Raw genomic sequence first — 144,179 nt, forward strand, 5'->3', positions numbered from 1 at the left:
CTCATAATCTAAAGGTGGTTTTGACACGTAAAACCCCATAATCTAATTTTTTAATGTACCGGCGCTCATCGGAAAACTGACGAGTTCAGCTCCGAAGGGTGACGCTGCTACATCTACCCGGATTGAAATATATACATCTGCTGACTCTGCCGACGGATAGAAATTTACTTGAGGTGTATGTAGATGGTGTCCCTGTAACGGCTTTGATTGATACCGCCGCGTACATCTCTGTCATCAGTGACCATCATCGTAGACGCCTGACTAAAGTTCTCACACCTGCTGCGTCCTGTGTTGTGCTAGTTGCCGACGGAAGAACGTCGGCCGTCATAGGAATGTGCGCTGCTCGTGTCAGTGTCGCCAGCCATCAGACCTCTGTTCGTTTCGCTGTTCTTGAAAAATGTCCCCACGTCGTCATTTTGGGTCTCCATTTTCTATCAGCGCATTGATTGACTGCTCCGCGGGACTTGTTCAGCTCGATTTGCCCTGCACTTCTGACCCTCCTGAGAAAGTTCCCAGCAGTTTGCGTTCTACCGAATAATTACAACAATTAATATATTACACCAAATTTTCAATTGATATACAGCACTTAAACTGTGTTACCTCTGTTGTCATCGTTCGTTTACTCCCTCTCATCACAATGTAAAAAGTCTATCTGCTAGGGCAATAGACTCGTTCAGTTGAGTAGACATCCTCGTAGGTTCCAAGTTTTTCACTGTTTGAGTTATGCAGTTGCCGACGAATTACGCAGAACTGTAGTTTTCTTTCTTTCTTCTTCTTGGAGGGGGGGGGGGGGCTATAAGTGCTCACATTGTTCAACGGGGCAATGTATGCGCAGGCTTATTCCACAGATGGTCCACTCCTGAAGAAAGCCGAGCGCAGGACGCGTGCACACAGTTTTACGTCTGTGTAAACGGCCCTATACTATGTGTGTAACCTAGAAACCCCCACAGAATAGGTGCGAACCTTCTTTTCCTCTTTCTCTATCTCTTCCATATCTTCTCTCCTTGTATCCCCTTTGATTCCCTTTATCGAAACCGTCGTATTTAATACACTTTTTCCTCCTCCTCCTCCGCCTCCTCCTCCTCCCACAACCGAGGCAGACGCCCAGCGTATACCAGCCGCGGCTCCGTCTCTCCAATTGAATGATGATTTGCCACCACTGCATTACAACACGCCTTTTGCACCAACTTTCTTTTCCATTTTCTTTTTCTTTTTTGCGTTTGATGAAAACGTTATATGTACTTTCCTGATCACAGCCTGCTGTGCGTGCAGGTGCGCGTGATGAACAAGCCAGAAATTCGTCTTCAAGACGTTGAAAATGGCACTCGTCGACTCTCACATCAGAAGTCTTGTGCTCTTAGTAAAATATTTTGCGCGCAGAATTGACAAGGACACAGTGAAGGGGGACACACGAGCGCGTGCGTCCCCCTTCACTGTGTCCTTGTCAATTGTGCGCGCAAAATATTTTACTATGAATTCGTACCAACTCGCCCAACTATCAGTTCTGCTGCAGAAGCCTTGTGGTTCCGGTGGAATCTGCCCTTTTGGTCTTAACTCACACTGTGACCTTCCGTCGCGCCTGCTTCGGCGTATCTGAAAGTTGTCTCAAAACACGCGTGAAAGTTCGCATTCACATGGACACTTGTAGGCTCAGTTTTTGTCTGCGCGCGGCGCACTGCAGTTGAAGGCCATCTTTTGCAAAGCTGTCGGAAGTACTTATCCATTTGCAGATAGCACGTGTTTGTGATTTATTTGAAGTGCAGTCGGGAATTGCAAACATGACTCGTGTACTGGTCGCTAAGTCAAATCTAATCTCGTAAGCGCTTTCCAGCCACTTACTGTAGTAAACAGTATGATAATGCGGAAACTGCAGCGATACTTCTGACGTGGCTGGCCAATAGTATCTCCTGGTAAATCGGCCGATGTGCCTCAGTGTGGTCCTCTGTGCGAGGAAGGGCGGATGGAAACTACCGGGCTAAGCACACTGAAGTTTTCCATTTCTTCCGCCTTGGCTACATTCACTTATTTGGTGGGCTTAGTCATCGTGGAATGGATACTTAGCACCAAAACAAATTCAGTTAGGCTGGTTATTCTCACGCAGACAATCCACCGACCATTTTCATTTAAACCAGCCATGCCTTCAAACGTAATTCAACAGGCATCACTGCCGTGCTCGGGTTCTTCCCGTGTGATCACCAACTATACAGCGCCGCATCGCAAAAAACACTTTCTTGCCTCACTTTCTCCTTTCATGTTCACTGCGGCATCCTACTGGCAATTGCTACTGCTAATCAGCGCTGTGCTGGACCTCTTTTGTTTTCCTTTACATTCACGCTGTATTAGTGCGTACGTCCAATGCTACGCTGGAGGGGAAATAAAACGCCAATAAGTATATAAACGTCGCGCAGGTAAAGTTGGGGTGAGGGTGATTCTAATGTCATTAGTCACCCCTCACCACATTTTGTGTAGCGTAGAATAACCAAAAGTGATTTGTCATCATAGCGACGGGCGCGCAATGATGTCACGGCGTTTATGTCCATCCTGTCAATGCCCTTGACAATGGCGCAACGTCCAAACAACGCTGACGGCAAGTGTACCAATGCTGTCAACATTCGATCGTCATGTCGGCTTTCTATCTCTCTATCTCTTTCTTTTTCGTTATTATTTTCTTTTTTTGAGTGTGCGCGTGTGCATGTGTGCGTCTGCCAACCTTATCGTATAGTATAAGCCTGCGAGACTTCGTAATTACAACAGGTACCAACTCCGCTTGCGCAGCAAGCATAAAACCACCTTTTCACGTGCGATGAAGTATTTTCCAAGAACGGTGGCTGGCTAACAAACCATGAGAGTCAAGTGACGCTCTGAGATATTCAATTCGCTAGAGGTACACAAAAGTACAACGGCATGTGCACAGATCTTGGCCGCGATAACGCAACAATTATTTTTCCAATTCTTTTCCTTCTGGCGCTTCGCCACTGTGGTCCGAACGGCACCACGCCTGCACGTTAAACCGGGATCGGCCAATCGTGAGCGAATGTTGATAAGAAGGGAATAGAACAGGCGCGAACGAAATCGTTGGCCGGTATAATTTCCTGATTCCTTTAGCTACATTCTATTCCTTTCTTAATCGTCCACGGCTTACTTCCGGTCGATCCCGGCATTGTAGCGTAGGCAGGGCGTTGCTCGTGCCATTGGCGAAGCGCGAAAAAGAAAAGCTTTGTAATGGCTGTATTATCCCGACCAATACATTCTAAAACGTACAATACATACAGTACATCTAAAGCGTACAAAAGTATTATACATGCCCCGCTCTGAAATATAGAGTTAATTTGTGCACAGGCTCTTGCAAAACTCTCGTAAACACTGTAATGATTCCCCGTAAGGTTCATATTCAAATACAACATTTGTCCGCTTGATAGTCTATAACAGCTGTAATTTAGAACATACCCGGTAATTTTAGAGCGTTGCGGTAATTCTCGTAAAAAAAATAATGCATGTCCTCAATAAAGATATTGCTTCATACGATTGCTGTAGTTTAACTTTCTCTCTCAAATTCAACAAATTTCATTGAAATCGTTCAAGCGGTTGCCTCAAAAAAGCATTTCGGCGCTCTCCATGTACTTGAATGGGGTAATTAGAGTTGCGGCGCCGGGCTAAAGCTTGCCCTTAACCCCAACAGCTTTATTTTAGGCGATTGCTGTTCAGGTATTTGTGAAGTATATTTTAGATATCGCACACAGTCGTAATAAGAGCCATGAACAACGTTTTTTCTGCGCGACTGTTGCGGAGAACGGAGACAGTAGTATAGCAAGTTCAGTGAAAATGCGTGCCTATAACTCTTCATTTTACGGATTATTACAATGCCTAGATTTGGCTAGGACAACTCACGAGATTAATAGAAGCTCGATGAAAGCTTCGAACGCAGTATCCGTCTTATACGCGCAAATGGTTTTGATTCCGTGTAAGATGCACGTGTCCGCCGTAACTAAGTAATCAAGCAAACGTTGGCGTTTTGAGCAAATTATCATTAACCTTTTTCATGCGTAATTTACGGCCATTATTTTTCAACATAATTTATCGGCATACAGCGAACACGTCTGCATTACAAGAGCAGCAGACCCCTTCAACTCTATAGTCGGATACTACTTTAGAAAAAACGGGAGGCCCCGCCCAGATGACCGAATAATAATAATAATATTTGGGGTTTTACGTGCCAAAACCACTTTCTGATTATGAGGCACGCCGTAGTGGAGGACTCCGGAAATTTTGACCACCTGGGGTTCTTTAACGTGCACCTAAATCTAAGCACACGGGTGTTTTCGCATTTCGCCCCCACCGAAATGCGGCCGCCGTGGCCGGGATTCGATCCCGCGACCTCGTGCTCAGCAGCCCAACACCATAGCCACTGAGCAACCACGGCGGGTCCAGATGACCGAAGCGCGACAGCCGATTGCCTCCGCGACTAAAATAGTCCCGCTCGAAAAATCGTGCTCGTGAAACGCGTAATTCTTGGTATAAATAAAGACTTGTATTTTGATGACTGGTTTAGTAGAGCTCTCATGTGCTACAGCACATGCCGGATAGCGACAGAAAAATAACCCCGTGCCTTCTACAACGCTGCCCGTCGTCTGCTCTTTAGCTTCGTTGCAAGTGACAAAAGTAGGGGCAGCTCTGCAAGGCTTTTGCGCTTGTTCACATGTACACGGCGTATCTACTACTCGTTTTCCAAGCTTAAAATGAATCAGTTGCTATTGAAAAAGTACTTATATAAAACAATGCATTTTTCGCAACCATTACAAACCTGGGGTGAGAATACGGTCGAGGCAGGAAGGTACAAAAATGCTTCATTCATCGTTTTAAATAAATAATCTTAGTTTTAAATAGCATAAAATTTATATTTTTTGGTTTTGTGCTTTCACAATTTCACAGCACGCTTTCTACAGCTTGCGCGTGCACTGAGCACTGGTAAACAGCAATCAATCGACGGTGCTACAACGCTCGAATACCGTCGCTAGACGCTCGGCTATCTCACTGCTGAAAATGATCGTTCACGCTAAGTTGACGGCGACAAATCTTTGCGTTGATGGCTTCTGCAAATATTTTCTGTTGAAACGCTCGTAGGTTTGCTTCATGCGCGCACACTTTTCGGATTTCTCCTGAGAATGGTTTTGCTCAATCACTTCACCCCGTCCGACGAAAAGCGCAGCAACACACACCCGCCGCTAACAGTAGGCGCCAGTCTTTGAAAAACTTTTCTCGTCGTAACTTCACTCGGGAGTGAAATAAAACAACATGGAACAAACACGCATGATTTGTGTTCGTAGCGGTCGCCGCGGGATCCTGTTTTCAGGCAAAGCGTAGCGCAGCGCCAGCGATGCTCGCTGCAATGTTTCTTCGCCGGATCACGGCTTAGAATAAACGCACGCGGCACAAATGCCGCATCGTAAGCTCGCAGTAATATTTCCGGCATGATAGACCATCTCAGTTCTGGAATTCACTCTGACGAGGGGCTGAAGCACACAGCTGACGCGACCTCGCCCAGTTCGAAGCACGGGCGGCTATCTTCTCCGTCGGCGGAGTCACCGGCCGTCCGGCTCATGACGTTAGTCCAGCGTGCGCGCCCATTGGTGGATGCTCGTGTGCCTCCGCCTCGGAGGAGTAAACGCCTCCTTTTTTCCAAAGTTCTATCCGACCATAGATAGCTAACAATATCTAAGCCTCAAATTTTCTCTAGTCGCGGTTTCGATAAATATACAACTGCACTTCAGGAGTGAAAGCAGCTGAAATATCGTTCAGGAAGCATTGCTAGCGCACGTACATAGTTGCTAGCATGCTCCAAGAGAGTGAGCGCCCACGGTGCCGCGGCAGCCAAGCTAGAGGTGTCCTGACGTCACTCGCCGTTTCATCGGCGAGGAGGAACGTAGCCTCGAACCAGAGCGCCGCGTCGCTCTCCTCCTCGCACTAGTATGTGCGGATCACCGTAGTGCGGATTACACGGAGGAAGGAAACTAAGGAGAGGCCCTACCCCCTCCGCGCGCTAGGAGAAAAGTGTGGCGGAAATGACGTATAGGTTCTCATTCTTTTTGCTGCTTTTTTATTTTTTTTGCTGCATGGCCACGCCTTTTGGGCCACAATGGCGGCGTTGTTCTGATTTTTTGAGCGCTCACACGTGTTGCTCTGGTAGGTTTCGTGCCGTGGCAAAGGTGCTGTGTGGGCGGGTTTGCGTTAGTCACCGTGTCTTGTTGCGCTGTGTTACCTGCACCGTGCTCTGCCGGATGTTGCGCGAGCGTGCGCGAAACCACGCGCAGCGCAGCGTGGTTTCGCGAAAGATGTAAACAAGAGAGGAGGGTGGCACAAAAGGCGGAGCATCGCCATGAGCAACGCCAACTTCCGGCTTCACTTTTGCTTCACAAAGAGTGACGTCAGGGCCTCTCCTTAGTTTCCTTCCTCCGTGGCGGATTACGTTTTCTCCCACCGACAGCGTGGAAAGGTAGGACAGTGAATGGATGGATAGATGGATGGATGTTATGAGCGTCCCCTTTGGAACGGGGTGGTGGGTTGCGCCACCAAGCTCTTGCTATTATGCTGCTTAATGTCCTATCTTGTTTTAAAAAAAGAAAAAAAAAAGCACGCTGAACTCCCACAACTGAATTTCCTGACCCCGTATTGTGAACTTTGCTTTTGTACGTCTCCGTTTTTTGTTTTTGTTTTTTGTCGTTTCCCTACTTTTCTTCCACCAATCTCCGAATGGCCTCTTACTAATCTCTGTTGCGGACTTGTTTACATTTCCCCTGCTCTCGCTGAACCCAATTTCAAGGAGGCCAGTGGTGCTTAAATCGACCGCTGGGTAGACGTCTTCACATTCTAATAAAACATGCTCCCTCGTTTCCCTAGCTTTAAAGCAGCAAGCACATGCTTCTTCTTTCTTATATCTCGCTTCATAGGTGCGTTTTCTAAGGTGTCCTGATCTCGCTTCGAAAAGTAATGAGCTTCCCTTTGAGTTATCATATGTCAATTGTTTCTTTCATGATTTCGTTTTTTCCTCTGAAGTAGTTGCTCAAGGCAGGTTTCTTTTCCATTGCCGCCACCGATGAGGTTATTTCAGCCTCTCTGACTTTCCGCTTGAGGGTCTTTGTTGCTGTGCTGCCCACCTTACAGGTCGCATACTTGCTGGTAAGCTTCCTAGTTCTTTTCCTCCACTGTGAATCAATGTTTTTCCTGTACAGATACCTCAACACTCTCCCAGCCCATTTACTTTCTTCCATATTCCTCAGTCGTTCTTCATACTCAATTTTACTGCGAGCTTCCCTCACTTCAAAACTAGTCCAGCCCATATCACCCTGCACAGCTTCATTTGTAGTCTTCCCGAGAGCGCCCAATGCGAGGCGTCCCACTGACCTTTGGTTCCCGTCGAGTCCTGATTGTACCCCCGATTTAGAGCAAACAGCCGCATTTCCAAAAGTAAGTCCTGGAACCATTACACCTTTCCACATACCTCGGAGCATGCACCTTGTACCTATTGTATCCCCATAGGGCTCTGTGCTTCATTATGGCTGCATTTCTGTTCCCCTTCACTGTTATTGTTTTTACCTGTGTTTCCATATATCTATTGCCTTCGTTTATTCATATAACAAGGTATTTATATTCTGTTACCCGAGGTATTTTCTGGCCCTGTATTGCCACTGTCTGTTCACTGTTTTCGTTGAATACCATAACACCTGATTTTCTAACACTTCAAATTTCAAACCTAAATTGTTGCCTTCCTGTCCACAGATATTAGCCAGACGTTGCAAATCACTTTGCTTGTTAGCTAGCAACACAATGTCGTCCGCATAAAATAAACCTGGAAGCTGCTGCTATACTACTGTACCCGCCTGTTTGTATGAGAGATTAAACCCGATATTACATCCTTCTAGCGCCCTCTCCATCCTCACCATGTACATCATAAACAGTAGTGGGGATAAAGGGCACCCCTGCCTCAGTCCCTTGTTGATATGAACTTTCTCCTCGCTCCTCATCCCTTCCCGTTTAACGCAAACGGTATTTTCTAAGTAATTCGCTCTCAAAAGCTGTAGACAATCATCGCCTAAGCCTTCCCCTTCCAGAATATGCCACAAAATGTTGTGGTCTACATTGTCATAGGCTCCTGTAATGTCTAAAAAGGCCACATATAGCGGTCTGTTTTCTACTTTTGATATTTCAATACACTGAGTAAGAACAAATAAATTATCATCTAAACGCCTACCTATTCTGAAGTCATTCTGAAGTTCTCCCAACATGCCATTATTCTCCGCCCATGCTTGCAGCTTTAATTTGATTGCCTGCATTGCTAGCCTGTATATTACCGATGTAATGGTCAACGGTCTATACGAGTGAATTCTGTATTTCTCCCCCTTACCTTTATAAATTAAATTAATGGTTTGCAAAATAGTGAGCGCCACCTGGCGCACAACAGGCAAAGCTGCAGCGCTCTGCGTGCGAGAGTATGCGGTTAGAAAGCGAGTTTCGTTTCTCGGCTTCTGCCTGGTCTCTGCCGCGGCAATCGCGTGTGTTCACTGCGGCAAAAATAATTGAAGACGCCGTCACTCTGTTCCGGTTTTCGTACATGTCATGGACCTCCGACTTCTCGAAGTTACCATTCAAGTTGATCGCGTGTAACAATATCTGCTTTCTATAACGGCCACTATTCGCCATGCTCATCGAGGCTCGGCAGTGAAGGAAGATTACGTTAAAAAAATCGTATGTTCGGAGGCTGCTGATGCCAGCGCGGGACTGATGCGAGTCACATGCACTCCTTCAACAAAGAGCGGAGTGCAAATCGTTGAAACACACTGCCGATGTGTCGCCGAGTGTCCACACTTGGTTTCGCAGACTGGCCGCGCGCAGCGCCCACCCTGCAAGGCGACTCACCTTATTTTTTTCTTTGCTGCCGACAGAGTATAGAGAGAACCAACTGTGTGTTCATTTAGCCGGGACATAGTTGTCCAGACGCTAAGATGCTCATGAAAATAAAGGAAATGACCCGCGGCGTTTTCATTGCAAGCGCCATTGGCTGATGCTTCGACAACCGGGAGCTAGGCCTACCGGCTCGAGCGATCGGCGGCTGCCGACAAAGTCAGCGCGCCGAGCATGATGCTCCGCGTAGGAGAGCTTACCGTACTAATATGGCTCATCTGCAACAAAGCAAAGTTTCACGGAGCTGTTTGTCTTGTTAAAGCAGTCCTTTTTCGCGTACGGTAAATACGGGAAAGTCTGAAACGGGCGCGCCGTTCTCTCGACTGTGTGCACTAACTGCCACCGATGAAGACGGTAGGCCTTGCTCGCTGGCCGTGGGTGTCGCCGGTTACGAAGAAGCTTCTTCTAGCAATTGAACGCATAGTATTTTTGCGAAATCTTTAACACATGCATGAATATTAAGAAATACATTTGGATATCTGTACACCGTTGGCAGAAAAGAGCCAACCAGGCGAACACTGTCGCCCGGTGGTCACTCCGCGCTGCCCGTCGGCGACACCACCTGCCCTCGGATGGTGTTTTTCGGTCACTTCAGTGCCGTAGTGCAGGGCGCTGTGAGGCGCATTTTCGACATCACTTCATAATATTTATTATAATTACATGTCAGAGACAACTGAGTGACACCGCTGCGCTTTCGCAAGCGCTGTCCGTCCTCGTTCATCTTGAGCTTTCCACATTCCGGCAAAATGCGGCTGCGTTTAATCTTGCTGGCCGAAATAAATTCGCGGTGATGGCGTATGACAATTTAGTACGCCGCAAGTAGCACGATGAGAACAGGCTCTGAGAGGAGCGAGCAAAGTTGTGCGCGATGGCATCTCCGGCCGTCGCTTATCCATGCTGCTTTCCTTGCCGGATAGCTCTTCCCGGACGGAAACCGAAATAACCTCGTGCTTTGTTTGCTAGTGAAGCACTTTGTGAACAATACGTAACACAACTACCCGGCCTTTTGCGAAAATACTGCGATCAATACACCACAAACCGCCGTCTCAAGGCGCGCTACAGCTCCGTTGGTTGTTCGTCTGCTTCTCGTATCTAACGATATAGAGGGCGCTCGTAACAGCCGTGTTCGTGCATGCGCACCAGTATGTTTTGCAAACCGTGATGCAGGGATTTCTGCGATGTCAGATGATTCAGTGTCGATGGACTACCACTCTGCTGTATTCGGCCGCAAAAAATAACTTTAGGAAGCAAGCGTGAAGTGCATCTTCAGGCGCAGCGACTTCGTGGACACCGCCGCTGCTATAGAGAAGCGTCCGCTTTGTATTGCCGGCATAAACAGAAAGGACTTCGCGTGTATGTTCGGAAGGTTTTGTTCCCAGTGAGCGGGGGCTCGGCGACGAACTCGGAACTCGGCAACCATGATCAAACTGGGATATAAAAGAAAGTTGCGTATTCAAGTCGGTCAACTACTGCGTATGGATGATGCTAACTATTTCTTCGTGGACACACATTAAACTTACGCCTAGCGTTAACGTGCCCAAAGATGCTCACTGCGTTTCCTTTGGCGCGTTCACGATAGGCGTCATTTAGATCAAGTCAAGCATGGGCTTCAACTTAAGTTGCATTTCTGAATACGGGGGTTATTCTGTTCAAACGTGATCTAAGATTATCATGCTTGGCAACCAACGTTCTGGCGGAAGTTGACCGAGGACGTATTATAAAAACGACTAAGAAACGTAGGTGTGTTCTTTTCCATTCTGCAACCAAAGCCGTGCCTACCGTGTGCCCGCCGGCCCTAGTTCACATGGGCTCTCCCGTGCATCCGAATCTCGCCGGTAAGCTGCATTACTGCAGAAAACAAAGTTGCAGTTGAAAAGTAGTTCGTTTTTCAGCTCTCTCGAGTAGGCGAGGTGCCCTTGCACGTACAGGCACCATTCGAGACCTAAGAGTACGCATAATCTTTCAATGCGTCTGGTTGATCGTGGCACATTCGCAGCTACTATCATCAGTTCATTTTGTCCCTGTTAACAGCCCTTTCGCTCGAGTTATATTACAGTTCCTTATTTTGTAAAGCTTGATGCCCGGGTGCCAGATAAACCATGTTTAGAAAATCGTACCGCGAAAACGTTAGGACCACGAAAGCTATAGCAAAACGTGCTTCCTCCGAGCTTCGCAGTTACCTGGATTGGGATGTACGCTGGTGCGGCAAACCGCACGACACCGGAGACACCTCTTATAGTTGCCGCCTGAGTGATACCTTAATAGAGTTCAAGGCTAGAGATACAATAATAACACGTTACATGTATACGTTATGTATCGACAAAGTTCAGACTTGACCCGCCTCCTATTTCGATCGTGGGTAGAGCTGCGGGAGCGCCTCTGGGCGGGTCGCCGTTCGGTAATGCGGCTATATCGAAGCTAAAAGCTTAGTGACGACACCCTAAGAAGTTTTCCAATCCAAAGAGCTTGTTGACACCGCTTGGGAAAGCGCGAAAACTTGCCACTCGTCAACAGCGCGTTCGCCATGCACCCTCCAGCGCGATCCCACATATCAGCATGGCGCCGCACGATAGACGGCGCTGCGATCGCAAAATGGCGGCGCCCTCAATAAAACAGGCCGCCACTTCGACTGCTCGCAGCTAATACTTTTTTTTTATTTTTATTTAGAACATACTGCAGGCCTACAGTAGGCCCAAGCAGGAGGGGCGAATACATAATATATGCAAAAAGTATACTTCCTAATAATACTTCCTAGTAATACTTCCTAGTACTATAGTTCATAGTACATTGAAATAAACATAGCGTGGCGGGGCGCCAAGTTGATGAAAAGTAAGACAAAATTTACGCATACGGACTATTAGAGACTGAATAGCCAAGATGAACGAAAAAAATCACGTGCAACGTCCCATTGATTGTCGTCTTCTTCGTTCACTTCAGCGAAGCAGCCTGCATGCTACCGTCGGTACGGATCAAAACACGACGCCGTCGAAAGGCGCGGCCCTCAGCTGCTGCGACAAGGCCACCTTCATATGTAAGCTTTTGGTACATGTTCACAAACGCGCTGTCCTCATTTGTACACCGCCGCGTCACAGGGCTATTCAAAATGTGAAAAAGGACGCTGTTCTTCTCGTCTACTTCTGTGCTGAACTTCGATGTTGAATACATTTTGTTTGCGTGCCCCGATTTTCGTAATTCTTTTTGCATTGAACTCGGGACCGTGCAAGGAATCATTCAAAGTAGATGTGGGCGAATATCCAAAACGTTCAAATAACAAATCGAATAGGGTCCTATTCGATTCGGTCTTCGAATCGAATAGACACTATTCGTAAATGAGAATATTTCTCAAATACTTTCCGAACATTTGAACATCAACTGCGGCCAAATAAACATAAAATTGGTCAAAAGTACGGTAAGCTTTACCCCCGCAGGCATAGTATAGAAATAAAACACCAGAACTTGCGTAGTGGAGCAGACTACGTCACCTAGGTAGCCATACTTCACAGACTGTACAGCGATCACTCGAGCTTTCTGAAGAGCCCTGTGCGTGCGAAGAATTAAACCACTTGTTTGCTTATAATGAACAACGCTTCATAACGTACTATGTCATGATATAAACATGCTAACTTTAAGAATACTGTGATGTGAACATCGTTTTACATTAATTGTGACAACGGCTATTCATTAATCGGAAACTATTCAATATGCGATTCGATTCGCTTCTTGCACTATTCGATTATGTCTCAAAAATCACTATTCGCACACTCCTACTTCAAAGCAAAATGATTGACGGTAACGTCGCAGGGCCCATTTCGTGTCGTGTTGCAACGTGATAATATCGTAGGTTGTCTGCGAATTAATTGGGCTGTAAGTAACACAGTCATCGGTAAAAGGTATTAATTAGTGTTTTACGCTACTTGACAAGTCATTTACACAGAATAAAATACTGCAGCACTGCTATTTGTTGGGCGTGTTGGTAAACTGTCTTGGAAAGCATATTTAGAGCCAGCGGACAAGGACAGAAGGGAGACGACACCACAATGCGCTATAAAACTGCTGGTGAGGGATCAATTATGGATGTGTGCAGAAGTAAATTGCTTGCGCCCCTTATACACAGAAACGTTTAGACACTGATTGTAGCTGCTTTACTGCAGCGCGCAAAACACCAGGAGAGAAATCAGCATTCGTCACGACGGATAAGTAATCAATTAACAAATAAAAAAATGGAACAATCTTTTTTTCTTTGAAGGAAAAAAAAGCATGTCGTTAATTCAGATAATACACATATATACATAGAAGCTACGTAAAAGCAAGAGACCGTTTTGGAAGATGCAAACAATACTATGAGTGCCACAGGTGTTAAAGAAAGAAAAGAAAAAAGGTTGTTGAGGTGAGCGGGTGCGTTTGATACCCACGCGTTCAAATTTTGCCGCGCAAACACACTGCCGCTCTCTAACCCTCTCATCGCTTCTTATTGGTAGAACTTTAATAACACGTGACCGCTAATATTACTGACGTTTGTTGTACGTCGACGATTCATGAGTAATTGCGTCTCGGTTTATGCGATTTGGTGGGATTGGTGGTCCGCTTCGCGGACTTGCCCGGGCATGTTCGAGTGAGTGCCGGCCGGCGTTTGTCAGCTGTCCGGCTGCTTCGCGTTGCTGATGCAACGGCGCGATGACTCACATTCAGCATTGGGGAGGCGAATGCGGTCTACTAGATGAAGAGATTTTGGGGCCTTCCGCGCCCGGCGACGTTTGGCAGGAACTAAGCAATGCTATTTTCTGGCCTCCAAATGTGTGCGAGGAGTTGCCGCACGAAGACACCGTTATGCAACTGTTCGACGTTGCGCCGAAGACCACGGCTCCAAATACATCTAGCGTTAACCAATGTGTAAATGAATGGTCCGGTGACTTCGGATTCAGCGCCGTAATCGCGAGTGCACCGAAAGCCGGAAAAAACGTTAACTGGACGTATTCCGAGCAGCTTCGCAAGCTCTACGCTGTTGTGAACGCTCCGTGCCCCATTAGGTTCGTCACCGAGCGCGCCCCGCCTGAAGGTTCGTTTGTCTGTGCTGTCGCGGTTTTTCGGGAGTCCGAGTCCCGGCGAGAAAATGTATTGCGGTGTCCGGCGCATCGCACGCCAGCAAACGCACTCGGCGCCGGCTCCCGCGAAGATCAGTGGTTCCACTGCGATCACCCCCAGGCACAAAACTGCTGCGACGAAGCCAACGGCGGGCGTCACTGCGTTCGACTGCCGTTAGGACCGGAGCCTTTCAGCCTGACGTTTGGCTGTCGCAACAGCTGTCCGGGCGGATTGCGACGGAGAGCCACTGAAGTAGTCTTCCTGCTGCAGTCACCCGAAGGCCAGGACTTGGCACGCAGCGTCGTACAGGTGGGGCATGACGCGCAGCATGTGCATGTATCGCAGGCACGTACCCAGGATTATTATTATTTTTTTTTTTTTTGGAGAGGGCCCAACCCAACGTAACTTCTCTATGCAAATGAGGGCTGGGGGGTTACCTTTACTAGTACAGATGTGAATAATGCCCACCATTCGCTATAAAGACGCGTAAACCCGCAAAAGAGAAATGAAAAATTCGGAGAACGCCTAAGCTTCGCCTTTAAGAGTGGAACGCGATAGCATTCAAAGACCCTGACTGCTTTTCATGCTTCCCGGCAACTGCAGCTTATGTAACCGTAACATTTACCGGGAAACGCTGGCGGCGAACGCTATGCACGAACGCAAGCTTTCTGGTAGAAATGCGGCCTCTTGCGTGGGTCGATGTGCTGTTATTGTTTCGCACTTTTAATATTTCAGTCTGAGAAGAGCTAACATAAGATATGCACTGTCTGTGTTTTTCTTTCATTACATTTGTTTGTGGGCTGCCGTTCTCAACATTCCGAGGAATAACTTTCTAAAGAATGAAAGACAGGCATGAGCAACTTTGGTGGTAGATGAGTGGTTCGGTATGCATAATTCTGAACTTGGTATGGCATTCTTTTTGCCGATGCGATGTCCGACGCTGGACGCATTTGGGAAGTTTTGTAACGATACGTGGCCGCCAGAGTCCCGTACAACTGCGTAAAGCGCAGGACGCTGCGGTTCTAGACTTACTGCGCCCACCATGGCAGGTTAGAAAACCACCCATGTAACCACAGCAGAGAAGTGTCAGGTGGCTCGACCTAGAAGTGTCATTCAAGACACACGTAAGACACATTCGCACGTAAGACACATTCTCCACTTCCGGCGGCGTTTTCTCTACTTCCTTTTTAAATAAAGACATGTTGGTCCATAAATATTTTCACAAACTGCTGTTAAATTTGCTAATTTTCGCTTTTCATTTCTGTTTGGCTGTTGCCTCTGCTCTCCCTTAGTAGATAGCTTAATTTCTCAACTCTTTGCGACTCTTGTTCCCAGTTGCCAATTTTGCACGAAAAGTGCTGTACAATTACACTCTTAGACAAATGTACACCCTTTGGGTCGTATCTTTCCACACAACAATAATGGTCACCTGTCTTGCTTGCATTTTCTTTCTTGAAAATGCTGCCGCCACTTTCCCGTCGTGCTGATAACGTGCATGCCGTTCGTGACATGGAAGGTACCAGGCTCGCAGCATTAAAGAAAGGAAATGCGGACAAGACAGATGATGATTATCATTGTGTGGCAAGATACAACCCAAAGGGTGTAATTCTGCTTAAAAGTGTAGGGAAAAACCAGACGAGGAAACGGGTGGCAGTCATATTGCTTATAGCTTTAACGGTTATTGCAGGGTTTGATGATGGACGCTGTTTCGCATTATTTTATTTTACACCTTATCTAACCAATATAGCAGGTATATGGTTCCGAGGATCTGCCAGCGTAGTGGTGAGCCATCACTCCAGTAAATAATAACGGAAAAGTTAAACGCAACTGGCATTTTCTCCGATCACAGCTCGTTCCACGGGCATACAGAACAGCTGACTATGAACCGAATCCCTTTCCTGGTCCCTGGATCGGTCTAAACAAAGAAGGTTGAACTAACGAAGCAACACCGATGTGCGCGTGACCATTGAATAGATGGTGAAAAGTGAATGCATCTTGAGTTAATTGCGCCGGTACCAAATCGATGAGAAAACTGGCCTTCACACCCCAGGAGATGCCGATAACTACCGCCATCCAAAAGGAGTGAAAAAGGCTGCAACATGTTGACCGCCGAATAGCTGTCAAGTCTCAAGATTGATTTGGCGGCGCTTTAGGAATGTGTGTGAGGAGTGGTGGCGTGGGTGGGAAGTGGGGTATGCAGCTTAACTTTGGGTGGGGGGTCCCCCCCCCCCCTGGTACGTGCCTGATGCATCGTAATGTGTGCTGTTACGTTGTGATGCAGGTGAAGGTTTGTGCCTGCCCAGGCCGCGATCGAAGACACGATGAGCAAGGTGAAGAACGTGAGCGCGCAGCGCTGGTGGCCCGCGCCGCCTTGCCGTCAACGAGCATGCATCGAGATGCCGACTGTACCGACGGATCCAGCTCTGACAGCGGAGGCGAAGGCCGCGGCGGTACTTTCTTACTACGTGTGAAAGATCGAGACGTGTACAAGTTCTTATACCATGTTCACCAATCTCTCGAGGGCACACATGCAGCGACTACACCGAGCCTCAGGATGCGGCAAAATCCATCTTCAGAATCAGATGATTAGCCAGACGAGTGAATTGCGTCATTGGACAGCCATTACACGTGTGCTAGAGACCTAGGTACATGCAATTGTGAGTCTCTGCACTATGTCTACTGAGTGACGCCTACACCCGTAAGGAAACCACATTTCTAAAGCATTTGGACTCCAGTCATGACAGATATATTTTAAATGACCAACCAGTAGAAAGACTCTCTGCTTGGCATGTGCCAAGGTTATTTTATTCTTACCGTTTTATTTAACCCATTTTATTTAGAACTACATGAGACTGGTACTATCAGCTAAATAAAACAGTGTAACTTAATTTCTTGCAAGAAACTTTTTTTGTTCACAGCAGTGAAATGCAACTTGGTGATTGAGTGGTGAACTGTGCAGTGGCGAGTGCATGTGTGAATGCCACATTGTGCCACTAAGCTCTGGGTTGAGCAGCAAGACCTTAATAAAGGTTGCTGTTTTTCAAGGGAATGATTATAATATGTGAGGTTATTTAATCAGGTTGCCATAATTTTGTGCCATCCAGTGAGGTGATTACTTCCACACTTGTTTGTCGCTTGTGTCCAGTGATTGCATTCCGTACATTAGTACTGTAAAGAAAATTTCTGAACTGATGATGCCTTCAAGTGTAATAGCAAGTGCAAGTTTGAAGTCAGTCACCAAATCTTACCCTAAAGGAGTATAATTTTTAAAGTAGTCCTTACCAAATACAATTTCATGAAGTCACATTCATGCTATGTCTTGATCAGCTGTCACAGCTGCGGGAACACACCTGCATCTGCAAGGGAGTGTTACAATTCATAGTATGATTATAAGCAAGTGTGTACAGAATGAATGTAAGTGTGCCTATGTTGTGTGCCTGTGTGTTTGGTATGTCAATACCTTGGTTTTAAGAGCTGCATTGCTCTGAGTATGAAATTCAATATTTGTATTTGAATGTGAACTTGAATGTTTTAGTTTGAGCACATATTTGAACATAGAGAACCATGTAGTCTGAAGTGAGAGCCATTTGCTACTATATCTGGGAAAAAAGTTAGGGCTGCATGGATTGTGCTGTTGGCACTCCAGTTTCCACCAGTGCCTTTGTTCCGACATATTTTGTATGCCTATTTTGGCTAGGACTGTAGTGCCTTATTTAAAGATGTTGCAGTGCCGCAATTTTTTATATTTCATAGTTTGATGCAACCTTATGCATGACTACTGTTATACATGAATTTTATATATGCGTTGTCATTGCCATTTTACAAGTTAAATATCTGTGATAGTGTGATAACCTCATGACATTGTCATCTTGGTGCAATATTGCACATCATTGATTGAAATGCTGTCTCATGAGTGTGCTTATTCTTTCTGTATGTTATTTGTATTTAATCGACTCTTTTTTTCACAATTTGGTACTTTAATTCTCTTTTGTGATGTGTGATAAGTTATTGTGACCAGTCTCACCACCATTGCCTTTTTATCTAGCTATTGCAGTGCATGGCAAGATCTTGTTACATCCCTAATGTATGTATGCCCTTTCGTCCTCTTCTGGGAAAACAATAATAATAAAAATGCAATTCATTGAAAAAATTGAGAAAGATGTTTTGGAGACGTTATGTTTTAATTAACCTGAACATATGCTGCCGTGAGGCTCCTCGTATTTGCTTTGTGGCCGTGCTCAGTGTGTAAACATGTTGGATATGTGTGAATAGCAAAATATTAAAACTGAATATATTAGACAAAAAAAGAAAAAGAAGGCCTCAAATATCAAATGGAGCACCAAATATTCATTCTAAAAAGTGGATTAAAAATAAAGAAACAGATGAATCTAAAAGGTCTACTAGACCCTCTGAAACTCACTTGAAAGCAGCAAGTAGCACTTCAATTTGAGTGAACATGTCAATGGCAGTAATAGAACAAAGCAAGTGAACATGCATGGATGTCAAGTTGTGGTGCATAGTTATAACAAGACGAAGTGTTACAATTATGAAAGATGGTCACACACATAGGATGCCACATTCTGTGTTTGACCACATTTCATGTTACTGGCTTGTGTCGTGTACATAAAGTCAATAAGAAGATTTGACATTGTGTAAATCAAGACGACATAATGCACATTAAATTTTTAGCCACTGAAATTTGTTTCACAAGAAATGTAATTCCTTTTAATGCTGACTCAGTTATCATTTCCTCTGTGCAGCAATGAAGCCTTCCACAGTACAAATTTCTTTTGAACTCAGAAGAGGGCTTTCAGGAGCATTCAAATATTTCTGGCTGAGTTGGCAGATGCTTGAAGGGCCCAGCGCAAAGCCACCGAAATGGGTATTAGCTCCATGCGGGCCTTCAGTGGTCCTAGTTCACCCGTGTATTTCACCACAAGTAAATGTTGAAAAATATGGAATTCTCAAATCTAATATGTGTTAAATAACAGTAACTATGTAATTTGTACTTAAAAATGTCTGTATTTGCTCTTCACTAGTACATACTTTTGCAACTTCACATTGTTATATTATCTAGACAGGGTTGTTGGTAAACAGTGCACCACATGTTGTCCTATTTGCTGAGCAGTGTAAGGTATATAAAGGGCAAGAGTTAATGGAACAAAAGAGCTGTGAAGAAGCTAAATTGTTCTTAGACAAGCTGGGTTTATCCACGCATTTCTAGTAAAAACAACTAAAGACGAGCCCAGCTTGTCAATGGCACTTTGCATTTTCTAGAAATGCCATGGACAAGGCTAGCTTCATCTCGGTGCTTAGTTGTCATTTTGGTAGATGGCAGCACACGATCCATGGAAACTGAGAGCTGGGTGAGTTGCTGTGGTACCATCTTAACAAAAAGCTGTGCGAAAAAGACATAGATGAGCGAGAAATGACAAACACAAGCACTACTCGCAATGAACAGTTTCTTTGGAAATAAACTGTTAGTTGTGGGTAGCGCCCACGCCTGTCATTTCTCTCTCGTCCATGTCTTTTTCACACAGTTTTTGGTTAAGATGATAATCCATGGAACAGCACAAACAGGTGTTAATCTATTCTTTCTTAGGAAGTAAAACATATAGAAAGCTAGAATATTCAAAAACAATTTGGCCATTTTTAATCAAGATTTGGGATAATAGCATGGCACGGAAGAGGTTCATGGGATTTAATCCCAAAGCAACACCAGGCTTGCGACAAACATCATAGTGGGGTCTGTGGATGATTTTGATCACTTGGGGCTCTAATGTGCATCTAAATCTACACAGATCAATGTTTTTGCATTCTGCCTCCTTTGGAACAGTCTACATGGCTAGGAATTAAACCCCTGATGTCATTTTCAGCAGTAGAATGACATAGCTACTGGTAGGACCTTGGAACAGACACATGCATGCTTCACTCGTGCAGATGACCATCACATTGCACCCATCATTTGCAATATGTGGCCCTGGGCTGCAAAATTTTTTATAGCTCCCATGTTCTGCAAACTTTTGTTGTGAACTGTACATTATGAACACTACTTCCATTACTGTAGTGATCATATTGGAAAATATTCACTTGTCAGGCTACACAATTTTGAGCAATTGCATCATAGCTAATAGTTAAAATTGCACAATTTTCTAAGTAATATGAAGCAACGCTGCCATGGGACCTTCAGCTTCATAGCAGTAGTCTTAGGAGTTAAAGTTCAAGGTGTGGAAATATGTGGACTCATGCAAGTAAATGTTCCCACTCTTTTTTTTTTCTTGCCCCTGATAAAATTGACAGCACTGCTGGCATGTGCCAAATCATGCGCATGTTTGATGTGCACTGTTTTTGTTATTTGAACTACAAGGCTTTCATAATCATTGCTCTAAGCAAGTGATAACTTGGAGCCACCAGGCCAATTCCTTAAAGGGAAGCTTAAGAGTCTGTCGAATTCAATAAGACGCTCATATACGGATGCGGGAACCTTATGAACCACGCAGGTAAAATTTTGGGAGGGATTTTTCACTTAGGAGCGACGCAATCCTCGGTTAAAATTGCGCTGTAGCTCCGCCCCCCGTCGAGCGCCGCGCGCTGCTGCTGACGCTGACGATGCGAGTGCAGACCGGAAACCGCGGCGTAGTGACGTCAGCACTGGTGTTCCGTTCCTTCGCCGTCTCCGCGACCGTGCCTGACCGGGCTTATTTCTGCGTGCATGCCGTCCTAATCTGCTTCGCTCGACCCTACATTTCTTTGTTTGTGTGTATATAGGAATGGTAGTTGACGTGCGCAGCATCAATTGAACTTGTAGGGCGATCATGCCGGCGTTCTGTGCAGCCTATGCTTGCACGAAAACCAGCGGCCGCAATGATGTTCCGATGTTCCATTAGTTTCTGCAAGACAAGAAGCTTTCAGCTAAGTGGGAGGCTGTTGTTCAGCGAAACAACTTCAAGCGCTCAAGAACAACAGTGTTGTGCTCTAACCACTGCCGTGAAGATTACTAACGGAGTTTATCAATAATGCGTGCTTTGGGTTCTTCTTTGTGCTAGCATGCTGAACGGAAGGTGCACGTTTATCTCCCATCCTTGACGCAGGTTTCATCGCCAAGCGCCGCGAATTTTCTATTCGCATGTGTGTCGTGAAATAGCCTGCATGCATCTACCATAACGCAGTGCAAGCGTAAAGTTTGCATGTGTTGGAAAGCCTGCTCATGCCACGACGCTGCGCTCCCCCTTCTCTCGCACACATAGAGAAACTGACCATCTCACATAGCCGACGGAATTCGCCGGTTACGAGTAGCGTGCGGATGGCGTGCTGATGAAGGTTCCATACTACACGTGCTGCAACAGCCGGTAAACTTTTCCCGTGTTTAAACCGTCTGTATAGATTGCCGACAGCTTTGGGGCAGCGCACAAATGCCGAAGATCGCATCACCATACGTTCTGTGAAGAGGCATGCAGGAACATAATGCTACAGTTGTTTGCCCGGAAACGTACTCACTGGAACGCTGAATGCAGCTTAGCAAAATACATACTCGCCAAAGAACATTTCCAACACAAGGAGATGCTAGCACTTCACCTTCGTTCACGTGGAAAGCAGTGCTTGCACCAGCATTTTGTGCTTCTTGGAGAGGCTGGCTCTTCGAAATCGGCTCGTACATGTAGGGAGTAAAGTATAAAACCTCTTACAAGTGATCTTGCACGCGACAAGCGAAGCGATGGCTGTCGCGTTCACTCGTCGCCTGCAAGCCGAACTCCACGCGAGCGACGACTTCCCGGTATGAGGGCAGCAATATACGCGCCGAAACTAGCGTGACGCATGCTTTATCAATTTAAGTTGATGTATTTTACTGAAAAAGGAGCATAAAATATTTCTGAAGGTCTTGCACTAGGTTCTTATTCTTGTACGTGTAAAATTCAATAGTTTGGTCGTTCCGTGCGACAAACAGTAGTATTTGAATTATGTACATCCAGTTCCGGCTTCGCACTATTGGCTAGTCGCTCGTAGCACTTCCGGGCAACGAGCGACGAGTTCTAGATTTCTAGAAAAGAGCGATTGAGCGACAACACCGAGCGATCTGTTCAAGCGACGGCCTGTTTTGTTGCTCGAAGCCATCGCCCGTCATCGTTGCGCGCAAAATTGCTCTCGTGGAGTTTGGACTTAACACCGAACTCCTCAGAGAAACGCAAGCTCTCGAAATTTTCCATGACCACCTTAGCAAAACAGCACCAAACTACCTTGCACCGTGCTTCATGTGTAGCGGCAGCAGTCGGTACGGACGAACACCATTGTTGACGTCACGAGGTGCCCGACCAATCACAGGCGGAAGGAAGCGAGGAGCGCGAGCCGGGCGTGTCTGCTGCTGCACTTTTCGTCGAAATAAAGTGTGTTTGCGCTTTCTTTCGCTCAATTTCGATGCGATATTCGAATTCAGAGGCTTGAAAACCACGACGTATTGCTCTTCACTCATTTTTTCTGAAAAGCTTTCAGCTTCCCTTTAACTACTCTCTTTATAAGCTAGCAAACATGTTAGCCAGTTGAAATACTTTTCGTGTCACTGCTTGTGTAACAAGGAATCCCATACCTCGCAGTCCTGTGCACCCACCTTATGTGCTATGCAACAGTCACATGCCTCAAATCCCAAATTGCTGAAAAACTTCAATGCAACGACTCTAGATGCCCGTCTAGTAATTGCATAAAGCGTGAACACAATTCTACACCAAAGAAAGTTGCAACTTCTTCAAGTTCTTTCTTGTCATGGAGAACAGATATATATATATATAAAAAAAAACTAAATCATAATTGAGTAAAAAATTGGTGTGGCAATTAGTCATTGGTTTGCTGAACTATCCACAACCGAAAAGTCCCTCTAGCATATCAAAAATGCTACTATGGGCTCTGTGTTAAGTTTCCAGTGCCTAAATCTGCATTTCGAAGCAAATCAGAATTTCAAGGCATTCAATTCAGCATTGAAAAATTGTGTTAGGCTTTGTGTAGCTAAACGGTGACCTTAATGCCTTTGACTTCGGCAGCATCCAAAGCTTTCATATAGTCTCTTCACACTTTCATTGAATCCCACCCAATATAGCGCTTGATTGAAATTACCCAAGCTATGCCCCCACGACAGTAATTCAGTGGCTATGGTGTTCCGTAGCTGAGCATGAGGTTGTGAGTTTGATTCCCAGCGGCCGCAGCCACACACTGAGGGCAGCAGAATGCAAAAACACTGGTTAAAATTAATTCAGAACCTTCTGGCTCTGGTGCCTCGCATCCCCCACGAGTTTTGGTACAATGAAAGTCAAAGTATACATGCAATTTTTGTCAAGAGGCAAGATGTGTGAAGTGTACAATGTTCAATTCATGCAAGACTTAAAATTATGATGACAGGTAAGCAACTTTGTAGTGATAACAATGACACCAACTAGCAAGCTGCAAATAGTTGTGCAAGCATACAAAATTTGCATGTGGCAAGCCGTTGTACCAAAACCACTGCATAGGCTACTAGAAGAAGTGTCTGGGGTGTGCCAGCTGGGCTGCGTCATTCTGGTTAGACTAAGCAGTATTCTGGTAGAAAAAACAAGGGCAAGGCTGCAAAAGTGGTTGTGAGAAAAAGAAATAATGAACAGAATATGAATTCACGAAGTCTTCACATGTTCCCTTCTTGGAGAGTTTTAGCAGAGCATCTCTTAGTCTGCTTTGCTTGTGTTTCGCATGTTTGAGCACTGCAGAGGACTGTGTTGATTTTGCATTTTTTTATAAGTGAGACTCTGAGATTCAAGCAATGTACTGTGAGCCTACCTTTAAAACAGCAAAAGCCAAATGGATGCACAGTCAAAATCCACTCAATTTGCTTGGAAGCACAGCAAGGACAGTGTTCTGCCTTCCGCTGCTGAAACGAGTGTTGTGCACGTGCACACATCGTTTCCACTGAGGGTCTTCTGTGCGCAAATTAAAACGATACAGTGGTCCGAGCGAAGCAGACTCTAAACACTAAGCACCTTCAGGCTAGAAGTTGCCAATGAAGCATGGAAGCAGGCATAGCATTTCCCTATGCACAAGCATCATTTTCAATCTAATTTCATGAGCAGGTTCACTGACAAGACCTAGCGCTGAACCTAACCTAGCATTGAACTCTAGATGCCATGCTCACTCAGGAAAATTGAGGGTGTTAAAGGAGCCCTTGAACACTTTTAGATCATACAAAACGTTGCAAATCTGTCATAGAGGCTGCTGTGAACATGTGAGCCAAATATTGCTGCACAGCATACAGCAGCAAATTTACACTCTCGTCGTGTCCAAAACAGCGAAATCGTTTGCTCTCACTTCCACTATGTTGTCATGCAGTGTCATTGCAAGCAGCTGAATCCAACAACGCTACTGGCTGATTTCGTGATCGTGAGAGCACTCTCAGCAATACATAATTGCTAATGTTGAGTTGTAAATGAAACATATACATGTCTTCGATCTCAAAACAACTTAAAAACATTTCATCCGCCGGTCCAGCTGCATCTGCTGCGCGTGGCCTCCAAGCAGTGGTGTGCCTCGTAGTGTAGTCTACCGAGGCTACCTAGGGGTGCTGCGATGAGCCCTGTCACCGCCGCAACATTAAACTTTTGGGCAGGGCTTTGCCCTTCTGGCTTCTCCGCTATATACCCTCCAGCACGCTTTCAGAGATGAAAAGAGAGAGAAAGCTGGGTATCGGTGCGATAACACCACTTATAGTTTAAAGATTCAAAAGCATTTGCTGCATGACATTTGCGAGACATCCTTTAATGGCGAAACTATTAGATAGACAAGTGTTTCAGGGCCCCTCTAATGCATGCACAAAGTTGCACTTCTTTACATCAGTTAGTTTCTGGAAACAGCCATGCACGAGTGCTCGCGACAGGCTTCCGCTTTAGCAGAGGTGGCCAGTCATGGCACTGGAGACCTTTGTGAACTCAAACCAAGATACTGCAATGACATTAATTCCTTTCTTTTTTTGCACTTTGTCACTGGCTCCATTGGCAACCTGACTGCGCCATCACAAGTAGTTAGTTGGTAAGGCAGACAATAAGAAGTTGAAAGAAAAGAATTTGTGTGATGCCAGCTCTGGCCTCTTTGTGAAAAGCATTGTCTTTAATTAAAACTTGTTGCAAGGCAGCAATATTCTGTGAAACATGTCTTCGCAAGTAAGTAATTGCAGCATAATATCACCACAAGGTTCTACTTCAAAAAAGTTTATTAGAAGACTTAAAGAACTATGAGATTGACAAAGAACCAGATACATTCCGTATAACTTATGACAAAAGCACACTAATGTAACTTCATGTGTATAGTACTTGCTGTATTCTGCATATACCACACAGTTTTCATTAACCTAGCAATGTGCATGATGCAATTTTGCAAATGTGTAGTTTAACTTGTCAGTACACTTTTGGTATTTAGCAACAAGAGTTACCACTTGTTCTGCTTATTTTCATCATAAGCACACCTCATACTGCCGCTCATACGAGTAAACTACTTAATCTGGACATTGCATAATGTCTCTGCAGTCACATGGCCCTGACGGCCAGTAACAAGCCATTGTTGGCCTTTGTAAGTTGCCCTTTTTTCACCGTCAGTCTTGAGATCGGGGGCCACCTGCAAAGAAAGATGAATTCTTGAAGGACACACTTAAAGAGAAACAGGAGGGTGAATGACGGCATACTAATACTGAAGCAATGCCTTGAGCTGAAACATGCACCACTATATTCTAAGATGTACGTCTACAAGACTAGTTTTCCGAAAACAGCTGAAAACGTACTACTTGTGGGTTCGGGCAAAAAGCTACTCCTCACTTTCACCTGTTATCCACTACGCAATGCTTGTGAATGGTAGTAAAGCTGGCTTAAAACATAGCAGCTTTATACATACCACACTTACGCTAGCACACATCAGATGAACATGTACCGCTAGTAATGATTTCGTGTCGCTACAACTGATACTTTCGTTCAATATATTCAAGAAATTCATTCTGGCACATTCACGTAAAGGGCCTCTACAAGTTGAGGCCTCGAACGTATCCCAGCATTTGCGGGATGAGCGAAATCAATGCCACTCGTATGCAGAACACCAGTTGGTGCAATACCTGCTCAAAAATTTTCTTCTTGGGGTTCAGCTGTGCGTCTGGCTGGCCTGGATAACCGTCGCAGACAACACGATCGCCTGGTTGAGCACCTGGAGGAGGAGTCAGAATTTCAACTTTCTCTGGAGTACTCGCACACATGACCATGGCTTCCGATGTGACACCACGCATCTTGGCAGGCTTCAGATTGCACAGAAGTACAGCCATGCGGTTCTGCATCTTGTCCAGCGGCACAAATTTTACCAGTCCCGAGACAACTGTACGAGGTTTTCCCTCACCTACGTCAACCTGTTCAACATATAGCGAGTCGGCGTCAGGGTGCTTGACTGCGCTCACGATTCTTCCCACACGCAGGTCAAGTCGGCTCACATCCACTGGTTTAGAGTCATCGTTGTCTTCCAGTTTTTTCTTAGCATCCGCTTTTTTTGCCGGGGGTGCTTTAGCGTCTACAGCGGGCCCAGCGCGTTTTTTGGGCTGATCGCCGGCACCAGCGTCGCCAGGCTTCTGCGAAACGGCTCGTGCAGCTGGCCTAGCGTTATTTGCTTGAGCTGGCTGCTCAGGTTTCGCTAGTTGCGCGGAAACACCTACTGGCGCGATAACGTTGCCAGCTTCGGCTGCATCGAGGCGATTTTTCCATGCTTCGACATCTTGGCGGAGCTTTTCGTTTTCGCTTCGTAAGCGGGCACATTCAGCTTGAACATATCGCTCTGTTCTAGCAGCACGCAAAGATTCCAGCTGAGCAGTGAGCAAAGCGAGCAATTCGTCTGCCTGCTTGGCCCTGCTCATCACCCGCGCGAGCGCGTTATCAACGATCATCTTGAAGAACTGCAGGCAAGAGTAACGAATGGGAAAAAAGCGACAGTCGATAATGCCTGACGAAATTGAGGTAAGCTCGCAAACGCGGCAAAAATCGTCAAGATCACTTTACCGCAACCACGTTATACAAACCGGAAGCGGAAGCATCGAGTGTGCCCGCACATGCGATGCCAGTAGCGCTGCTATCGCCAAGCAAAGCGCTGTCCAAGCATACCATTGACTCGCTCGGTATAGTGCTCAGTACTTTTGCTCATCATTTCGTCTACAGTCCTTAAATTGTTGCCTCACGCCACATAATTTCGACGTTATTTGCAACTTCAGGACAAAAAAAAAAATAGTTGCTGCGCTATTGGGCACATTGACATAGCCATCGCTATCGCAACACAACTCAAGTTCGAAAATGGCAGACGCCGGCGAGAAATTAAGCAAAAAGTGAGTAACTTTCTAGCGATTTTGAAATTATTCACGTGGCTAACAGGCTACCTTTCATTTACACATCTAGATAACAGTTGATTAGCCTGCTATTTCCTAGCTGTAACGTTATGTTCGCCTTGAATACGGGTGGCGGTGGTTCATGTCCACGTGCACGGTGGGATAGCCACGCTCCATTGTGGGAAGTGCTGATGGCGTTACTTTAGAGGGACGATTGCTTTACCTTAGCGAGTACTCCTACCCGGCGTTATATTCCTGGCAATGCATAAGTATAAAGCTTTTATAAGGAAGCGGCTGATGTCATTTCATTTCTCGTCGCTTGTTGCTCCTGACGAGCGCCGAGAAGCTGTAGTGGCATAGCAGCATGTCGAAGCGCAAAGCTGTGAATATATAAATCCTTACGATATTGCTACTGGCTCGCCGTTTGCTTGCTAGTATACACATTATGGGCGCATTCTGTAGCAGAAAACTCAAACCGATCGCTGTGTGCGCCTGGAGCTGTACCTTGTACGTACATTAGCGCGAGTTGTTGAACATACACGAGGATCACAGCCTGTTCACTGTGGTAGCAGCATCTTACCTTGACGTTTTTGTTTCATTTCTCTACTTACGCACTTGGGTGTGAAACGGCCTATATTAATGGAATCAATAAAAATACTAAAAATCATTGCGTGTGCGTGTGTGTGTGTGTGTGTGTATATATATATATATATATATATATATATATATATATATATATATATATATAGCGTTTTACATAGAGTGTGCAATTATGTGTATAAGTAATTTTTTTTTTTTTTGCTACTCTAGAATCAGGTCTAGAATGAATGCTCTATAATGAACTTCACTGCCTGCACGGCAGTGAAGTTGAGAACAGCCTGATGGTTATTTTGCACATATTTCATCATATTCTGTATAAAGTTCAATCATTTCTGTAGTTGAAGATTTTATTCAGTGGGGCACTAATATAAGTATGCAAGCAGTTTCTAGCTGTTTTATTTTATTTTATTATCGCTGTTACCGGCGGGAGCATCGGCAAAGTTACAAAAGTCTGCAGCAGCCAGATGAAACAAGGCCAACAACCACTCAGCCATAACCAAACTAATAAGAAAAAATAGAGATAAATCTCAAATAAGCGGTGGTGCATGCACCAAAATAGCCGAAGTCATAAGGGAGATTCAGTGGAAGACATTTGTATATCTAAAATTTTCATGGATATTTTAGAGTGTGGTTCATTATGCTGATAACATTTAAGTAAAGGTGGTTATCAACTGATTGTCATCTCTTATTACTTGCGTTGGATAGATGAATGGATTGATGGATAAGGCTGAAAAATATGGTGGTGGCACATGCCACTTAGCTGTGACTAATAATATATCTTGTACTTAGTGGAGGGGGAAATTTCACTCCTGCCTTAATTTTAGCCGCCAATCAGATCATCTCTGTTTGGTTATTTCTACCCGCGTAAAGTCTATTTTTCCTCCACTGTCCCTAAACCCCAATGCTTTGACAAAGTCCTCTCTGTTGCTTTGAACTCTAGGGTGAAGCCCTTTACAGAAAAGTATCAGGTGTTCAGCTGTTTCCTCTTCCTCTCCACATGCACTGCATGACGTGTCTATCCCTTGGTACTTGACTTGGTGCATCTTAGTCTGCAATACTCCTGTCCTGGCTTCAAACAACAAAGAGTTTTCCCTAAAATTATCATAGATATTTTCTTTGGCAATTTCCTGCTTGAAAGTTCTGTATGTTCCCAGTGCCGATTTTGTCTGCATCCCTGTTTTCCACATACCCCTCTCTGTTTCTTTAACCTTTTTCTTAACCATTGTTTCTTGGCTTGCTTCTGTGCTGTCGTACAAATATTTGCATGACAATTTTCTGGCTCACTTCCTCCATTTTGTTTCAACATTCCTCATGTACAAGTTACTGAAAACGTTCCTGAAATGAGCAGAACTGAAATCCACTAATGGGGGCACGTTAAAGGTCCCCTGGTGGTGGTTGACATTAATCCAGAGTCCCCCACTACGGTGTGCCTCATAATCAAATAGTGGTTGTGGAACGTAAAACCCCAGAATTCAATACAATTCAGTCACTTATTAACACACAGCCTTGTATTAAATGATGATGGCATCACTTTTAGACTGCTCTTTGCATTTCTGACAGGGTGTGTACATTTAATATAATGTGCTATTGCCACTTGAAAACGCTACTGGTAACAAGACCTTTGACATCAATAATATGAATAAATAATTATTTTTATAAGCGACAAAAGACCAAATAATCTTAAGCCCTCCCTAAAAAAAATAGGAAGCGGCAGTTAAGTGCTACAGACAAGTGAGGGAAAATGTACACAAATCCACTCGTGAGTGAAAATGGCCACAAAGGCTTGTGCTTCCCCCATGGTTGCCCTTGTGTGCAGTTCTCACTAAGTTGCTGAAAGTGCAACAAATCACATGTAAGTATTAAACCAAACATAACTGAAATGAAGGGGCATTAATCAGATGAAAAGAGGAAAAATGCTCCAAGGGAGCAATGGAGTCTCCTGTACAGGGCTATACACATTCCTTCAAATCATGCCTTATACAACAATTAGCTCTTGAAAAGCCTGAGGGAAAGACAAACTATGTGCTTGTGCAATGCTTTACCTGGGAGCATTCTTCCCTGAGTAATGTCCTTAACATGGAAAGACAAGTGCATTGAGAATTCATAAGAAGGGAGACATGAAATAATTGAAGAATTGTCGGCCCCATTAAGTACTGTATAAAATATTCAGCAAGATAATTTCCTATAGAATCAGGGCAACACTTGACTTAAGTCAACTAGGAGAACAGGCTGGTTTCAGGAAGGGATATTCTACAATGTATCACATCCTTATCATCAATCAGGTAATCAAGAAATCTGTGGAGTACAATCAACCTCTATATGGCTTTCATAGATTATGAAAAGGCATTTAGTAGAGATACCACCAGTCATAGAGGCATTATGTAATGAAGAAGTACAGGAGGCATACATGAATATCGTGGGAAACATCTACAAAGATTCCATAGCTACCTTGTTTCTCCATAAGTAGAAAATTACCTAATAAGAAAAGGGTCAGTCAAAGAGACGCAATCTCTCCAGTGCTAGTCACTGCATGCTTAGAAGTATTCCACCTATTAAACTGGGAAGGCTTAGGAGTCAAGATCAACGGTGAATATCTTGACAACCTTCAGTTCGCTGATGACACTGTTCTGTTCAGTAACACTGGGGATGAATTGCAACAAAGAAAAGTGTAAGAGTGGCATTGCATAATCTTGTGAGTGGCGTAATCTTCAGTAGCCTGGCAAGGGAACAAGAATTCATGATTGCCAGTCAGCCTCTGGAGTCTACAGGAGTATGTTTATCTAGGTCAATTACTAACAGGGTGCCCTGACCATGTGAAGGAAACTTACAGAAGAACAAAAATGGGTTGGAGTGCATATTGCAGGCATTACCAAATCCTGACTGGGAGCTCAGTGGTGCTAACATAAGGGGCAGAAATTTGGAGCTTAACAAGGAAGCTGGAGAACAAGCTAAGTATCGTGCAAGGAGTGATTTAACAATGAATGTTAGGTGGCTAAAGTGAGCAAGGGACAGAACACTGACTATAGGTGCAACGTTAAGAGACAGAAAGAGAGCAGTGTGGATCAGAGAGCAAACAGGGACAACTGATATTATAGTTGAGATTAAGAGAAAGAAATGGAGCTGGGCAGGCCATGTGGTGGACCATTATAGTAACAGAATGGGTGCCAAGGAAAGGGAAGTACAGTCAACGATAGCAGAAAATTCGGTGGGTGATGAAATTAGGAAAATTGCAGGAACAAGTTGGAATTGGCTAGCGCAAGATGTGGGTAATTGGAGATGGCTAGGAGAGGCCTTTGTCCTGCAGTAGACATAAATATATGCTGACGATGATGATACAACCAATGTTGACATGCCACTCTGTACAGGGAGCGGGTAGGGAATTAAAAGATATTATAGAAGAGTGCAAAAAAAAAAGAGAAAGAAACATAAATATGAAGTGGATGAGTGAACCTGATAATGATATTTACAGGTGAGACAGTGGGTGAATTCAAGTTTTTCTATGTCATATAGTGAATCTTTCAAGCTTTGCAAGAAGATCAATTTCTGTAGGTATTTTTTAAAAATTTATAACAATAAATCAATAAACAATTTGGAACAATAAATCCGTAGGCCCACCGCTGTTTTGAAAGGCCAGGCATTGGACCTAAGATGCTAGGTAACATTAGCGAATTGTGACAAATCATATCCATTTGGTGTTCAAAAAAATGTCTCTCATCACAGTACGCTGGAATATTCGAGTAATATGTGCTCCACTGTTAAGCTGCCACTGTTATCACAGTAGGGACCAGTCGTATGCCCTATGCAATACAGATAATTGTTCGGGAGTGCTAGTTCAGTCGCAGCTGATGGTTCAATGCCTCGAAGTGTCAAGGAAGTGGTTGTGCAATTCTTGATGTTACTCGGGTGTTACTCAATCACAGGAAGTGATCTTGGTGAAGCGGCAGATTCTAGAGGCGATCTTTTTCTTCATGAGCCCTTTTATTTTATATTTTTATTTTTTTATTATATATATATATATATATATATATATATATATATATATATATATATATATATATATATATATATATATATTGCTATATTTGAAGTGCTGGCTTTTGTAAAATATATTCTAAAATTTCGGGATTCCAGCCCCTTTTGGGTAGCTTCAGGCACTTTTTCGTTTCCCGAAATACCGGAAGGGCCAGGTATCCACTAAAAGGTGAAGCAATGCCTAACAATGTTGGCCCTGTTGTGAAGAGAGACATTGTCACAGGCTGCAGGTTTGGTTGTTACATCGCTTGTGCCTGTTCCACATACCTTGTAGGGCCGCTTTTGAATCCGTGGATACTTGGCGGCTGCTGTCGAAGTACATGCATAAGGGCTTTCTTAACTCTCTTGGGCACCATTTAATTTTGTTGACTGGAAACTTACTTTCGCCACATTGCTTGCATCTTGAGAAACATAGAAAGTGTTGAGTTGCAGAATAGATTAAGAATTTTCATTGTTTAGCGAGTTTTGTCAAGTTTACAGAATGTGGACTCCTTGCGACAACTTACTACAGGAACATTAGATATGAGAACATCAATTATTTCATGTCTAGAAGGCTTGAAAAGCACCTGTCCAAGTACTTGAAAATTATGCTTGGTGCAACACACTGTGAAAAACAATGAAAGAAGTGAACCCACTGTATACTACATACCCACACTGATCAAAAACACAACCGTTTACCTTCCCACTTATTTTACTAAAAGGTTCTGCACCTATTATTCAAACTTGCAGCACAATTCCAGTCAGAAGAGTTCCAATACATATGCGGCACATTTTAAGTATCATTACTGTCATCAATGCTTTTGCTGTTGATGCACTATCGTGGCATACACAGTTGTGTACACAGTGCCTGGAAGGGTTAATGCCATATCGCTTAGTTGATGTAGATGATGTTGGTCACTCAATACAAAACAGGAATTGTCCTGTAGAGGGCACAAAAAGTCGGCATGATGAACGACGTTGAGTTGAAGAGCCATCCGTTAAAGTGTGTGTATGCTTCCAATGGCCTGCCCAGAGGTAGACCAGAGCTAGTTTGGCGCTGATTATAGAAATATTCTTGTACAAATAGTCTGCTACAAGCAAGCGAAAGCTTAAGGCGTCATGAGACAACTGTCTTTGAGTATGTCTTAGCCTTCTGAAGGGGTTGTCCCACTTAGAAATAGTAGCAGAAGCTGGATGCGTGCCTCTTGACATGCTGTCTTTGCAGGAGACACTTCGGATTCATCTCATACATGCAAGCTTTGAGCATGTAGAAAGACCTGCAGTGATGTGTTTATGGGCATATGTATGCACAGTGTATGCAAAACCACATTGCAGTGCACATTGCGTATGTAACCGTGTTGGTATATACAACAGATTATCCGCGTTTTTGAAGTGAAGTTGAAAGAAGCACCTTGGAAGGAGAAAACTTGAAAGGAAAGGAAAATGAAGACGATCCAAAAACAGAAGGCGAATAGGTGAAGAATGCAGTATTAGTAGAATGTGTGGCAATGTGTGGCGCTGTAAAGATGCTTTCATAAAAAAAATGAACACACAAATTTATGCTAATCTTGCACTGTCTGCCAGCGCAGTCGGCCTTGGTGGGGAAGTACTTTTACAGTTACAACAAGTGGTACGCAGGTGTGTGCGAAATATTTTATGTACCTCTCTAGGGCAGTGTCCCTAATGTATATTTAATTTCAATGCGTTTCTAGCACCCTAAATCATTAACCTTTGCTAAGGGCACCCTCTTACAAATTTCCCTTCTTTCTTTTTTTCTGTGGTCAATGCATAGGGCCACCGTTCCACTCAACGAAAGGTGCCCAGGTCCAGCTCCTTTCTTCTTTTTTTGTGTGTGTGAATAATTCGTTGCCCTTTCACCCCTTCCCCCCCCTATTGCTTTCACTGTCCAGATGCACTCCCCCCCCTCCTCAGGCACTGCTCCTGAGGTGGATTTCTGCCCCCCCCCCCAACTAGTGGCACCACTGCATCTAATTTATATATAGTGTTCATAACCTGATCAGGAGCATTTCTTTTTACACTGTGAAGACATTTCACCTTGCTGTGATGAGTGCTTAATACTGCGACATGGGAGATCTTTGTATAAAGCTTCCTTTCCACTGAACTGATCTGCTATATGCAGTGTTCTTGCTTCTCAAATTATTAATTGGGCCTCATGCTGCCACCTGCTGGCCTCCTGGTTAGCTCAGGTGGTAAGTGGCTAACCCAGAATGGTGTTGGCCCCGTGTTTGATCACTGTGCCAGAACAAGTTCCGCTGCAAAGGGTTGTAAGGAACTTCTGTCAGTTTCTTTTGTAGCTTTGTGCTACTTTCAGGTCAATGACAATTTGTCCCTCTCATAAACTAGTATCATGCACGAACAGCTACAACATAGCATGCCACCCACAAATTCAGGCTGTGTGCTCATACCTTGGTCAAGCAGCATTGTGTGCTGTTATCATATGTTCACCAAGGTGCAAGGATCATCAGCTCTGCTGTAGGGGCGTAGTTTTAGCCAGCCTTTTATTCTGTTGTGGCATGCCCCCCAGGTGACGATGGCCTTGAAAGCACTTTGCCAGGCACTAGGACGGCACAGTTCCTTGGTGCTGCCAATGGTTCCTTCTGCTAGCACATGTCGCATATGTAAACCCAGGACATTGGCTGCTTCGGCCCATGTGAGGTTGGTGACTGGCTCGCAGCCTCAACTTTAAACATTGGAGGTATAGAGGCTAGATAAGAAATGTTGCACACACACTTTCCTTTACTGTCCAGTTAGAAAGTAGGAAACGCTGCATTCGTAGCATTAATCCGCTTTTGAAATTCACTTTTTTTTTCTCTCATTTTGCTGTATTGTTGTTGGCAGTTGTTGATCATCTTTGTGCTGTTTTTTCTTGTTACGAGACAGCTCTGGATCAGTGGCCCCCAATATGATAGTATGTCACGAAGTGCAGTGGTTTTTTATATACGTACCTGACAGCTCACCTGCTCCTGTCTTGAGGGAGCCTAAAGGGGCCTTGAACCAACCCCCGAGCTTCGTGAAAAGACATTGTCCACGGATAGCACACGCTACTGTGAAAATTTTGGCCAAGTTTTGCAGTTGTGCGCGGCACGTGTATCTCGCAAGCGGAGCGCGAGGTCGCTTTTCTCCAAAACGCTCTCTTTTCAACAGAAGCCGGCTGCTCGCCCTTTGTAGACTCTTTATTTCGTAATATAATGATTTCCTGTATGCAGTTACTACATATTCGCCAATAGCTGACATTAATCAAGAAGGATGTTTGGATCAGTGTACTTCTTCCTACTGTTATTGTGTATAGTTATTGACGCAGTTTAATGAACAGGCTGAAGTAAGTGAAAGTCTGCTTGTGAATTTCGATAATAATTACGTACTTACGGAAGAAGCCGACAATCGTCTGCTAACGCTCGGAGGAATTAAGTTTTGGCCAACCTGGTTATTGGTGTCGTAGCCGTCGAGTCTCGCTAATTTCTAGCACTTGTTTTGAAAACTCAACTAGCCTCGAACCACGCTTAACTTAAGGTCAGACGAAACGCACACTTGCCAGCACGCTTTTGCTCCTGGCCACTCCTGGTTAGATGCCTTGGCAGACTTTGCTTCATAATGAGCTGTTGAATAGCGCTTCAAAGTGCACAAGTTGGATGCAGCTACTATCCGTCAGTCAAGCTGGTGCAGGACAAAGCTAGTCCGTACCATTTAGCACAGCCAGACAGGAGCATATGAGCACAAGCGCACACCCTAGCCCTGTCGTGCACAAAGCAAACGCTGAATTTGCATGTAACAACGGTCTGCTATGTAGCGTAGATACCGTGGCCGCCGCGGGGTGTCGTGAATCCACTGTCTGAGCGCACTGTGGTTCACTGAGGACAGCCGTGTTTGGCACATTTAACGCATTGTAGGCACCAAAATCGGAAATAGTCGCGTCTACGTGAACGTCCAAAATCAATTTTGGACCGCGCCACGGTGATGTTCAGTAGGCGGAGCATTGTGGGCACAACCCGCTCCGCCGTAGCCTTCGCAGTGCAAATCATTGAAGGAGCGGAAGCACCGTGACCACTATGTTTGATTACCAATACCTCTGCTTGTGCGAAACACATTGAAGAACTTTTTGCGGCAAATTATTTCTGAAATAGTCTAACTTCAAATGCATTTCATGGCTTCGATATAAAGTGGTTCAGGGCCCCTTTGATGGCGTCATCCTGGGTCGCAGAAAACATTTCTACATGCTTTCATGCATTGTGTTAAGTTACTTAGTGGTCTTCATCTGAAATTTTGTAATTTAGGTACAAGTAAGGTCTGTGCTGCATTTTTTTATTAGTGATATTTCATAGTAATGGGACATTTGTTTATGTTCCCTGTAGATTGCTAATGATGCTCTCTGTGATCTCTGCACTTTTTTGTGTCTTGCTGTGACATGCACTTACTCAGTGGCATTGCAGTTTTGCTGCTCTGCATTTGTATCAGGTTCTGACAGAGTGCATTTAAGGTGTCTTAAGGAAAACATTGCTCATATATGAAAACTTCGAATTTGTTTAATACTTCCTTATTTTTCCTAAATTTTGTTACTGCTGGAAAGAAGCCTTCCCAAGAAGCCCGCAAGAAGCCAAAGAAGCAAAGAAGCCTAAACGCGGATACTATGCGTGGGGCTGTAGCTTCATAAAATAAATAGTGGGGTAACTAATTCCAGCTTCATAAATTGGGCAGCAGTCAACTTCAAATCTGTATACAGTCCGCCTTTATAACAAAGTGCTTGGGGCCTCCAAAATCATTGGTTATGCAGGTCACTTTATTCTAAAGGTTACGCAGTACAACCGGGACAGAATTATTCCTTCATTATACTGGTCATTTCATTGTAGAGGCGTTCATTTTAGAGGCACTCAACTGTATAAGTGTGGTTTGTGAAGCTATACGTTAGTAAAATTGTGGTGTATTTTTCATCTGCTTTTTAGGGCACAGTGCACATTCCATTCTGTGTTAATGTTTGCTTCTGAAGGGATCACAAACTAACATCTGTGCAGTGAAATGGTAATCTCTGTGAATGGCAGAATAATAATATTTGCTGATATTTGACTGTGTCAGCTGTGTAACCAAGCTTACATCATTCTGCAGTGTTGTGCTATGCTTCTTATTGGCCTTTGGTTTGGTTGTAGCATGTTTTATGTATGTCTTCTTGCTTTGTTGTTAAATGCATTTTTAAAGTTGATACATGGCAGCTTTTTTTGTGTGCAGTGAGCTGAAGCGAAGGCTAAAGGCAGAGCAGAAGGCAAAGGAGAAAGCAGAGAAGGCTGAGGCCCTGAAGGCTGCTGCCTCAAATGCCAACAATGTTGCATCTAATGATAATGATGAGGAGACAATGGATCCCAATGTGAGTACCTTAAGCTGTGTACAAGGAAAAGAAGGAGTTTGTGAAAATGTTTGTTAGGTTACCTAAGCACTTTATCAAATTCTCATGCAGATTACTTTTTATGGACGGAATGAAATGAACCCATTTCAGTGGTCTCAAGAGCCTAAATTTTGATGTGGTCTAAATAAGAGAAGCCAAATAAGGAAGAAACGAAAGTGCTCAAATAGAACTGGACTACAAAAATATATATAGACTGCTTTCACGGCAATTAGGAAAGCTGCAAGGGATGGCAAGCATTGTGCTGCTTCCCTCTTTTCATTAGAATTTGCAATATGGGATGGGTTAGCTCTATGTATCGATGAATTGCTTAAAAAGCCATAACTTTTGTTCACTTTTAGCATAGATTAAGTGTGCCACATTCTGGGAATGCCCATGGATTGTGTCTCTTAGCACTATGCTTCAGCGTCGTTGGTTCAGACGCCCATTGAAAGTGGATGAAATGTCATGACAATACCACTTTTCTCAGGAACAGAACCTTGAATGTGAAGGTATGGTGTGTTTGCATCTTTGCATAGGTGACCCATTGATGAAAAACATGCACTCCCATTCTCTCCCAGAGTCTCTAGAAGCTCTGAAACACGTGTGGCACACTGCAAGCTCCCCTTGGAGTAATATAATGCTTGTCACCTAGCAGCTTTACACACATTTTTCAATTTGTAAAGATAAACTGCATATGGCTAGGTGTTACATTCAAGCTGCAGTTCTGAAGGGTGCAAGGGAAGAGACATGTCATAGGTGTTTATTTTGTTCGTCATTTTTGCTTTCAGCAATCCTGTGAAGGTGAAATATTTGTTCACATAGCTTTCATGAGAGCTTATTTAATGGTAATTTCATCACTCAGCTAGGTAATGTCAAGGATGGGCTCCAAATTGCTCATTTTGCTCTAGCAGCCAAAGGTCAACTATTCAAAAGTTAATTAATTAAACTGCATTAATTATGAACATAGCTGTTCAAATCACAGGCTGCCAACTCAAATGGGAACAATAACATCACTGTTATATATATTGCTATAATCCTGAAAATTTAATGCAGCTAAAAAAAAACACCCGATATATTATGCTCATCATATTGAGCAGCATGCTTAAGCCAGTCAAATGTCTGATTGATTGATGGATGGGGTCTAACATTCCACAGCAATACAGTGTGGAGAGATGGTGTACGGGCACTTATTGATCGGAGGTGGCGGGTGCCTCTGGGGTCAGTGGATGTGAAAGACCCATTTAACTTTGAGGCGTCACATAGTATGTGATCTCAGGAGCCGGCTGATAAGACTGGTTTGCTACTTCAAGGCATATCAAGGCTGCCAGAGTCGAGAGTGTCAATATGCAATGAGTGAGAAGAGGGAATCAAGGGGCTCTGCCTTTAGTAAGAACCATAAGAAGCCTGCAGACAATGGAGCCAAGGAAAGCATGGGAGAAGTAAAATGTTTCTTTAACTGTGGAATTAAAGCTGAAAGTTCAATTTACAACAAACATCGTATTCTTAATAAAGGATAAGTCTGCATTGTTGGAAGTTGTGCTTCTTGTTTGTTTGGCACTTCTTACATACACTAGTCCAAGAATAAACTATTAGTGACAACGACACAACTCATGTTGACCTGCACACATTATGACTGCCGATATTCTAAATATATATATATCCGTTTACACTATCAATACTGCCTTGAAAGGAAATCAGAGTAGTGAAAACAGAGCACCACAACATTATGCGCCAACTCAGTAATACTACTACTGTGTGGAAGTCAGTTCGCGTCTGGTGTGTCTTTACATCAGATGTGCACTCGGAGAGTTAAGTGAGTTTTGGATTTCGGATTTCATTGCAGTCTGTGGTCTTTGTGGTGAGCTGTTTGGAGCATCAAGTTTTTTATGGATTTCATGACTGTCTAGGCAGCGGGCAGTGGCAGTGTGCCCATCAGCTTAGCTCACCAGCCCACCACTGTTAACAACCCATTGTGGTGGGGAAAGTTCAGCTGCCTTGGCTTACAGCATGCTTGTGATATGAGCCTAGTGAGGCCAGCCAAACCAAAAAGATTAGCTGACTGTCAAGACTGCCTGGGTGCACAACATGTAGACAGACTAATACCCCTGTCACACGGCACGTGTAACGTCATTTGCAGCGAATGAGATTACGTCTTAATGCCATTTTTGTTGCTTCTACATGGGCCTAGTAAATGACATTCACAGCTAATGGCATTCGCCCATTGAATGAGTTTCCCGAACTCCTGCAAGCACGACTTATGTAATCTCAATGACAGGGGCTTGGCAAAAAATTACGAAATAGATAAGTTAAAACTAAATGTAATCGGAGTAAAGGTTGTCATAATTGCTGTTATAAACTTTTTAGTAATCTTATGACGTACAGCACGATAGTTGAAGTAGTTTGTGCAGCTATATTCTTGTTCCCAGTCTCCGACTGGACGCTAGCACCTCTTGTCGGCCGTACTGACAAGCGCTCATCTGTCTTTTTCCTTTTCTGCATATTGTTTTCAAAGTGGTACCACACTAAAGCCTATCCATCAACCATGGAAACCTACTCTGCAGGTTTGTCAGCAGAGAATGAGAAGTGAAAAGCGCACTGGACCAATGACGAGACGCATGCGCTGCTGAAAGCGTGGGAAGACCACCTCACCGATTTGCGCAGGGTGAATTGCAACCTGAAATTATACATGTCGATTGCCAACTGCGTATACATGCCGATTGCCAATTGATGCCAGTAAACATCGGCATCAATTGCGAATGCCATTTCGTATACCTGTGTAGACAGGGAACGCAAGACCGCAATGACATTCGGTATGAATTTCATTTAGTGTAAATGACATTTCACATGCCGTGTGACAGAGGTATAACTTGCCTTGCTTTCAATGTTGCCCGCTGTGTGGGAAATGGTGTGTAATTTGCTTTGACCTCTTGCGCAGGAGTTCTTCCGAATCCGGTCAGCAATGGTGGCGCAGTTGCGTGAGGCTGGCGAGGACCCATATCCTCACAAGTTTAATGTGTCCATTTCACTGGTCGAGTTTGTTGAGCGCTACAGTGGCCTGCAGGCAGGCCAGGTGCTGACAGAGGAGTGTCTCTCAGTGGCAGGCCGGGTGCACGCAAAGCGCCAGTCTGGCACCAAGCTCATATTCTACGACCTGCGTGGCGAGGGCACCAAGATCCAAGTCATGGCTAATGCTTCGTGAGCCCCTCTTATCCCTTTTCTCTCTTTTGGTTTTTGTTGTCTTGAGGTTGGGGCAGTGAGTATGTAGTAATAGCTTTTGTTGAACATATTTAGGCACATTGCTTTCAGCACACACCACTTTTCTAAAGTATGCATAGTAGATAGTGGAACCAAGTGGGATAAGAGAACTTGTCTGCAGACAAAAATGCTGGGATAGCAGTAGAATTATCTTAATGGCCACAGTGGCCCATTGCTGCAATGAGGATGTGAGTAGTGGCACATCGTATGAAAGGCAATAAAATGGCCCCTGAATTACATTGTAAATTACTCTGAATTAACAAAAGTGAATCCAGATCAATACAGAAGCCAACTTTTATTGTCTGTACATCTGTCTGGGGCAGCATGGCCAACAGGCTGCTGTGCCGGAAAAATGCAGTTTATCATGTCTTTGTCTGTGGGAATTAAAGTTTTTGAGAAATCTTTTTTTATGGTTCTGGGATCTTATTTGTGCCCATGCTTGTCTTATCAGTAATGTGTGTCGAGTCTAGCGTACAGAATGCGATTGTGTTGAAAACAAATAAGTCGCCGACCAATAAAACGGACACCAATAATCCGGACATGCTCAGTAATTCGGACAGCTTTGCGGCACCACCAATGGCCCCCGTAGACTTACTGTGTAAAGATGACCGATATTTCAGACAGCTGCCAGCTCTAGACTAAGTTATCCTGACTCCGTCTGTCGCTGTAGCATACATTGACTCTGCCACCATTATCTCCTCTGGCAACCTCGACAAGACATCAAGTATGACCTCAGAGATTACAGTTTAGGTGATGATTCCTGAGGCTTTGCCTTGGTCGCAGCACTACGCCTCAGAGATTGAACTGCAAATGCCAATTTTGGAGGCTTTTGCCTGAATTACAGGTCGCATCTACATCGCAATCATCATATACTATTTTGGCAACCCCACACATGTAGAGGTGTGCGCCGAGACATCAGCGCGGCGGCGCCGACTGTTCTCGCTGTGCTGCTATCACCACCGATGTTTCTTGTCTGGAAGATCGGTGCGCCATTTAAGTAGGAATAAAGATTTCTTTTTTAAGCCAATCGAGCTTCGTTTGAGATTTTGCGTTGTTGTTGTGTTTAATTCTTTTGCCTGTCTCAAGCATAGAATCATGTCAAGCAGGGGAGTAATGAACAACACAATACAAACAAAAGTTACCCTGTTCTCCACGCGTCTGTGCATACATGTCATCACAAGTCAGCGCATGGGATTCTGAAACTTCTCCTTCAAAAGCACAGTATGGTGCAGCGAGAAGAAACAGTGGCCTCGGAACGTCGGAATCATGGCTTGAGGGTCGTGGGCACTGTAGTTGCGGGTAGAATCAGCAACATGTCTGATAGCGGCATCAATGCGAGAGGTGCAACCTGCACCAAGATAGAAATTTCTGGCCTCGATGTGTTCAAGATGCCGGTTGGAAGTTTTCGCATTATTCCGGCCATTGCATTCGAAAGGAGTTTTTCTTCATTTCCACATGTAAAACAAAGTAATATTTTTACACGTCTACCGCATGGTGCTTTTTCTTTGTAGCATTCATATAAAAAATTGAATGCAACTTACACCGATAGCTGCACTGAACTATAAAACAGTTTTGATGTGCAGGGTAAAAAAGAACTTTTTTTTTCCCTGGAAATAATTGTGCATTCGAGCTATGCCTGCATTTCTAGTAATCCCCACTTCATTCATTCAACCTAGTGATGACAAGGTAACAAATTGAGAAAATTTGTTTGCTGCCGCGCCGTAGCGTACCTCAGCTGAAAAAGAATGTTTATCTGCTGCAGAAAAAAAAAGTCTTCTGATTCTTCTTTCATCAGGGAAAAAGGATGTTTTAAAATAAGTTACATAAGCAAAGGGTGATTAATATTCAGAACAAGTGATTTCACTTATTATCAAGTCGGGAATGTGCGTTATATTAATTGACCGCTTAAGGGCTGAACCCAGCAAAAGTTGGTCATAGAAAAGGTCAGTTCTTTTTTTTTTTACGTAAAGCATATTGCATAAACACAATATAATTCAGAACAAGTCGAAGCAAAGTTCATATATCTAGAGAGTTACGTACGTCGGTGCTGGCTTAGCAATTCCAGAAGAATTCACTGACTCTTTGCTCAATGGAAGAATATCTCATATAAACCGCAGCATAGCAAAAAAGAACAGAATTGTGACTATGACGCAACAGCAAGGCTCTGCATATTCGTGGAGAAAGGGAAATACAAACACACTCAGCATAGACGCTTTTAGATATGTTCCTAATTTTCTTGTTTTGTTTAATATGATGGCTGAAGAGCAAAAGACTTACAAGACGTTTTGTATTTCTCTCACCTTCAACACCTCTTTGTTTGGTCCTCTCAGCCCTTAGTATGAAAAGGCCAGAATTTCAACCAGTTTAGCAAAAAAGGATGTAGTGAATTAGCTTTTTAAATTTTTGGTTTCGGGTTCCACGCCACCAAAGAAAAGTGGCCGTGCGCCGCCGCCGCCTATAAATGACCACCATGCTGCCGCCGGTCGAACCCAACATGGCCCACACTTCTACGTGCATACCCTGCTCTTGCCATTCTGTTCGTTGAGTTTGCCTTTCAGATAGTGTTCTGCTATTCTGTGCTTGTTTAATTTGTATTCCAGGCAGTGCTCTGCTGGCTCCTAGAAGTCTTTCTCATGAACTTATCAACAGGCCACGTCAAATGGCACCAACGGTGCCCTCGCAGTATGACTCGGAATGAGTCTTGAGTCGCAGTCCAAATGACTCCATAACTGAACAGCCTGAACCTGCTGCCTACCACAACATGCTCAAATGCGGTTATCATTGATGACCTGCTAGGCTGTGGTGTGCTGATCTCTGCCACTGTTACATTTGAATACTTTGCAGATGTCGACAGCACGGTGTTGTCGTCTGCCAAACTGAATGATGACGAAATAATTGAGCAAGTTCTCCCACCTATAAAGAACAACTCTAACTTGGATGATGATATGCCATGTGCTCCAGAGCCTTCACATGCAGACTCGAGCCTTTGCAGTCCTTGCATCGGTGTACAGCGACAGCACTTAACTGGCAGAAATGCAGGCGTACTTGGTTGCAGATAAGCGGACGTGCATGCAGTAACGAATCGACCAATTATTCCTTGCACAGGGGCCTTAAAATGTAAATAATGTGGTCTTCTTTAGATACGAGGGTTGATCCAGAAATAAGGTTCCCAAAGAGCTCCAGCCTCACGGGAAGGTGCTAGGTGAAATCTGACAATGCTGGTGCAAGCGGCTGTTCCTCCACTCTCTATTCCCCTCGGCCGCGCTTCACTGTGTCGCTCATTCTTGGCTCAGCAGCTGTCCGATATGGAGGTTCCCATTGTTGATCCCACGAAGTGCGAGATTCGTTCCGTGATTAGCTTTTTGCACGCCAAAGGGACTCCACCCGTGGATATTCATCAGTTGACCTAGGTGTATGGCGACAAGTGTATGTCCGTTCAACACATCCGAAAGTGGTGCAGGGAGTTTAGTGCTAGTAGGAAGGAAGTCCACGATGAACGGAGTGGAAGACCGTCAGTTTCGGGGGCGATTATCGAGATGGTCAAATGCGAAGTGCTTCAAAACAGGAGGATCATCGTCCGTGAACTTGTTGCTCAGTTTCCTGGGAGTTCTTACAGCACAGTGGAAAGAGCTTTGACTGAAAAATTGGGGTATCACAAGTGTTGTGCTCGATGAGTACCGTGGCTATTGACATCAGATCACAAGGAGAAACACCTTGACTGTGCTCGCCAGTTTCTTCAAAAGTGTCAAGAAGATAAGGAAGGATTGTTAGACTCCATTGTTAAAAGAGATGAAACGGGGCTGTTTCATTTCACTCCCGAAACGAAACAAAAATCGAAACAGTGGCATCACCCAGAGCCACCAGTCGCAAATAAGTTCAAACAAACTCCTTCTACTGGCAAAATCATGCATGGCCAGTGTTTTTTGGCATCGTAAGGGAATGCTGCTGATCGATTTGATGGAGCGTGGTACAACAAACAACTCAGACAGTTATTGTACAACACTAAGAAAACTCAGGCGAGCTATCCAGAACCACCGGTGAAAACGACTGGCAGCCAGTGTAACTCTGCTTCACGACGACGCCCGACCTCACATCTCTCGTCAAACCCAAGAACTTTTGACAAACTTTGGGTGGACTGTCATCCCCCACCCACCGTACAGTCCCAGGGTGTCTACCAACCGGGAAAACCGGGAATTCTCAGGGATTTTGAGTAGTCTGGAAAAAGTCAGGGAAAACTCAGGGAATTTGGGCCTCTATCAGGGAAAATTAGTGGCAATTTTATTGAAAGGGTCGAAAGTCGCGGTAATGCTGGCTCGAGCAACAGACAGGAATCGTAATGAATCGACTTGGACGCCCTGTCATCGGATGGAGGAGTTGCCAGTGTGCAGTCAATGAGCGACTTTCCTGATTCCTGATAATTTGCACGGCTTCGCGGCACCGCCAGGTACCCCATAGGGTCAAGGTATCAGAACGTGTGAAATTTCGGACGCAAGAACTCTTCGCCGTCCGATTTTGCGGACGTTTTGCCGTGACCGCAGGTCCGAAACGGCAATAATCAAAGGTACCACCGCCGCCGTTTTGATTACTTCGCCACCTCAAACCGGCACTCCTCGCACGCAGATCCGCTGGCAGCCGTTGCCACCACTGCGGCAACGCTAGGCCTAGCAGCTTCGACGTTCGCTATGAAGCTTCTTGCCGTTGGGTGCCGAGTTTTTTATTAAAAGAATTAGCTGCTGTCAGCAATGGCACGGACTCCGCCTTTGGGGTCCTCGTGATTGGCTTAAAAACTTAGAAAACACGGTGCGTTGCATAATGCCGGTTCCCGAAAGTCAGCTTCGCCTCTGTACAGAACTGTTACATGGTGAAGCATTTGCAAAAGTATTGCAGTGAAGCATAACAAGCGTGGGAAGGGGCTATTGCCACGGAAAACAGTATGTATTCCTTAATTATACACACGTGCACCCGGTATTTCCGGTCACAGTACGAGCGCCGATATGCCTAATATGTGTACTGACAGGCCTTCAGAGCGTTTTCGAACGTGCCTGTGGCGGTTTGAGCCCCTAAGGGCAGTAAATGACACGCATATATTTTTTTTCCAACTGGCCGATTTTTCGAACGTTTTCGCGACGCCTAGGGAGTTCTAAATATCGGCCGTGGACTGTGCAACTGACCAAGATGCTTCAAATGGTCCTTGGGGCGAACGAGTGGCAGAAGGAGGACAAGAACAGAAATGTTGTACGCATTGAGGAATAAACGGGAAAGGAAGCTTGCTGCCGCCGTTTTGAAGGAGCTTGAGCTCAAAAAACAAAGTTTTGGCTGATGCCGAGATGCAGGTGTCCCTCATCCAAACCAAAATAAACTCTTTAGAGCAGTGAAACACAACGCTCAGGCTTCGTGCGCGGGCTGAGAGTATGTCAGGACAGTTGAGGTTGACTTACAAGCGGTTGAGAGAGAACCTCATTTGTGACAGAGTTCGGGCAAGCTCATACCACTGAGCTTGCTATCAGTTGAAAGAAATAGCTCACATTCGAATATATGTGCTTCTATGTGCATCTCCTTTTTATTCGTATTTGTGAATGTCCGACTTCATTTGCAATTTATTTCGAAGACACTTTATTTGCTGTGCATTTTACTAACCCCTGCCTTCTATTCTCTTTTTGAATAAACACTACTCCTTAGTATTCAAATTGGATTAAGTCGCTTTTTTATTTTTTTCATGTGCTTACTCGAGAGTGACAGCATCAGGCGATATGGTTTCAGCCCATCTTCGCATAAAACATAATTCTGCATCACTCAGGGAAATGTGCAAAGGCACTCAGGGAAAACCTTGAAAACTCAGGGAATTTGGATATGTCGACTTGGTAGACACCCTGAGTCCAGACCTCGCCCCCAGTGATTATCACTTGTTCCCCAAGTTAAAATAACATTTGAGTGGCCAACGCTTTTGGAGCGACGATAAAGTCGAAGAGGTGAAACACTCCCTCAATGAATTTGGCGGCGGAGTTCTACAACATTGGGATACAGAAATTGAAGCACCGTCTACAAGAATGCATAGAAAAAGATGGCGATTATGTAGAAAAATAGAGTAATGTTTCATCTTTCCAATGATGTAAATTTCTGTGAGAATAAACAATGTTGTCTATTTCTAAAGTTGATGGGAACCTTATTTCTGGATCAACCCTCGTACATTCTTTTTTTTTTTTTCGGACGTTCAATAGTTGGACTTATTTATGTTCCCCGTGGAGTCCGAATTATTGGTCGTCGACTTTATACCTGTTGGTACCCATGGCATTTTTAAACATTTCATGGGAGGCATTGTAGGCCATTGTTGAAAGATATACAACATATATACAAGGGCACATACTGTATGCTGCTTGTAGAAGCTGAGAACACCAGGGCATACCAGTCAATTCTGTGTATCCACTTTTGCCATTGCAATACACAGAACATCTTGAACTGCATGCACATCAGTGGAAAGTTGGCAGACTCCTCCCAAGGTTACAACAGAGAAGTTTCAGCAGAATCTTCAACTAAGCACTACAACTCGAGTTTGGCATTGTGTGTTCAATGCAGAGCAGATATTTATAGTATTGTGTTTCATGGAACAAAAATCTGGGCTTTAATACAAAACACTTCACTGTATGCTAAACAATGTAGTGCAGTTCAACCCCTTTATGATTAATTGAAGAGACACCTCAAGTGCTTCGTTATAGCAATGCATAACCTTCGTTGTATATGTCATTGTGGTTACTAATTAACAGGTAGATTGAGGCATTGTCACTGCAACCTATTGTTTTCAGACATTGTTTTTCATAATGTTGTATAACACTGTGGCGGGCATCTAATGTTTGTGTAGATTTCATGTGCTTTGCAGTTTTTGGATGAAACATTTTTGCTACTATGGAATTTGTCATTTGCAGGCTGCTGTAACTTTTGTTTTATGTGTAGTCGGTGAGGTTTATTGCACACGAAGGTCTGCATGAAAAGAATACTGCTGGAATTAGAAGGGAGTGTGAATAGGTCTGTTATTAGTGGTGACAGTCAAAATTACACACTCTTTTACCTTAATTCCAGGAGAGCCTGTCTCACAATGACTGTCTAAAGTAATGCGATTAGCATTCAAGCAGTTTAGTGACACATCGTACTGTTAAGGACATGTTTATTTAGCATCTGTAGTGGTCATTCTGAGACTTGTGTATGTGCATTATTTAGCCCTAAATTGATGTGTTTTATTCTGTAAGTACTGTAAATACAATTGTATACAAGAATATTATTAATATTTTGTTCACTCAGATATCAGCATGAGGACTTGCTTAATTCTATACTAATCATCTTCCTCCCTGTTACCATAAACAGAGCATCATTTACACATTTGTCATGGAAATAAATATTGACACTGCTGTATAGGTACTCACTATAGCATATATACATGTCACATTGAAGAAAAATATGCTAGTTACATTGTGCATGTTGTTCAGGCAGAATTATGTTTAGCTGATTAAAAATTGCAGCTATAAGGACATTCAGAGCATGTTCGTTTTTCAAGCTGCTTTCTGGTGATTTCCACACATTGTATGCATTTGTGTTGACTTCTCCACTTATAGAACACACGCAAACTAGTAAAGACACATGCACAATATAGGAGAGGACACCAGACAAACACTGGACTTAAGATTGGTTTTATGTCATTACAGGCTGTGAAGTTGGGTATGAAGTAACAAGGTATGGGTTACACACCCATAGCTCGTAACATTTACATAGTATAATATCAATCTAAAACGTTATAGGTTGAAAGCGTCATCTTAATGGAAGCCAATACATCTATTTGTTGGTAGGCTTCAATGACTGCACACTTTGTACATTCATGACATTTAGTTACTTGCTTCAGAGTCTGTGTCAACAGTAAGCGTCATTTACAGATTCAGCATTCATACTGTAATGTTCTTTATCGTGTGTATGCCTCATCTTTGTTGTGTCAGCTGTGCTCTGGGGAGGTATTCTGTAAGAGTCCACCTAGTGGACTGTCCATTTCAGCCGCTGTTGATTGGATGCAGCTGAACGAGCAAGGAGGTGACGAGCTGCCTCAGTCAATCAGCAGTGGCCGAAATGGACAGTCCACTAGGTGGACTGCTACAGAATACCTCCCCTGCACAGGTACCTACTGGTCAATGTGTAACATTGTTGTATACATCTATGTTTGCCAGTGTGCATGCTACAAGATAGGTTATGTTTTACCTCTTTGATAGGTATTATAGTTCAGAAGAAGCGTTTGCCAAAGTAAATGCCAAACTCAGGAGAGGTGACATCCTTGGTTGTGTTGGCCACCCAGGTAAGATTAGGTGTTTTAAATGCTAGTCAAGCAACTGGCATGTAACCTGCTTGTTCTATGAAGTGTGCCAACAAAAGGCGCGTTCTGCTGCTGCATTCAGACCATAAATGAAAACTTCTGTAATAACTAGGCACAGCTAGAGATACCAGTGAACACGTGTGTGCATGACGGGCAGTAGCTCCGCAATCGGAGGTGGCATGAGATGCCACCCACAGGTTTCATTGTAGGGGGGGCACTGCCTTTCCCAGTACTGACCCCCCCTCTCTAACTGCATGTTGGTCGCGTAATTACCAAAAAAAGTTAATGTAAATGAAATGAGCCACCAGGCTCCTGCCCTCACACTCAAAATGCACTCCTAGAGCCCCTGTGCATAGGCCAAAATGTATCGTGATACACGCACTGCCCCCACTTTGTTCATCTGGATGTAGTACAGCTTTACATAGTCCATGTTGCAAATGCATGTGAAGTGACAAAAAGTGTAACTGCAGTTTCCTTTCATAAGGGGATGTTTTTGCTAATGCTGCTTTCCAGTGCCACTTGGCATTTGCTTGTTTTTAAAAGTTGGAAGTCTGCTGAACTGTAAAAAATTTGGAGAACGCTTAAGCTTCTCTTTTAAGAGTGGAACACAATGGCATTCAAAGATCCCTGACTGCTTCTCACGCTTCCCGGCAACTGGAGCGTATGTAATCATAATGCTTACCTGGAAACGCTTGCCACAAACGCTATGCACGAAGGCGAGCTTTGTGGTGGAACCACGCCCTCTTGCATTTGCCGTGATGCGGCGGACGCGAGCGCCAGCTGGAGTTAATGCAAGGAACCAGGCGCGCCGCTCCATGGCCCCCAAGACACCCGTGACGCTGGTGCGCGCAAAATGACAAGACGCTGCGACCGGTCTGTGAACGCCGTGGCCAGTTTGTGTGTAGGGTGTCTACCAACCGGGAAAACCGGGAATTCTCAGGGACTTTGAGTAGTCTGGAAAAAATCAGGGAAAACTCAGGGAATTTGGGCCTCTATCAGGGAAAATTAGCGCAAATTTTATTGAAAGGGTCGAAAGTCGCGGTAATGCTGGCTCGAGCAACAGACAGGAATCGTAATGAATCGTCTTTGACGCGCTGTCGTCGGCTGGAGGAGTTGCCAGTGTGCAGTCAACGACCGACTTTCCGGATTCCCGATAATTCGGACGGCTTCGCGGAACCGCCACGTAACCCATAGAGTCAACGTATCAGAACATGTGAAATTTCGGACGCAAGAACTCTTCGCCGTCCGATTTTGCGGATGTTTTGCCCTGACCGGGGGTCCGAAATGGCAATAATCAAAGGTACCACCGCTGCCGTTTTGATTACTTCGCCACCTCGAACTCTTGCACGTAGATCCGCTGGCAGCCGTTGCCACCACTGCGGCAATGCTAGGCCTAGCTGCTTCGACGTTTGCTATGAAGCTTCTTGCCGTTTGATGCCGAGTTTTTTATTGAAAAAATTAGCTGCTGTCAGCAATGGCACAGATTCCGAATTTGTGGTCCTCCTAATTGGCTTAGGAACTTAGAAAACACGGTGCATTGCGTAATGCCGGTTCCAGAAAATCAGCTTTGCCTCTGTACCGAAATGTTACATGATGAAGCATACGCAGAAGTATTGCAGTGAAGCATAACAAGTGTGGGAAGGGGCTATTGGCACAGAACACAGTATGTATTCCTTAATTATACACGCGTGCACCCTGTATTTCCTGTCACAGTATGAGCGCCAATATGACTAATATGTGTACCGACAGGCCTTTAGAGCGTTTTCGAACGTGCCTGTGGCGGTTTGAGCCCCTAAGGGCAGTAAATGACACGCATTTATTTTTTTCCAACTGGCCAATTTTTCAAACGTTTTCCCGACCCCTAGGGAGTTCTAAAAATCGGTCGTGGACTGTGCAACTGGCCAAGATGCTTCAAATGGTCCTAGGGGTGAACGAGTGGCAGAAGGAGGACAAGAACAGAAATGATGTATGCATTGAGGAACAAACGGGAAAGGAAGCTTGCTGCTGCCATTTTAAACAAGTTTGAGCTCAAAAAACTAAATTTTGGCTGATGCCGAGATGCAGGTGTCCCTCATCCAAACCAAAATAAACTCTTTAAAGCAGTGAAACACAACACTCAGGCGTCGTGCGCGCGCTGAGAGTATGTCAGGACAGTTGAGGTTGACTTACGAGCGGCTGAGAGAGAATCTCAATTCTGACAGAGTTCGGGCCTCATACCACTGCATGAGCTTGCTATCAGTTGATAGAAATAGCTCATATTCGAATATATTTGCTTCTATGGGCATCTCCTTTTTATTCGTATTTGTGAATATCAGACTTCATTTGCAATTTTTTTCGAAGACACATTATTTGCTGTGCATTTCACTAACCCCTGCCTTCTATTCTCTTTTTGAATAACATAAACACTACTCCTTAGTATTCAAATTGGATTAAGTCGCTTTTTTATTTTTTTCGTGTGCTTACTAGAGAGTGACAGCATTAGGCGATATGGTTTCAGCCCGTCTTGACATAAAACATAGTTCTGCATCACTCAGGGAAGTGTGCAACGGCACTGAGGGAAAACCTGGAAAACTCGGGGAATTTGGAAATGCCAACTTGGTAGACACCCTGGTGTGTGTGAAGGGGTTTCTTTGAGTTTTCACGTAACAGAATTATGTTTTATCGTATCGTCAAATTACAATTCGAGAGCTAGCATGTGTATAGCTTGTGTGCAAGTTGTCGTTTACGATTTTTCTATGTATTTTAGCTTGAGAAATTCAATTAGTTCAGTCAATTCCTTGCATCATATGGAAGGCCTGGGTATACATTGTCTGAAAATCTTTTTGCCGGTGCGACGTCCAACGCAGGACGTCGGATTTTCTGCAGTACGGGCTCCTGAACGCTGTCACGTTAAAACTGGATTACTGTTCCAGTGCATTAAGGCAGATTGAGACATACAGAAGCATGCCAGGAATAGATATTGAGCCTCATTGCATGCCCTTCTAGAACTAGGTTTTCTTTTAGGCATTTTTCGTGAACAACAGTCAACAACCGATTTTTCAGACATGCCTGGTAAATCGGACACCTTTACAGCGCTGCCATATACCCAATAGAGCTAATGTATAACATCTGAAATCATGGATGCTAAAACCATTTGCCGTCCCATTTTTCAAACTCTTTGGCAAGACTGCAGGTTTGAAACAGCAATAATTGAAGCCACCAGCACTCTCGTACACCTATCCACTGGCAGCCGTAGCCACCAAAGCAAAGCTAGGGCTAGATGCTTTAAGGTTCTCTACCAGACTTCCTGCTGTTCAGTGCTTTGTTGTTCATTAAAAGAATTTGCCGCTGTCAGCAATGGTGCCAACTCTGCCCTTGTCATCTTCGCTGTTGTGTTCAAAGTATGGAAAGCACAGCAAGCATGTTGCATAGTGTCAGCTTCTTCACTATTTAGTGGTGTGACGCGATCAAGCATACACAATGTATTGCAGTGAAGCATACCAAAAGCGAAAAGGGGCAACTGTCATGGGACACAGTGCATAGTATTCATTAATTATACACGCATGCACCTGCTGTCTCTTGTCACAGTACGAACACTGAGACGTCTAAATAAGTTTAGTGGGAGGCCTTCAGAGCTATTTAGAACATGCATGTGGCATTTTGAACCTTTGGGGGCAGTAAAAGGCATCTATTCATTTCGGCATTTTTGTGGCTTCTAGGAAGTCCGTTAACTCGGACATTGAATGTATTTTTAATTTATGTTTGTATGAGCTTACGTATGTGTGCTAAATTTATTCATGCTGGAGAAGCTTAAGATATGCTTCTTTTTTTTTACCTCTTCAGGTAAGACAAAGAAAGGTGAATTGAGTATTGTACCAGTGGAGATGGTACTTCTTGCTCCATGCTTACACATGCTGCCCCACCTACATTTTGGGCTCAAGGACAAGGTAGGCTTGCTTGACATTTCGCATTTTGACTATTGAGCCTAAGCCATAGTTGTCCCAGTAGGCTGGTTTCAGTTAAGGTCAGCCTACCATGTTCAGTCAACATTTTTAAATCACATGAAAGAAAAACATCATTATTATATTGCTTTTGTGGCAGAAGAAGCGATTCCAAGCTTACTTTCTCAAAAAAAAATATTATTTTACCCGGAAAAAAAATCCCAATATTTCTTATGCCTCAGGCCACCATCCACGAACTGCACATTATTGGGGCTGTCACAAATTATTACAGGAATAGTTTTCACACTGCAACCAAAATATTTTTTCTGAATGATATTAAATGAAAATTATCCTGGCCAGAAGAAATATAATCTTGTGGGAGCTTCAGATGTAGAACAAAATCATTACAAACATAACACAAACTTCAGTTTGGTTCGCACTTCCACTCTTTGAAAGGGAAAAATTGTCATCCATTCGAATGTAGCACGAAGCTACGCATTAAACCCATACGGGTTTCTCAAAAAGAGTGCTTTGCAGTAGAGGAAAAATTTGTCGTGGTTCGGGATCCTGGATCATGAGCCGCATCATGTTTTATGGAACGTGATGTGGCTTCACTTCGGCGACCTCTCTTGTCGCGCCGCGCGACATTTGAGAGGTGTGTTCGTAAGCAGCTGCTTGTTATTCAATCATTTGACCATCTGCATCCGTGCGTGGAAGTTTTCATTTATTGTCTCGACATTCCTTTGCCATGGAAGCAAAATTTCGTTATATTGAAATTGCATAGATACACACTTCGGTATATTGATGTTTTAATTACATGGTGTTCTATGGACAAGAAATTATGAAAAGTTAAATACTTAGTTTTATCAAGAATTTCGTTATATTGAAGTTTGTTATATCGAGGTTTAACTGTATTTTATTTTTGCACACCAATGTCACAAGTCACTCATGCGAGCTGACCGTCGATACACTGGGCATAACACTAAGCCTAAAAGCTCGCACTACTCAGACTCTGTGCACGTTGCACATTTTTATTCCAAATAAAGTAGAAATAAATACAGTACGGAAGCAAACCAGCTCTGTCAAAACTGCCATGCCAACACTGTGAATGCAAATCATGTGGGAACATGACCTGCATATCCCTAATAATGCACCATTTAAATGGCTTATTGTCATCCACTGGCAACGATGGTCAATCAGGCAGACACTGTGAAATTCAGAGGTGGCTATCAGCTTGGAGAACTTGCATGGTCTTGCATGGAACTATCTTGCAAGCTCATACATAGTTTTGAATTCACTTCTGGTATGGGGGTTGAAGTGCCATCTAGGGTCCATCATGGAAGACCATGCTGAAGGATGCCCAGGCTGAGTTTTGCATGATCAGCATGCTTCAGAAGTAAACTAAGTTCTACAAGTTTTTTTTAGTGCAACTGCAAATATACAGCTTTTTATAAAAGTGGAGTTGGCATTGAATTCTGGCTTGGTCAACAAAAATATGAATGTATGAACCAACCACATGCTTGTTATTGACTTGTGGCTCACAGCAGTTAATGTCAGCACTGATAGAGTTGTCAACTGTGCCCTTTCTGTGTCTTATAAATAAAAGCTGTATACCTCAGCAGAATGTTTCATTAGTGACCTGCACGACATGGCCTACAACATGCATCTAAAATTGAAATTCATTTTAATGCCCCTTTGGTAAAACATAGCTGCATCATCATCGTGACATCCTTTGCCACAAGCTTATGCCATTTCTTGTTATTAAAGTTGTCCTTGTGAAATTGTAGTGGCCTGCATACTCTCTTATCATCTGATTTTTAACCTTATAGAAATGCCTTCGTTTTGAAGATTTGCTAGGTGTCCATGAGCCATGCACCACAGACATTTTGAACTCAGAAGGCATGAACACGCTATGGACTGTTTGCTATCTGTTAATGACGCATGGTTGTTTCCAATCTGGGAGGCTACGACAGCTGTGCCTTGTATTGTTGGCAAAGTTTGCCTTCCCTTAAACTGTGGCACCTGATTCATACCAGGGTATTGTTGTTGTTGTTGTTGTTGTTGTTGTTAGATGGCTATTTTCTTGCTGGGGTAAATGCAGGAAACCCGATTTCGACAACGATATCTGGACCTCATTCTTAATGAGAGCACACGGCAAAAATTCATCAAACGTTCCAAAGTGGTCAACTACGTACGCAAGTTTTTTGACAGCATGGGCTTTCTTGAGGTGAGTCAATAGTTTGTCTTGAATGCTCTGATTGTTAAAAAAGTTTATTGTGCACTTGTTATATGTGTGGCATTGAGTAAGAGGCCTACACCTGTGTGTGCATATATATAATATATATATATATATTGGTAACTAGCAATGCTGCACATGAAGGCAAAGAAAAGGTAGACACTAATGGCGCTTTCCAGTAGGCATGTAGATAGCGCTTGAAATTAAGCCAAAAGTGCCCTCTCAAGGGCTTATGCCAGCCTCAACGGCACTTCTGAGGCTATTGCAAGATCGCATGGAAGTGCTTTTGGAACAATCCCAAGTGTTCCTGCTCACACACTGGAAAGCATTGTAAATCAGGCCAACTGATAAGTTTCTGGGCTGAATTTTAACTTATTAGAGAAAAATAAATGTCTGGCTAAGATCAAATTTCTCTTTCTCAATTTCTTTCATGCCCAGATTGCAATACTGATGACACCGTTGTGTGATGCTGCAGGTGTTCTAGTCATTTCGTGGATATGGGCCCTATTTCTATTGGAAATCCAACAAAACATGCCAAGTTGAATTTTCAGTTACTAATCAGTACAGAGCAATTTTTTAATGTTAAATCACCACTTTCCTAGCCTTCTCAGGTCATACAAAGTTACATTTATTTTTTTAGTTTGGTAGTTTATAAAATGGCATTGCCACCATATCTGTGATTAAAATACCAAACTCCTGCTCAAATTACTTAGTAAAAACAACCTCTCTATTGCTTGAAGTATTATGAGATGTGTCAGTTTGGCTTGAGATAACTTTGTTATTTATTGATGAAATCTGATAAAACTGCATATGCTCTTTAAGTTTTTGTGTTTACTTTAAATATCCTATTATATTTTGCATATATTTTGTGCCTGCAGCAGCCACGCTCCGCTATCGCAGCGCTGCCATCAACGGCGGTCGCAGACGCTCGCTGGTTGGGGGGATAAAAGAGAGCAAGAAGAAACATCGCTCTCGCTTTACCGCTGCCGCCTACTCAGTGATCATAAAGTAGCCCGTCAGCTAGTATGCCATTCAGCTGCACTTTTACCTTTCGTGCTCCTGCTGCGCGAATGCACTTTGGACAAGAAAGGGCTGCCGCCAAGGTGATGCCGTAAGGCTCCATAGCCTACTGTTTGGTACTGTGAAGCTTAACCGCACAACTGGGGTGTTCTGGCGAGATCAAGTCTCAGGTTTAAAACGCGATGGCAGTTGTAATGGGAACCAACCTCAGCGTTTCCCCAACCACAGGCCAGAGATTTTGAAGTTGATATGACTGCATGTTATGAAGTAGCTCTCCGATTTTTCGGGCTAAAAACATTTTATGCATAAAAGCCAAGCCCAAGACGGCTGGGCGAGGCGACACAACTGGCGCGAAAAAGCTTTGGAGCGCTTCGTCGGGAGCACGAACATATAGAGAAAACGCTCCTGGCGAAGCGCCACATCCCCAGAATCACTGCTTTCTAACATGTGAGCGCCCTCAATGAGGGCAAGACTTGCAAAGAGGCATACTGAACAGCTCGCTAGTTCTTGCCCCACCACAGCATGGCAGCGAGAACGATATTCCTTCTCGCTCTCTTTTATTCCCACAACCAGCTAGTGTCAGCGAGCGCCGTTGATAGCAGCACCGCGGGCACGGTTGCTGTGGCTACGGAACTTTTGACCAAGATTGCACCTGCCTTGCTTCCATTTTGCTCGTTCTGGCAGCGGGCAGTGTTCATGCAGCATTCCAGCAAAACTACTGAAGTCTGACGATTTGCAGAAAGTGAAGAAGGCTAAAAAAAAATGTTTTCAAAAACGTGATTTTTCCCGCAATTTTTCTGTCTCTAGACCCCCCCCCCCCCCTTATCACCTTTCTTTTTTTAATTTGCCATTGTCTGCAAGACTTTGGTATGAGGCTGTCTCGTAGAGTTTATGTGCTTTTTCGTTCTCCGTGCATCTCCTATGGCATATTTTGTGTGTTTATAATGTGTACGTGTTCCTAGTTGTCATACTTGGCTGTTTCCTTTACAAAAAAGATAGGACACTCTTATATCACCTGGGCACAGGATGGCTAGGATGTAGAAGTTTTCAAACAACAAGTGTTGTAAAAAAATGATGTTGTAGCTTGACTATTCACCCTGCAATTAGTGAAGCTCAGTATGGTGCTTGCTCACAGAAGTGCAAATTGTACTTGTATTTCCTCTGTGTCATGAACTTTTGTGGTTAACATGTACAGAGAGGTCACTGCTAAGCATACGTGTCTAATATCAATTTTCATTATGTCTTGTTCAAGAGTGCATCATCTTTTTGAGTCACTAATAAGGGACCTAGTCTATATTTTGTTAGCACTGTGAGCTTGAGTTTTGACTTGAACATGCTTGTTGTATGTATTACTGTGGAGCTGCAATACCTGGCACTCATGGACTAAATGTTACCTGTGCAGGTTGAGACACCTATGATGAACATGATTGCGGGTGGTGCCACAGCCAAACCTTTCATTACACACCACAATGAGCTGAACATGGACCTCTTTATGCGTGTGGCTCCAGAACTATATCTCAAGGTTAGTTGATGTTGACATGGTAGGGCTTTCTGGAGAAAAGAGCAAAGCCTATCAGTTGTAATAGGGTTGTGGTGATGTCTGCTTTCCTTAAAGCACAGCTCTTAGGTGACCGTTCCTGCAGCGAGCGGCAGAGTCCAATGAGAGCGGCCATTTAAGTGATGTGCACGCAGGAAACTGGTGTCATGCGGACCTACACAACCGCTTGTTTTGTACTATCATCTGCTGGTATCAGCCTTTGCTCACGCTTGTTTGGTTTGCTGAGTTTGGTATCGTTCGCACTTGTTTCGATTGTCATGGTTTATGATTTTTTAAATCTGATTGTATGCACGACGCTAATTGTTTAGTACTTTCTGGAAGCCACGCGGGCACCGACGATTACACTGGAACCTTTGACCAGTCGGGTATAAAAGTTCCTGTGCTTGACCCGCAGATCAGATTTTCGATGATCGCCGACTCTGCTCGCCGCTATCGTTGTGCTTGAGTGTTACTTGTTTTGCTGGGAACGAGTTCGCCCAATAAGGAGGTAAATTTGTAACTCACAGTTTCGACACTGTGTCGTTCTTCGCTGTCACTACCACATGACAAGTATCAGCCAGTTCTTTCTGAACAATGAGTGACGCAATTGGCGGAAGTGCTTCATCTGCTGTAGCTGCTAAACTAGCTGCCTGAGCAGAGGCTCGGTGCCGCCGCTGAGAGGACCCTGTCATTCAGAATCAAATTCTTTGCCACAATATATTGCGAATTCAAAACACTTAAACAGCTGCGCTCAAAAATCCCCCCCCCCCTTGCCCCATTCGTTGTACTTGTTGATATAGTGTATTTACTTGCATAATGATCGCACTTTTTTGTTAAAAAAATTGTCGCAAATTTAGGGGTGCAATCATTATGCGGGTTAAATTTCCCGCGAATAGAAAAAAATCTTTTAATCCCGCGTTTGCTGCGGGATGACAACAGGTCAACAAACAGACGACTGCCGCTGCAACAGTGCGGGACCCCAAAACAAAAATGTTGGCCAGCGGGGCAAGCCGAATACGCCGAAAGAGATTTTTTTCTTCTCGTGAGTACATTACGTGCATTGAAATAGTTTCTTCCGTATCAGTAATGAATAATATTGTTAATATCGGCAAGCTTGCAGCAATAACGTAGCCATGTCCACTTTGAGATGACAGAAACGGAGATGGGCGCACTTAGCTGCCAGTTATACAAACACATGGCGGGCATGCTGCAGAAACTGCGACATTTGTCTTCACTACTATCCTAATACAGCACGTTTCCGCTAAGGGTGGGTGAATATCTTAGCTGTGTTACAAGTGTCGACATATGAATAAGGTACACTTCTAATGTATCAGTGTAAACGTGGCTAGTACTATCGTTGCCGCTCGCGATTTGTTGCGTGCCCATGAGTGCAGACGAGAAGAATCGAAAGGCGCCTTTTTTGTTGCTGTTGACCACAACCATTATAAAGCCTACAAATAATAAAGCCAAGGCAAGTTTGGTCGTAGCTTTTTTTTCATGGAAGTGCGGAAAGTGATGAAAGGAATCAAATGGGGCATCTGCTTAAGAATGTTTGGTGCATGCAGACCGCTTTGTATGTCTTGAAGAGTCGTTCGCGTAGCATTCGACAGCATTCGACAAATGGTAAGCGCAATCATCATTAGCTAGATTTGGCACACGACATTGCTGCAGCAAGTTCGGTGCACGACCATTACACCGGAAAAATAAATCGAATTTTGACGACAAAATTCAGGGGTGTGATCATTATGTGAGTGTGATCATTCGCAATTAAATACGATATGACTTCTCAACATTGTCATTCTGTGCAGCCACATTGATGTACACTTTGATTGGCAGTTCACCTGCTCGAAACACTAACAATAGAATTGCTAAGAACTTAATGGGTCACTGTTTCATTTGCCATACTCGCCAAATCTGGCTCAGCTTCCTAAGGCATGAAGAAATTTTTTAAAGGAACAATATTTTAACCCTTTAAGGGTCAATCACGTAAATATGCGGCACTGCAAACAAGTCCAAAATGGTCGACACCATATATTTATGGCGCCATCTGTACATTTAAAAAGTTCGCCGATTTCCTAATCTTTTTTTTCTTTCCTGGCATGTGTTACCATTATGTGGGAATACAGGGAATCTTTTTCTCGCGCCTGTCTCTCTCAGTTTTCGTTGCATGGTTTGTTCTAGAGCTAGTTTGCTCCGGCGCGTCTATATACTACTACTCGCGCATTGGCGAATGGCGGTTTGGGTTTTGTTACGCAGGCAGTTTCGGCTTCTTGTGCTCGCTTTTTCTGATAGTGTCGTTCCAGTGAGGGCGACGCTATCAGCTACTGAGGCAGAGTTCATGCGAAAGTGTGGCTGGCTTTGCTTAATTCGTAACGCTGATTTGAAGATATCATCTACATACATGGCATGAAACCGTATCGTTCGTCGCCGACTCCTAAACTTTATCAAAATGAATTGTTTTCTGAATTCAAATTTGCTTTTTTCTATTGCCCGATAATCCGGAAAATTCTGCGGCCCCTTTCCTTGTAAGAAACATAGATTGGCAACTGTACTTATTTACATAAAAGGTCAAATTTAAATGCAATTAAATTTTGATATAGCGAATCAAATTGCCAATTTTACCTACTTCGTTATATCGTGGATGAACTGTACTTCTGTTCTGTGTCAAAGTATTCTGTCAAAATTAAACATTGTACTGTGCTAAATATTCAGGTTAGTACAGTCGAACCTCGATATATCAAACAGCGCGGTGATGGCGAAATAGCTTGATATAGCCAGAATTCGATGTACAAACTCACATAAAAAATGCGTCAAAAACTTCTGCAAATCAATCATTAAACTAAGGGCGCAATCGGGGATCGTTGTTCAGAGCGTGCGATTGGCCTAGGCTGCGTGCTTCGTCAACCGGGACCGTGTGGTCTAGGCCAATCACGCGCGGCGCAACCGAACGCACGCTCCGAACAGCGATCCCCGATCGCGCCCCAATCGTGGCGCAGTAAATACTCACTTGAAGCTTCACACAAAGTATTTATTTATTTGGCTGAAACTATTGCAGCAGTGTAGCCTACTTGTTATTTGCAGCCGAGTGCTTAAACACGGAATCCTCAAAATAATCTAAACGATCCACAAGCGATAGGCTGGTGCTCTCTATTGCATCGTAGTAGCGGCATAGAAGGGCCAAAGCAGCTCCAGCCTCAGTTGAAGTTGGGAGCAGGGCAACATCAGCGCTTGCAGGATCAACCTTGGCGGCGTCTTCGTTTGGCCGCTACTTCTACTGCGATTTCCACATCCATCAATCGAAGCATTATGAAGCACTGTCAGTAACAAAGTAATAAGCCTGGGCTGAGCCCAGTAAATGTGCGCTGTCGCGCATCTTTGCGCATGCAAACCACCAGTTCTCGCGAGGCGCAGCAGGCACAGAGTGCAACACCGAGGAGGAGTCAGTGTGACAAATGGAATGCGTCGTTGACGTTGTAGAACTAGCCAAGCCGTCGCGTGCATATGCCACTGCGTTCAAATGGCGCAATCGGTGTGTGCAGCTATAGTGCACAGCAGTTGGGAACGCCCATCGCAGTACTGCCATCTTCGAGGGTGTTGCAGGAAAGCTCACCGCCTGTCAGTAGAGCACCCGTGGTCTGGGGTGGCAGAGTTTGATATATCCATTTTACGTCCAACCCCGTTCGAAATAAAAATTAAAAATGCGTGCGATTTTCCAGGTGATATAGAAAGTGTTCGATATATCGAGGTTTGACTGTATATGAAGCCTTGCTTACTGTAAAAACCTGCCTATAGTACGAGGTTTTTTCCTATTATTAGCGTCCCAAATTTTTGCCTCGTACTATATGCGGATCCGAACAAAAATTTAAGTCAGAAATTTGGGCTAAAAGTTTTGGTTTCGTTATTGCTGCGTAGCTACAGCATCGTTTCTTTATTGTTGAGTGCGCACCTTGGCAGCACACGTGCAAGCCATGCTTCGCGAAGCGCATTTTTTTATTCCGCATTGAAGGAGCAAGATGTCCAGACCATGAAAACAGTACTCGGCTGCTTTCAAGAGAAAGGTTATTTTAGCCGCACAGGACATCGGCAACAGTGCGGCTGGGAGGCAGTTTGTCATCAACGAGGGAAGCATTTGCGGATGGCGCCGACAGAAGGAAGCCCTTTTTGCGTGCAGCGGAACGCCAAGAAGCTTTCGCGGCCCGAAGAGGGGTACATTCCCGGAAATCGAACTCGCCCTGACGGAGTTCGTACGCCAACAGTGTGCCGCACATCTAGCTGTGAGCGTGGAGCTTATGCAGGCAAAAGCTAAGGAGCTTGCAAGAGAAAAAGGGCTAGAGAGCTCTGCCTTCAAAGCGAGCAAGCACTGGATTTATCGCTACATGTGCCATGCTGGATTTTCCTTATGACGCCGAACTTTGATTTCGCAAAAGCTGCCAGAATCGTTCAAAGAGCTGCTTGTGGCTTTCCAACGCCATGCTAGTTCGCTGCGCAAGTCCAGGAACTTCCAGCTAGGGCAAATTGGCAATGCTGCCCAAACGCCTGTTTATCTGGACATGCCATTACCCCTCACCGTGCACGAAAAGGGCTCCAAACAAGTTTATGTCCGGTCGACTGGCAACAAGAAAACGCGAGTTGCCGTCATGTTGTTGTGCATGGTAGACGGACGCAAGCTCCCGCCCTATGTCGTCTTCAAGCGCAAGACAGTGCCTAACAGTGAGGAGCTGCCAAAGTAATGTGGTCGTGAGATGCCATGAGAAAGGCTGGATGTTGTGTCCGACTGGGTAAAGTCCGTCTGGTGTAGGCGGCCCGGCGCACTGTTGTCGTTGCTGTCCATCCTCGTGCTGGATGCATTTCATTGCCATTTGGCCGAATCAGTGAAGAGGCTGTTGCGCGAATCCGGCACTGAACTCGTCGTTTTCCCGGGTGGGATGACGTCTCAGCTGCAGCTCAGCTCAGCTCAGCTGTTTGCGTGAACTAGCTGTTCAAGGATGCGGTCAAGCTGTGTTGAGAGGTGAGCCAGCGGTGACGCCGACCGGGCGGCTGAAGCGGGCTTCGCCAGCCATGCTATGCAAGTGGATTGTGGACGCATGGGCCAGCATACCAGAGGACCTTGTGCGTCGTGCATTCAGGAAGTGCAGCATCTTGAATGCGCTCGATGGCACAGAGGATGAGTACCTCTGGGAAGATATGTCCAACACGGAACTATCCAAAGAGAGTGCAGCTGAGGAGGACAGCAATTGAAGTGCGGAGTGCAATTTAAATAAATGTTTTCCTCAAGTTTTCCCAACTCGTATTATATGCGGATAAAACTTTTTTTACATTTCAGGTCCCAAAAATTTGACCTCGTACTATATGCGGGTTCATATTATACATGCGTTTTTATGGTAATTTTGCTGTTTGTTGTGTGTCTTCACAGTAATATCTACTTGAAATACTGCAATGATCAAGGCTGCAAAGGCATTTCGCACTCAGTCATTGTGAAGCCCAATGTGCAACATTGTGAAGTACAGATACGCACGTGTGATCTTGTCTGCACGGCGCTGCCAATTTAAGCTGGGTTCCATGAATCTGGTTCAGCGCATTCACCACAGTAGTTGCTGGTGGATCACATGTAGACCCAGTCTCTGCTTCTAAGGCCACATTGCCGAAGAAATCTACTGGTTCGAACTTGCTGATGGCAAGCTTTCCGCAGTGGCTTGCCGCTCGCCAGTTAATTGGCTCCACTTCGTCAGGATGCAGCGGCAAAAGTTGTGACTTGGTGTGGTGTTGTCACAAAAATTGCAGTTTCGCCCAAAATGCAGAGCACAAATTGCAATAGCAAATTCGTAAATAGCTACAGTAAAACCTCGTTATAACGAAACAGGATATAACAAACTAATGGATATAATAAAGCAATCATGATTCCCCTTGAAATTCTAATACAGTGAAACCTCGTTAAACCGTAGTTGGCCGGAGCTCGGGAAAGGTACGTATTAAACGGTAGTACTGTTTAACCGAATAGCATGAGATCACCCACTTACCTGTCGAAAACGGAACTCAGAGAAAGTGTGATGAAAGGGGAAAAACATGCAGTATTTATTCACTTCGCGCGACAAAAGCGTTATTTTTGTTTGATGCCGCGGCGGCCTAGCACGCCGACGACAGCGGCCTCAAACTTACTGAAGCTGCGTGCCAGATTTTCAGCCAGCCCCCTCTTCTCGGCAAACACTCGCGTGGCACATCCCTCGTTGGCGTTACGTATTCTCCGTGCACATGCGCAGTAGTGCTGCAGAAGTCCCGGGGGCGCCTTTTTCATTGCCGGGTGCCGGAGTTTGGAATACTTTTCATTTGGAATAGAGTTACGTTATCGCGCCCCTGTTCTCGTTGCGTCGATTGCATTCATGAGGCTGACGCAATGCGCAGCTTATGCCACTGCCGGGCCTGAATCGCCCGTGCTATCGCTTTCCGTGTCGTCCTCGTCACTGTCGCTAGTCGACACTTCGGCAACAACAGAGGCAACGATGGCGAAAAGTCGAACCTCGTAGCCGACATATCTTCGCGGTCACAGCAGCGCTGCCGAGCAACTTTTTCGCATTCCAAATGCCACACACTGTAGTCAACAGCTGATCCCTGTTGTGTGTCAGCGCCGACTTCTTCGTGTCACGTTCGATAGCACGGACGATGTCTAATTTTTCTTCTATGCTGAGCACCCGGCGTCTTTTTTATCCAAGCTTCGGAACGACGCGAGTCCTCGCTTGCACGACGCCATAACGCTCTCTGGCACTGCGTCGAAATGATGTTGATGTTGATGTGGCTTCACGCGCAAATGCACAGGGCGCTTGGAGGCCGTTGTTCCGATCTCTGAGGCGTGTTGTTCTGCCGGGCTGCCCGATGGAGATGGCGCAGCGCCGTGTCTGCGCGACGAAAAGTTCAAACGCTACGTTTTAACCGATGCGTACGCAGTAAGCTGGTACGGTTTATGCGGATACGAAACACATTATGTTCAATGGCCGCTGAGTCGGGGATTTGACTTTACTACTTTTAAAACGAAACTACTGTTTAAGCGGGTACGGTTTAACGAGGTTTTACTGTAGATGCCCATGTTTTGAAAACTTCGTTTTAACGAAGCTAAAATTTCTTTGCAATGGGTATAACGAACCTTTTTTTAGAGCGCAGCTCTTTGGCACCCGTTCCTGCGTTTTGTGGCGCCGTCATGCCTCATCATAACCAGCTCCGTAGCCGGGGCTAGCGTGCTACTCCAGCTGCGCGCACTCCTGGCGCCATCTCTCGCGCACGGCACGAGCCTTGCTCTCTTCGCTCCTCCTCCAATGCCACCCATGTGCACCGGTTCAGTGACGGCTGACCTTGATGTGCTGCTGCCCAAGCTGAAATGCATAGCTGCCGCCATTTGCCACTGCGTGTACCCCTTCCCCCTCTCCTCTCTTCCATGGCGACAACTGGTGTTCAGTTCTCTGGTTGCCAAAGCGCCGGCTCCATATCAGCAAATCACGGCGCGTGCTTCCCAAGCAGAAACGCAAAGCCAGCTTCAGTTGACTCGCTAGCAGCATCAGCGGCGTCAGTCAGTTGCTGCCATCTCTTCGCCGCGCAACATTCCTATGCGCCTACGCGCTGCCTCCTGCAACCTCCCGATAAGCGAGAGAGCTGCGCCAAGCTACGCTCCGTTTGTGGCAGCTGGTGCGAAATGTTCCGCACCAGATGGATTATCCGAGGCTCACAGATGGTTTATATTATTATATAATCTGTCTGCCTATATATAAGTAGTTTCTTCCCAGCCAGTTCTTTCTGAGCCATGAGCAAGGCAACTGGTGGAAGTTCTTCTGCTGCTGCTGCAAAACGAGCTGCCTGAGCAGAGGCCCAGAGCCGTCGCCGCCAGAATCCAGAGGTGCGCTATGCCGAACCAGTCATTGGTGCAGCAAGTCTAGCATATATCCATCTATTTCTCTGGCCACAAAGCTACGTTGTGCCATGCCGAAGATTTCGGCATAGCATTAAGCACACTGTCGAAAAATTTGAGCAGCAAAGGAGGTGTCACCAGTGCTGTCGCACGTGGCATAAAAGGCGACAGAAAGAAGCTGCTAGCCCCCGCTTTCGAAGCTGTAGAAAAGGCAGTCTTCAAGTGGTTTTTGGATGCAAGAGTAAGTGGCACTCCTCTGATTTTGGCACCGTTGCAGCGCAAAGTGAGGGGCTTTGCATGCATCATGGGGGACGACGATTTTGTGGAGAGTGTTGGCTGGCTGCAGCATTTCAAGGAGCGTCACAACGTCGTCGGCAAGGCTATCAGCGGGGAAGCGCAGTCTGTCGACTGTGAAGCTGCAGTGGCATGGGTGGAGACAAACATTAGACAGCTGCTAGAAAAATACAGTGCCAAGGATTTGTGCAACGCGGATGAGACAGCCGTGTTCTAGATGCTGCTGCAAAAAACCTTGGCTCTCAAAGGTGAACGCTGCCAGGGCGGTAAGCAGAGCAAGGTCCGTGTAACCGTGTTGCTTTGGGCCAACATGGATGGGTCGGAAGAGATGCCGGCCTTCGTGGTCGGCAAAAGTGCATCACCACGATGCTTCAAAGGTAAACGAAAGCTCCAAGTGAGCTATGTGTCCACCCGTAAGGCTTGGATGATGAGAGAAATTTTCGCACAATGGCTGCGGGAGTGGGACGAGCGGCTGGGCAAGTTGAACTGGAAGGTATGCCTCGGACTGGACAACTCTGCAGCTCACCACACTGCTGCTGTGCTCAAAAACATCTAGCTATGCTTCTTGCCACCAAACTGCACTGCATTTGTGCAACCCCTCGACCAAGGAGTATCATAAACATTAGGTCGGGCTACCACAAGTGTGTGATCGACCGGATTCTGCTCAATATGGGCATGAATCGCGAGTCCATGATTGACTTGTCCATGGCGATCAAGATGCTACAGGATGTGTGAATGGCTGTGCAGGCAAGCATGATCACCAGTTGCTTCCGGTATGCCTCATTTGGCATCGGCAGCAGCGATTACAGCGAAGCTCTCAGTGCTGCCGCCAATGATGGTGCCGCGGGCGACCAAGCCCTAGCGCCGTGGGACGCTCTCCTTGATGCCAGCGTTGTGCCCAACTGCGACACCTTCTGCACGTATGTCAGTGCCGATGCTGACGCAGTGATGACGGAAGAGCTAATGGAGGTGGAAATTGTGCACGTGGTTGCGGGGGTCCCTAATGACAACTGTGATGAATGTGACGAATGTGTCGACGACAGCCCGGAGCCTCCTATTGACAAACCCGACTTACCAACGCCCGCACAAGCACTGGATGTGGCAGACCTGCTGCGCTGCTACTTTGGCGCTCATGATGATGGCGAGGACGGACTCGAAACAGCAGCTGCAGCTGAAAAAGCCATCATTTGCCTGAAGAAGACGCGGCATAAATCGATCAAGGATTGTTTTTCTGCAAAGTGAGCCGCCAGCTGGTGGGCTGTTGATCCATCAGTGATGAGCCGTTTGGCATGAATAAAGCAGCAATTCCTTGCTGTCTTCTTTTTGCTTGTTTTTTCCGTGCAACGGCCGTTTTCTTTCTTGCGTGGCGGGCTGCTGTGAGATTTGGTGGTGAGTACATTCTCTCTTGCTTGCCGATTGTAGATAGAAATGGATAGTGGCTCTAACGAACTAATGGTTACAATGAAGTAATTACGACCCCCCCTTCAACTTCGTTATAACGAGGTTTTGCTGTATACTAAGTAAGGATACTAGTTTTATCGGCTGTATAAACTTGTAAACATTCGCTTACTAACTCAATTAACAAGCACGGCGTCATGCGCGCGCAGGTAAACATGAACACATCTCGCTCGATGACCACAGAAACTCGCTGTCAAAACACTGGAGTGAGGTATCGCAGCAGCAGTGAGTGAATTGGCCTTCGTGCATCTCTCGGTTCAACGTGAATGAAACATAAAAAGCACAGTGCATACGAAGCTATCGGCACTACGTGCATACTGCAAACATCATATATTGCTTTGAAGAGGAGGCCTATGCGGGCATGTACTTTGGCCACGTTTTAGATCACTTTCAAGATACGATGCCCACATGGCCATGCCGTAAGCAGCAGCCACCAGAGAAGTGCGCCTACCCCCCTCTCCCTCGCCTCACCGCCATGCCTCGCATGCAATAGAAGAGGGCGCGTTTCCGCTCTGCCTTCCTCACTCGCGCACGCGAGATTGCACACTTTCACTTGCACATTCACCATACGGCACGTGGCTACGATTTTATTTCCCTTGGACTTTATATACACACCCTCACAGCGCTGGTAGAAATCTGCCTGGAGTGTCCATATAATTGCTATCGCAATAAGACCTTAGTACTAGCGTTTGTACGGCATTTTGAAAGCTGTGAAATGGTTGCACCAATGCAATTAAAGGTACAGGTGACAACTTCAATAGAACCGGCAATTTTGTTCACTGCCATGTTCGCAACATGACATGCGCAGATCATCTCCAAAGTACAGTGGTACATTGTACAGTGTCCAAAATTTCAGTTGCTGTTATATACAGTAGAACCTCATTGATATGATCCCGTTATGTAGTTTTCTTATGCCAACATTCGCAAATGAGAACAAAAAAAAAATGACCCACTTCAGTTACGCTTATCTTTATCAGTTCATACATTCCCGGAAAACACAATCTTTCGACACCAACATTCAGCACATCACCAAACTGCAATCGTGCGATACATTTACTGGCCACTAGATCCTGTCTAAACAAGAAAAGACTTGAGGCGCACGATCAACAATAGCCGTCCACTGCATCAGCTTCCCCGCATACTCACCCACACGTCTCGCATGAAAACACTGCTAGCAGCAGAAAAATCAAAGCCAACAGCACGCTGTCATCATCATCATCATCATCATCATAAAAGGAAGCAGAGACTCGTCTGTCGAGTTTCTCAGTATATAGTGAGAAACTCTATGGGGCTGTCAGAGTCCAGTTCATCATTCACGCATTTTTCTCTGACGGACGTACAATGTAGTACCGTTGTACTGTCTTGGTGGTGCTTTATTTTGATGTTCATTGAACCCACGTGGTACCGCAGAGTTTGCTGAAGGAGGATGTCACATTCTAGAATTAAAGGTGAACTTTTTCGGTGTTTAGGGGTGGTAGCGAGGCTTTGGAAAGAGCCGCTGCGATCAAAATCACACATGGTGCATAGTTAAGAATGGTGTGAGACATGTTTTAGGTAGCCAGTCTCTTCTTTATTCTCCCGAGTGAGAGCCCCACCACCAGACACCAAAACGGCGATGATGAGTATGTACAGATGAGAATATGAAGCGTATGAATAATGCTCACAATGGTATTAGCGAAAGAGGTCGAATGCGATACACAGCGAAAGCCGCCACTTCGATAGGTTCCGTCATATTCATTGACGCGAAACCTTTGAGTTGAGTTATGGTCTCTGCTCTGTTTTGGTGGAATGACATCGCTGATGCAAAAGCAAAAGCCTCTTTGCGCCTCGTGCATGCGCAGTGGTACTTATGCTTTTCTTCTTCTTCTTCGTTTTCTTTTTCGGTCGCATAACCTTTGCGGCCCCTATTCAGCAACTCCCTAATGTGCATGGCATGACATAAGTATATTGCATGATGTCGTGTTCAGTGCAGGCGCATGTGACTGTCGCACTGTGTTGCATCCTGGGTTAATAAACACGTGTTTGTTGACGATCTGGTGGCGGTGCCTTTTCTATGCCGTATCGATGAACCCGGCTGCACCCTTTGTGCGTCGCGGTGTGGAGGAGCATCGCGTCCGTTCTTGACCATGCAAACCCATCTCCACAACATATAGACTACTGTATTTACTTGCATAATGATCGCACCCCCGAATTTTGTCGTCAAAATTCTTTTTTTCTTTCCCTTGTAATGATCACACGCCTAACTTGCTGCAGTGATATGTCATGTGCCAAGTCTAGCTAATGATAGCGCTTACCATCTGTCGAATGCTACGTGAATGACTGTTCAAGACATACCAAGCGGTCTGCACGCACCAAACATTCTTAAGCAGATGCCTCATTTCATTCCTTTCATCACTTTACGCACTTCCATGAAAAAGAAAAGGCTACAACCAAACTTGCCTTGGCTTTATTATTTGTAGGCTTTATAATAGTTGTGGTCAACAACAACAATTAAAAAAAAGGCGACTTTCGATTCCTCTCGTCAGCACTCATGGGCACGCAACAAATCGTGAGCGGCAACGATAGTAGCCTTGTTTACACTGATATGTTATAAGTGTACCCTATTCATACGCCGACGCTTGTAACACAGCTAAGATAAACGTGCCATATTAGGATAATAGTGAAGACAAATGCCACAGTTTTCGCAGCATGCCCGCCATGTGTTTCTATGTCACTGGCAGCTAAGCGCGCCCATCTCTGTTTCTGTCCCCTCAAAGTAGACATGGCTACGTTATTGCTGCAAACTTGCAAATATTAACAATATTATTCATTACTGATACGGAAAAAAAGTGTTTCAGTACACATAATGTACTCGTGAGAAGAAGAAAGAACGCGTTCGGCGCATTCGGCTTGCTCCGCTGGCCGCCATTTTTGTTTCTGTGTCCCGCACCAGTCCCACACTGTTACAGCGGCAGCCCCCTATATGGCAGCCAGCTGTTTGTTGACGTGTTGTCATCCCACAGCAAACGCGAGATGAAAAAATTTTTTTTTCTTTTTACGGAAAATTTAACTCGCGTATGATCGCACCCCTGAATTTGTGTCACTTTTTTTTACAAGAAAGTGTGATCATTATGCGAGTAAGTACAGTATACTATCAATTAAAATTTGCATGGTATATGGTAAGCATATGTGTGTTGTAACCTGAGCGAAAAATGCTTGCTGCTGCACCAAATCAGCTTTTTGTCTGCGCTAGGACCTGCACCAAAAGGTGAAATCGCTGTTCTACCACTGAAATACGAATGCTATTATGTTTTGAAAGAATGAAATTCTTTTCACCTACCAGAAGTACAAAGAAAAAGCTTTGGCAGCATGTTACACTCCTGTAACACGTGAAGGCGAAAGCCTGCTGCGCACTTGGTAATGCATCAAGTTATACGATCGGAGGGGTCAGACTTGTTGCAAGACATAACGAGCCGCAGTGGGAAGTACACATGTATCGCTTTAGGTCGACCTCCTCATTGAAACGTGTGAGCACTTAATAGACTACCTAATGGTGCAGCATGCTTGTCACGAGTAAGTGTTACAAATGTGTAATGCAAGCCGAACACAATTACGTTGCATCCTCTCACCAGAGGAAAGCAGCACTCACAGTCGAAGGCCTTGCCCGCACCTCGTTTCTCGCTTGGGGAGCATCCTCAGCTGTAGCGTACTTCCAAGGCCTACCGCGCAATATGCTCGGCCTCAAGCGAGCATCCTTCATTGCTCTCTCGCTTCCCAGTTGACTGTCGCCATAACTGCCACCATAACTGCCACCACCACCGCATGACATCGCCGACGCAGCACCTGTTTTTCTGTCTGTGCGCGCTGCTCATTAACATCTCCACCTTCCGCTTGTTGAGAGAAGGTCACGTGATTTTTTTTTTGTACTACTAGACTAGATGCTGCTTTTTTTTCAAGGCCATCATGCAATGAGCAATTTAAGGCTATCGCCTTAAAAGGAAGTGTATTTGCACAGCAAGTAATGTACAGAAAAACTATGCTTTGTGGTCAACAAAATTTTAGTACAACACTTTTGCTTAACAATACCACAACTGCAGTTATTTAATGTTATCATGAAAGAAGGATAGCTGCTCAGCATGCTCAGGGAGCAGCAACACCCTCCTGCATGTCGCAATTCCTTCAGACACCAAAAAAACAGTGCTTACTAGATACACTAGTGTCTGGTATTGGCATGTATCTCTTCGCAAGTCAAGCCAACGGCGGGTGCCATGCTACTCCACCACTTACACGAATCTTCTTTTTGGTCAGAAATTTCATCATGCACATATCTTCCAACCTGTGCTTGTGGCAGTGAAAATTGCTGCTGGTTGATGAGCTTATCAAAGTCTTTCCACAGTGCTGATGTGGAAGGAGCCTCTTCAGAAGCTTTCTTTGTTGAGGAAGTCATTGGATTCTTTGATGTTGAAATTTCCCATGCTGCTTTTAAAGCCAAGTTTTAACCCAGTTTGCCATTGAACCATCCTGGTGGTACACAACTACATTAGAGCTTGCCACTTGGTCAAATTTGTAATTTGGAAACTGTCTTTTGGCACTTAACCAGATTAGTAGCAGACACGGAGACTTCCACATGGCAGCTAGTGTTGTCCAGATTCATGAAGAGGCAGCACAGTGTAGGCGCTTGATCTGATAGTGTCAAATAGCCAAAAGCACCAGCAGTGGCCTCGTGACAGTACCCACTGTTTACTTCACTATGCTTCACTGCATGGAAAATGTGCTTCACCTCAATACATTCTGTATGCTTTGCTGCATACCATGACTGTACTGCGGCGAAGCTGGCTATCGAGGCCATACAAGACTAATTTTTTAGGTGTGCAAATATTTCGAATGGAATATCCGCACATTGCTAGTATTTGTGTTTTCCTAAATACATTTTCATGTTTTCCAATCTTCAGATGCTGGTTGTTGGTGGTCTAGATCGTGTGTATGAGATAGGCCGGCAATTCCGCAATGAGGGTATCGACCTAACACACAACCCTGAGTTCACCACATGCGAGTTCTACATGGCCTATGCAGATTACAATGATCTCATGACAATTACAGAGTCCCTGGTGTCAGGTGAGGGTTTTCTCCTTTTTTAATTTGTTGTGTTTCCGTTTTCACCATTCACACATTATTCATGAAGTTCAAATATCAGAGCTTATAGGTATGAGTCTTTTTACCAGTAAACATTTAGAAGCTGTTCAATGAATGGTTTATCATGCTTGTCTTCCTTTCTTGCTTCCTGCGAACAGAAAGTGCTTTTTAAATTTGTTACTGCAGGTTAAGTACAAATACCATCTAAGACTGCTGGTGCAGGCATGCTTGCATGCATGTGTGTGAGATACAAATGAAAAGCAGGAATTGTTGGCTCACTTCGGGAAAGGGGAGGGTGTGAGAGGGCAACAGAGATTAATAATGCAGTGGTGATAGCTTTGCCTATGAGGTACAAAGATCAGCTAACATCACTTTGTGCTTCAGACAACTTCAAAATAATTGGGTACATCGCTGTCTTCTGGCACAAGACAGATATGTGTGGTTTCTGCAGCTACTGCATAGTGACTTGCATTTGCGGACTCCACCTCAAGGGCGTTCATGAACCTGTGCACATTCTTCCACATGCCACCTCATTGACGTGGGCTGTGAAGGAACCCATGAGATGTCTCTCTGCCCCATTTGGCTGTGGGCAACCAACCTGTCTTGATGGTCCATGGGTGAACCATCCCTGACACATCAAACACCACGGCATTACCTATGCTAGCCAAGAGAGAGAACTGTGAAAGTGCTTCATGCTAGCCAAGAGTGAGAACTGTGAAAGTGCTTCATCTACACTACAGGATCCTTTTTAACTATGTTTGTGGTTAATAAAGGGAAAATCGGCATTCGTAAAAATTGCTATAATGGAAACCCATATGGGTTCCTAGAAAGAAAAGCCTCGCAGTTGAAGAAAAATTCGTCCTTGTCTGTGACACGAGCCCAGGACCACCGCCTTTCTGGGGCAGCCGCTCTATCGTCTGAGCTAACCAGGTGGCTAGCAGATGGCAGGGTGCAGTCGAATTTGTCAACAACTGAAAGCAAAAGCAAGGGTTTGACAAGTTTCACGAATGGGTGGACGTCTGATTTTCCTTTTATTAAGTGCTTCTCTCCACCTTGCGGGTTTCCGCAGAACTATTGCATCATATGTTTGCTAAACTTAATGGCTAGAAAGTGTCATGACTGTGTCTCTTTTAAAGGGAGTCACAAATGATGGGGCCTCATAGAACAAAGCCACATAGGAAATTTTGGTTATACATTAGAACCAGAAATTGAAAAGTACTGTCCAAGGAGCCTTCTACCAAATAGTTCAGTAACAGTAAAGACCTGCATACAAATGAAATGTTGCAAGTCTGGTGTGAAGAGGCAGATTTCTACACCCCCGCAGCCGAGGCTTTCTTCCATTGCCTCAGCCAGCATCCATACAAGCAACATTCCTCTCATATCAGAGCCAAGGGCCCACGTGAGGTTTACGTCACAACCCCCACCTTGTCATCTTCTTATTTTTCCCCTCTTTCTGTCACACTGCTGCTGGCTATTTGTGCACTGCACATTTTACCCGTGTGACACAGAGGCAATAGCTTGTGACATTGTCTCTGCTGGTGGGGAGAATGGCTCCTTCAAGTAGAAGAGCACATGGGCTTTCATTTGAATTTCCAGCTGTTTTCACAGTATACATCAATGCAGGCGCAATCACAAATCCATGATCTATGCACCATGTTTGTCTGTTTGCCATGGCCAAACCTGAGAAACGTCATTGAGTTGCATGGCATTGTTAAGAAATTGAAAATAATATGTACAGTGCAGGTCACTATGACAAGGAACACTTGGTTTTTGTATAGAATAAAAAGTTATGGTATTATTTCTTCATTTATTTAACTAAACGGAAAAAAAGTGGTTCATGATACAAGAACCTGCTCCAGTGGGAATGAGTGAGTGAGGTTCAGACGTGTGCGTGCAAAGCTGTTCACAGTCAAATGATAACCATGTGCTAACCATATTCGTTTATAATTATATAAACATCATGTGAAGTCTTACAGCTAGCCAAAACAAGCTGTTATCACGTGGTATAGTTACATTGTTTTGTCCCCAATATTTGTTACACCCTTTTGTCCCCACTACCAAAGTTGAGAAAGATTTTTATTTGCTGTTGACTGGCAAAACCGTATACTTCTAATTCACCTGACGGCAGGCATGGTGAAGTTTTTGACTGGCTCATACAAGATCACCTACCACCCGGAAGGAGCCGATGGGCCTGCCCTGGAGATTGACTTTACACCTCCATTCCGAAGGGTTCGCATGCTTCCAGACCTGGAGAAAGCTTTAGGCACCAAACTTCCTGATCCAGAAAAGTTAGCTACACGTGGTGCGTTTTCCTTTTCTCATTTCATTCTCTTACTGTTCTCATAGAGGGACCAAAGAGTTGCGTAAAAGGAAAGAGATGTGCTGTCATTTCGTAAATAGAAGATTTATTTTAAGTAGGGATAGTGCGAATACTCGATAACCAAATCTGATCGAAAAGTGAACATTCTAATAATTTGATTCTCAAATTGAATATTTACTATTCAACTTTCTTTTTATGTTCGATATATGTATTTGATTTAGAGAGCCACGCTTTGTCTCCGCAAGCACGTCTGCCCTACTGCATGCGCTCCCCGACGTTGGCCCGATGCAGGGATCGCACACATAGTGGCTGGATGCATCAATTCACATAACGGTGCTGCGTTAGCCGAGGCTGGCTGCCTCTGTCAGTACAATGTTCGTCCAGGTCGACTGGACCAATGGAGACGATAACATGACGCAAACAGAGGGAATAGCAAGAATAGCAGCAAAAGCAGCGTATATTTTGGAAAGTGCACAAACATTTGCCAAGATCAAGCCGATTAGCTGCTGGAAGGCACACAGATTGCATTGGATTGCGTTGCGCGATCCTGCCGCGACTCTCCCGATTTTAGAATTTTTGACAGGTGGCGAATCACGATGAACCTGACAATGACAAGTCAGTGCCTACTGTGGTCGACCCGCACAACGCCAACAATGGTTATGCGCAGAGCGGTGATTGAGTCACGGGATGCGTTGTCTGCACTTTCATCTGTCATGCAGATTGGCCTTACTCGGCATGAGGCATTGAATTGCCAGCCTCGTGCCCCTCTTGTCTTCCTTCCACCCTCTTGTCAACGTTGGGTGGAAGGCAGAGGGAAGAGGGGCGACAAAGGCGTGCCGTGCAAGCTGTGGGGCACAAAAGCGGCTGTGGCGAAGCAGTTGGCACTTCTTTTTTCTTTTCCTGGATTTAGCGTTCGGTTTCCTTTCGGCATCGACCCCCAGTGGCCAGGTTTTCTTGTTCTTGCTACTAATGCAGCATGGGAACATAGCATTGAGTCATTTATTTTGCCATAGAATACAAAAAAAATTCACAGTGCAGCAGCTGCTCATTGTTACATCCAGATATTGCTAAAACCAGTAATGCAATAAGTGGGTTTAACAGTAATTCTTTCTATCTAATTAATATGTTAGAATGTTTGTCCCCTCTGCTTTTCTTGTGCAACCCGTTTACAACGTTTATCGGTTATAATAATGGGATTTTTTTTTGGCACTTAAATAATGTTGAGTGGCTTCAACTGTATTCGGGACTCGCACACCCCTAGTGTTAAGAGCTCATGCTATCATATAGTACAGGAGCAGTTTCCCATGTGGGTTTTACAGTTTGTCTACGTGGCAGTTGATAAAGGCTTGCGTCTGTATCATTGGAGTGTGTTCACAGTTGTAGGGGGAGGGGAGATTTTTTGAGGCACTAGAGCTTCTTTCTTCTTTGCTTTGATTGTTTTGTGGTTACGTGGGGGCTTCAGTTTTTGCCCACCATTGTCTCACTGTTAGCTCAGCGCTTAACATAGGATAACTAGGGCTCTGATGCGTGGGTCTGGACGTGCAGAGTCCGTGGCCCTGTTGTCTGACTTGTGCGTCAAGCACGAAGTGGAGTGCCCACCACCCAGGACAGCAGCTCGGCTTCTGGATAAGCTGGTCGGCCACTTCCTCGAGGAGCAGTTCGTGAATCCTACTTTCCTCTGTGATCACCCAGAGGTCAGTGTTCTTCGTGCCTACATCTGACAGAGTGCTTGTGTTTAAAAAAGCGTCATAAAAGTAATGTTTAGCAAAAAGAAGACAATTGAAGAGTGTGTACTTTTCTCTGTTGTGTCATACCACAGTGCGGAAAATATGGAAAGCTGCGAGTATGTGTAATTACACCAGACAAAGCAGAGTCCTCATTGCCGTAATGTACTTTGTGAAAAAATTTATTTTCTTAAAAGGCAGCTGCATCTTCTCAGTTTGCTGCTAAAGAGCAAGCAAAGTTTTCTCGCCAGCTTGACATAGAATAATTTTCAGTTACCGTATTTACCCGAATAAAATAATTTACCCAAGGTATCCGTAAGCATAAACCTATGTACAACTAGTACCGCATACTCTCTAGCCATCAAGACTACCGTTTTACGAAGATGTTTGGGCTTAGATGTATGCATTTGCTTTGGTTTCTTTATTTCTTTGTGTCTCCATGTGCAGTTTTGCTTTCTTCCGTTCATGCAATGATTTCCCATAATATGGTGCCAGCTTTTTATCTCAAAGGTTGTGCACTTCAGTTACGGGGGAACTTTGACTGCGGATGGTGCCACTGGCCATAGTGGCAGCAAGATAAACTAAACAAGAATAAGCAAATCTGAAACACTAGAGCATCACAATACAGGCACGCCATCAATTTATAGAGGAGGCTGTGGCTTTGGGTTATGCTGATTGTGTTTACTGCAGTATAGATATTCCTTTCACCTCTGTTTTTTTTTTTTTTTTAATTAATAATGCAGATCATGAGCCCCCTGTCTAAATGGCATCGCAGCGTCCGTGGCCTGACTGAGCGTTTCGAGCTGTTTATTGCTCGCAAGGAAGTTGTTAATGCATACACAGAGTTGAATGACCCACTGGTTCAGAGGCAACGTTTTGAGCAGCAAGCCAAGGTAAGCGTGAAGCTTCTTACCATGATATATTTTGCAAAGTCTACCAACAAAATTTTCTTTCAAATTATTTTTCTGTGCAGTCTGCTTAATTGTGTTATCATAATTAACAGGTCTAATGGTTATTATCTAGAGTGCCCTCAAAACAACTAGATAAGAGTGTCTACAAATTTGTGCAACTGCAGTAGCTTCTCTTGTGAGGTGTCCGCAGGGTGCCACACATTTAGACAGCTCAGTCGTACGACTGTAGCCCATATTCTAAATTCCCAAGAAGCCACATATTAAACTCTGAAAAATAGAACTGATATTTTTACATTTAAGCAATTTCAAAATTTATGATGCCTTAGCATGCTATATACAGTCAAACCTCGATATAACAAAATTCGCTATTTTCATTTCTTGATCTTAGTTCTATTGAAAACCATGCATTTATTTTCGGGATTTAATAAATAATTTTGTGACATGGCTTCGATTTAACAAAGTTTTCGGCACCTTTATGCATGTACTTAAAGTCTGTAAAGCTAGTAAATCTAGCAAAAAGCTATGAAAATGTCGGCCGAAGCAAAGTTTATCTCAAGCGTCCTTCCGCATGAAAAGTTTGAGCAGCAAAAACGTCGTCAAAAAGCGTGTGCCGGACGTAGTAGGCAGGAAACACTGCTGCGCCAGTTGTCGTGTTGTTAAACAACTCGTGGAGGCCGTGTGGCAGGTCGCAGCGCTTGGAGAAACATGAGAGCTGAAGATTCCTTCTGCGCAAATGGAGGGGCGAGGAAGTGAACGCCATGGAGGGAGGGGGGGATCATAAAGGCACATCTATGTGCCCTCTCCTCCTCACGTGTCCTTTTGCAAGGCGAGCGCCCTATCTTGGAGGTAATCTCTCCACACCAAGCGAAAATGACGAGCTGAGAAGGTTGATGCCGTGATGCGCATTGGGTTTCCACACGTGCGTCTGGTGTTGGCGTCCGCGTAATAGTGGGCACGTAAAGTTTCCTAGACACGGTGCGGAACGTTCGCTAACAGCGAGTTCGTGGTCGTCGACTGAGATGTGTTCGTGTTTGCCTGAGCGCGCCATGGCACTGATAACACTACAAACCTTACTTCATGTATTTGTCTCCTTGCTCTCGCCATCTATGCTCCACCTTCCTGGCGAAACTGTGCCTTCCTTTCTCTTTTTGCTCAGGATGAACATTCGTATCTCTTATTTATTTGCAAGTGCCGGCTGCAGGCTCTAAGCACGGTCAGCCACGGCATCCAAGATTTACGGTGCTGCGCGATGCAACACGCGCAAAGCTCCAACGCCATGAGCCACATCGATGCATTGGTATCGGCGCGATCTGCACCACATGCACTGACGCTCATGACCACGCTATTATGGCCCGACCTTCTTGCGATTTGGTTACAAGTGCTTACTGACAAAATACTATCCACCAGGAATGCTCCGGGAATTTGTGAAGTTGTTTTTACTGCTGAAAATTTAAAACCTGGAATTAACGAAATTCGGGATTTAACAAAGTTTTTCACTGCAAGTACAACTTCGTTGTATCGAGGTCTGTCTGTACCAATGTACCTTTGCTTGCGTCTGAGGCATGCATAGCTTTATGATTTTATTGTCACGTCCACTTGTTCCACATATCTGTAATAGCATTTGCTTGGATTGCGCGAAACTAAAAGGCATATTGCAGCTAACAAACATATTTAATTTTATACAACATCCTGTGCCACATATGATTAGAAATAGCTTCAAGAGCCAGTATTTAACCATTGTTTGTGATATGTAAGAGGCATAACTGCACCATGTAGGTAATATGATGCTATATAAAGCAGAACCTGACGTAGTAGTTCTGCGGAAACCCGCAAGGTGGAGAGAAGTAATTAATAAAGGGAAATCAGACATCCACCCGTTCGTAGCAATTGCTACAAAGGAAACCCATACGGGTTCCTCGAAAGAAAAGCCTCAGAGTTGAAGAAAAATTCGTCCTGGTCCGGGACTCGAACCCGGGACCACTGCCTCTCCGGGGCAGCCGCTCTACCATCTGAGCTAACCAGGCGGCTAGCAGATGGCAGGGCGAAGTCGAATTTGTCGACAACACACGAAGCGGGTTTCCGCAGAACTACTACGTCAAACACTTCCTTTGCTTCGTGTGTTGTCGACAAATTCGACTTCGCCCTGCCATCTGCTAGCCGCCTGGTTAGCTCAGATGGTAGAGCGGCTGCCCCGGAAAGGCGGTGGTCCCGGGTTCGAGTCCCGGACCAGGACGAATTTTTCTTCAACTCTGAGGCTTTTCTTTCGAGGAACCCGTATGGGTTTCCTTTGTAGCAATTGCTACGAACGGGTGGATGTCTGATTTCCCTTTATTAATTACTTCTCTCCACCTTGCGGGTTTCCGCAGAACTACTACGTCAAACACTTCCTTTGCTTCGTGTGTTGTCGACAAATTCAACTTCGCCCTGCCATCTGCTAGCCGCCTGGTTAGCTCAGATGGTAGAGCGGCTGCCCCGGAAAGGCGGTGGTCCCGGGTTCGAGTCCCGGACCAGGACGAATTTTTCTTCAACTCTGAGGCTTTTCTTTCGAGGAACCCGTATGGGTTTCCTTTGTAGCAATTGCTACGAACGGGTGGATGTCTGATTTCCCTTTATTAAAGCAGAACCTAATTGATACTATGTTCCTGTTACGTTTTCCAGGCACCAGGGTTTGAAATTGAGAACACAAAAAAAAATGACCCATTGGAGTTGTGCTCATTTTTAACCGGTTAATACGTTCCTGGAGAACACGATTTTTCGGTAGCACTGTTCAGTATGTCGCCAGACTGCAATCGTATGGTACGTTTTCTGGCCGCTAGACCCCCACATAAACAAGAATATTTTCGAAGCATGCGTGATCGAGAACAGTATATCGCTGCCTAGGCTGCAATCGCCAGACTGCAATCGTATGATACGTTTCCTGGCCGCTAGATCCCCCACGTAAACAAGAAAATATGCAAAGCATGCGCGATCGAGAACAGTATGTAGCATCCCGCTGCGGCAGCTTCACTGCAATACTCACCCGCCCGTCTCACTTGGAAATGCCAGCACGCACTCAGTTTCTCACTTCAGTAGTAGCAAATCTATTCCGGGGTTATTGCACATGGCATTTACAGCTAGCACCGTCAATCCTATTGCGATAAGCATCTCCGCCTAGCACAGGGTGCCATCGGAAGTGTAGTGCACAGGCGATAACCGAAACATGCCGCCATTCCCTGCTGCAGAGTGCAATCGTATGTGTTTTCTGGCTGCTAGAGCCTGTGTGAACAAGAAAAGGCACGAGCAGCACGCGATCGAGAACAGTATATAGCCACCCATCTCACGTGCAAACCATGGCGCGCACAGTTTCTTGTTCGGGTACCAGCATATCTCCACCCCGGTCATTGCACGCCGCACTCACAGCCATCGCCGCCAAACCTATTGTATAAGCATCTTCCTATCTGTTTTGCAGCGCGTGGTGCATAGTGCCATTGGCAGGGTACTGCGTGGTTTTAGTAGGTGATAATCCAAACACCCTGCCAAATCGAGCGCCCACCAGCTCAATTTCGTTTCAGTTTCCCGTCGCCCTCTTAAAACACCACGCAATAGGAAAACAACAAAATGCGTCTTGGGATGCCGGAACACCACCAACTCGACATGCATCGGGATCTCATGCCGCAACGATCCGCGCAATGCTTCACATTACGTAGATGTCAGCAATAGTTGAGTCTGCCAAATTTTTTGGTTACTTCGAATCGTACATTTTCCCAGTTAGTACTTTTTTTCTCACGTTTTCTTTTTTGAAAACGTATGAACGACGTTCTACTATATGCTGAATGAGAAGAAAGGAAACTGAGGGGTCTGATTTTGGCAAGTCACAATCACATAAAGCCAACAGATCATGACTACAAAAAAAGTATGGGGGTATTCTTTTTTTACGTCTTTATTTCTGCATTTAATAGGCGAAGCCTTGAGGCAGGAAAGGTGTGCTCTGTGGGGGAGGGGGACCGGTGCTCTCTTCTTCCTCGAAGTGGAGTGGTCGCGAGGTCGGCTCTGCAAAGAGTATTTAATTGAAATCTAAAAATTGTAAATTACTTATAATTAATTGAACATGAAAGGGGACAAAAAGAAAAGCAACTGACTGCAAGGGGAATACAAACCCACGTCTTTGTATTACACGAGCGATACTCTTCTTAATTGAGCTACCGTGACACCGTTTTCCAGTCCACTTTCTTGGGTATTTATGCATGTGTACTAGAGTTAACCCCGGGAATGTTAGCCAGTGCTACCACTCACGGCCTTAGTGGCGGATATTGAACATCTTTTCTGCCACAAGGCGTCACATGTACAAACTTGGAAGAGGGCAACTAACCAATAAACCTTTGTATGCTTCCTGAAAGCATCAAAGCTGTCGGAGACGAGGCCCTCACTATGTAATGAAAGAGAAGAAAGGGGCCTGGTTTTTGTAAGTCACAGCCACATAAAGTGAACAGATAATTAATATATTTGTGTGTATACAGTCGAATCCACTCATAACGATCCTAGATATAATGATGTATTGGTTATAACAACCATATTTCAGGGCATTTACGGATTTTGCGGCCCTGCCTATGGAAACTGCTTCCAGATCTAACAAAGATTATTGAAATTGCCCTACTGTTACAACGAACAATACGAACTCGTTCACAGTAAAAAGAGGGCGCGCACATGAAGCAGGAAAGCACAGAAATTCAACCAAACTGGGCGCACGGCGACGCGAGCCCCACTTGACTCAAACCGCGACAATGATACAGCCTTCGAGATGAGCAAGCAACTGCCGTGTACGGATTTAGGAAGCCACAAAGAAGGTTACTCCCCGCCTTCAGGGAGGAGGCGGAGTCATACAACATAAACAGCATGGCACGTGGCATGCACTGGCACGTGCACTGGTGTGATATAGGATGCCACGAAGGCAGCATCTGAAGCGACTTAGGTAACATTATTTAATGACCCTTGTGTAACTGATGCTCAGTCGTGATGACGAAACCACAATGTACGAAACCTTCGCAGTAGTTTCCGAAGTTTACTTTCTGGCCAACTGGAATGCTTTAATCTCTTATGCAGAATATGGTCATGTTTCCGCTTGTAGTAAAATATATCACAAGCTCTCAATCACAATGACAAGTGATTGGAACAGGACACCATTTTGAAAGAGCTATGTGATGCTGCATTTCGTTTTTTAGATGGAACGTTTCTAACAGAAATTTGCAGCTAAGCACGGTAACACACCAGGAGCAAAATTGACACTGAAAATCTGGCTTTCAGGCCAAGGTGGAAGAAGAGAGAGGTGATCCAACAGTGGCGCGAGGCGTGGCCGCTTAGTTTGGCATTACGCACGCCGCTGCCGCAAGGGGCAGCACCTGATCTGGGGGCCTATTTTTTCACTCGCTTTGCTGGCACTTTTATGGGCACGCTCCACAGAGACGCCTTATTTCGATGCATATACCGTATTTAGTTGAATCTAACACGCCCTCAATTGTAACACGTACCCGTCTTCCGTGACCCAAAAATTTTTAAAAATGAGAACCTCTATTGTAACGCGCTTGCGTTTTCCATGACGCCCCCCCCCCCCAAAAGAAAGAGTGCAATACCGCGCACCTCGTGCTTTCATATAGAAATACTATAGTCTCTCATTTTGAAAAACCAGATTTACTCCCAATACACTAAAGTTGCGATGAATAAAAACACAAATGGAGGCGGCGTATGTGCCGCCAAGATTTTCACTGCATCGGTACTAGTCACGTGGGGAAATAGATACAGTGAAACCTCGTTAAACCGTAGTTGGCCGGAGCTCGAGAAAGGTACGTACTAAACGGTAGTACTGTTTAACCGAATAGCATGAGATCGCCCACTTACCTGTCGAAAACGGAACTCAGACAGAGTGCGATGAAAGGGGAAAAAACATGCAGTATTTATTCACTTCGCGCGACAAAAGCGTTATTTTCGTTTGATGCCGCGGCGGCCTAGCACGCCGACGACAGCGGCCTCAAACTTACTGAGGCTGTGTGCCCAGCCAGCCCCCTCTTCTCGGCAAACACTCGCATGGCAGATTCCTCGTTGGCGTTACGTATTCACCGTGCACGTGTGCAGTAGTGCTGCAGAAGTCCCGGGGGCACCTTTTTCATTACGGGTGCCGGAGGTTGGAATAATTTTCATTTGGAATAGTTACGTTATCGCGCCCCTATTGTCGTCGTGACGATTGCATTCATGAGGCTGACGCAACGCGCAGCTTATGCCACTGTCGGGCCTGAATCACCCGTGCTATCGCTTTCCGTGTCGTCCTCGTCACTGTCGCTAGTCGACACTTCAGCAACAACAGAGGCAACGATGGCGAAAAGTCGAACCTCGTAGCCGACATATCTTCGCGGTCGCAGCAGCGCTGCCGAGCAACTTCTTCGCATTCCAAATGCCACACACTGTAGTCAACAGCAGATCCCTGTTGCGTGTCAGCGCCCACTTCTTCGTGTCACGTTCGATAGCACGGACGATGTCTAATTTTTCTTCTATGCTGAGCACCCGGCGTCTTTTTTATCCAAGCTTCGGAACGACGCGAGTCCTCGCTTGCACGAAGCCATAAGCTCTCTGGCACCGCGTCGAAATGATGTTGATGTTGATGTGGCTTCACGTGCAAACGCACAGGGCGCTTGGAGGCCGTTGTTCCGATCTCTGAGGCGTGTTGTTCTGCCGGGCCGCCCGATGGAGACGGCGCAGCGCCGAGTTTGCGCGACGAAAAGTTCAAACGCTACGTTTTAACCGATGCGTACGCAGTAAGCTGGTACGGTTTATGCGGATACGAAACACATTATGTTCAATGGCCGCTGAGTCGGGGATTTGACTTTACTACTTTTAAAACGAAACTACTGTTTAAGCGGGTACGGTTTAACGAGGTTTTACTGTATCACTTGTCGTCGCTATCTGACAACTCTTTATCGCTGTCAACAGACCAAAGCATTTCATCCTGGGTGTCATCCATGGCATTCGAAATCCCGCATTTTTTAAAGGCCTTGTTGACCATGGCAGACGTGATCGTGCACCATGCATCTTTCACCCATCCAGCAAAGTCCTGCATCAAGGCACGCTTCATTTTATTGGCGGGCATGAATTCGTGGCAGCCACTGACAAGCCATTAGGTGTAGAGTGCCCGAATTCTATGTTTCACTGGCTTGTTCAGACAAACATTGAGCGGCTGGAGCTGCGATCTCATGCAGCCAGCTTGTCCTTGATGCACTGGTCAAGGTGGCACCTGAACACGTCAAGCACAAGCATCCCACGCAGACCCAACGTGCCACCAGGTCTCTTCCACCAAACGTTATCAATCCAGTCAGCGAGCAAGTCTGTGGTCATCCAACCTTTTTCATTTGCGTGCACAATCACGCCACTCGGAAACGCGATTCCTTTCGGGAGCGTCTTCCGTCTGAAGATAAGATACGGGGGCAGCTTGTGCCCATCCGCAGTGCAACAAAGCATTGCGCTGACTCTAATTTTTTTCTAGTCCGGAACACAAAACGTGCACTCGCTTCGCCCCTTTCTTTTCAACGGTTGTGGTGGCAGGCATGTCAAAGTAGAGCAGCGTCTGATCGGCATTTCCAATCTGTCCGAAGTGGTACCCGTTTCTATGGCGCAACTTCGAAACATACTGCTGAAAACTGTGCAATTTCTCTTCATATTCTTCGGGCAATTTTTGGCATATCCCTGTCCGGCTTTCAAGAGAAAGGCCTTTTCTGTTCATAAAATTTGATAGCCAGCACCTGCTCACCTTGAAGTCACTCCGCATTAGCCCTTTCTGTTGGGCTAACTGCATCGCCCGTACTTTGTGCATATTGGTCGTCACAGGCTGCTGTGCCGCTCGCTGCTCTTGCACGTATTCCGCGAGCTGTTTTTCAATTTCGACGAAGCGGCCCTGCTTCGGTCGACTGAAACCCTTCCTTGTTGCTTTGCTGGCGAAAATATTCGCTTTCTGTTTGCGCCAGTCCCACACGCAAGTTTCGGGAACTCCGAACGCCTGTGATGCGGCCCAATTTCCGTCCGTCTCCGTGAACATGATAACTTTCCTTTTAAATGCGGCATCATGGTGGACTCGACGTGTCTTCGCAGTCGGCACTTCCATGCTGATTGAATAAACGCAGAAAACAAGAAGACAGGTGGTAGACTAGGTTACACCAGCGCCTCGTTACACGTATAATATAGAGAGATGCACATGGAGGAAGCTACGGCAGCTAGGCTAGAAGCACGTACGAGGCGGCCATTTTTCGAATGCTTATGCCAATATTGTAATGCAGATTTAGGGTCGTACTCGATTTTAACACGGATGCAATTTTTGGACCCGTTTTATCGGAAAAAAGGTGCGCGTCAGATTCGAGTAAATACGGTATGCCACTCGCCTGCTTAAAACTGCTCTTATTTGGTTGGAGGAATGTCTCTATATTTCTGCCGACATTCAGAGCTTTAATTAGACGCAAGACCGCATGATCGATTTATTAATTGAGGGCTCAGCAGCTGTTATCTCAGCGTATGGCTGCATTAGACTCTAATTTTGATCTTTACTAGAAATACGGGCAATATACGTAATTGCATACTTACTAAAAGTTCCAAAGTGAGCGCTGTGTAACATGCATTCAGAGGAGTGCTAGGGCACTAGATAAGCCTCCACAGCTGCCAACGTGTACAAGTCATGCGTTGGTCAATCTGCAAAGTGACCCGCCATGATTACTCAGTGGCTATGGTGTTGGGCTGCTGAGCATGAGGTTGCGGGATTGTATCCCGGCCACGGCAACCATATTTTGATGGGGGCAAAATGCGAAAACACCCGTGGGGCACTTAGATTTAGGTGCACGTTAAAGAGCCCCAGGCGGTCAAAATTTCCGAAGTGCTCCACTACGGCGTGCCTCATAATCAGAAAGTGGTTTTGGCACGTAAAACCCCATAATTTATTTTTAATCTGCCAAGTGTCATGGCACAATTTGAGGGGTGCTATAATTGATTTCTTAATTGTGTTAGGAATACAACAGCCAAAGAAAACTGCATTCTCTTGCCTTATTTTTATTGTAAGAGAAGTTATGCCCAGCATTATAAGCAGGTCATTTATCTCGTTTAAGGAAACAGGTAATTATATACTTCAATGGTTAAAACAAAAATTTCAAAACAGAAAAGTTAAAGAAACACAACCAGCACCACATGTCTTTGTTCCCTTCAGCAGACTCGCACGGTTGCAAGCACATTGCAAGCTTGGGACGTAACGACGGTAGGGACTATCTCCGTTGGTTGCTTCATAGATGTTTGGTTTCTCGTTACCATGCGCCACTGGATATTTAAAGCCGCATAGAAGTCCCAGAGGATCTGCCTTCATTCAATCACTCGACAGTCAGCTGTTTGCACCAAGAGCTTTCACATTTGACCCCTCAGCTGGCAGAACAGCGCATGTAGCTCACACAAGCTTTGCGGGCTTTCTCAGTTTGTGCGACTTGCTGCTGTCAGACCTTCTTTGTTTGCTGAACTGTCGCATCCTCATCACAACATAGTCATTTAAAAGATGCGCTGCTATGTCTACTTTGTGCTCAGCACACGGAAATCCAGTGCGATGCTTACCAAGCATTTCATCGATGGTGAGGTTGTAAGCATCGGGCTTTTCAGCATGTTTCCGGAAAACTGCTTCAGCTCTCTCCAGCATTTGAAATACGTGAGCAGCCGGGTGCAGGAGCCAGCCTCGTGTCTTGAGGTTTACAAGAGCAGCCTCTGATCGTGCGTTGAGCTGACGACGCGTCTCTCTCGTCTCGTAAATGACGGTATTTTGACAGTAAGCGGCATGAAACCTTCTACCTGCTAAGAATTAAGAGTCTAAGTAATGAAAAAGGGCATATCTTTAGGCATGGGTGTTTCAATGTTGACTGAGGTTGTAAACAATCCACGCTTGTGCCACTGCTCCATAGGAGTGCCAGCAGAATTGGCGGAGAGCAAGGCCCCCTGAACATGTGTTGCCCCTAGCGGCAGCGCTCACTTCTGGTCACACGAAGTGGCCGCTCTCTCGCCCCAGCGAGAGCGAGCTGTCGGAGCACCTGTCTTCTTCCACCATGTTTCAGACCAAAGCGCTGCCAAATTGTTACTGCTGATACCAGTTTCAGTGAGGTCACTTTTTGAGCATTTTCAAAGCAGAGTCCATGTACAACGGACTACTGATGCAAGGACCACTTTTCGCAGAACTAATAGAGTTCGTGTTAGACAGGTTCAACTGTATGTCAAACCTCGATATAACGAACTCAGATATAACGAATTATTGCATGTATTGAACACTTTCTATATCTCCTGGAAAATCACATGCATTTTTTATTTCTTTATTTCGAACTGGGTCGGACGTAAAATGGATATATCGAACTCTGCCACCCCAGACCATGTGCGCTCTATAACAGGCGGCGACCTTTCCCGCAACACCCTTGAAGATAGCGGTGGTGCGATGGGCATTCCCGACTGCTGCGCACTATAGTTGTATACATCGATCGCACTGAGGGTGCTATTTGAACGTAGCGGCATATACACGTGGCGGCCGTGGCTAGTTCGACCAAGTTCGACAATGTCAACAACCATGTCAACGACGCATAGCATTAGCCGCACTAACTCCTCCTTGGTGCCGCACTCTGCGCCTGCCGTGCCTCGCAAGAACTGGCGGTTTGCATCCGCAAAGATGCGCAACAGCGCACACTTACTGGGCTCCCTCATAGACGCCTTAATTTGCAGACGCCACTTGGTTATTGACAGTGTTTCAAAATGCCACGATTGACTGACGTTGAGATCGCAGCAGAAGTAGCGGCCAAACGAAGACGCTGCTGATGTTGATCCCGCAAGTGCTGATGTTGCCCCGCTCCCAACTTCAACTGAGGCTCTAGCTGCTTTGGCCCTTCTGTGCCGCTACTTCGGCGCAATTGAGGGCACCGGCTTATCGCTTGTGGATAGTTTAGTCTATGTTGATGACTCCGTGTTTAAGCACACGGCTGCCAATAAGAAGCAGGCTACACTGCTGCAGTACTAACAGCCAAATAAATAAATACTTTATGTGAGGCTTCAAGAGAGTTGTGCCACGATTGGGACGAGATCGGGGATCCTTGTTTGGAGTTCGTGTTCGGTTGTGCCATGCACGATTGGCCTAGACCGTGCCGACTTCGCGCAGCTGACAAAATTGGTGTGGCCTACGCTAATTACGTGTGGCACAATCGACCGCACGCTCCCGGCTTACGAAGTAGGCGTGGCTTAGGCCAACTGCGTGTGGTGCAACCGCACGCGCACTCTGAACAATTGTCCCCAATCGTGCCCTTGGTTCATTGATTGATTTGCAGAAGCTTTTGGCCCATTTTTTACCTTAATTTATTATCGAATTCTGACTATATCGAACTATTTCGCCATCACAGCGCTTTCGCCTCACAGCGATTTATCGAGGTTGGACTGTATATGCAGTCTGTGCCCGTTACAATGGATCCGCATACAACATACTTTCAGATAAAACAGACCATTCTTTTCACTTAGTTTAGTCTGCCTATGACAGACTTCTTTTTCTCCCAACTTTAGTTTATGTGGCTTCTAACTCCTTTTACTGCATCAAATGGTCGTAAAAGGTAATAACCTCCTTCAAGGAAAGATTAACAAAATTGCTGCTAGTGCTAGAAAAAAAAATGAAATGTGGGCCATCGAAAATGTGTGGTCATTCTAGAAGAAAAGTGTGTATGCATTACTGAACTGCATAATTTGAGGCAAATCATACCTCCTTCAGAGAGAGAGCAAAAACTGGTTTTGAGCAACAGTATCCTGAATGACACAGAAGGCATGGGGAACTTGACAAATTGCCATGGCATGCAAATGCACTTTGTAAGTTTGAACCTCCTCGGATGAACCATATGATAAGCCGCTTTTTGCTTTTACATGCAGCTCACAACCAATGACTGAAAATGTAGGGGGTGAAGGAATATGTGCTGACGACTGCTTGTGTGTTGTGTTCTACTTTGAGATTGAGATTGCACTTGAAAAGGATGTACATTTGCTTGCAGCTAAAATATCCCAATGTGCTTGAAAATTTGGGGAACTTGAATTGTGCAGGATAAAGCAGCTGGAGATGACGAAGCCCAGTTGGTGGATGAGAACTTCTGCACTGCCTTGGAGCATGGGCTGCCACCCACTGGGGGGTGGGGCATGGGCATTGACCGAATGGTCATGTTCCTCACTGATTCAAACAACATCAAGGTATGTTCCCTTCACGTATTCTTGAAGCTTCATCTAAACATTAGATCAGCAAGAACAAATGTTGATGAAAGTACTTATTTACTCGCGTAATGGACGCATCTCCAACTTTGCTACTTTGTAGTCCCACGATCGAACGGCCGTGAAGTAGTTTTTTGGAGAGACTACAATCTTTGAGTCTTGCACATGTGTTTAAAGCAAGTGCACTTAATGCTTAGTGCACCCTTTCCGCCAGAGCTGGCGTAAAGGCACCTCGCAGATTTGAGAGAGGAAAAAATGCAACTGGCCCTCTGCAACATACACAGTCTACGTTCTTTACGCTGATGTAACAGGAGAGCGCGCACGCAGGATGTTCGGCCTAGAGTTACTATGTATGCTACCATAATATACAGTAACTCTAGCACGGCCGGACGCAGTGTACGGGAAAGTCTATCTACATCCGTATGTGTAGTAGATGATGCTCTGCGAAGAACTGGGGATAGGGCAAAAGAAGGCCTTCTAAGCGAAGAAGGGGCAACTGGCACTTGATCGGCATAGTGGCCATAGTCGGGCGTAATGTAGAATTCGCGTGTCTGTGGCCCGCATTTCTGCCTGCCTTGTGTTTTGATGTGTGTTATGGGCCTCAAGTTGAGTTGTACGCCTGTTGTGGAACATAGAGTTTATCTGCTCACACAACGGAGACGCTGATCGGACACCGACCAACAGGACTGTCGAGGAAAGAGGCGCACACAGCAGGCTTGTCAAAACAGTTCTTTATTCTATGGTGGAACCACAATGCGGATGAAGCGGCTCGCGACCTGAACGGCAGGTCTGGTGGTTTCGATGCAGAGTGAATTTACGGTTTGCAAATGGTATACATTTGTTTTTACTGCAAAGATAAGTTATGCATGTTCCAAATCATTGCCGTCTTAATTTTCAATTTTTGCTGTTTCAAAAATGTCTCCATGAAATTTACCCCGCATAGTGAATCCAACCCCCAACTTTGCTTTGCTATATTAGGAAAGAAAGTGCGTTCATTACGCAGGTATATACGGTATTACTAATTAAAGAGGTTTGCAGAAGTTGATTGCAAATGCAGCCCAGAAACTTGATGTTCTTTAGTATTGTGTAGCTTATTTGCACCCATGTTTATATAAAATGCTTGTTTCGTGTTACAAGTCCAAATTTAGATACATTTTTCAGTGCACAAGGCATAAGTTTTTGATACTGCATGCACAGTTAACTTCCGTATATTATAGATTTGTGTTCTTTTAATAAATATCCTGAATACCTGCAAAGTATCTTTTGCTTCTGCACCAGGTGTTTGACAATTGAAGGCACCTTCCTGTAATAGTTGGATTTGAATTTGCAGCTTGGGAATACATTGGCAATTAAAAATGTAGCTTACTTTATTTGTGCTTTGTTTCTGCTTTTTCATTGCTAGCTGTCACAGAAGAGTAACATAGTTTGGAAGAGGAGAATGAGTGCAGAAAAAAATAGAGTGTGTCCTAACTAACCTACGCCAAGCAGAAAGAAAAGGGGGAAGGAAGTGTCTATGTGTGGATTGAGCTGTGTTAAGGCTCATTCAAACCGGCGATTGACAGTGTTCACCTGACTAAGTTGATCGCAAAGCGACCGGTCGCAGATGGTCTCAAATGGGCGCTTTTCTCAAAAAGCAACTATTTTGGGCCAGTCGCTCGCTGCTCATTTTTCAGCCACGTGACCGTGGTCAGAAGACTGCTAAACCATTCAGCAGTGTGCCAAAAGTGATGTGTTTCCATCTGCCGTCCTCCTGTGTCGTGCCAAATACAAAGTCCACGCCACCTTGGCAGACTGCAGGCCTGTAATTGGTGCCTTGCCTTGTGATGCTGGGGCGCAGCAGTTCCGGCAACATGTCGAATGTATGCAGTAGCATTTGCAGGAAGCCAAACAGCAGCAAAAGAAAGCACAAAATTTATGCACTGATTCCTACACAATACGAACTAGAAATTACGACTTACTCTCGATAATGCTCCTCATCATGCACGTGGAGTTCAAACAGGAAGCAGCTTGCATGGCCGGGCACTTATCGCAAATGTAGGCACGGGTGCACCCGCTAGCGTCGCTTTTTCTTCGGTGGCTTCCGCACTGCCACAGCTGACACCACGGCAGAGCACATCTGCACAGTGGCGACGTCTTCCTCTTCGCTCGAATCAAAATCCATGGCTGTTGCCAGAACGTGAAACCAGCAACGTATGCGCAAACTGCATAGATCCATAGAATTCTCACTGCGAACGATAATCTCTGGAATCGCGACTTGCAGGTGGCGCTCAGCCCGGCTCGCTGGTATGAGCATCAGTTGCCATCATTTGCTTTTTGGTTGCCAGTGACAAATGGTCACATGACCTCCTCAAGCCTTTAGCCACTTGAGGAAGCCACTAGCATTTATGAAGATCAGCCTGATTTGTAATGAATAATTACCCATATTTTTACGGCACAATGCAGTTTTATGCAGAAGGCTGTTTATCCTTTATTTTGTCTTCCTTTTTAAATAAAGCTCACACTGCAACCTACATACATTGCTTCAAATTTGTCACAAGCACCACGACTAGGTTAATTCTATTTCTTACTTCGCTTTGCAAACCCATAAATGTGACATCTTTCTGAGAAGTAACTGCTAAATTAGTGCAAGCAATTGGCTTTGTGTGATGCAGCCAATTGAGACATGTACTGCAGTTCTTGATAGCTTAGCTTTCGCTGGCTGCTCATCACTATCTCAAACTGTCACACACAGCTAGGGAAAAGTGAATCTGGTCAGTGGCACACATTTAGAATCCACACTGTGAATAGCATCCAATCATATCTATACATCCGTGTTGGTCAGGTGTGGAGCATGTTGAGTCAATTTGTAGCCTGCTTGAGATTGACACTGCTAAGGTGCACATCTGGGCAGTCATGTCAGCTCTTAAAATAAGCTTTCTTTCGAATGTAAAAAAGGGGCGGGGGGGGGGGGGGCTACAAAACAAAGATGCTGTGCTGTAGGGAACAATCGCGTTGTATGTTTTGAAAGGTGATCTAGCCTTTTGAATAGAAACTAGGCTGTGAAATCGGTAATTAGCTGGCAGAATACAACAAAGAATACTAAGTGACTTGTCTGTGTGGCCGCTATCAAAATACAGTTGCTTCTGTCTGCGTGAAGACCCACCACAATGATTTAGTGGCTGTGACATGCTGCTGCGCATGAGGTTGCAGATTTGATACCAGCCAGGGCGGCCATGTTTCGATGGGAGTGAAACGCAAGAATGCTCATGCAGTAAAAAAAAACAGGATCTTTCATAGCCACGGTGTTTCTTTTAAACTTAATAAGTTAATCAGTAAATTGTGTGCATGGAGCACCTCTGTTTGTTTTCCTTACTTGGTGCTTGTTACCGTGTGTATTTCCAAGTCAAGCAATGACAAAAAAATTTTCGGCAGCCTTCCCCAGTTGCGTTTTTACAAGATTGCACTTCTACCAAGGTGAATTGAGGCTGACTAAGCAACATTGTGCTGCCTTGCAGGAAGTGCTGCTGTTTCCAGCTATGAAGCCAGATGACCCTCACAAGCACCGTCATGAGGAAGGGGCTGAAGCTGCCAGTACGTCTGGAAAATAGACCTAGCCGGACCTATCATACTGCTGCTGATGAAAAGTTTTGCGCAACAGCTGCTTTCCACACGTACAAGGTCTCACTGCTCAAGAGATTTACCCCCATATAAACGAAGGGGACTTGAAGCTCTCCCTCAACTTCACTGAGTAGAGAACAGCGCCCCACATTGACTGAAATAGACATTGCTCTTTAGTAATGCTCCTTGGTAGTTTCTACATGTAATTACTTCAGAAGCACCATTTCCCTTTGACACATTTGAGTAGATGATGATTGTGCATAGTTACGAAGCTTTAGCTTGAAAATTGCCTAGGAGTGTTATCATGGTGCAATGACCACTTCAGCGACTTCAGTAGAGGGTTGGCATTGCCCTCTACTTTGTGGAGCTGAGGTGAAGTGCTGAACGGAGGGAAGCGTTCTGGAACGCGGGGATGAAGTTGGCTTACACTTTTCCTGTGGAGTATGAAAATATAACTTATCTGAGAACTGGTTTTGGTGAGTGTGGTTCTTTCGTATGTCACCCAAATATGCACTTCATGTTCACTCACACAACTTTCAATGTGTTAGCATTCTTTGAGTACTTCAGTCACTTTTCAGGGCCAGCTATCTGTTTGCATGTTTGTATCTAACCGTGTCCCGCCAACCTGGGTCACTAGCAGATCGTGGTCAAATGGGTAGTGCAGCGGGATGCTGTGCTGAGGTAACATAGTTCCAAGCCAACCATGGCACCAACTTGGGTCAGTGAGCATGTGGCAATTTGCACACACGTGCTGCTCTTCAGTGAACCTCTTTCACGCCGACATGGGTTATTGTAGACGCGGGACAGGGCAGGTGCCGCTGTTGTACGAAATTCTTTGATGCCAATATGGAGCACTGGGTCATGCCACTTGGTCTGGGCTGAGGGAACAGGGTTTACAACCAATGGTGGGCTGAGCACGAGGTCGCGGGATCGAATCCCGGCCACGGCGGCCGCATTTCGATGGGGGCGAAATGCGAAAACACCCGTGTGCTTAGATTTAGGTGCACGTTAAAGAAACCCAGGTGGTCAAAATTTCCGGAGTCCTCCACTACGGCGTGCCTCATAATCAGAAAGTGGTTTTGGCACGTAAAACCCCAAATATTATTATATTAACCAATGGTGGTACCACTGCTAACTGGCCATTGCTGCAAGCAGCTGTTGTTTAGTATGGCAACATTAGTAAAATTGTAGAGTGTCCGCCTCATATGCGGCAGGTACTAGGTACGAACCCTGCTTCAGCCGGAAAGCCAACGGATCTAATGCATTAGCAGTCTTAGGGTACTTCACGCACTTTTCGGGGGCTATCTAACTATGTATCTGTATGTTTGTATCTGTTTCCCCACCTACCTGGGTAACTGTGTAGTCTGTAGTTGAATGGCTAGCGCATCGGGCTGCTTTGCTGATGCAACTTGGTTCGAAACAAACCATCGGACCAACTTGGGTCACTAAGCACATATGTCACCGTTGTAGATGCGCCCAAGATGCGGGCGTCCAGGATTTTGATGCGGGTGTCCCGCACCCACAGTCCTTTCATGAGGGTTTCTCTTGTAGCGTAGCGCCTACATATATATGTAGGTGCTACGTTTGCCACACAGCAACCAAACTGGCGGGAGCACGATTGAGGCACAGCAGAATACATGTATCGCTGAGTCATATCGAGTTAAGGCACACTCTGAACTGACTTTTAAGGGCATCCCGAGCGGTTTTTCGTTTATTACGCCGCCGTTACCCCGAGTTGTGCCGCCACGCTCCAGCTGTTGCATTTCGTGTAAGGCTACTGACAGAATGCGGTTTCCAAGTGGCACGATGGCCTCGACTGGAATAAACGCACACGACACCAAAGATTGAGTAAGCCTGAACATATGTTATTTGCATTTTACAAGTACAACAAAAAGCACACGTCTACGCATCCACACAAACGCGGTTACATAGTCAAAAACATAGTCAAGAAATGGCTCATTAATAAGGGTAGCACAAACGCACAAGAAAGAAGACCTAAGCTACAAAATGTATGGTCGGCTGCTAAGTATAATAATTTCCCTGTCACCGCGTGTCACTTTTGTACAGCATCTTTACAGCACTACCAGGCCGGGTAGTTTGGCGGAAAGAACGCAACAGCTTACGGCCGTCAGCTGCCTCTTCCTTACGGGTGTCATAATTATCCTAATCTCCGCATCAACGCCGTGCAAGTCCACATGCAGGCATCTGTATCTGGACCATATGTGCCAGCTTAATACATGTGTAGTGAAATTATGATAACCACTGCATCTTATCAAACGTACTGGTTTTGCAAATGCGCATTACAGCTGACTGAACGACATACTGTAAGTGAAGCACAAGAGAACAAGGACAAAAGGAGGATTCAACACTTGAAGAAATGGAAGAATTAGTAGGCGTACAGCCAACAAGCGATGACGGAGAACACACAATGATGCATCGGGTGTTCTGTGACATCGGTTTGCGTACTTACGGTGTTATGGAGATCAACGGCATAAAAACGTACCTTCAAGCGTACTCCCTCAACCTTCGCCGCATTCATTATGATAATGAATGCCCTAAACAAAATGAGGCACTATTTTTTGCCAAGAGTAGACCTCTTTACAGCAAGTCTATGTAATGACTCGCAGACGAAACCAGCATGCTTTCGAAAATGTTTTACCGCCGTAGTATTCGAACGCCAGCGGCCAGGAAACACATTGATACCAATAGGCTATCGGCTGTCGGTGGTTAATCAAGTACAAAACCTTGACGCTATGACTAAAAAGCAGCTTCAACAATCAAATTAAAAAAAATCAACTGCCTATTTGCCTGAGGTAACAAAACATCCTTAGACACCTCGATTGTTTATGTCAATGGTTTGTGTAAAGTAAAAAATTCAGCATGTTCAGCGCCCCTAGCAGAAAAAGCACAAATTAAAGTATGCGACCAAATTACAGTAGCTCCACTTACGCGCTTACGCTGAAACACGCCTCGATTGATTTTTCGCCCTCTGTCGCCATTTGTTGAACTTGAGAGTGTGCGGGGCCGGCTGCACCATGCAGGCCGCTTGCGTTTACACCTCCGCCCCAGCACCTCCACGCACCGTCCGCCTGCGTTTACCCGAATACCGGACAAGCTAAACCTCTCTAAGGCCCGTTCACACTACTGCAAAAATTCGGCGAACGAAGTGGATTCGCTCACCGGAAAAAAGAGCGTGTTCTCATCTGTTGACGCGCGCATCGGCGGATCCGCCGCCCCTTCTCGTTTTTCCGCGACAACAGCGAGATCTCGCGGCAGTTTCCTTTTTGGTTTCGCGAACGAGACGAGAGTTCATGTGAGTGCCGTTCGTTCGCGGGCTTTTGTTGCGTCTGCTTGTATTGCGCTGTTGCTGGGCTTCCAGCTGCAAGATACTGAACACAGCACGATTGCGAGCTTTTCAGAAGACGAGGAAATGTCGCAAGAAGCAGAAATTGTCATGATTCTCCTCTGCAACTCAATGATGGCTATGCTTCAAGAGCTACGACGGGCTGAACAACCAAGATCGCGGCGACGGTGGTGGGTCCGCCCGTCCTTGCAGGAGCGGGATAGGTTGGGACAGGATGGACAGATTGTCAAGTAGAATGAAGCGAATTGATGGACTGTTCGCTTTCAATCACGCTCTTTCGAGCCGTTCAGCATAGCACCTCCGATAATTTTTAACGGCTATTTACTGTGCTCTGTTGCAATACTCGTCCGCCGTTATTTCTTTGGCTGACTACAACACAACCGCCGTTGCCCGCGGCAATAATTGCCGGGCATTGGCTGTCGCCGCAGATCATGAATCGTTAGAAACACTTTACGCTAACCGTTGTAGCGCAAAAAAGTTTATATTGTAGCACTGCGCTACTCTCGCGGTGCCATCAGTGTCGCGCGTGCATGCCTGCGCAGGCATTCCAACGGCGCACGAGCTCAGCATGCACGTCAAAAACGCAACTTCCGGCGGCGGCGAAAGCGGAAAAAATGGGTCCTGGACCGATTGCCTTCACCGCGCCGCTTTCCGCCCTCCTCGGCGTCAAAAGCGGCCGAATCCGTTTCGCTCGCCGGATATTTTGTGTAGTGTGGACGGGCCTTTAAAATAGGTTTAGCTTGTCCGGTATCCGGGTAAACTCAGGCGGATAACAAAATCCTTTTGACAACGCGGCCGAAGCACCGCTCTGATCACGCACGCGACGCGAAAAGCAAAGTGATAGGCCTAGCATGTTTCAAAATTCCGGCTCTGCTCGCACCGCATCGGAAGACTGCGCGCGCAGCTATAGTTCCCGCAGAAACTTGCTTCGCACCAAAGCCAAATTAAAGTGACTGTTTTATTTTTCATGAGAGTGCATACGTGCTACAAAAACAGGTTCGTGGCAAACAAATAAAAGCGAAATAGACAGACCGGGAAGCGACACACGTGTAGAGAAAAGGCAACACCGATGCGTTCAAGAAAGGAAATAACCACTTCTGAATGAGCCAAATTGGTCATCGGGATGCCTGCACAAAAAAAAAAACATCAGATTTCAGTGTGCCCTTATCTATGAATTCGTAAGCGCCGTTGAGCACCATCTGCTGCCAAGCGGACGGCCGGAATATGTCTCCTTTAGCAGCTACGCAGTACTGAGTCCGCTTTATCACATCTTCAGTGGCTTTCTTGATGACCGATGCTCGAATTCTACGGCAGACATCCGTTATCCTTGTCTTGAGCTAATCTGACGTCCATCTCGATCATGTAAGCACGATATTTCACATAATCTCAAGGAAAGAATCGAGTGGAGAGAGGTCAGACGATCTAGCTGGTCAATTTACAGGCCCGTGCCTTCCAATCTATTGCGCATGAAAAGTCGCGTCCAGCAAGTTTCGTGCTCAGCTGCTGCTGCTGTGTGCTCCATCTTGCTGATACCAGAGAAGTGGAAGACGTAACAGCGGGACTTAGCTGAGCAACTCATCCACCACTCCTTCAAGGATTTCGTACACGTAACGCTGTCCAGTCAGTGTGTTGGGACTGATGGGGACTGATGGTGCGTGACGGCGCTCAACCAGTTGGAAGACGCAGACCGTCTCTCCTTCCTCCTCTCATGCTCCTCGCCGCAGCTACGACGGCAAGATAAAAGTATGTCGCTACGTTTGGTTTTATTCACGGGGCTTAGGTGTAGGCGGTGTAGGCTTTCTGCTGACGTGACGACGGAGTTTCCGCACATGGTTTGTCTTTCGCGTCGGATTAGCATGTGACGCCTCGCCGCCTACGGAGTGCAGCTTCAACTTGCATCAGCAGTGCTTACACGGCGCCTACTGCTACGCTTGCGATGGCACGAACTCGTAAAACTGCTGCACTAAGCGACGCAGAAAGGCAACGACGTCTACGGGTGAATATCGCTTCCGTCCGCCGAGAAACATGCCAGTGCGAAGCAGAACGCGTTCGTGGCGCACGCTGCGAACTCTGCCACTCGCATTCCTAGCTGAGCGCGTCGCAACTCGACCGGCCCCCAAGACAGTACGGAGTCGGACCAAAGTGATCGTAAGTAACTTCGCCGAAGTGGCTCGGCAGCAGGACGCCGCGCGCCAAGCAAACCTGCAACATGTTCTCCAACCCGCAAATCGTGCGTCTTTCGCTGCAGTGGACCGTGAGTTCACGAAGCGATTTACTAACAACCTGTTCGGTTTCGCTTGTACAGTTTGCGAACGCCTGTAGTTTATGGCGGATTTGCGCATCGCTCCGGCGCCTGCAATGAACAGCTCCTGTGAAGACACGTTTCACTTTCGTGTTCTACAGATTCCTATGAAAGAGGGATCAGTCGTAATCTTTTGCTTGATTTACTAGCCATAAGGGCTAGTATAAAATGCTTGAAATGGCCGAAAACTTTGTTAAATGGAATCCGTGTCATGAAATTTGTTTGTCACGGAAAAAATACAGGATTTTCAATGGTACTAAGATCGGTAAATAGAAATAGATCGTTACATCACGAATTTCATTAAATCGAGGTTCGTTATATCGAGGTTTGACCATTGCAATTCCGTCCGTTCCTGAAAAATTGGTTGGCAACTGTATAACGACAGCTGAAATTTTGCATGTCACGATATGTTGCACAATTTTTTAGACATGATCCGCGCACTTGATGCTCCAAATATGGTGGCTGTAAACAAAGTTCTACTCGCAACTTTGACCTCAGTACAATACACAATGTGAGTACAACTCGGCTAGGCTTTCGAGTCGAGTAGACGCCTACTCGACACGGAATTGCAACATTGATTGCCAACTCTAGACAAAGCAGCACTCGTCAGGCCTAGTGGTCTAAGCAGTATGGCTGGGACAATAATTTGCCGATGGCCGACCGGGGCGGCAAGCTGTCGCAAGGAAATCGACATTAATGTTCGTACCAGTAAAAATGCTCGACTGAGCGCGAGATCACGGGCTAGAGTGACGCATTTTTTGGTCAGGAGCGCGACGATCTACATGGAAAGTGACAGGAAATTCTCTACTTCCCATGTAGATCGTCACGCTGCTAACCGAAAATGCAATATTGCCAACAAGCCCGTTCAGCCACTCTTGCTAGAGTGGCTGCTGTAGTGGCGCAGCCTGGTGAAGCATCCGGACCGCTCCACGTTTAAATTTACAAGCATGAAGTCACACGCGCACAAGCGAACATGAGAACATCACTCGATCACCGCACACGCTCACTGCCAAAACGCTGGAGTGAAAAAGCGCGACCGCAGCATTGAACGAATTGACCTTCGTGCTGCCTGTCTCTTCAATGCTAAGGAAGCGGCGAGAACACAACGCACACGAAGCTATCAGCACTCTGCGCGTTGTCCCCATCGCAGGTCGCTTTCAAGATGGGGCCCACGCACGAGACGTTCATTTGAGGGATCGCCAGCCGTTTGTGCGCAGGCGCCAGTAAGAGCGAGAGCGAAAATCTGGGGTCTTTTGCTTGAATAAATGACCATAATATGACTTTGCCTAGGCACTGGCACTGCAGAGGAGGTTTCTTAGCGCGTGTTGTAGGCGTTTGTCCCTAAGCGTGCCGGCATTGCGGAGGGGTCGGGTTGAGTTCGCGCTCGGACGCTGGCTGCCGGCGCGGTAAAATAGGTGAAGCAGCGGGCACTGACGCCCGATTTGGCGACCGCAGTGTCGGATGGCGCTCGTGCTAAGTCAGCTGAGAGCAAGTGGCTGAAAGGTCGCCGGTGACTATGACTGACTCAGCACCAGCGCCGCAGGCGCGAGAATGTTTGTCAGACGTACCTTCAGATGTAAGGTTCTGACTGGTGTTGCAGAAATCGCGTGGCGTGGTAGTGCTGACCTTAGTGTCACAAGTTGGCGGCTGGACGTAATTATATTTATTAAATTGTGTTTTACTAATTGTAACAACGTGTCATTATTTCGCAATATTGGCGGCGCCTCCAGGACAGGAAAGCGGCAAGGGGAACACAAAAGCTAGAACCCGAACTGGTCCGTGGGTTGGGGCTCGCTGAAGCCTGTGCATACCACGGGAGCATCGGACAGCCAATTCTTTATGGCAACGCCCCTTGGCACGCTTCGGCCTCCGCGGCCCCAACTCATGGGCCGCACTGCTTCCAGCTTTTAACGCGATAGCGTTAAGGAGCTCGTGTCGCAGAAAAGCCGGTGTCGTCGGCGTCGGTGTCGGCGTCCGCGGCGTTCGCCGTGAGCGATAAATCACGGCAGGCACTTCATAAATAAAAAGCAACTTCCAAGATGGGCTGGGTGGGAATCGAACCAGGGTCTCCGGAGTGTGAGACGGAGACGCTACCACTCAGCCACGAGTTCGACGCTTGAAAGCGGTACAAACGCGCTTCTAGTGAACGCGGTGTTGCCTTAAAAACGTGCCGTAGAAAGTTATACTGCGGTGTATATCAGTAATTATGAGCATGTAACTTACAGAAGTCGCATTTACACGAGTAGCGAAGTAAGTTTCCGCTACATTTCTTCTGCGCTTACCGCACACGCAGAGCCATCTTGCGGCAAACACAGAAGACCCCCTCCTCTCAATGTACGGCGCTGCCCCGACAGGTGGCGCGCCATGCGCGCATTGGGGCTGTGCGCGGACCGGTGCCAGGCGCGTCGCGGCTCCGATTCCCTCTCCCCTGACGACGCTTCGCCGTGCTCTCACGCGGGTTGCAGAATCAGGCGCCGTTCCTTTCTTTAGATCACTATCTATCTATCTCTCTGCCCGTGCCGATCACGACGTTTGGCTGGCGTAGATCGTTTCCCCCGCCGAGACACCGAGTTCTTTGGTTCGTTCCGTTTGCTCAGGCGCACGTTTCGTTGCCGCGCCGAACGCTCGTTGCTCGACGCTCTCCGTGTGATAGGTGGCCGCAAAGTCCGATGCGGGGCGCCTCGTAAGTGATCCCTGCGCCGTAGCGCATTGTCTTACACCCCTTGGCGGGTCGATGGGAACGCTGTCGCGTTCCACTCTTGAAGGCGAAGCTTAAGCGTCCTCAAATTTTTATCCCTCCGCTGCCCCTTGGGCGCCCTGGAGATCTTGCGCCGCCTGCTTTATTACTACCTCGGGTGCTCTTCTGAGGCCTCCGTTTGCCGGTTACATGTGCCCTCCTGGAGCAGTGCTTCTAAAAAATACACTCTATCGTCGCGACGAAAAAAGCGACCCGCGACTTATACAACACCAATCAGAACCTTGCCCCTTCACACGCAGCGATCACCAAATGGGGCGTCCGAGCCCACTGCCTCACCACGCGGGCAGCCAGTGGTGGATCGTAAACAAACTGGACCTCGCTCCGTAATGCCGGCATGCCTAAGGGACAAACGCACACAACAAGCGTTAAGAAGCCTCCTCCGTTATGCCTAGGCAGACTCAACATTCAACGTTGAGTCTGCCTAGGCACAACCAACCTTCACCTTTTATCTTTGCTTGCACCAGTATTTGAACCATAGACTTTTCTCCCGGTATATTTCCCATTTCCTGGCTACTTGATCCTGCGGCAACTGCGCCTTCTTTGCCTGCTTGTGCTCTCGGGATGATTTCTCGGGTTGCCCGTCAGATACCTTCCCCTGAGTCGGGGAGGAAGGGTGCGCTCATCGCGATAGCAGGGGAGAAGCGGAAGAGGGCGTAGTGCGCCTCTCCCGTGACGCCACCGCGACGACGCGAGGGAAGCCCATCGTACGTTGATGCTGGTACCTAGGTACGTCCGAGGGGTTCGGGCGCCCGTTTGCTAAAGTTACCGCCAAGGTTCGTGACCAAGGCAGCGTTGCACTCGCCGGCTTGAGCGTCGGGCTTGCGTTGCTGTAGCCCTCAGCTGGCAGATACTTGATGCCGACTCGAAGGCACCCTGTCAGCGGCACTGTTCGGCCTTGCGAGGCGGGATCGTAGTCCGGGCTCGAAGGTGGCTGTCCGTGCCGCGCGCCAAGTGTCGGCTGCGCAAGCCGGGACGTCGCCTGCTGTGTGCCGGGTAGTGGTTCGTGCGGCTGCAAGGCCAGCGTAGCGCCGCAGGTGCGTCAGTTGTGCCCGCGAGTACTACAGGCAGTTCGCACGGCCGTGTCTTGTTTCCTACTTCAAGAAATTGGATTAGTCCGCTGCACGGAACGACATTGTGATAAACAGAATGATTGGCCGGATCAGGGAACACCGTCAACGCCCGTTACGAAGGGAATGGTCGCCCACATCATCAACGATACCCATCACAGGATAATCACCGCACTGGCCCTCTCAAGACTTTGGTCAATGCACACACCGCATGCAAACGCGTTGAATTGTTCACGCCACATTCCCGTCTTGGCCTGTGTGGTTACTTGAAGAGTGGAACGACGACTCGTCGTCAATACTCGGCGCTCTACTCTCGCTAGAGGTTTGCTTCCTGGCAGGAACGAAGTGCCAGCACGGCGCGGCTGTCTGCTCACAGGGCATGCCGCATGGCCCGGACTTACGAATGGTCCTCGCAGTCATCGGGCTACGCAACTATAGCAATCGGATCGTCCGGCTGCTACGCAAGTTGTAGCGCAGCTGCGGGTTCGTCGTTCGATTCTGACTGCTCTCTCTCCCCGACCGCGGTTGAGGGAGGGTCTGATCTTCATCCCACTGCTCGTCTCGCGGCACTTAGCGTTTCAGGTCGCATACGTGTGCCGGTCCGCCGATCGGCTTTCCTTTCATGTTCTCGAGCCGGTAAACAAGCGAGGAAACCTTCTCTCGCACTTGATACGGCCCGGTCCACTTCGGCGCCAGCGAGGCAGCGAACTGCTTGCTAGAATCGCTGAAAGCGTGCTGGCGTCCAAGCACCAGATCGCCCACTTCGTAGCGGACGTTCCGATGCGAGCGGTCGTACTGCGCCTTCTGTTGTGCCCTTAGCAGTGCGAAGATCACGGCGTGCTTTGTGTAAAGCTTCCGTCATCTTGGCACATAGGTGCGTCGCGTATTCAGCTCGTGCTGTCGGCGCGACTGGCATTATGCTGCGATCCGCGAGAACCCTATCTATCGGATTCGGCAGCTCTCTCCCCAGGTTGAGAGAAGGCGCATACCCAGTAGAGCAGATAACTGTCGATTGCAATGCAAACCCGATCTCTGGAAGGTAGGTCATCATCATCATCATCAGCCTGGTTACGCCCACTGCAGGGCAAAGGCCTCTCCCATACTTCTCCAACAACCCCGGTCATGTACTAATTGTGGCCATGCCATGCCTGCAAACTTCTTAATCTCATCCGCCCACCTAACTTTCTGCCGCCCCCTGCTACGCTTCCCTTCCCTTGGGATCCAGTCCGTAACCCTTAATGACCATCGGTTATCTTCCCTCCTCATTACATGTCCTGCCCATGCCCATTTTTTTTTCTTGATTTCAACTAAGATGTCATTAACTCGCGTTTGTTCCCTCACCCAATCTGCTCTTTTCTTATCCCTTAACGTTACACCTATCATTCTTCTTTCCATAGCTCCTTGCGTCGTCCTCAATTTGAGTAGAACCCTTTTCGTAAGCCTCCAGGTTTCTGCCCCGTAGGTGAGTACTAGTAAGACACAGCTATTATATACTTTTCTCTTGAGGGATAATGGCAACCTGCTGTTCATGATCTGAGAATGTCTGCCAAACGCACCCCAGCCCATTCTTATTATTCTGATTATTTCCGTCTCATGATCCGGATCCGCCGTCACTACCTGCCCTAAATAGATGTATTCCCTTACGACTTCCAGTGCCTCGCTGCCTATTGTAAATTGCTGTTCTCTTCCGAGACTGTTAAGCATTACTTTAGTTTTCTGCAGATTAATTTTTAGACCCACTCTTCTGCTTTGCCTCTTGTTGCGTTTCGCCTGCGACACGTGGTTCTGCCGGCGCGACGGCGGCGGGGCGGCGGACATTTTGGCCCGATCGTCGTCACCGCAACACTCATCGCCAGGTGTTTCCAGGCGCGTCTGCGGCGATGCGACCGCCTAGGGATTTCGTTCCAGTCATTGTGCCCGAAACAGGCGATGCCAAAGCAGGGATCTCATTCCAGTTATTGGGCCCGAAACAGGCGATGCCAAAGCAGGGATCTCGTTCCAGTCATTGTGCCCGAAACAGGCGAAGCCAAAGCAGGGACCATCTTCTCGTTACAGTCATTGTGTCCGACCGGCAGCGCCACGACAGTGTGCTGCGCAGCGCCACGACAGTGTGCTGCGCAGCGCCACGACCAGTTGCTACGAGATCTTGCGCAGCGCCACGACATGGTGCTACGGCATCGCTACGACAGTGTGCGTCACCATTAGCCCATTGTACATTCACGTGCTCGTCTTTTGAGGGGTTCCTTCTTGCCCTCAACTGCGAGAGTATAAAAACAGCTGCCCCCGGACGCCAGAGGAGGGCTCCGATTTCTTCCGTTGAGTGAAGTGCTCTCCCGTCTCTCTACTTCGGTCAAACCTGACCGCCAACTCTTTGCGATGTTAAAATAAACAAGTTGTTTCGTTGTTACCAGTCGACTCATGCTTTGCCGGGACCTTCGGATGCTTGCAGTTGTACCCCAGGCCGCCAGGCCAACGCTACCCTTGGGGCTTGCGACCCAGGTACAACCACGGGCGTCAGCGCCGAGTTCCCATCCGATCGCTCCAGTGTCGCGATCTCAAACATCTGGTTGGCAGCGGTGAGATCGCCTACGACTTCAAACATCTGTCTGCCAGCGGCGAGATCGCGACAACGGAGGCCAGCAGCGAAGAGATGCAGTCGACAGTATGCTGAGCAGCTCAACGACGATCCGGGAGCAGTGCAACGAGCCCTGTGTGACGACTGGTTGCCTGCAGCGGAACGACTGCGCGGAATTCCTGCCTGCGAGGTTTGGTGAGTGCGGGACTTTCTTCTTCTGAGCTTTGCCAGGCTTTTGTTAGTGTCAGAAACAGAGCTGGTAATTGTGATTGTCGTTGCTGCCGGGTTAGTTTGCGGCAAGACAATAGTAAGCAGTAGAGAAAGCAGCATTCAGAGCAGCCATGGATTTGAAGTCGTTGCGCAAACCGAAATTGTTGGAGCTTGCAAGAGAGTTGGGTCTGGATGTCTCAGACAAACTAAGAAAACCTGAACTGCTAAAGGCTATTCTTGAGTTAGAGGCTGAGGATGACGAGCTGTCGGAATGCCTTGAGACTATTGAGGAGAGGTCAAAAAGACAGGAGCGCGAACTTAAAGAGCAAAAAGAGAAACATGAGCGCGAACTTAAAGAGCAAAAAGAGAAATATGAGCGCGAACTTAAAGAGCAAAAAGAGAAACAGGAGCGCGAACTTAAAGAGCAGAAAGAAAAAGAAGAGCGCGAACACGCTTTGGAAATGAAGCGTCTCGAGATAGAGATGGAACGCGCTCGTAATGGAAGTCAGGCACACGGTGCAGGAGAACGCGTATTGTTCAAAATGACTGACCTAATGCGGCCGTTTAAGCTTGGAGAGGACATTGGTTTGTTCCTGGTTAACTTTGAGCGAACGTGCGAGAAGCAGGGGTTCTCTCGGGAAACGTGGCCACAGCGCTTGCTCACTTTGTTACCCGGCGAGGCGGCCGACGTAGTCGCTCGCTTGGATAGAGAGGAAGCAGAGGATTTCGACAAAGTAAAATCGAGTCTGCTAAAAAAGTACCGGCTGTCTGCGGAAGCGTTCCGTCGGAAGTTTCGGGAAAATGAGAAAGGCAGAAGTGAGTCATATACAGAGTTTGCGTATAGGCTTATGTCGAACATGCAGGAGTGGCTCAAAGAAGAGAAAGCGTTTGGTGACCACGATAAAGTTCTGCAGTGCTTCGGGCTAGAACAGTTTTATAGTCGGTTACCTGAGAACGTGCGATACTGGGTCTTGGATAGGCCAGACGTGAGTACGGTGGCTAGAGCCGCTGAGCTAGCCGAGGAGTTTGTGACGCGTCGAGCTCGCGGAGCTAAGGACGGTCAAAAGGGTGAATTTGGCTCGAAGTTTGAGAGGCCGAAATTCACACCCATAAGAGCAAAGGGGGACACGCGTAGTGCGGATGCGAGCGAAAGCAGTCCGACCAAACGTAAAGAGACGGCGGCAGCCAAACGCAGAAAGCGGTTCGAGATGAGGCGAGCGCGCTTGTGTTATACGTGCCAGAAGCCGGGTCACTTTTCGGCGCAGTGTCCGGAAACAACACCAAAAGTTGTTTTTTTTTCAATAGGCAGCACTGACGAGAACATGAAGCTTCTCGAGCCTTACATGCGAGACCTCCTCGTAAACGGGAAAGAGTGCCGAGTGCTTCGCGATTCCGCAGCTACGATGGATGTAGTTCACCCGTCTTACGTAGAACCCCATATGTTCACGGGCGAGTGCGCGTGGATCAAGCAAGCCGTGGAAGCTCATAGCGTGTGTCTGCCAGTAGCAAAGGTGCTTATTGAAGGACCTTTCGGAGCGCTTGAGACAGAGGCGGCAGTGTCATCTATGCTGCCACCCCAGTACCCGTACCTATTTTCAAACAGGTCCGATCACCTCCTGCGCGAGAAGGGGCTTTTGTTTGGTGAAGCTAGTGTTCAGGCCTTAACCAGATCGAAGGTTCGGGAGCTCGCTGCAAAGGCGGTAGTTGCGGGGCCGACGTTATCAAACAACGAAAAAGGGTCAGAGGCGCAGCAAGCTGATATTCCGAGCACGCCCGAACTGAATAAACTTGAGTCTGTAACGTTAAAGGCGCCAGATACTGGAGAGGAAACGCCCGACGCGGGAAAGTTAGAAGAGCTATCTACTGATTTGCTCATCGCGCCTACGTCAGACGGACTTGATAGGTTGCTAAAAGTCAGCCGGACGGCTTTGATAGCCGAGCAAAAAAAGGATGGCAGCCTGGAAAACGTGCGCTGCAATGTCAAAGAAGGTATCGCCAGGAAAACTGCGCGTTTTGTGGAAAGAGGTGGAGTCCTGTACCGGAAGTATCTAGACCGAAGAGGAGTGGAGTTCGATCAGCTGGTCGTGCCTCAATGCTATCGTCAGGATCTGTTGCGCTTGTCACACGGGGGTTCGTGGTCCGGACACCTAGGAGTTAAGAAAACTAAGGACCGTCTCTTGCAAGAGTACTATTGGCCAGGGTGTTTTCGGGACGCAGACCATTTCGTGAGGACATGTGACACTTGTCAGCGGGTGGGCAAACCAGGGGACAAATCGAGGGCGCCGTTGAAATTGGTACCTATCATTACGGAGCCTTTTAGACGGCTCGTTATTGATACAGTGGGACCTCTGCCGGTAACAGCCACGGGGTACAGACACATTTTGACTGTGATCTGCCCAGCGACAAAGTTCCCTGAAGCAGTGCCGCTTAAAGAACTCAGCTCAGTTGAGATAGTCAATGCACTACTGTCCATATTTGCGCGAGTTGGTTTTCCTGCAGAAATTCAATCAGATCAGGGCACAGTGTTTACTAGCGCTTTGACGACAACTTTTCTCGAAAGGTGTGGGGTAAAGCTGCTACACAGCTCAGTGTACCACCCACAGTCGAATTCCGTTGAGAAGCTCCACTCCGTCATGAAGCGCGTGTTGAGAGCCTTGTGTTTTGAACATCAAACTGACTGGGAGCTGTGTCTGCCTGGGGTGATGTTTGCTTTAAGGACCGCGCCGCATGCGGCTACGGGGTTTTCGCCAGCTGAACTGGTGTACGGTCGCTCGCTTCGATCTCCGCTTCGCATGCTTCGAGAATCATGGGAAGGTAGGGGCGACGACCCAGTCGTGGTGGAGTACGTGCTTAAACTCCTCGAACGCTTAAGAAGGGCACAGGAGTTGTCAGGTGAAGCAATGACAAAGGCCCCGCAGAGGGCCAAGGTTTATTATGATCGGACAGCCAGGGCCCGTCGTTTTGAGGTTGGCGATGAGGTCATGATATTGCGCACATCGCTAAACAACAAACTAGACGTGCAGTGGGAGGGCCCAGCACGAATTGTTCAGAAACTGTCGGACGTTAACTACGTGGTAAGTCTGCCAGGAAAGCGGAAAGCACAGCAAGTTTACCACTGTAATCTGCTCAAACCTTATAGACAAAGGGAAGCAGTGGTGTGCATGATGGTAAACGTTCCTGAAGAGCTTCCGGTCGAGCTTCCAGGACTAGGCTCAGTGACGAACAGGGAAGACACCGGTCAAGTCATTAGTGACCTTATCAGTAAAGCACCGCTGTCGCCTGAGCAGAAAACCGAACTACACCAGCTATTACAAGAGTTTCAAGGTCTGTTCTCTGAGAGGCCTGGTAGGACTTCTGTACTTACTCATGATATAGAACTTACCTCCACAGAGCCAGTACGATCCAAGGCGTATCGGGTGTCACCCCGCCAGAGCGATATTATGGAGGCTGAGGTAAAGAAAATGCTACAGCTCGGTGTTATTGAGGCAGGTGAGAGTGATTATACCTCCCCTTTGATTTTAGTTGAGGTACCGGGCAAGGAACCTCGTCCTTGCGTCGACTACCGCAGGCTTAATTCCATCACTAAGGATCAAATTTATCCGATCCCTAACATCGAGGAGCGCCTTGAGAAAGTTAGTAGCGCTCAGTTTATTTCCACCCTAGATCTTGTCAGGGGTTATTGGCAGGTTCCACTTACAGAAGAGGCTAGTAGGTATGCGGCGTTCATTTCACCAATGGGAACATTCCGTCCTAAAGTGTTGAGTTTTGGTTTGAAGAACGCGCCATACTGTTTTTCAAGTCTCATGGATAAAGTGTTGCGGGGACAGCAAGAATTCGCTTTACCGTATCTAGACGACGTAGCGATATTCTCCGCATCCTGGTCTGAGCATATGACACACTTGCGGGCAGTGCTAACCCGCCTGCGCGAAGCAGGCTTGACAGTAAAGGCTCCTAAGTGCCAGTTAGCACAGGCCGAGGTTGTCTACCTCGGTCACGTGATTGGTCAGGGTCGTCGCCGCCCCTCTGAAATAAAAGTGGCCGCTGTGCGAGACTTTCCGCAACCGCGCACAAAGACCGATATTCGGTCGTTCTTAGGTGTAGCCGGCTACTATCAGAGGTACATCCCTAGGTACTCTGATATCGCGGCTCCCCTGACGGATGCTCTAAGAAAGACAGAGCCTCAAACAGTCGTCTGGGACGAGACAAAGGAAAGAGCTTTTAGCGCCCTAAAGAGTGCCCTAACAAGCCAGCCTGTGCTACGATCGCCAGACTATACAAAAGGGTTCATTGTTCAGTGCGATGCTAGTGAGCGAGGCATGGGCGTTGTACTGTGCCAACGGGAAAATGGAGAAGTAGAACACCCCGTCCTGTATGCTAGTCGTAAGCTGACCAGTCGTGAGCAGGCGTATAGCGCCACCGAGAAAGAGTGTGCATGTCTCGTGTGGGCCGTTCAGAAATTGTCATGCTATCTAGCCGGCTCGAGGTTTATCATTGAGACAGATCACTGCCCTCTCCAATGGCTGCAGACCATCTCTCCCAAAAATGGTCGCCTCCTGCGCTGGAGCCTCGCTTTACAACAATGTTCCTTTGAGGTGCGTTACAAAAAGGGGAGTCTCAACGGTAACGCCGATGGCTTAAGTCGAAGCCCCTAACGTAGGAATCAGCCTCAAAATTGTTTGTTACTGATGTTTTTCTTCCTGAGGCAGGATTTTTTTTAACATATTGCTTTTGTTTAGTGTTTCAAAGTGATGATATGCTTTCTAGTGCAATTTTTCAATTTGTGGACGCGTTCTGAGTGATGCTAGACTACTGTAAGGAACTAGGCAGTGGTATAAAAAGGGGAAAGAGCCTGGCAGGGCTTAGTGAGGGTTGTGCCGTGCTTGCTGACTGAGCGGTTGAGTTTTCAGCGTAGTTCTAACGCTTGCCGGGAACGAGAACAAAAATGTGAACTCTCCCGAAGTCACTTTGCAGTGTCCCGTGCGAACCTGAACGAGAGAACGAGGCCTTCTCTGTGCGCTGCGCTCAAGAAACGTCAAGGGACGCCCGACTTCGGTTATGAGCATCATCGAGCGACATCCCTCCGGACAGCGGATGCAGTCCCCTGTCCATCGGGATCTCCTTTCCCCGGCGGGGCGGTCTGTTGCGTTTCGCCTGCGACACGTGGTTCTGCCGGCGCGACGGCGGCGGGGCGGCGGACATTTTGGCCCGATCGTCGTCACCGCAACACTCATCGCCAGGTGTTTCCAGGCGCGTCTGCGGCGATGCGACCGCCTAGGGATTTCGTTCCAGTCATTGTGCCCGAAACAGGCGATGCCAAAGCAGGGATCTCATTCCAGTTATTGGGCCCGAAACAGGCGATGCCAAAGCAGGGATCTCGTTCCAGTCATTGTGCCCGAAACAGGCGAAGCCAAAGCAGGGACCATCTTCTCGTTACAGTCATTGTGTCCGACCGGCAGCGCCACGACAGTGTGCTGCGCAGCGCCACGACAGTGTGCTGCGCAGCGCCACGACCAGTTGCTACGAGATCTTGCGCAGCGCCACGACATGGTGCTACGGCATCGCTACGACAGTGTGCGTCACCATTAGCCCATTGTACATTCACGTGCTCGTCTTTTGAGGGGTTCCTTCTTGCCCTCAACTGCGAGAGTATAAAAACAGCTGCCCCCGGACGCCAGAGGAGGGCTCCGATTTCTTCCGTTGAGTGAAGTGCTCTCCCGTCTCTCTACTTCGGTCAAACCTGACCGCCAACTCTTTGCGATGTTAAAATAAACAAGTTGTTTCGTTGTTACCAGTCGACTCATGCTTTGCCGGGACCTTCGGATGCTTGCAGTTGTACCCCAGGCCGCCAGGCCAACGCTACCCTTGGGGCTTGCGACCCAGGTACAACCACGGGCGTCAGCGCCGAGTTCCCAACAGATCGTACCAGCGGTCCGATCCAAACACTCTCCAGATCAGTGAGCATGCATTGCAATTGGTCCCCTGAGTTACTAAGCAAGGCAATATCATCAGCGAATCGCAAGTTACTAAGGTATTCTCCATTAACTTTTATCCCCAATTCTTCCCAATCCAGGTCTCTGAATACCTCCTGTTAACACGCTGTGAATAGCATTGGAGATATCGTATCTCCCTGCCTGACGCCTTTCTTTATTGGGATTTTGTTGCTTGCTTTATGGAGGACTACGGTGGCTGTGGAGCCGCTATAGATATCTTTCAGTATTTTTACATACGGCTCGTCTACACCCTGATTCCGTAATGCCTCTATGACTGCTGAGGTTTCGACAGAATCAAACGCTTTCTCGTAATCAATGAAAGCTATATATAAGGGTTGGTTATATTCCGCACATTTCTCTATCACCTGATTGATAGTGTGAATATGATCTATTGTTGAGTAGCCTTTACGGAATCCTGCCTGGTCCTTTGCTTGACAGAAGTCTAAGATGTTCCTGATTCTATTTGCGATTACCTTAGTAAATAGTTTGCAGGCAACGGACAGTAAGCTGATCGGTCCATAATTTTTCAAGTCTTTGGCGTCCCCTTTCTTATGGATTAGGATTATGTTAGCGTTCTTCCAAGATTCCGGTACGCTCGAGGTCATGAGGCATTGAATATACAGGGTGGCCAGTTTCTCTAGAACAATCTGTCCACCATCCTTCAACAAATCTGTTGTTACCTGATCCTCCCCAGCCGCCTTCCCCCTTTGCATATCTCCCAAGGCTTTCTTTACTTCTTCCGGCGTTACCTTTGGGATTTCGAATTCCTCTGGACTAATTTCTCTTCCATTATCGTCGAGGGTGCCACTGGTACTGTATAAATCTCTATAGAACTCCTCAGCCACTTGAACTATCTCATCCACATTAGTAATGATATTGCCGGCTGTGTCTCTTAACGCATACATCTGATTCTTGCCAATTCCTAGTTTGTTCTTCACTGTTTTTAGGCTTCCTCCGTTCCTGAGAGCATGTTCAATTCTATCCATATTATACTTCCTTATGTCAGCTGTCTTACGCTTGTTGATTAACTTCGAAAGTTCTGCCAGTTCTATTCTAGCTGTAGGGTTAGATGCTTTCATACATTGGCGTTTCTTGATCAGATCTTTCGTCTCCTGCGATAGTTTGCTGGTATCCTGCCTAACGGAGTTACCACCGACTTCCATTGCACACTCCTTAATGAAAGTAGGTAGGTAGGTATCCTAGTCCTTATGACTTTCAGAGAACGCGACAAGCATGTGTTTAATGTTGCGATTGACTCGTTCAGTGGGGTTCGACTGAGCATGGTAGGTTGTTTCCTTGTGCTTAATGCCAAGTACAGCGCACGAGTTAACGAAAACCTTCGCAGTGAAGTAGGACGCATTGTCCGTTATGAACTGCATGCTCCGGGAAGCCAAACCTGGTGAAAACCTCCATAAACTTATCCATGATCACTCGTGCCTTCAGTTTTCGCAAGGGGAAAAGTTCTACCCATTTACTTAAATGATCCGTGACTACCAGCAAGAATTTGTTCCTGCTCGGTCCCATGACGTCACACGCCGCGATTTTCCAGGGAGTCTGGCTGTCAATAGGCTGCATGAAGCCGGGCGGTCATCCGCCTCGGGGCTTTACGCTTTGGTACACATGACACGAGTGGGCGTAGCGAATCACGCCCCGTTTCATGCCTGGCCAGGTAGCGAGCATACACAACGTAAGTCTTGGGGCCGCTCGCGTGCTCAGCGATGCACGAGTCGTGAAAATAGCGTAGCAGTGCTCCTCGCAACGCGTGCGTTATCACCACCTTAAACGCCTCACTTGTCCTCGGTGGGAATATACCTCAGCAGGACGCCGTCAGAATTCAGCAGATAATAATCCAGCCAATTGTCACAAGGATTACAGCCCTCCGCTTAGGAAATGCATCCAGGCCTTTAAGGTGAAAAATAAATGAAATATATGTAGGTTGTGTGCAAGTCGTAGTTTACGATTTTTCCACATATGTTATCTTGAGAAATTCAATTAGTTCAGTCAATTCCTTGCTTCACATGGAAGGCCTGGGTATGTGTGGCCAGAAAATCATTTTGACGAAACGAAGTTCGACGCCGGACACAAGGCGCCGACGCCGGATTTTCTGCGACAGGGGCTCCTTAAACGGACACTAAAGCGAAGCAATAAATCAGTTTAGGCTAATAAAGCATTGTTTGAGAACCCTGCAGGCAGTCATTTCCAAATAATAGTTTGATTTTTAGATGAGAAAATGAAGGTCGAAGTATCAGTATTTGAATTTCCCGCCGAAACCCCGACGCCGGTACCTCAATGTGACGTCAGGTTATTCCAAAGCATGTTTTCGCATTTAGGCTGCGTTGGCTGAGTAAAGGTTCTCGAAACTTGCTATGTTTAATATTTGGTTCCTTTAGAACACAATGTAGTCAATCTGTACCGCTGTATAAGCAAGTATGCCCTAGAATATGCGATCAAAATCCGTGACGTCACAGCGACCAGGTGCGGGAACTTCAAGGAGGCGTCGCCACCCGTCCTTCGTTCTAGCGCTTTTTCTCGCTTACCATGCGTCTTATTGTGGTAAGTGTGGTGTTTTAGTGTCGTAGAAAGGTAATTTACTACAGAGTTTTAGAATAGGGGCCCCAATATTTTGGGGCCCCAAAGAGCTTGAAGAGCTTTAGAATAGGCTTTTAAGTTTGCGGATAGCGTCTTGCGCTGACAGCGCCACTACGGCGTCAAAGAAAAGCTATTAGAAATAATTAAATAAAATATACCATTTTATGATAGGAATAATAACTTTGACTTTGCGTGTATTCGCATTTAAGTACAATTTAGAGGTTATTCTGTAAGCAGCAAACAATTAGTTGCGCTTAGTTTTGAACAAACCAACTTTACTAGCCTTCACCAGCCAAGCTTAGCCGTGTTAGGCCTACGAGCCATAAAATCCACAATCGAATTCAAAATCAGCGGCGTCTAACGAGTCAGTCTTCATAACACACGCTAATTGAGAGAAAGCGATAACCGCAGTCGCTTCTCCTAGCTTGCGAACTTCACGCGTTACCGCGAATCGAACCCAGTTTTGTGCTAGGTTAGAGCCGTCGCTTCGATGGATGCCGCCATGTTCGCCGACGCAAAGCTTTTGGGGCCGTTATTTGGGCACCCGCTAAATCGGTGAAATAGCGTTCCCAACGCAAAACCCAAACGCAGTTTACGTCTTGCGCATGCGCAGTGGCTTCGACGCTATTCCTTTGGGGCCCCTATTCTAAAACTCTCTACTGACGCAGAAGAAATCATTTTTCTCTTTAGTGTCCCTTTAGCGCTTTCGCGTTAAAATTGGTTTTATAGGCAACTGCGTTTTCTTCAGCCTCGACAGGCTGTGAGATGTGGCTTCTTACCCACATCTACGGTATGGAAGCATATATATAGATAACTTCCAGTCACTTAGTGGTGGTATGCATCAACAGCAAACTCTGCATCTGTGACCATTCCTGATGTTTTGATGTTATCATTGGTACATTTTAGCCGCGTTTGCATGAATGTGACTGGCGCATCGCGTTTCCTATCCCGGTATTGTTCTGCGACAGCATTTACTTCTGGCACATTCACCTTCGTTCGAAACAAGCTGAGCATGTTTTCGGCTAGTGCGTTTCATCGGTGAGTTCAGGAGAGCACATGACGGCAGCCGTCTAACTTCTCTCCTTCGATGCGACACGCCATCTTTACAAGCACAGCGTGAGTCTACTCAAATACAGCTGTTTACATGGAGGCGATATTGTACGTAATATTGTAATTGTAAAACCAGCCGTTGTGTCGTAGTGGCTTTGGCGTTGCGTTGCTAAACCTGAGGGGCGAAATTGGGGCGAAATGCGAAAACGCTCATGTATGGTGAAGGCTAAAAAATCCCAGACAGTCGAAATTAATCCGGAGTCCCCCACTACGGCGTGCCTCATGATCGTACCGCGGTTTTGGAATGTAAAACCTCAGATTTTTAAAAAAATTATTGGTAAGTAATATTTTAAGCACACATAAGTAATTAGATAGAAGCAATGCTTTGGACCCGCAGTCTATCAATGAATATATTTAGAACCATAGCCTTAACAGTGTTTCTTTGGGAGATCACCAAAATGCGGATTCGGCAAACTTCACAAACACAAAAAAAAAACGCTTGTGAATGACCCGGCACTTTCATATTTTTTTATTGCGATAGCAATTATATCGACACTTCAGGCGCATTTCTGCCGTCGCCATCGCCGTGATGTTCCGTGTAAAGTCCAAGGGCGATAACATCGTCGCCGTGCTCCGTATGTGCGTTTGAAAGCATGCGAGGGTGAGCTTGCCGCCGATGGTGGCAACCTTGCGCGCTCAATGGTGGAAATCGGCGAGGAAGCGCGCCGTCTTCCGTCGTGCGCAATGCACCGGGGGGAGGGGGAGAGAGGGGAGGTAGAGGGGTGTTGTACCCCGGCGGCGGCTGCGTATGGCGCGGCCACGTGGGCCCTAGCTTGAAAGTGACCTGCGATGGGGACAGAGCGCACAGAATACTGATAGCTTCGTGTGCGCTGTGTTCTCGCCACTTCGCGTTGAAGCGAGAGGCAGCATGAAAGTCAATTCGCTCACTGCTGCTGCCGCGGTTCCTTACTCCAGCGTTTTGACAGCGAGTGTCCGCGATCATCTAGAGAGGTGTGTTCATGTTTACTTGTGCTCGCGAGATACCATGCTTGTTAATTTAATTAGTAAGCGAACGGTTACAAGTTTATGCGGCCGATAAAACTGCTATGCTTAGTTCGTATCTGCCATCGCAATCGATGCTTCGCCTTTCGGGTGAAACTGCGACATTTTTGTGACGACACTTATTTTCTCACAAAACTAACATTAATTTCATTTTTCTTGGCACTTTGGCAGCAAAATAAAAATTTTTCATCGAAATTAAAAATGGTCACCGAACATCCTCGCCGAACGTATCTGAACACACAAGTAGGCTGCTTAAAGGTCATGTATCCTTATCTGAATCGCAAGAAATTACTAAGAAATTATTTACTCGATACGTTCGTTTAGAAACTGGTCTTTTGCAAAACAATCGCGGCTCTCTTTGTAGCTGTCGTTCGGAACACTCACCATTCATATTAGCCTTTTTCCAGGTTGAAAGTGTTCTTATGCCTTACATGTGAAAAAAAAAATGCACAATTTGGAATAATGAGAATAATCGATTATTCGTATGACAACTTGATCGATTGGTATAGTTAGAATATTCGCGCACCACTAACTTGCAATTAACATATTACCAATGACACATGGGAAACCATTATAGTATAATGGTTAGAATCAAATATAATATTTTATCTGGACCTGGGGGCCCTATAACGTAAAACTATTCCAATCTGTTCTTATTCCTATCTCCTGACGACAAACCTACGTAACCACCGACGCAAGCTTCGGGTGGTAACCCGTAGCGTTGTTTGAAAAGCCCAACGAAAAGCGCTCCTCGTTTATAGGAGGTCACTTTTTTTGCTTTCAAACCAAATAGCATTGCCTACATTGAGCAGATTTCCTTATCGATTTGGCGCACAGGAGGCGAGGAGCACGCTTATGTGCAGAGGGATTTGATGGGGCCGAGCCAGAAAAATGTATGTAGATAACCGGCTGAAGAGGGTGGTGCCGGCGTCTGTGATTGATCCGCTTCTCCTTACTTAGCTTGCCGTGGATGGTCGAAAATCGCGGCGGCATGCAACGGAACGGCAGAATTGCCGCCAAAACGGACCCTCAGCAAATAATAGCTGGCAAAGAGATGTCGCATACGTGCTGAAAGGGCTCGATAAGGTTATAGCACCACGGAAAAATGTTTGTTATTCGAAAATAAATCCATGCTCCGCGGCCACTACCAGCATCAAGTGCGAGAGCAATCGGTGGGCAGCCATATCTATTCCTTTTGGAATGGGGCAGCCTCTGGCTATGTCTCCCGTACTCCTTGATTACGCAGTGCCTCCATGACTGCTGGTATCTCTACCGAATAAAATGCCTTCTCATAATTTATGAAAGCCATATGCAGAGGTCGATTATACTGGGCAGATTTCTCAATTACCTGATTGATGATACGGACGTGATATATTGTTGAATATGCCTTCCTGAAGCCAGCCTGTTCTCTTGGTTGATTGAAGTCAAGTGTTGCCCTGATTCTATGGGAAATTATCTTGGGGAACATTTTCTACAATACCGAAAGCAAGGTAACGGGCCTATAGTTTTTGGATTCTTTAACACCCCCTTCTTATAGATTAGTATAATGTTGGCGTTCTTCCAGCTCTATGGGACACTTGAAGTAGTGAGGCCGCAAAGTTTTAAAGCATATTATCTCTTCCATCTCTGATTAAATCGACTGTTATTCCATCTTCTCATGTACTGCTTTTCCCCTGGGAGATGTTTTTCAAGGCCCTTCTAGTTCATCACTAAGTATGTGTGTCCTGTTCCTCACTACCAATGAAGGTTGCGTGGCTGCTCTGGGTACTGTACAGGTCAGTATAGAATTCTGCTGCTTTTAATATGTCATTGACATTGCCGATGACATTAGATTAAAAAGATTATGAGGTACGTGTCACGTGCCAAAACCACGATCTGATTATGAGGCACGCCGTAGTGGGGGAATCCGGAAATTTGGACCACCTGGGGTTCTTTAACGTGCACCTAAATCTAAGTATACGGGTGTTTTGGCATTTCGCCCCCATCGAAATGCGGCCACCGTGGCCGGGATACGATCCCGCGACTTCGTGCTTAGCAGTCAAGCACCATTACCCTGCTTATCTTTCACCGTGTGGATACATCTTGCCCTGTCCTATATGCGAATTTTTCTTCTGATTTCATGCTGCTGCCATATTTTACTGCTTCCGCAATCTTTCCGACGTTATAATTTCGAATATCGCTTACTTTATTCTTATTTGTCAGTTAGGCACTTTCATGCTTTGTCATGTCTTTATTAGGTCCTTTGTTACTTGGGAGAGCTTACCTATTAGTGTCCTTGGTGCCTTACCTCCTACTTCAATTACTGCTTCTGAAATCAGCCTAGTTACGGTTTTATTTATTACTTCTTTGTTATCTTCACCTTCCTGTTCTAAAGCTGCATATTTGTTTGTGAGCATCAGCCTGAATTCGTCTGCTTTTGCACTTACTACGTCTAGGTTGGCCTGTTCCATCTTGATTAATTTTACTCATTATCTCTTCGAATTGAGAGCAATCCTAGACCTCACTAACCTGTGATCTCTGCATTTAACCTACCTAACACTTCTACATCTTGCGCTATGCTGGGATTGGCAGATAGTATGAAATATTTCTGGTTTTTCCAGTAGGGCTTTTCCTGGTTCACTTCTTGTTACTGCGCTTCCTGAGAAGTGGCGCCTGACACCGGCAAAAAAAAAAAAAAAAGAAATGTCGAAAGCGAGTGGGGCTAAGTTAGTCCAGGTGTAGTCAAATTAGGACGGCCCCCTAAGCTTCACTAAAGACACCCCTTCAACAGAACAGGGATTGGCCTGCCTGATGCAGTACTCAGCCACTACGTGCCCCATGACTCTTGCGATATATTTGTGTATGCTGAGTGCCAAATTGATGTTGCAGAGCCCAAAGGCAAACTAGCAGTGAGTAATGCTGTCAGTATTGAACTACAGAGGGGCGAGAGCACTGGAATCGGAAAATTACGATTGAGGGCAGAAAAATTTAATTTGCAGAGCGGAGTGCTGTGGATCCACTGACAGTATGAGCATATTGTATCTCTACCCTGGAGAGGGCGCAGTTGACAACCATGCTTCATTCTACGGGAACTTTACCTTGAAATCCTGCCTTGGTTCCAGGCCTATATAATTTTGCAGCATTTCTTTAGCACATATATTTTCACGAAAGCGTCTATGAATCCGTCAGACACAATTGAAACGTACGTCTGTTGCACGAATTGCACGACTTCTCGTAACAGGCCGAGTATCACATTCGCTTCTAATCACACGTACTTCTAGTCTGATATGGAGCTTTTTTAGAATGAGGGCAAACGCGATAAGGAGCTGAAAGAAAACAACCGAACTCGCGAGAGGTATTCAGACGCGCACTTCTGTTTGCACCTAGTTTTCTAGAAATTTTAGCTCGCCACTTACTTCCTTCATTATGTGTACCTTAATGCACGGCGTACGTTTTTTTTTTTTCTCTAATTGGCTACTATGGATGCTCATTGCTTGAACTTTGCCGCATGTTTCGCGAATATATGTGTTGCGTGTGCAAACTCGATTGTTTGTTCCTCTTACCAATTTTAGAATTTTTCAATTACCGATGCACTAATATCCATTTTTACATAAAAACGCTTCAAATAAACACTTTACAATCCGTATTTCCGCGTCTGGCTTGTGTATCTTGTTCTTCGTGCGAAGCACGAGCTGCACGTAATGCTAAATGATGCAAGACAGCTTATTTACGAAGTACCGAGCAAATTCATGCATAGTAGAAAAAGTTCGGAAGAAGAGATCTACCAGGCAAAATTTGTTCATATTGTCCTTTAAATAAGGCTCAATGCGTGCCTACGCCATGTTGTGCGTTCTCGACGATGTATGTATTTTGAGCACGCCTACTGCGGACGGCGCCGCTCCTTGGCATCATCGCGGAAAGCGCCTGCTCTCCGCCTGTGCACGGTACACTCGCAGTATTCTAGTACACTATAGCTGCAGTACAGTGTTCTCGAAGGTTCTAGTTCACTGCCGCTGCAGCGCACGATGCCCATAATATCCTTGATAACGTTTGCGTTATAAAAAAAGAACAGCCTTTGATGACATTCCCTACTCTTTAAAACCATGCTCGAATAAAGAATGCTTATGACAGCGTGGTAACAACACCGGATAAAATTAGGCCATTATGCAATATATGAGCACTAAACTGAAACGTGTACTTGTTATTTTTTTTTTCGGGTGACCGCTTTTCACCGTCTAACAAATGATATTGCTCAGCGCGGGACGCGCCCATATGTATCGGAAGTTTCTCGAATGTTATCGATTGTTCTATCTGCTGTCTGTTCTCACCGAAGTTTGTGTAATCTGATTGACCTGCCGTGGTTGCTCAGTGGCTATGTTGTTGGGCTGCTGAGCACGAGGTAGCGGGATCGAATCCCGGCCAAGGCGGCCGCATTTCGATGGGGCCGAAATGCGAAAACACCCGTGTGCTTATATTTAGGTGCACGTTAAAGAACCCCAGGTGGTCGAAATTTACGGAGTCCACCACTGCGGCGTGCCTCATAATCAGAAAGTGGTTTTGGCACGTAAAGCCACATAATTTAATTTAAAGATATAATTGCATGTGCGACGAGAATTGTGCAGAACTTTCTGGAATACATGCGGGCACCAGCGATTACTCTGCAACCTTCGATGACTCATGTATAAACGTCGACGCGCTTCACCGGCAGACCAGATTTCCGACGATCGCCGACTGTGTTCGCCGCTGTCGTTGTTCCTTGAATGTAGCCTGTTTTTGAGGGCACAGGTTCGCCCAATAAAACGCTAGTTTCGCCACTCACAGTTTTTCCGCTTCTCCACCGTCACTACCATCTAGTGGAAGTACTTTTCGTTCATATGCCAGACGCCCCCGACAAGCCGTGATCCAAGCCCGTACCGCAAAGACGACACTAACGTCGTCTCCGGCCATCGAGGAAGCCGCCGGCTACAACAGCTGTCCCCGGAGCACGGTCTTCTACCTGAGACGACCAACAAGATCGTGGCCCAGACAGCCCCAATGGCAGCCGCAGCGTTCCCCATCGCTCTGTAACAGCCAAGGGAGCCACCGACCTTCCGCGGATTATTGTTTGAGGACCCGGAAAACTGGCTGGAAACATACGAAATGGCTGCTGCTTTCAACAACTGGAACTCCGATGACAAGCTGCGGCATGAGTACTTCGCCTTAGAAGACGCCGCCAGGAGGTGGTTTTAGAATCGGGAATCGACCCTGACTACATGGGACCTGTTCCGCAACGGCTTCCTGCAGACCTTCACGAGCGTCCTGCAAAAAGAGCGAGCCCAATCTTTACTGGGAACCCGCATGCAGCTGCCGAACGAAAATATCGCAATCTTTGCAGAGAAAATGACTTGTCTGTTCCGCTACGCTGACGCCGACATGTATGAAGAAAAAAAGTTCGGTTCTTGATGCGGGGTGTGAAATAACAACTATTCGCCGGATTGATACGCAACCCGTCCAAGACTGTTGCTGAATTTATTTCGGAGGCCACTACGATCGAGAAGACGCTTGAAATGCGCACCAGGCAATACAACTGCCGTGTGCTGACAACAAACTGACAACAAACTGACAACAAGCGCTAGGTGCCGATGACGTGCGCGAGACGATCAGAGCGGTCGTACGGGAAAAGCTACAGAAGTTGTGCACTAGGTCGCTGCCCCAGGTGGCCTCAACTACGGTCATAGTTAAAGAAGAGAGTCAGCGGCCACTAGAAGTACCAGAAGTTCCGGCATCACCGCAACTCCAGCCAGAAAGGTGACCCTTCCACGACCACGCCAGGGCCCCGTAACGCCGCAATTCCGTCGTCCACTGCCGCAGCCGCCGCCAGCACGCCCGCCCGTCGCCCAGCGCAGCTACCCGAGGAAGACAGACATTTGCGTGCCCCCGACCACCGCCCGCTCTGATATCACTGCGGGGAAGCCGGACATGTCTACCGCCGATGCCCATACCGCAAAATGGAACTACGAGGGTTCGGCATCAACGTTCCGCGACTGCAGAAAGGTGGAATGCCGCATGATATCGCCGACTACCTCGCTGCCACTCAGTGAAGCCCTCGACGACCTTCCCGTTCGCAGTCACCAGGCCGCTAGCTGTCGCCGAAGCGCCGACTATACACTGGCCCAGCCCGGGGCCGGTCCGTCAGCCCATATCCAGAAAACTAAAAGCAGCTACCGATGGAGGTGCGGTTTCTGTTCGTCGAAATGACGACTATCCTCCACCGCCGACGAAGTCGCCGAAGACACTATATAGACGACATAGCACCGACACGCCGCCATCCCGACGAAGCCTGGAAGCAAAGAATGCACCGACTAAGGACCTGACTACGCGAAGTACCAGCCACACGTCAACGCGACGCAGCCGTGATCCCATGTCAAGACCTAACTGCAACGCAAAACAAAGAGCCACCGACTCAACGTGTTGCTCGACGGCCACGCAGTCACCGCATTAGTAGACACAGGAGCCGACTAATCCGTCATGAGGGGACCCTTCGCCGCCAAGTTGAAGAAAGTTAAGACTGTGTGAGAAGGCCCCCAAATTCGGACCGCTGGAGGACACCTAGTAACGCCGACTGGAATCTGCACGGCAGGAATTACAGTTCATGACCGGACCTACCCTGCCACCTTCGTCATCCTCCAACAGTGCTTACGAGACGTAATTCTCGGCAGGGACTTCCTGAACCAACACGGCGCCATCATCATCCTGAGGTCGAAGTCAATAACGCTATCCTAAGATCAAGCGATACCGCCGGAAAGCGCTAGTAGTCATCGATACTGCCGGAGAGCGCTAGTAGTCGTCATACCTTGAGTGTACTTGAGTACCAAGTAGGCATCCCGCCTCGCTCCAGCATTGTCATTTCCGTCGGCAGCGAAACACCCGCAGACGTAGAAGGCATCATTGAGGGCGACCAACGTCTACTGCTCGACCGTGAAATTTGCTTCGCAAGAGGGATCGCTCGACTGCACGGAGGGAAAGCGAAAGTAATGCTGACAAAGTTAATCCAAGAGTTCAAGCACATCAACAAGGGCACGACGATCGCATACATCAAATAAACTGTGGAAGGCAGCAATACGTTTGTCCTCTCGGATTCTGCCGCATCTACCCCGACGACCATAGTTGCCGAACCAGACTTCGACATAAATCCAAGTCTCCCCAGGAGTAAGGAGCAACAGCTCAGAAGTCTTCTCCAACAATAAAAAGATTGCTTTTCGACGTCATCGAGGATTCGACAAACACCAATTGCAAAGCATCGCATAGCAACCGAAGAGTGCGCTCGACCAATCCGCCAGAACCCTTACCTAGTTTCGATGCGAGAACGTGAAGCTATAAGGCGACAAGTCGACGAAATGATGCGCGAGGACATCATCCAGCTGTCGAAAAGCCCGTGGGCGTCTCCTGTAGTCTTGGTGAAGAAAAAGGACGGAACCCTACGTTTCTGCGTCCATTATAGTCGACTGAACAAGATCACAAAGGACGTATACCCCTTCCCACGGATAGACGACGCATTTGATCGGCTTTACAATGCTAAATACTTCTCGTCGATGGATCTCAAGAATGGCTACTGGTAAATAGAAGTCGACGAGAGGGATCGCGAAAAGACCGCCTTCATCACGTCAGATGGCCTCTAGGATTTCAAGGTCATGCCATTCGGACTCTGCTCGGCGCCTGCAACGCTCCAGTGCGTGATGGACACGGTATTAGCAGGATTGAAGTGGCAGACCTGTCTTGTTCACTTGCATGACGTCGTCGCCTTCGCAGGAAATTTCGACGATCACCTTAGGCGGCTTGCGACAGTACTAGGCCATCAAGTTATCAGGGCTCACTCTGAAGCCGGAAAAGTGCCGCTTCGCTTACGATGAGCTTCTGTTCCTGGGCCACGTCATCAAAATCTGGAGTCCGCCCCGACCCGCAGAAGACAGCTGCCATCGCAAAGTTCCAGCAGCCCATCGACAAGAAGGCAGTGTGTAGATTCCTTGGCATGTGTGCCTACTACAGGCGCTTTGTCAGGGACTTTTCACGAGTCGCTGAGCCACTGACACATCTAACTAAACGTGATGTCGAGTTCATAGGGGAAACGCTGCATGCCGACACATTTCAAGAACACAAACGACGCATGCAGTTGCCACCGGTACTTGCGCACTTCGACGAGGACGCCGCTACAGAAATTCATACTGATGTCAGTAGCCTATAGCCTCGGCGCCGTCCTGGTCCAGACGAAAGACGGACTTGAACGGGTGGTAGCTTACGCTAGCCGGTTGCTGTCAAAAGCGGAAGGCAATAATTCTATGACCGAAAAGGAATGCCTCGCCATCATTTGTTATGGTATGGTATGAAAAACCTTATTCATGTCCTTTAGGTCGCGCTAGATTCCTAGCCCGAAGCGGGCCGCTCCCGCGTCGGGACCGAAAGTCCTAGCTCTCGGCCGCATCGCGGGCCCGATAGACTGCCTATGTCTGTTCTTCTAGTTCAGGGCTGCGGAGAGCCGCGTCCCAACGCTCTTTGGTGTTGTCCTTGTCGCTGCGTAACGCGGAGCACAGCCGGAGCATATGTTCGAAGTCTGCTACGCTACCGCATCGCGGGCCAGTGTATGAAGCCAAGGCTTCGGGAAATATTTTGCTTATTAATAGGGGATTGAGATAGGTCCCCGTCTGCAAGAGCCTCAGGGTGAGAGCTTGGGGTCTGTTTGCCTTTATGTGCGGAGGCGGATATGGTCTGCGCAGCAAGTAAAAAGTGTTTCGCGAGTTTGTTGTATGACAGAAGATGGCCCCTGCAGTACGTAACCTCCAAACCTGGCTGCCCTAGCGCCACGCGGTCTGTAAGCCCTCGCGCAGCGTCGTGAGCCGACTCGTTGAGATTAGTCGGGGCTCCGTCAAATTCTCCGATGTGTGCGGGAAACCAAATGATCGTGTGGAGGTTAACGTCCTTGCCGCGGAGGATCGCCAGGGCCTGTCTAGAAACGGTGCCCTTGGCAAAGGCTCTCACTGCCGCCCTCGAGTCACTGTGTATTCTGGTTGTCTTGTAATTCATGAGTGCCAGGGCGATGGCTACCTGTTCGGCCGTCTCTGGATCTGTTGTATATACAAACGCGGAATTCGTGACGTTTCCTCTACCATCCAGGCAATCCGCGGTGAACAGTCTCCTGCTTGGTTCGAACGCCGCATCAAAGGAAGTGCTTTTTTCTACTCGTTCCCTGGCTTTCTCGAGCAGGGCTCTGGCTCTAGCTCGCCTTCTGCCCACGTTGTGTAATGGGTGTACGTTCCTCGGAAGAGGCGTGACCGTGATGAAGTCCCTCAGCTTCCTCTGCATCTCACAGTGCTTATCTTCAACCCTGGCGGGCGAGATGCCTACCCTCTTCAAGATTTGTCTTCCGGACTGTGTGGTGGAGAGTCGTGGTGGAGCTCTCTAGTGCGTCTCGGCAATCTCTTCTAGAGTGTTGTGCATGCCCAACTGCATGAGCCTCTCGGCCTTCATATATATGGGTAACCCCAGGGCTCTCTTAATCACCTTTCTCAGGAGCGCTTTGAGTTTGTCGCTCTTCGCCCTCTGCCATTCGTGCATTGCAGCGACGTTGGCAAAGTGACAGAGAGCAAGGCGTACATCAACCGGACGACGTTGTCTTCACGTAGGCCTTGCTGTCGGTTGGTGACTCTCTTGATGAGTCTAATAACGTTGTCCGCCTTCTTGGTGAGACGGACGATCGTTTGGTTGTTGGAACCTTTGGCTTCGATTGCCATCCCGAGGACCCGGATAGAATCCACCCTAGGGATGGTTTTGCCGTCCCTCGTACGCAGGGTGATGTAGGTTTCCTCCGGGGATTTCCAGTCCTTGGGTTTGGGTCCCCTTCTTTTTGGTCTGTACAGTAAGAGTTCCAGTTTCTTAAGTGAGCACCTGAGCCCCATGGGAAAGAGATATTCTCCATGACGTCGATCACCTCCTGCAGTTCTGGCCACGATCTGGCCTGTGCGCCAGATTGTGACATCGTCCGCGTGTATTGTGTGCTCGACGCCGTCAATCTCAGCGAGCCTCTTGTACAGCCCGATCATCGAGAGGTTGAAGAGGGTCGGCGAGATGACTGCTATCTGCGGCGTACCCCTGTTGCCCAGCTTCGTCGTTTCGGCCGTCAGACCTTAAGGCTGGTAGGCCTTAAGCGTGGCCGTTCTGCCGGTCAGGAAAGATTTGACGTAGCCGTAGAAGTGCTTTCCCAGATTGAGGCCCGATATCGTTTTCAGCTCGAAAGAGTGGAGCATGTTGTCGAACGCCTTTTCCATGTCCAGGCCCAGGACAGCCCTCGTGCCTCTCGTCTTGCAGTCGATTATGTGGTGCTTTAGGAACATCATGGCGTCTTGTGTAGATAAACCCGGCCTAAATCCGATCATCGCTTGCGGGTAGATTTCGTGCTCTTCCAGGTAGCGGGAGAGCCGATTTAATATGGCATGCTCTGCGACCATTACCACGCACGAGGTAAGCGAAATTGGGCGTAGGTTCTCGAGACCGCGTGTCTTGCCAGGTTTTGGGTTAAGGGGGGACGCGGCTTTCGCATCGCGAAAAATGACCGAAAAACCGATTTTTCGAAAATCACATTTTCAGTTTTTATAACCCTTTCTCTACCTGATTCCAAAATATCTTCCCTGAAAACCGCTTAGAAGTGCTTTAAAAAAATTGTTGTATCAGCCACGGCGACGAGAAGTTTTGCGGAAATCGCAAAAAGACGGTGTTTTTCAAGCCACGACATCTCCGTAACGGCGCAACCGAACGCCGCCATCTTGGTCGCAACAGAAAGAGCATTTCTTCAGCTTCAAATCTGCCGCCTTCCCGGCCTCTTCCGAGCGAAAACAAATGCAGAAAAAGCAAAAGTTTCGAGGTCTCGCGGAGGTTCCTGATTGGCGGCGCGCGCCACGTGACAGCGGCGCGCGGCCCCGTTGGTCTCCGGAGCGGTTGCCCCTAGCAACGGCGGGCGAAGTGCCGCGCGTCGTCTGCTCTTCCCGAGGCTACGTTCTCCATCGCCCGTATCACGAGCCTCTCCATAGTTTCGGTAGCGGCTCAGAAGCTCTGTGGCGTAGTTTCGCGTTGGATCTCGGCTGTGATCATGGATCGGCGACGGCACAAGAAGAAATACAAAACTTCGCATCAATTTGGCAGCCGTAAGCGCAAGTCTCCGATGCCCAAAAGTAAAGCGTCATCAAGAGCTTCCAGTGCTGATTCTGCTGATGTTCAGTGCGGCGCGGACGTCGTGGACACACAGCAGCAGTTCCCTCAATGTATGGATGCTTCGGACCGACAACCAAGCACCTCGCGCGCCGACGTCTCGGACCCGCGACGACGCACTTCGGGCGCCGACGACTCGGACCCGCGACCAAGCACCTCGGGCGCCGACTTCTCGGATCCGGGACCAAGCACCTCACGCGCCGACGACTCAGACCCGCGACCAAGCACTTCACCCGCCGACGACTCGGACCCGCGACCAAGCACCTCGCGCGTGGATGAAACGCAGTCGAGATTCGGCAGTACAATTCAGGCTCACTTGGAACCGCACTACATATCGATAGAAGCTTCTCGTCGGCGAGCCGAGACAGTGCAAGCATCACTCAGTTCTGTTTCGGCGACCGAAAGAAAAATGAAGCTCACAGGTGAGAGAGGAAGTTGTGCCAATGTGGAGCTGGCGGATGAGTTTTTGGTTGTGCAGGTCACAGCATTGAATGCTTTGTACAAGAATGCCTTGTGCCAAGAATGCTCTCAGCCGGGACTGACTGTTCATTTGGGAACAAGGCATGGATTGGCTGCACGAATGCTACTGACCTGCAATGCCTGCGGCGTTGTTGCAAGTGAATGGTCATCGCCGCGAGTAGAGGGTGGTAAGGCTTTTGACGTGAATATGCGTGCAATGCAAGCAATTAAAACCACCGGCAGAGGGGCAACTGCACTGACTGACTTTTGGTCAGTAATGAACGTTTCACACAGAGGCTTGCACCATAAGACATTCCAAAGACACCTGAAATCAAAATTCAGGCCTGCTGGTGGGATGGCTGCAGCAAGTCTCTTTTCTGATGCTGTGGCAGCCGTGCGGAAAGTTTACAGCGAAATGGACCTGGCATTCACAAAAAATGTGACGGTAGTCTACGACGGCACATGGATGACACGTGGTCATGCATCCCATATTGGTGCGGGCACAATAATTGAATTTTACACTGGTCTGGTGCTTGACTGCGTTGTGCTCTCGAACAGATGCCATGGATGCACACTTGGGCCGAAAGAAAACGATGAAGGCTACAGTGAATGGAAAGAGAATCACGTGTGCCAAAAGAACACCGATGCAAACTCAAGCCGTATGGAGGTCGAGGCAGCGTTGATCTTGTTCAGAAGGTCACTGGAAAGGAATGACCTCCGCTACACATGTGTTGTTTGTGATGGGGATAGCCGTACCTTCCAGGCCCTTTGTGAAGACAAGGCTTATGGCTTCATTACATTCAACAAAGAGGTCTGTATCAATCACGTTAAAAAGAGGATGGGTAGAGCCCTGCGAACACTTGTCTCAAAAAGCAGAAGTAAACCAATTGGAGGGAAGGGTGGCCTGACCCAAGACCTAATCAAAAAGCTCACCAATTATTATGGCATGGCCATACGTAACAATAGTGAAGTAGATGATATGCAAAGGGCCATAATGGCAACCTTTTATCATATCACTTCAACAGATAAAGACCCTCATCATGAGCTCTGCCCTCCAGGACCCCTGAGCTGGTGCAGACACCAGGCTGCAGAAGCTGAAGGTAAAGCTCCGCCAGAACACAAGTACAAATTGGCAACACATGTTTCAGCTGCGTTGCTGCCTGTGTATCAACGCCTCTCGGATCCTCAGCTACTCAGCCGTTGCCAAGGCAAGAAGACTCAGAATGCAGCCGAGAGTCTCCACGCTGTCATTTGGTCAATTCTACCAAAAGAGCAAAATGCTTCATTGATCGCAGCGGAGACAGCTGTCAATGAGGCAGTCTGCAAGTACAATGCTGGAACGCTTCGTGCATACAGACAGTTTTGTGCCTAACTTGGCTTGAAGCCAGGAAAGCATTCCCTTCAAAGAGCTGCAGAAAAGGATGCCCTACGAAAAAAAAAGGCATCGAAAAAACATCAGATGAAAGGCCACATGCCCAAGAAGCCCAAGGACTACAATCCTGATGCATTTTAGGAGAGTGTAGGCAAGGCAAAACTTTGAAGGCCTTTTTCTCAAAACTGTGTTTTTGCCTTTCTGTTCAGTTTGCGGAGCTGATTTCTTTGTTACCGTTTGGCCTATTCTGACTCTGTTTTTTTGTCTTGTTCCTTGGGCTACAGTGCAGGTCGTGACATTCTTGCTTTTGGGCCTTGACGTTTTATAAATTTATGATGTGGCTATTTGTTCACCTTGAAAGTGTGCTTGATACGAAGGTAACATAAAAAATGACACTCCAAAAAAATTTGTGTTGAAAAAAACAAAAGCAAGAATGTCACGACCTTCAGCGTGCATTTAGCTATGCAATCAGTACTTAACAAGCCTTCTATCACGTTTTTTATGTTCCCCAGGCTCTTCACAAAGTTCGAGGTTGAAACATTCTGCTCAATCAAATTTAATAAAATGTTCTTAAGGTATCACTCTGAAACTTTTATGGAAGCATCAGGGAGATATTCTAAACATTTGTGCCAATTTTAATCAAAATCTATGAAGAAATAAGGAAGTTGATTTTCAAAGCCACGTCCCCCCTTAAGTATGGTGTTGGCCGTCTTCCACCCGTCTGGGATCTTGCCGCTTCTCCACGTGTCGTTTACAATTTCGGTGAAGCACTCGATCGAGTCGTCGTCCAGGTTTTGGAGTGTCCTGTTAATGATCCGGTCTGGCCCGGGGGCCGATCTGCCATTGAGGTCGTGCAGGACAATTCTGATCTCTCCTGTCCCAAACTCGACGTCCAGGGTGGGATTCTCCGACCCGCCGTACTCGGGAGGAGAGGGGGGGGGCGCTCGCTGTCCGCTCTCCACCGGCAGGTGCTTCTCGACTAGTCTAGCCATCACCTTCTCTTCGGAGGACTCTTTTTGGGCACTCTGCAAAATTTTCTCCGGCGTGCTACGCTGGTTCGATTTGGTGTTTGTTTCATCTAACAGGTGCTTCAGGAGGTTCCAGATGCCCCCGTCTTCGCATTTGGCTATCTATGGAGTTGCAGACATCGTCGCCCTGTTGTTTGGCGAGTGTCGTGCTGTGCTCCTCGATGGCACGTTTTACTTCCGCGATCTTACTTCTCAGTCGGCGATTCAATCTGACCCTTCCACCTCTCTAGGAGGGTTTGTTTCGCTTCTATGAGATGCGCCAGGCAGCTGCCCATCTCGACGGGAAGGTTCGTTAGCACTTCTTTGGTAACGGCGCCGACGTCCTCCCTACCTGGGGAGTCCGTTGTTCCAGATTCGGTTTGTTTTCTTCGTTCGCCCATTTGCTTTCTGACCTTTCGGAAAGCGTCCCAGTCGACAAACAGGAACTTGCGCAGCTTCTTTTGTCTGATCCGCAGGCTCGTGGCTAATATGCAGCCATCATTTGGGCTGCAGCGAAATTTCGCCCTTACCTATATGGCAGGCCATTCAAAGTCGTCAGCGACCATCACGCGTTGTGTTGGCTAGTTAAAGAACCCTTCAGGACGCCTGGCTCGGTGGATCCTCACACTATACCATGTCACATGGGAATGTAAACACAATAAATCATTCCACCAACACAATAACCCGAGTGCGGAGCAATGGGAGAGTCGGCTTACCAGCTGCGAGCTCACGGCCCAAAGGGCCTTAGTGCAGCACGCTAGTCAGGTAGCTAGGCTCAGTGGAGCCCTGGAATAGGGGCCCACCCTTGCTGGAAGAGGCTCCAAGTCGCCGGCGCCCAAGACGACCGAGACCTCGAGACGCTAAATCCTTGAAGGAACCAAAATAAAGTTTCTCTCTCTCTCTCTCTCTCTCTCTCTCTCTCACTGGAAGAATATGACATCACTGTAATCTGCAAGTCCGGACGAAAACACTCTGATGCCGACTGCCTATCACGCGCCTTCATTGACCCGACGGCACAATATGACGAGGATGGCGACGCCTTCCTTGGTATAATAAGCGCGGAAGACTTCGCTGAACAGCAGCATACCTGGAGCTAAAAAGCCTCGTCGAGTATTTGTAACGGAACACCGACGTTGTCCCTAGGGCATTTAAGCAAGGATTGTCTTCGATCTCGCTTTAAAACAACCTACTCGTAATCAAGAACTCACCAGTCCGCGCCAACTACCTTGTTGTTCCCTCAGCGCTGCACGCCCTACATGACGATCCAACCGCTCGGCACCTCGGATTCTCCAGGACGCTATCGAGGATACAGGAAAGGTATTACTGGTCGCGTCTGACCGCCGACGTCGCCCGTTACGTCAAGACATGCCGAGACTCTCAGCGACGCAAGACACCACTGACAAGGCCAGTGGGATTAGTACGGCCGATCGAGCCTCCTTGCCGACCATTTCAGCAGATCGGGATGGATTTGCTGAGACCCTTTCCGACGTCAACATCCGGAATTAAATGGATCGTCGTGGCGACGGACTACCTCACCCGCTTCGCTGAAACAAAAGCTCTGCCGAAAGGTAGCGCAACCGAAGTGGCGAAATTCTTCGTCGAGAGCATCCTGCTGCGACGTGGTGCCCCTAAGTCCTCATCACCGACAGAGGAACGGCCTTTACAGCGGAGCTCACCTAAGCCATTCTGTAGTACAGCTAGACAAGCCACAGGAGGACATTCGCCTCCTGTGGAATTGTCCTCCTGTGAAAGGAGGACAATTGCCTCCTCCTGTGAATCAGACCCTCACCGACATGCTAGCAATGTACGTCGACGTCGAACACAAGACCTGGGATGCCGTCCTGCCGTACGTAACCTTCACTTACAACACGGCGGTGCAAGAAACAACACAGATCACGCCGTTCAAGCTGGTTTACGGAAGGAAACCGACGACGACTCTCGACGCCATGCTGCCGCACGTCACCAAAGATGAGAATCTCGACGTTCCCGCCTATCTCCAACACGCCGAAGGAGCCCGACAGCTCGCCCACCTGCGCATCAAGAATCAGCAGAGGACAGACAGCCGGCACTACTATCTTCGACGATGATACGTGGAATACGAGCCTGGCGACCGTGTTTGGGTTTGGACCCCCATACGCCGCCGAGGACTCAGCGAGAAGCTTTTACGCCGCTATTTCGGACTCTACAAGATCATTGGACGTATTGACGCACTCGACTATGAGGTCGTGCAATACGGCATTTCCCTATCACAGCGGCGTCGCTTACGATCTGAAATAGTCCATGTTGTGCGACTTAAGCCGTTCTACCCGCGTTAACGAACTTTGGGACTTTACATAGGTGAACTTTGGACATTCTTTTTTTTAACTGTGTTACTTTGGACGTTGTTTCTTTGTTGGCTTGTTACTTTTGTATAATAACTCCCCTTTTGTTTTTCGCCTTCCAGATATGTTTGTAGCATCGGGACGATGCTTTTTCAGAGGGGGGCATTGAAACGTGTAATTGTTTATATTTTTCGGGTGACCGCTTTTCACCGTCTAACAAATGTTATCGCTCAGCGCGGGACGCGCCCGTATGTATCGGAAGTTTCTCAAATGTGATCCACTGTTCTATCTGCAGTCTGTTGTCACCGAAGCTTGTGTAATCTGATTTCATGTGCGACGAGAATCATGCAGAACTTTCTGGAAGACTGTCGTTGTTCCTTGAGTGTAGCCTGTTTTTGAGGGCACAGGTTCGCCCAATAAAACGCTAATCTCGCCACTCACAGTTTTGCTGCTTTCTTCGCCGTCACTACCACGTGACAATACGCACATCGCAATTTTGCGATATTTCATTTCCTTTTTTGACATTTGCTGTAGCAAAAGCAAAAACCTACATTGAATCTCCTCCTCTGTGTCACTCAGTGCTGATGAATATCAACGCACGATTTCCCGCCTATCCGCGAGAAATGAATGATGCACTCCTGAACAACGCTAATAGAACTTTGCACTATATAGGCCTCACCGAAGTTCCAATACCGCTACGACGAAATGAGCTGTATAAGGAAGGATTGGTTGTGTCCCGGTCGAATTCCTATTTTCATATATATTGTGAAAGCCTCTACAACGAATTTGCCTGCGCAACGAAGGCGTTTTGTTGCTTTCGAACGAACGCCCCACCCTGTAGCGGTGCCGCACTGCCATCCGCAGAGGCTATTGAGCTGCGTTATGCGTTAGCGCTAACAGCAGCGCTAGCGACGCACTTGATGAGCGTGCCGTTGGTAGCGAGCGTTACAGTCCTGCTGTGCTGCTGCAGCTCAATTCATACGCTGCTCAACCACATATTCAGTGTTTGCTTGTCTACCGGCGTAGGTCACCGAATATGCAACAGGCAAGGGTAACAGTTTTGTTCAAATCAGGTGGCAGAAATGACGTTTCAAATGATCGACCAGTGCCAGTGCTCCCCGTCATTCCGAAAGAATTGAAGAAAGTTATCTGCAAGAGCGGGGTTATGTCATTTTTTGAAAAATATATATTGTTATCACTGCATTAGCTTGGGTTTCGTGGGGGAAAATTGACTCAATTAGTTATATTAACAGAGAAGGATTTGATTTTGAATGACTCTGAGGAAAAATGTAACAGTAGGCATGTTTGTTAATTTCTCCAAGGCTTTTGACAGGCCCTATTCTGTTCCGTTATTCATTAAACTAGAACATCACGGTTTTGAGTGGATTGCCCCTTCACCTTCTCAAGTTCTACTTATATCACAGGAAGAAATATGTGAGCATTTGAGGAGAATACTCAGAGTTGTTCAATTTAGCAGCAGGCGACCCTTTAGGGAGCGTACTGGACCGATACGTTTTAATACAGTCGGATCCAATGATAACAATGCCAGCTTTAACAATATATTCAATATAACAGCGGGCAGCCGCGGCACCGGGTACTTTTGTGTGTGTATTCTATAGTGAAATAAACCGCTTACTACAATTTTCTCATGCCGCGTTATTGGTTATAACAATTTAATCTGGCCATTATATGTGTCTGCGCCGAAAGGAAAAGAAACGCGAAATCCTGGAGAAAAGGAAACCGAGCCGCAACGCAAGCAGGTCTCTAAATATGCCTTTATGCTCAAGGTTGGCCCAACGGACATACCGGAGACCGAAGAACTGCGAGTGCTTGGGCTCGACATTCTCCAGTCCGGCACCGCGGCATATCTTGGCTTCAAAAGGTGCGCCGGACATTATCTACAACATTGCACTTGGTGCGCAGGATCGCGCCGAGAAGTGGTGATGCGTGCTAGGAGGTTACTCGATGTCTTGTGCGTTCAGTTCTCCAGTCACGAATTCACTATCAGGCAGAGTTCCACAGACTCACGGGGTCACAGTGGGCCGTGAATATAGGCCGCGAATATAAACGTCATGAGAGACCACAGCGCTCCCTCGCCTCACACCGACTCCCATTCCGCAAGAGAACGCTCAGCCTAAGAGCATTTCACGGCTGGTGACACAACGTGAACAAGGCAAGGTAATAAAGGAACGCCACAATGTTGCTATAGCGGCACTTTTCTCTTAGTCCCATTTCTCTTAACGGCCTCCGCAGACTACGGCGAAAGATGGCCTCCCCCATGGTGTTATACATACGTCACTACAAACAAAACTACGAGACTTCACTGACATGATCACTGAGTTACCCTATAGCGAGACCATCGTTCCCGAGTGTGCTGCTAAGGGTGCTAACTCCGAGGGCGCGGGATCAAATCCCGGCCACGGCGGCCGCATTTCGACGGGGGCGAAATGCAAAAACGACCGTGTAGCGCGCACTGGGTGCACGTTAAGGAACCCCAGGTGATCGAAAATTTTCCGGAGTCCCCCAATACGGCGTGCCTCGTAATCATATCGCAGTTCTGGCACGTAAAATCCCAGAATTTAATTTTTTCCGAGATGACTTCCAAGCCGATGCCATCAAGACAATTAAAACAGTACACCACGACAGCGCAGATTTACGCTGACCCAATTAGGTCAGTGAAACACCTCAGTCAAGTTGCAATAACGCCACAAATCTGACAACAGATCCACGGACTCCACAAGTCATCGCACCTTAGTATACTGAGGAGCACTGGGTACAGGGGCATGGTTGGAATAATTTCAACCACATGGCAGACCAACTGGTTCGATCACCCGCCCCATCTGAGAAACCTGTATCCCTTCCGTCCGATCCCCGCACTCTCGACCAACCATTGAAATCTAGCCTCCGGCGGGACACACGCACTTTGATACCCCGTGAGTCTGCCTCCGTCCCCGTAACGTACTTTACCAGGGCTCAGGAAGTATCTCGTCGTAGACTTCGGACTGGTGTGACCCGTGCACCGTCCTTCACATGTGTTTGGGGATCGACAAAAGGCGACAAAGAACGTGCCCCAAGTACGAGCATGGCAACGTCAGATGCTCGACACTTCCTTTGGATGTGCCCTAAAACGCAGACGATCAGACTCAAAATTTAAAGAAAGGCTGCACTGAAGTCAGGCCTACCTGGAAACTACAACTGCTGGGTGGCGGTCAATAAATCTGCAGAAGGTTGCGACAGTTCCTGCACGATGCAGAATTAAACCTTTTTATTTGACTTTATTTTATTCCCCATATGCCCTGCGGCAAGTTCTGCCGAATAAAAAAAAAACAGCTTTTTTATTTGTTGCGTTTCGCCCTGTAACGACGCTAGCTGTGCTTTAAAGAAATGTTTTATTAGCTTCATTTGAACCCTAAGGCTCAATTTAATAAGCTTTAACGCAAAAAGGAAAGGGTTCGCCTAAGCGTTCCAGTATATTTTGGTGCATTCACAAAAAGGAACATGTATATAGATATGTGTGTTTGAAAATAAAATAGCGCCGCACACGCTTCCCTCAGAGCAGTATGTTGCTGCTGTTTTATTTGTACAAAACGTCTGCTATGGGGAACAATGGAGCACTTGCTTTGAAGGTAGGGTCCAGCACATGGGAGAGCCGTCTTTCCCTCCTCGGCTGCCCGGTTTGCTGCGCCTTTGTGATGCGCACTTTGCCCACATGACGAAGCAAGAAATTCCACACATAAAACACACAAGCAGTCGTTCACATCAAAGATTACACGTATGTTTCTGTGATGGGCACTCCTTTAGACAGCGCAATAAATATAAGCCACCACTCACACCTGCGGCATGTATATACCTCTTGAACCAGGACAATGTATGTACACGAAACTGCCCATACCCCTCCTCCCACACCCAACATTCAAACGTGTCACCGAGGCGCCAAATACACCCACAAATATTAAATCGTAATTTTTTTTCTTTCTTTGTATCAGCAGTGTACGAAAGCAGTTCTCAATAAACATTAGGCCCACTTGGTAAACACTGAAATACTGGTGGAGAGACTTAAGCACTCGGCAGAAAGCAGCGGTTTCCAAGTGGCATAAGACCGCTTTGTCCATGTGATAGGCTTTTATGTCGGAAAACAAGCTTTATGGGGCTGCTTTATGGCGCACGTACCTTATTCGGTGCAATTTCATCTTCGCGTGTGACTGAATTTTGTGCCATACGGTAGGTTTTTTGTCTCGATCATGCTGACGGGTGCGAATGGTCATGGCTGCACCGGCAGTACACTGCTGGAGCGAACGTTAAAGGAACACTCGCCCTGGCTTAGCTTGTTGCAGTTACATACAGACGAGAACACTGCGAAGGTGTGCTTCATATTTCGCGTCAACGCTTACGAGAGGCTGTGGACGCGAAACGCTGTGTCACGGAGTCGTACGGGGAAGCGTAGACAGTGTTTCGCTTCTTTCATTCCCAGTGGCTACGTGAAGCCCAGCCGGCGCCCGCAAATGTCGGCGCCCTTGCGTGGCATTACAGAATCTCGATTACAAACATGTAGCTGTGCACACATCGGATACTCATCTGACGATGTTGCATAGTCATTTAAGGTGCTGACAGGAAACACTGCGAGTTTATAATAGCATATATTATACTGTAATGACCTACTTCCTTGTGTGGTTGTTTTCGGCGAACATATATGCATGGCGCCATGTGAGTGCGATATTTGGTCGCACACTCAAAAGAGGTCAGGTCTGAATAATGTAGGCGTTGCTCTCACTTAACAGGACATTCTTCATAATGGCGTTATTTTCCCTATTGTTATTGTAAACGTCCATGTAAGTGCATAAAATTCAAAACGACACGATTTCAAATTGAGCTCATTAGGGGCACCTTATGGTAGCTAGACTGTTGAGAATGTCAGACTTCTGAGCGCTAAAGGGGTTACTTCGATATACATTTGCCACTTGGAGTGCATCGATTGTATTGTGAGTGTCAAGGTCTGGCATTTTTACCATTCGCGGCCACGTTACAGCTGTGGCTATATAGGCGCCTGCAGGTTTTGCTGGCTAGCAATCACCGTAAGTGCATCGCGGTGTGTATCAACTGCTACTGGGACAACCTGTGAAGAGTACACCCTCACGTAACGAGAATGTTTTTTTTCGGCCACTGACGCCTTTGTAATAACTTAAACATAATAGCTGCCCACATTAGCGTAGGCCGTCCACATCAGACGGGCAATATTGAAGCTAAATATTCTTAATATGTAGTGGGTCATTAGTGGCACGACATTGAGTAGATGCACGTCAGTCACGTTCAGCGATTTTCCGAAGTCCAAAGGAATTTATTACGGGATCAGCCGAATTCGCTAAAAAAAAATTCTTAGAATTTCAGAGGACGTAAAATTAGGGAGGTGAAGCGAGCAAATCCTGAAACCTCCAAAAGGACTTCTGGAGAAAGTTGGCGCTTAGATTTCCTAGGTACACTAGGAACGCTAGCGCAGGCGTTTCACCGTCTTCTTTTTTCTGTCCCCTTTTCACGAAATGTATTTCGCGCCACAATAAAGTACACCTAGGAAATCCTGAAAGCTAATTTCCAAACTGTGTTCACGCGCCGGGTTAGGATGTGATGCTTGTTGGTTTGCCGGGATGGCACGAAAGCTCAAGTTCGTCATTATGCTGAAGTATCTTCAAAACGTTAGGATTTCCGAAAAAGAAAAATCGATGCAGTAACGAAGCAAGAATCAACACAGTTGAAAACAAGTTTTCGTGCACAACCTCCGAACTTCGCATGCATGTTCAGTAATTTAAAACTTAACAATAGTTCAGGCATATGTTTAAGCCAACCAAAATAATGTATTCAACTGAGAGCTACGTTAGAGGAATCTAAAGCTAGGCGATTTGCTACATTTTGGGGACTTACTAGCAGCGCACAGGAGACAACAGGCGATGGATGACACATGTGTCTTAACTCTATCGTCCTTTGTCTCTTTCGCGCTGCTACTGGGTTCTCAGAACTGCCTTGCACGCCGATGGGAGGTCCTGCGCTAGCGATTGCGTTAAGCTTTAGCTCGGGTGCTCCTACTAAATACATGTAAAAGGAGAGTTCGTTTTTCTCGGCAACCACTGCACCAAATTTGACGAGGTTTGTTGCGTTTAAAAGAAAAACTTAAAATCTAGTGACTGTTGGTTTCGAATTTTCGAGTTAGGTCATCAATTTTTTATTAAATGTTCGCAAAATGAAAATTTTTCAAAAAACGAAACTATCAAGTTTATAACTCTGTAACTCAACAACAAAAAATGATAATACAATTCTGTGAATTGCACCTAATAGCACATCTAAAGCGGACAAAACTGATATGTTCCACATGAATATAAAAAAATAGTAATATGGAAATACAGCTTTTGCAGAAGCCTTGTAACAAGCGTAACAAATTTACGTAAAATGTAAACTGACATATCGAATTTGTCCGCTTTGAATGATCTAATGGATGCCGTTTGCAGAACAGCGATATCTGTTCTTGATGCAGAGCTATGAATTTGTAAACTTCGTGCTTCTATTTTTTTCAAACGGTCGAATATTTGAAAATCTTTTTAACAAAATTCAAGCCCTAAATCGAAAATCCGCTTCCAACAGTCACTCGAATTTAACTTTCTCAAATGCAATAAATTTCATTAAAATCGGTCCAGTGGTTATCTCAGAAAAACGTTTTTGCGTTTTACATGTATTTGAATAGGCCGAGTCGGAGTTGGGCCCGAGCTAAAGCTTCCTCTTAAGGAACTGTACAAAACTTCCACATTGGAGAAAAACAGTAGGCATGCCCTCGTGATGTTGAATGTCGTGTGATTGCGCCGGGCGTATTAGACCGAAAAATACCCCTTGCACCTGCGCAACGTACCCGAGTTGCCACACACACTCATGACATGATCTGGAACTGTTGAGGAACAAAAGAAAAACGTTCATTTGTCCATGTACGAAACTTGAGGAATAAGGTGCTTATTTAGTGGACTGGCGTTTGTTTTTCTGCTTGCGACAATATGATAAAAACTGTACAAAACTGGTGGCCGGAAGGCGCAAAGGAGAGGGGAGAGAGCGGAGAACTGAGCACAATACACACGTTAAATCTTATTACAACTGCCTCAAACAGCCTCATCGCCATCGCACCCCAACACGTAGAGACAACTTTGATTAGTCCGCTCTTTATTGAGCGTGTAACTCTATGTACATATAAAAAAGAAGTTGCACATCTTGGAATGTTTTAGACACTGCTTTGTTACGTTTAATGCTGAAGAGATTACTTTATAAACCGTAACGTTTTTCCAGATTGAAGAAAATAGCCGTAACTGAACTGACTATGATCGCGCGTCAAATAAGTTGCCTTTGTAGGGTGTAGGTGTACCAAATAGGCGACAGAAGAAAAAGAGGGGGGAGAAGACTCTTGAGCGCCTTATCATACAAGTAGTGCAGTTGAATGAACTTAAAGAAAAAAAAGCTACCCGTACTGGTAACTAATGGAAACATCTGCTGCGTTTGGTTCAATGTAGTTTTACGGGTTTGGGGCTAACAGTGAAAATTACCCCTCTTTATGTAGTAGGCTTATCATGCGGTTAACTGACTCTGTAGATTACCATTGAGTTTATACCTGTTCTTTTTTTTCACTTGCTGTTCACCCAATGACAGGTTGTCTAAAGTATCGACGCATGAAACATGTCAACAGTGTTTACAGAATGAACATTGAAAATGGCTGAGTCGTCAGTGACGAAAAAGGCAGAGGAAATATCTTGCAAGAAATATGCTGCACTCATCACGTGCCCGAGTTCCCGCTTCTTTTATAGAATTTGCATAAAAACTGATGTTGCTCTCTAATGAAAAGTTTGTTCAATGAAGTGCCACTAAACGTAGACTACATTTATAGCATACCTCGTGTCCTGATTGATGACATCAGCAGGTAATGAGGTTTTTATTTTCTGTGTCCTCGAGAGTCTTTAGCTCAGTCAAACGGATAAAAATCAAGTTTACTACAAGTTGGCGAGACGGATTAGCGAAAAACGGCTGCATGTAGCCAAACCAAGCAAAGCGTCGGTAGACTGCATGAGAACTGTAGGAAACTGTCGGAAATACTGCAAATATATACCAATTATACACTCCCAAATATGATAGACATGTAACAGCCCATCAATGAACCGTAATTCATCATACTTAACAAGAAAATAAAATTCGCATCGTTTCACAGTGGGTGATTTGTTTCAAAACACTCTACTGAGGTGTTACCAGTCTTTTGTATGTTAACTCGCACTTCGGCTCGGCAATATACGCTCTTCGTTCTCAGTCTTTCACAGTAACACTCTCGAGGTGGATTTTTAATTATCTACAGGCACGTTTTAACTTCATCCTGACATTCTTATCTTTGATTTAAGCGATGATGGAACTCTCACAGGAATCAGGTACGACGAGGATACTCGGTCCTGCTTGTAGCTGATTGGCCTTCTCCTCTGACCGTAGTATATCTCGAACCCTCCGCGATTATCGTGGAGAGCGGACTTATCTAGAGAACTTCCTGGAGTGTCTGGCACTGTATCTTTTTCTTTCGATTCACTAACTTCCTCAGAAGAACTGCTCTCAGGTTCCGTCGGTGACCGTTCAACCGAAGTGGCCGACGCACCAACGCCGGGGTAGGAAACAGACATTTCTTTAGCAGACAAACCGGACTCAGTGCTTGAAGTACTTTCAAGGGTCGGCGGTGGAGCATTATCCTTATCTTGTTCTTCAGAACTCTCGTCTGTTGACGTCAACGTTTCCAGAGATTCAGGTGCCACAACTTTCTTTAGGTCAGTTGAGCTTTCCACGTTAACCTCCTTTATAAGAAGACCTTCAGTCGCAGCTTTTCTTAGTTCTGGCTGTCCTACATCAACAGAACTGACTTTTTGAATGGGGCCATTAACCGACTCGCTGAATGGGGCGTCAAGGTAACCGTGTCCTCGAAGACTTCTTAGGTCTAGCAGGAATGGCTTTTGGTTGTCTCTCTTGTAAGTGGCGAGCAACTGCTCAAGAATTTTCTGGTCTTTAAGCGTGATTGTTTGTGAAGGACCAATAGAAGCGTCGATGCTTAATAAAGCGCGCTTCGGTGTTGCTGATTTATTGCTCCGTTTTAGAGAGGCGGCACGGCCTGAAAGGATTACTCTCTTTGGAACTTTTTTTGTTTCTATACCGGCAGGGCGAAAAGACACCTTCTTAATTTCTTCTCTTTTGAAGCTTTCTTCGCCAGGAAGCTCCTCACCTTCGTAATATGCTGATCCTTGAGAAGAAGATACCCCTCTCGCCCTTCCGTTCAGGAATTGCTGCGGCGGTTCAAATGATTGGGCACCACCGAATTCAGCATTCTGCACACTGCTGTATCCAACACCTTGATGTCCTCCATTACTTGGTCCGCTTTGTGATCCCAATGAATCTTGTCTGGCAAAACCGTTGACTTGCCTATTGCCGAAGGCAGCATTCGCGCCCCCGTTGCCAAACGCTCCCTGTACATGTGACGCTCCTACGTCGTCAAATTGGCCGACTGCTCCATTGAAATAACTGCCACTTCCGCCACCATTTCCTCTGGGGCCCTGTCCTCGATAAACCTGCCCATTGCCTTGAAACCCATTCGATTCCGTGTTGTAGCGACCAGACGTCGTATCGTCTCCATTTTGTGCTTGACCTGGCGCTTCAAAACTATTTTGGTCATGGAAACCATTTCCTTGGCCTTCTGAAAATTGTTGCGTAGGTCTCTGTGCATTGTTTACTCTGCCTTTCTCCCCATTCTTAATAATCGGCCTCCAGCCGCCTTTCGGACAGAACTTTGGAGATGTGGGTCCACCACCGTTTGTTCCGCCTATGAAACGTCCATTAGGTAGTGTTTGTCCAAAATTCCTCCCATTACCATTTCCTTGAAAACGTCCCCGTTGTGATGCCTCCGAAAACTGTGCTTCTGAACCGCCATTGCGCTGGTTGCCTTCACCTTGTTCGAAATCAGGTTGTCTTCCTACGCCCCCATTAGAAAATTTGTGTTGTGTAAATGAACCTCTATATCCGTTGCTTTCAAGATAGTCATGGTTTTGAGAGCGGAAGTTACCGCCGTTTCTAAAATTATTTAATCTTAAATTGCCTTCTGCGTTAAATTGCTTGGCACGGGTGTTCGCCGGAAATTCGCCGTTTCCATCACTGCCAAAGTTCGAGTTTCGTGCCCCGTTGCCATTTCTATTAAATTGCGCAGAAAAATCACTTCCCCCTGAACCTTCCGAGAATTTTCTTCCACCCCCGTTTCCTTGAAAGTTACTATTTCCAAAAAATCCTCCATTTCTATATCGATATTTCGGATACTGAACGTGAGAGCCTTTTACTTGGAGGTCCCCATTCACCAAACCATCTGCAGCTCCGTTGCTGAAAGATGAGGGGCCATTTGCACGTACACCACCGTATGTGTTTCTCAATACGTTACCACCCTGCGGCGCTTCTTGCAAATGGCTGCCAAACTGAGCTGCGGAAATTGAGCCGCCGTTGAACTTTGCCTTATATCTGGGGTCAATGATAGGCTTCCACCCACCGCCGTTGTTGTAGCCTTCTTGGCCGTTCTCGCTTCCTGGGGATACACGCGGGCTGCCCTCTGCGAATGCTTGTGGGCCCTTGTAGCCGCCGTTCGTCTGTGCTGCGCCGCTCAATTGCTCTCCCGACCCACCTCCATACAGTTCCTTACCCTCTGATGAATCCCCATTACTAATTCTACCGTTTCCATTGGTGTACCCCTGAGCGTCCCTGTTAAACTGCCCTCGCGCAATGCTCTCTTCTGGCCCTGGAATGTCTGGAAAGTGTTGAACCTGCGCTTGAAGCCCGCCTCCTAGCACTTTCCCGTATACAAATTCTGCAGGCTGTGTTCCTTTATAACCGTGCTTCTGACTGAGGCCTCCGGGTACTGCAGCGAGTAGCTGAACGTCCTTAAATCCAGTTACTGATTGAGGAAAAGCATGTTGCTGCGGGACCTGGAAACCACCGTTGGCGCCTGTGCCTCCATTGGCGAATCCAGTTGCGGCTCCGCCAGAAAAGCCATTGCCCCCTTGGTAGCCGCCGTTTGTGAAGCCTGGCTGTGGACCTGCTGCTGCGCTGCCGTAGCTTTTTTGGACTTGTCCACCACCGTTGCCGCCTCCAGGGTATCCAAGTCCGGGAAGAAAACCCTGCTGCCTGCCCCCATTTTCGTAGCCGCCGCCTCCACCAGGACCATTGTTGTTGCCGTTTTCTTGAGATCCCTCTCCGTTGTTTCCGAGGCCTTGCTGAAATCCGTTTCCGCCACCGTACTTGCCGCCATCTCCACCGCTAAACTGGCCCCTTTGTGTTCCACCATTGCCGAAGTCCCCTCCAGCGCCATTTCCATGGCTGTAGCTGCTACTTCCACCACCGCTGAACTGATCCGCTCGAAATCCACCTGCATTATAGCCTCCAGCTGCACCATTTCCATGGCCGTAACTCCCGCCGCTGCCGCCGCTGCCACCGCCGCTATTGAATCCGCCATTGTCAGGGCCTCCTCCGGCGCCGTTTCCATGGGCGTAC

At 46.6% G+C, this 144,179-nt stretch overlaps 4 protein-coding genes, 1 non-coding gene and 1 pseudogene across 6 annotated transcripts; 3 read left to right on the forward strand and 3 right to left on the reverse strand.

Moving 5' to 3' along the window:
* Positions 1-13,528: 13,528 nt before the first annotated feature.
* LOC142588648 (cellular tumor antigen p53-like) lies at positions 13,529-18,206 on the forward strand. The gene is made up of 2 exons (XM_075700477.1): positions 13,529-14,346; positions 16,319-18,206. Exons 1-2 carry the CDS (start codon positions 13,630-13,632, stop codon positions 16,625-16,627), a joined length of 1,026 nt encoding a protein of 341 aa, XP_075556592.1. The 5' UTR covers positions 13,529-13,629; the 3' UTR covers positions 16,628-18,206.
* A 7,031-nt stretch (positions 18,207-25,237) lies between these two features.
* Positions 25,238-27,094, reverse strand: AIMP1 (aaRS-interacting multifunctional protein 1). Its single transcript, XM_075700496.1, has 2 exons — positions 26,144-27,094; positions 25,238-25,656 (listed from the first exon to the last, which is right to left on the reverse strand). The coding sequence occupies exons 1-2, from the start codon at positions 26,954-26,956 to the stop codon at positions 25,534-25,536; spliced, it is 936 nt and encodes a 311-aa protein (XP_075556611.1). The 5' UTR covers positions 26,957-27,094; the 3' UTR covers positions 25,238-25,533.
* Positions 27,095-27,212: 118 nt separating this feature from the next.
* Positions 27,213-93,740, forward strand: LysRS (Lysyl-tRNA synthetase). Of its 2 annotated transcripts, XM_075700483.1 has the most exons (14): positions 27,213-27,388; positions 34,545-34,675; positions 37,238-37,373; positions 40,327-40,586; positions 48,893-48,975; positions 52,816-52,919; positions 55,015-55,140; positions 57,572-57,691; positions 72,281-72,443; positions 74,590-74,763; positions 76,327-76,475; positions 77,249-77,398; positions 89,510-89,653; positions 93,166-93,740. In XM_075700483.1, the coding sequence occupies exons 2-14, from the start codon at positions 34,551-34,553 to the stop codon at positions 93,256-93,258; spliced, it is 1,827 nt and encodes a 608-aa protein (XP_075556598.1). In that variant the 5' UTR covers positions 27,213-27,388; positions 34,545-34,550; the 3' UTR covers positions 93,259-93,740. The 2 variants fall into 2 exon arrangements, with proteins under 2 accessions (XP_075556598.1, XP_075556604.1); XM_075700489.1 differs by lacking the exon at positions 34,545-34,675.
* On the reverse strand, positions 79,366-79,440 carry TRNAS-GGA (transfer RNA serine (anticodon GGA)). The gene has a single exon. It is a non-coding gene; the product is annotated as a tRNA-Ser (tRNA).
* A 32,631-nt stretch (positions 93,741-126,371) lies between the features above and the next one.
* On the reverse strand, positions 126,372-126,692 carry LOC142590690 (uncharacterized). Its single transcript, XM_075703141.1, has one exon. The coding sequence runs from the start codon at positions 126,690-126,692 to the stop codon at positions 126,372-126,374; it is 321 nt and encodes a 106-aa protein (XP_075559256.1).
* Positions 126,693-127,330: 638 nt separating this feature from the next.
* LOC142590769 (uncharacterized) lies at positions 127,331-129,551 on the forward strand (annotated as a pseudogene).
* Positions 129,552-144,179: the final 14,628 nt, after the last annotated feature.

The sequence above is a fragment of the Dermacentor variabilis genome, chromosome 1 (assembly GCF_050947875.1).
Source record: "Dermacentor variabilis isolate Ectoservices chromosome 1, ASM5094787v1, whole genome shotgun sequence".
Classification (NCBI taxonomy): Eukaryota; Metazoa; Arthropoda; class Arachnida; order Ixodida; family Ixodidae; genus Dermacentor; species Dermacentor variabilis.

Excerpts from the sequence above, each read along its gene's own strand:
- AIMP1 (XM_075700496.1), bottom strand. The coding sequence starts at position 26,956 with ATGATCGTTGATAACGCGCTCGCGCGGGTGATGAGCAGGGCCAAGCAG. Across the intron at positions 25,657-26,143 it reads AGAAGAAAATTTTTGAGCAG|GTGGCCCCCGATCTCAAGAC; the intron begins GTATTGCACCAA and ends CTTTCTTTGCAG.
- LOC142590690 (XM_075703141.1), bottom strand. The coding sequence starts at position 126,692 with ATGGTCGCAGAGCATGCCATATTAAATCGGCTCTCCCGCTACCTGGAA.
- LOC142588648 (XM_075700477.1), top strand. The coding sequence starts at position 13,630 with ATGACTCACATTCAGCATTGGGGAGGCGAATGCGGTCTACTAGATGAA. Across the intron at positions 14,347-16,318 it reads TGGCACGCAGCGTCGTACAG|GTGAAGGTTTGTGCCTGCCC; the intron begins GTGGGGCATGAC and ends GTTGTGATGCAG.
- LysRS (XM_075700483.1), top strand. The coding sequence starts at position 34,551 with ATGGCCTTGAAAGCACTTTGCCAGGCACTAGGACGGCACAGTTCCTTG. Across the intron at positions 72,444-74,589 it reads TACAGAGTCCCTGGTGTCAG|GCATGGTGAAGTTTTTGACT; the intron begins GTGAGGGTTTTC and ends ACCTGACGGCAG. Across the intron at positions 74,764-76,326 it reads AGAAAAGTTAGCTACACGTG|AGTCCGTGGCCCTGTTGTCT; the intron begins GTGCGTTTTCCT and ends CTGGACGTGCAG.